Genomic DNA, 144,179 nt, shown 5'->3' with positions numbered 1-144,179 from the left:
GAAGATAAACTCAGAGATCATGACTTCGAAATCTGTGTAGTTGTTACAAGGATGTATGACAACCATCTCCCTAAACTATTGTTGAAATTTAAACATTGCTTGATATTAATGCTAAGAAAGAGCACTCACTTTCTGGATTAAAGATCTAGACAGGATTTTAAGAAGCTGATGTGAACAATAAAGTGTCCAGAGTGCTCAAGAAATAAAATAGTAATTTCTTCACACCAAAACCATCTCAAGCTTTCCTCCTATGGCTGCTCCTAGCTCATGCTCCTTCCTCTGGAGCTATTGCTGGTTGCCAGCAATATCATGTTGAGAGAGGAAGCTGCCTTAAGCACATTAAACTGCTAGTTGGAAATGGGTGCCAGGGCTGGTTCTGCAGCAGGTTGCCCATGCAACAACAGGTGCCTCATCTGTCTGTCCCTCTGGTCTCTCCATTCTCTCCTCTGTCAATAAGGATTTATGGATTTTGTCCAATGGTGTCACGCAAATACTAATTTGATCATAAATAGGTTGCCAAAGTTGTTCTCCCACCCTTTTCTATGACTTAGTTTAGGAAAACAGGAGAAATACAGGTTGCAGATTTTAATTGAGAAGAGAAACAGGCACGGCTTGAGTTTTCCAATAGCTGACCTACGGATGTGATACTGAGGGAACAAACAGGTCTGTTGGTAGTTCCTGCACAGCAGCTTATCTACGGTCCCACTTCGTCACCAGTTTCACTGCAAATATCTGAGCTGCTCTCCTTCCTTCTTTCAAGCCTCCAAGGCTTTTTACTATTCAGGAAGAGGAGGAGAGTTATCTTATCATTATTTCTGCAGCTTCTCTCTTCCTCCTGGACAGCATATACAAATTTTCTGTTTCCCTCCCATTCCTAAATGGAATGATCTGATTCCTGGTAGCTTCTGTCTTTCACATAAATACATGTGGTATTCCATATAGAGATGGCCTTTGCAATTGTCCTTTGCTGTATTGCTGAGCTTGACCCCATCAAGTGGATGGGTTTTCCAGGGTTAAAGATGTGGAAAAAAGAAGATATCAGTAAAAGCTATCAGGCACTTAAAATTAGCTATAGACAATACAAATATTAAAAGCCAAACCAGCCAATCTGAACCTTCACTTTGGAAATGAGACAGTCGCTCTATTTTCACACAGTCCTTTGGCTTATTGGCTTAAATTCAATCAAAGACACAACTGCAACCTCCTGAGCTGTATTTGGGCCCATCATTTTGAAACTACTAAATTAAAGAGAGAAATTTCATGATGTAAAGTGTCCTGATAGTCCTTTGGGTCACAGCACGATGAATATTGAATACATCACATCCCACACTCTGCCTGCAGTCTCTTGCAGATTTATTGTTAGCATAACAGCACCTTTAGGAATGGAACAGCAGACCATATATTTTAAGACAAGTGACATCTTTGCTATTTCTAACAGCGAACTGTGGAGATGAACTAGCCCAGCCTGGAAATGTTAAGGCTTCTCTGAACAACCAGAGGCATTTGGAGACCCTCTGATGAGTCAGAGAATTATAATAATTAGGTCTCCCTTGGACAACATGGAAGTTTTCATGACTTCAGGAAACAGTGACCCTGAAAGCTGTATTTCTGTAAATGACTTCCAAGAGTCTGGTGGGACAGGGTGACTGGTAACGCAACGACCTTCTCAGGAGAGTGAAGAGGGACATTTAAAGAAAAACCTTTGTTTCCATTTTACAGGGTGTCATGTGGTTCAGCTCATTTCCCAACATCAGTGAACAACAAACATACTCAGGTACAACGACGCCAGCAAGAGAGAACACCTAATGCCCCAAAAATGCAGTGCTGGGGCAGGAGAAAGAGTGGTGGCCAGCCACAGGGAGGTGGAGAGTCTTTCCCCTGCCATTTCAAAGACAATGATTTTTTTGGCAATTGGCAAGATGCAGGAAGAGGGACTGTGTATTTAAAGAGGATGGGCTATGAAATTATTTAGTTACTTTGATTTAACAGGCTTTACCTGATTTCTGTTCTTAGAAAGACTTTATAAAGATTTTGCAAATTGCACCACAGCTTCACTCTCCTTCATACCCGACTGGGATGCTCTAGGGGACACTGCCTTGACTGCCTCCGATGCTGAAGGAAGACACTGTCTCAGGGAGGTACTTTCCTAAAGGAACAAGCTGCTTCTCCAGCACCTGGAGGCCTCGGCACAGGCTAATGTGGGGAGCGAGAGATGAGAGAGAAGGTCTATCACGTGTGACCTTCAGTCTCGTCTTCCTCTGCCACCTTATTTGCTTTCCCCTTACATGCAACGGATCTATTGTCTTGGTCTGATGTGGGCCAGTGACATCCCAGCTAAAAGCTAGTAGTCTGGGAACTGCCACGCGTGCACTCAAATACAAAACCAGGACCTAATACTTAGTGTATTAGCAGAAAAAAATATTATAATCCAACAAGACATGAGAATATGTACAAGATGAAAGAAAAAGGCATCATAGATAAGAAGGGAAAATAAGGTATTTGTCTAATCCATCACCCAGTTTTGCAGGCGTTGCGCTTGGAAATCATTATCCCAAATATCACCTTAAACTGGAGAGTAGGGCAAGTCGCAGAGGGAGCTGCTCGCCCCGTTCATTTCTGGAAGGGCTTACACAGAACTGCTCCCTCCATATTCAATTTTAAGAATGAGAATGAGCAATTCCACTATTTCCATTTCCTCTCTCTTCTCAGAACCACAAACTGTTCGTAACTCAAGGGCAAAAACCAGGCACAGTAGGCCAGTATGTGAGAAACGTGAATCTCTGTCCTCAGTGCAAAGCGACATAAAGGACAAACCCTCTCGTGGCAGAGAGGACTGGTGCTCAGGAAACCTGTGAGCAGTTTCTGGCTCTGCCCCTTGCTGGCTGCTTGAACAGGAGGATGTTACAAAGCACCACGGAGTTTGAGACAACTGTTTCCTCCACTGCTTGATTCGGAGAGGGATGTATTCTTAGACTCATAGAATGGCATGGGCTGGAAGGGACCTCAGAGATCATCTAATCCAACCTCCCTGTCATGGGCAGGGACGCCTCTCAACTAGACCAGGCTACTCAAGGCTCCGTCCAACCTGGCCTTGAACACCTCCAGGGAGGGGGCATCCACAACTTCTCTGGGCAATTTATTCCAAAGTCTTACCACCCTTGTATTGAAGAATTTCTTTCTAAGATCTAATCTAAATCTGTTCTCCTTCAACTTAAACCCATTTCCCCTTGTCCTATCAGTGGACACTCTTGTAAAAAGTCCCTCCCCAGCCTTCCTGTAGGTTCCCTTCAGGTATTGGAAGGCAGCTATTAGGTCCCCCCGAAGTCTTCTCTTTTCAAGGCTGAACAATCCCAGCTCCTGCGACCTGCCCTCGTAGCAGAGGTGCTCCAGCCCCTGGATCATCCTTGTGGCCCTCCTCTGAACACGCTCCAACAAATCTACGTCTCTCAGTTTGTAGCTTCTGCTGCTATGATAATGCAGCACACGTAGAAAAAATGACAGTGCAGCAATGACCATAACTTCAATAAAGAAGTGACAACCTGCATTAGCAGCAATTAGCTGGTGTGACGGTGAGAAGGACTCAGCACTGGTGTTTTTGTGCCTCCTCAGATTGCGATGGCAGTCTGAAAAGGGAAGAACTGGGGCAAAGCTTGGCATTTCTGGAAGCCTCACCTGTTACATTTAGAGAATGTAAGGGGTTTTGCAGCTTTTCACTAAACAGACATAAACCCACCTCCCAAACAGTCTGTACTCTGAGTGGGCAAAAAAGTGTTCCACTGCCATGTTTCCCAAGTGTACCATACCTCAGCAAACTGGCCTGCTGAATACCCAGAATGGTAATTATTTAATATTATGTAACATGGGCTAGACTCACATTACAGAAGAGTCTTCTTCATTACGCTTCCTTTCCAGGAAAAATATCATTTTTGAGTTCCCTTGAGTGCACAGACATATGGTGAAAAAGAGGTGAGAGCTTAGATGCTTCTTTGAGGGTGCACTTTCAGATTTTAGCTTGCATTGATTTAGCTGTCAGAAAGATGTTATTTACAGTACCTGAAGTTAAGTGGAGCATACTAGAATTCATGGAAGTCATTACTAGATTTTTATGTTTTCTATATGGCTCTAGTGTATAAGTCTTTTCTATAGTCTAAAAGGCTTAACCCATTTTTATAGAGGTTTAAATAATTACTACTTCATAATCTCTTCAATTAGTTACTTTAAATTAAAAAAAAAAAGGTGCTTTTTTTCTATACTGTGAATTTTACCTGGTTTCTTTCTGTTTCATATCAAGTCATTTAATCTTTCTGTATGAAAGGCTTATTAACTTTGTAAAATAACATCCCTGTACTTTAGAAGTCATTTAGATTTTTTTTCATTTTTTGTTTGCAGCAGCTTCAAGGAAAACTCAATTGCACTTTATTATCACTGCCAAGAAGTTGAAATTAGCAGGTGATTAAGCACTTAAAATATTTTGAGCATTTCCTTTCGCCAGCAATAGAAAATTGAAGTCTAAAAAATCCAAACTTAAGATGGCACAGTAATATACCACTGAAATGTTTTGCTGAAGTGCACCACCGTTTTCAAGTAAAATGTAATTGAATACAATTCTTCCAGTTAATATAAATATTTAGTAGGGAGCCTGCTTCCAAAACTTCAGATTAGTTCTTCATTGATTTTGTTCACACCTAGAGACCTTCAGAAGAAGCCCACAGCCTGTGTTTGATCTCCCACTTCTGTAACAAGTGACCCTTCAGGCTAAATTTAAGACACTGTTTTGCAGAGGTCACTATTAGAGCAGGGTACTTTGTTTATGAATTTTAAACTAAAACCATAGGGTTGGATTTGGAGATCCTCCATTTCAGAGTTGAGGCTGCTGCATCTTGATCCAACATATTGCTGTGGTAATCAAATAGTTACCGACATGGATTCCTTGGAGTTTAATAGTCAAATCTGTTGTCTTTTTATCTTCACAACCGACGCCTCAATTAAAGCACTGACATGTGATATCTTAGATTTTATTCTGGTGAGAATGATGGACATGTCCTGCATGAAGTGGAGAGAAACCCAGCTGTAGTCTGTAACTTCCCACTGGCAGAAAAGTGATGTAAGCAGGTAGTAAGTATGAGAAGGATTGAATTTGTTTTCAGGAAACAGATCTTAGAAATGCAAAGAAAAATTAGTAAATCTGCTTTACTTAGAAGTGGAAACCCAGATGAAATTTCCATGCTGTTTAACATTCCCATCCAGCAGATCTGCACACACTGGCACGGGTGAAGACCTTGCTCGCTAACTTTTAAGAGCTGAAACAATATCTGCTACTTCCACGTAATCACAGACTGATCATCCCTTCCATTGTTTGCAGAAGCTTGAAAATAAAACGTCTCTAGTTATTGATTTGCTACTTCTTTTTCATTTAGCGACTATTGATCGCTGTTTATGTGTGTGTGTTTCTCGTTGAGCAGAAATTAACATTGAAAACTTCTTGGAATTCTCTGCATTCATACCTACTTGACATTCCTGGGGAAAGCTTGCTACCACAATCACTGTAACTGGGGTTTTCAAAAATCTGCTTCCTTTTCTCTCCAATCCCTTGGCAGCAAAAAAAAAGATTTATATATAAAATCTTTTTTTGTTTTGTTTTGTTATTATTATTATCATTGGCACTTGCCTGGGACAGAAAATGTGGTTGTCACAGAGTTTGAGCTCACAGAGTAATTTCAAACCACATAGTATTATTTAAGCTGTGGTTATCTTGCCTACATTACAAAAACAAACCTCTTAGAGATGTGAGGTGTTTTTTCATGACTATCTGGAAGAGAAACTCTTGTGATTACCACTAAAATCGCTTGCTGGTGTTTGTATGGGAAGCCAGCCCTGAGACACATGCTGATCTGTAACTTGAGAAAAATATGGATGGATTAGTCTAGTGGGGCCATGTGTAGGGCCTGGATGAATGAAAATATCTGAGGTAGTGATGAACCATTCTTTGACGGAAGCTATTACATCTGTACCATCTGGAAAACAGTCCTCTCATTGGTCTCATTATATTTAGATCCTAGAGTTTTCCTAATTTTAGCTCTATCAGCTCCAAACACAATCGAAATCACAGGCCAAGTACACATTTTCCATGAGATTATAGTCCTGAACCATCAAATAATAATGCAAATAGATTCTTTCTCTTTTTTTTTTTTTTTTTATAACTTGCATTTTTTTTTCATCCTCCAGAATTTCCTTCTTCTATATTCTTTCACTAAACTTTAGGGTTAAATGCTAAATGCTAAAAAAAAAAAAAAAAAGACTAAAAGCATGGAATTACACGGTTTCAGGAAGAGGAGAAAAAACCTAGATGTACCATCTCAGGATTTATGTTAGTAATTGCTCCAGTTGATGGCATAGTTATCACAATTAGCATCCAAACAGAAATAAGGCTCTCCACGGCTTCTTCTGCAGGAGTTGAGAGGGGAGCAAGTAAGAGGGCAAGGTCTGAAGGTGGAGGTAGACTTCAGAGAGCTGGAGACCTGCAGCCCCCACTGCTCTGACTCTCTCTGCTCCCCTCTGTCTGTGCAAGGTCCATCTGGAGGTGACAATCCTTGTCCTAGTAGGGCAGTCTAAGGAGGAAGCTGTCTAAAGTCTTACCAGGTTTGCAGCAAGAGGTAAATTTATAGACTTTAATGCTAATCTCTATGCTTTTACTTTTAAATATTTGATTTTTAGACCTTTTTAGAATTTTGGCAATAAGATTTTTTTTTTTCCCTCCTGCGTAGCATAATACCATGGCATTTTGTCCCTTGTTCAATATTAATATATGCTTTATTGTTCTATTCTAATTACAATCTCATTATTAAAGGGGCACTTTGTTTTCCTCTGACAGATATTGCATCTCATTGTTAGTGGATCTCAGTTATTCTGTGCTTATTGTTATTAATAATTTGTAGCAATTGAATTGGTATTAGAATATTACTCTGCTAAATCACTTTTGCTGCTAATTAAGGCACTATCTGTGACATTGTTTAGCTCCAAACATCATGCTCCTGCTTTTCAGCCTGCTATAATTACCTGTAAGTCATTCATTTCTACTTATGTAAGTCAGGTCTTTTAATCAAGACTCCTGTGGGCTTTGCCATGGTGTGAGCTGCTGTTGGTCAGAATGAAAAGTTCTCACGGACAAAGATATTTTTGTAATGACAAATGCACCTTTGACTGCAGCCCTGGAAGTTCTTAGAAATAGAATAATTGTACTTGATGGTTTCAAAGTGGGCACAAAAGGAGAAGGAAGGTTTTGAGTGAAAAGTGAAAGATTACTGAAGTAATCCAACTATTCAAGATACCAGCAAGAAGAGTCACCATAGCTTTCAAATGCCTTCCCCTCACAGAACAATCATCTATAAGATCAGATCTATCATTCTATTTCTTGGGATAATATTTTCCCTGAATAAGCAGCATCACTTCATTATTTACATGGAAATATTCTTCACTTTTGCTCCCAAACAAACAGAAGATACAAAAAGGTCATTCTTGAGACATTCTTGACTCATGTTAATGGCTGTGGGGCTTACTGTTTTGTGTCTGGAGTGAGTATGATTCTCTTCTAGTGATAGAACATCTGACATATTACATATATTGCAAACATTTTACACAGATTCTGGAAAATCAGAAACATTATTTCTGTGCAATTCTCTTTGTGGCCATTTTACTGGAGTGCAAAAAGGTGTGAAAAGGTAACAGATATTTGTACTGAAATTCTTGTGCTGGAGCTATTCTGCACACATGTACTTTACATGTGCACATCGGTGCCATAGCTACATAAAATTTGCATCTTCATTAGGTCATTTGCATTTTTGATTTTATCAGACAGCACCAAGAAAGCTGCAGTTATCGGTGGTGTTACACGCATACGCAGACTGGACTGAACCCTGATCAACTGGGAGGTGTCCCTGCCCACTGCAGGGGCGTTGGAACTAGGTCATCTTTAAGGTCCTTTCCAACCCAAACCATTCTGTGATTCTATGACTCTAAGTCACATCTCACCTGCTGGAGATGTCACCCCGAGCCCCTTGTTTTGCCCACTGAGAGGACTTTTCAGGAGCAGCAGGAGAGGGAAAGGAGGGTTCAAAAGCAAAGAGTGGCTCTTTCTGTTGGTGTCTTCATCTTTCTTTTATCCAACCCACATGGATACAATATACTGTCCCAGCTCCATCAGCAGCTGTATATCTTAGGGAGGAAGGCTCTCTGAGACAGGCAGGGAGTCAGGCACGTCAGCATCGTTACAAAGCCTTGTTGCATGGTAGCTTATTTGTAGTTGATCAATTGTATTGATCTCGTACATGGGTGTATCGTTTGCCACTGGATTTCCTTAAAAGCAGACGCAAAGCTCGTTGTCATTTGAGAGAACAGTCTCAGAAAATAGAAGCATGTTACAAAATCACAGAAGAAACACCATCCTTTGCAACCAGCTTCCCCTTTGCTGAATTGCTTTGTGCTCTTGGACAGATTTTCGTTTATATTGTTTCATTGCCCCAACAGATATCCAGGCTGCCACTCCCCCCAAACCGCAGTACAGCCTCCAGCTCATAGACTGTGCCCTGAACTCACCCTAGAAAAGGACTTTGTAGAGAGTAAAATCTATCCAAACTTTGACTCATGTGCCTAGATGGCCTTCCCAACAACACAAACGTGATTTATGGAATGCAATTTCTTCATCCTCTAATATTGTCTCACTTCATGCACTTATGCCAAATAGTTTTTGATAATTGATTACGTTTCCTACAGCTTTTTTAAAAAAAAAGTATACCCGTATAGGCAAAGTGAAAAAAACTGCAGGGGTTAATCTCTAGTAATGTCTTGTTTGAGCATTAATCAGATTCATATTTCAGTCATATTAGTCTAAAGCTGCTGAAATCACTGATGATATAATGCAACTTAAATCAGAATATAATGTTATACCTCCAACTACTGTTTCTAATTAGATTTATTCCATTTTACACTGAATGTAGTAGAAATAAAAACAGTTTTCTCTGCGTCTTTCTTGTAAACATTTGTGGTTTTGCAAAACACAAATAGTTTGCTCTAAGCCAGAGAAACCATAGTCATTTAAGCAATAGATATCAAATTCATATTTGCCTGACAAGTGACCTTATCAGCTATAACTTGTCATCTTCTAATTAGTCTACATTTATTTTTTTCACTAAATTAACCCCCAGCCTCTCCTGAAGATAAACTGGCAGTACACCAAATTTGTGCGGTGTTGCAATTAAGATGGTGATGCATACGTACTCCACAAATTTACCTTAAAGAAAGGTGCATCTCCTTAACATCATAGCAATCTGACTACAAATTGAAACAGTTTTCAGTCCCAATGATGCCACTGACCCGCAGGGCTTACTGACCAGTAACAGCATCTTCTCTGGACACAGTCTGAGAATAATCATGTAACACCAAAAGCCCACAGTGAGTTCTAGGGACCAGGAATACCTCCAGATTACTAAAACATATTTCAAAGCACAGAAAGCAAAAAAAAAACCACCCCAAACAATTTTGTTATTGCTTTTGGAAGTTTTCTTTCATAACAAATCATTAATAAGCACCTCTTATAAAATCTGAATCCATATAAAGTTTATCTGGATTCAAGATTCTTTTTTGTTTCCATATCTATTTTCAAGACTTTCTACGATGCAACATGCAAATTGATAATTTCTGGAGATGTACAGAAGTACAACTTGAGGAGCTGGGTAAGCTTTCATATAAATAACCTGCATGTCTACAATTTTTGAACACCTCCAGGGACAGACAGCTGCAGACCAAAAGTTTTGAAGATTTGAATTTAATTCCTTCACAAGCTAAAAGTCCAGATCCTCAAATTTTTTTGAATGTTATTGTGTTTTACAGATCAAGACTGATCTGAAAGGTAAGAACCTAACATTTGAACCGAAAAGAGTGAAATCCCATGAACAGAATCCAGCCTGATTCATGTTTTATGCCTTAAAATAATTTGGCTTCATAATTTGGGCTAAAAATCTGAACCACATGATTTGAAAAATCAACTGAAATTCATATATATTTTAAGGAAACCTAACCTGATTTAAAAATTTATGTCACAGTCTGATACGTGCAAAATACTGCCCTGGGCATATGCATAACTAATTTATAGGGAGAAGTTGAGAAAAGAGCACTTTTGTCAGCCCAAAGCTGGACTTCACTGCAAGCCAAAATAGTAAAACAACAATATGTTATATTGCACTGACATTTTACTAAAAAGTCCATACAGTTTCAAGATAATAGGGACGTGAAAATACTAGCATGCAAAAAATAAATGCTTTAAAACAGGACGTGTTGTAAATTCACTTGGATACAATCACTGAGGAGAGGAAACATGTAATACTCTACTTTCTCTCCTTTAAAACTCTGCACTCTAAACCTACCTAAATTAGAGCAGTATCTATCATTGATTATGTCATTCCCCAGAAATATGGCCTTCAGACGGTTTGTCATAACTCTACTGGTGATACTACACAGCAGACACATTAAGTATCAGTCAAGATGATACAATTTTCCAACTACTACAAGTCAAGCAAATATGTTCTCAGCCTTCTGGGACAAGCTTTCCTGCAGATGGATGACACCAAACTGTGATATATGGTCTGAAACAAAGCAGTCCCTCATAGACCTTCATGATGCCTTTCCACAGGTTTTGATCAGGGAACCCTTCAGGGAAGGATGGGTACTTAAATACCTAAACCCCACTGAAATCAGGGGATCGAGAGCCTGAATTCAAGTAACACCTGGCCTTTTGTCTTTGCAAACTGGAATTCTTCCACCACCTCTATCTCTCTTTATTTATTTTTATTGATAATATCTTTAAATTATTTCATGCCTTTTTGATTTTGCCTTTGCATTTTATTTTATCTTTGCATCTCTTACGCTTTACTGCTCACGTTATCCCCGTAACTGAAACACTCCCTGCTCCAGCTCGAGGTCGCTGTGTTGAGAAGCATCTCCTGTATCGAGTGTGCTTCCTCCTTTGGCACATCACGGCATCAAACAGCTTTCCTTCTTCTCAAATCTCCTCCAGTTTGAATTTCACCACTGGCACAGATGAGATGACTAATCCAATTTCCCTCTCTGCAGACAGTCCTCCTGCAGTTCTTTCTGCACTTCTACTTTTTCCCTGAATAGTCGTCATTTAATGCCCCGTTATCTTAGATGGCACTCATTTAGTGGTTTATTAAGCAGTAATTTAGCAGCCTGTTATCAGTCCCTACTGTAGCTAGGACAAGTATGCCATCCAAGCATGCAAGATTTCTGCAGAATTACAGCATTTTTGTGATTTTTGGATTAGAGAAAAATTATAATACATTATAATTTCGTAATACATACGAAATGTTTTCCCTGCATTTCATTATTGTCCTTGCACTAAAGCTCCCATCAGGCTCTTCAGAATGTAGATTGCCACATCTTTATTTCTGTTGCCAGTCCAAACAGAGAAATTGTACAAAATTGCAGAGAACTCTACGGACTGAGATGAGCTTAAGGAGGTCCTAAGCCTGGACGCAGTTCTGCTTCTGCTCATATTGTCCTTTCTGTAAGGTTTTCAGGTGGGGAGAAGGCGTAAGGCTTAGGTTAGTTTTTGTGAGCTTCTTAAAAACTAGGGAGTTCAAATGAAATAATGGGCAAGGGTAGAAACCAGAGCGTGCCCTAAGCGTGAAATACAGTAGCGTAAAGGGATCAGAGTAAATCCTAGCTGGAAAAATGGTTTTGTAAAATAATTTTGGTGATAAAGTAGGCAAAGGCTTGATTTGAAATGACAGCTTTTAAGATCTGGATGAGAACAGAAATATTTTTTATTAATAAATCACTCCTGTTTCTGAAATCTGCCAGATTACAGCAAATAATGAAAGCAGAGATAAAAGGAAGGAGCTACGAGGGTAACGAGGTATCCGCCAGCTAAACTGGCGCTGGCGATCCAGCAGGTACCACGGATACATTTCTGCTTATGAAAAGTGTTTCTGGTTCTGATTTCCCTCTGGAAATATATGCACAAGAGACACAAGAGGACAAATGGTACAAAATCTCCCCAAGTGGCACATCATCCCACGCTCCACAGGCTCTCTGGAGTGAGTGCCTCAGGAGGAATTAACAGGGATGCCTGAAGGAAAACGTGCTTTGGGCTACTGCTGTTTACAGCAGCATAGTGTTGAAATGATGTCAAACATCGACACCAGAAGGGGAAAGGCCCTGCCTTAAAGATATAATGGGAGGTCTCTTTGCTTTGCCAATTTTCCCCAGGTTTTCCAGCCTGCTGCCATGGGCAGCGACGTTTCCACTTCAGGAGCACCCGGGTCCGAGCCAGCCCTGCCTGCGGAACCCTTCCCCTTCTGTCCCTGCTCCAAAGCAGAATTTCGGTGCAGCCCTATCAGCCTTCATTTTAATTCTCTCCTTTCAGTTGGGTTTTGTTTTGCTATTTATGCTGTCATTTTTTTTTTTTTGAGGATAGATCAGATAAAGGTCATTTTTTACCTGAATGGAAAAAAAACCCAGTAATTTGACAGTGAGGCATTCCCAGCTTGCTGTACATCAGAAGTGTTGATATTAGCTCTTTTAAAACAGAGACTAGAGACAAAAATCGCCCCAACAACTCAGTTGCTAGCAGTTATTTTCCAAAAAAAAGGAGCATTTACAAAGTCATGTTTGTGGCTTTCGCTGAATTTCAGGATGTCATTACTGAAAAGACTTTGACTTCATTTGTGCTTGCTCCGAAAAGGATCATCAGGAAGATATTAAACAGCCACAAAAGATGATGGCTTCAAATAGTGTCTTTTGGCTGATCTATAATCATTTGCTTTGGCAATTTTATTCGAGAACATTAGCGCTGATCGCTTATGCTGTGCTCCTAATTATTTCTGAAATATTGTGCCGTTGCTCATGCTGAAACGCGTAACGAGCGAAGCGGTGGGTGAGTTCAAAACGCAATGTTCTAACTGGTTTTTAATCAATGAGCGATAATGATAGCTTGTGTTTTGACTTTCACTGTTTAATTGCCAGTAATAAAGCAGATCTTAGCTGATGATCTTTAACAGATTTCGGTTTCATTTATCTCCGTTTATTCTATTTATTTTAAAAGTGCCTGGGAGCTTTCAGCGCTTGACACAATAACAAAATATATGATGCTAATTATATTTTGGTTGCCTAATATTTTCCACAATAGAGGATTATGATGCCCTTTCACGGGAAGCTGTTGCACTTCACCGTTTTCAGCAGGTTTCTGTATTGCAGTAGGTGTCTAATGGTAAAGCTATGTTCCATGAAATCCCAACCAGATTTTTTCTGATACACAGGCTGTTTAAATCACTATTTCCCTTCTGCTGCTTGTGATAGTCGTGATTTTTTTTTTTTTTTTGCCAGAATGCCAAAATAAGAATTAAATGTAAATATTCTAAGGGTGAGACAGATCTGCAGGTGATGCTGCACGAGAAAGCACATCTCATCAAAACGTTAGCTCAGATTAAAGGTGCAGCCGACTAAACACATGACAGTCAGCCAAAAGTAGACACCTAAAGAAGACCATAAGAGCAGAGATGGCACATAGCTTGAATACTATATCGCTCATTCCTCTACTTTTACACTACATGTAATGCCCAAAGCAGAGCTGAACTGGGATGATTTTTCTGGTCACGACAGCAGACACCATCAAGCAAAATCCCCTGGGAGCAGGGAAGTGTCCGTACACCGCTCACCAGGCAGCGGTTCTCCACTTGTATGGCAAAACAATGGGCTGGGAGGGAAAGTAAAGAGACATTCCTGCTTGACTCTGGAGTTTCTTCACTGTCCGATAGTCAATTTTGCAATAGACTGTACCTCATTTTCGGTCAAGAAAGGTCAATTTTTGTTTAAGTTCCAAATTTAGTTTCAATTTACTAAATGGATGTCAATAGTGTGATGACCAGCATCCATCAGTCAATACGATAAATACTTCGATAATATCCTGTCTGATTAATCTAATTTAAATCAGGATCTGCCTTAGGTTTAAAATGTTATAAATATCTCGTGTTCCTCTTCAATTATATGTAAGAAAATAAAGACCTTTTTAATCTTGCCTGGTTTGACATTACCTTAATTGCTTAAGATGATTTATTTTCCATGACTTTATTCCCAAATTATCAATCATCTGAAAGCAAGGAGTAGGTGGCAGCCTGAAATTTCTATCTACATCAGATGTTCCTGTGTCCTAAGGATTTTTGCCATGGTAGTAACTTGGACTACAAAAACAAATTCTCTCCACGTTTTTTTTTTTTTCTATTGCCTTCACGATCTCTATTATTTCTAAGCATTATTCCAGAATATAAACCTTTCCATCTATATACAAAAAAAAAGTTCATACAGCTAGTTCCTGACTAGCTCTATTCAATACCTGCTATTTAAGCCCTAGTGGGAACACAAGCATCTATGAAGCAGCCATTTCATTCCAGTTATTCAAAGTAAATAAGCAAAATTTGAATAATATGTACACAGAGCTTAAACATCCACCTGCAATTTAAGTCCCCTGTAATGGTGATTGTATCTCGCTTTCTACAAGTTCTGGGACTCATAATACTGCAAAAATGAAAATACTACTTCACATTACGATGTGTTTCCTATTGGACATCAATGGGATTTACGAAGTGTGCCCTCTGGAAACAAAAGAGGAAGTGTTGTTTGCTTTAGTATATTCAAACTATTTGCAAACTAGTCTTTTTCATCATTTCTTTAGTTCCAGTGTGGCTGGATTTTTGCTACAAAGTATCTGCCTGAAAATAATGCAGCTGTCATCACTAACCAGTAGCTTTTATACACTGAATTGGTGCAGTTTTCAAACACAAAACTGTTTAGCAAACCAATTATCATTAATTATATACTATGCAATGTAAACATAAATATCAATGTCAATATCAATAGAAAAGCAGAGACAATCTTAGCAGATCTCTTCCCTCTTCTTTCCCTACTGTACATGTATGTATGTATGTGCTTGTAAGGATGTGTATGTGCTATACATGTATATACACACATAACTATAGGATAGATGTATGTTACATGATACCATGTTTCACACATAGAGAAGACTAATTAAAAATGGAATATCACCTGCTTATGCTTTGTTCAGTAGGGGTTGATCCAATGCCTGTTGAAGTTTATGAAAGGCTTTCGTCGACTTCAAAGCACTTTGGCTCGTGCTCTCTACGTAGGAACAGAAAAAAAAAATTGATGAAACATGAAACTGTATCTACTACCAGCTCTAAAAATGTTAGCCAAACTTAGCATGCACCAGGCTGCTGCATATTTCCTATACTGAAATGACAGTCATACTGGGGAAATTAAAAAAAAAAAAAAAAAAAAAGTGTCCTAGTAAATTCAGTTGTCTTTGATCAGTATTTTTCCAGCAGATTCCCCAACTCTTTCTGCCCTGGGGCAGGAAGAGGGGTGCCGTGAAAGACGGTAAAGATTTGTGCAAATGGATTTGAAGATTAGAAGGTTTGGTTGTCCCAGATACCTCTGGCTAGCCAAGAACAGGGGGTGGAGGAACAAGGCGTTTCAGAGTAACTCCTTGAAACCACTCAGTTTATCCTAACATGGAAAAAGGGAGAAAAGAGAGACAGAGCTATTCTTCCCCCTGGACTTGCTCAGGATCCAGAGGAAGGAGGTGATGGAGTAATTCACTTTTGTCTCCTGTTATCTCCAGAGTCACTGGATGGGAGCACAGGGCTGCAAAGGAAGATGCTTAATGACAAGACTGAAATAAGTCTGAAATGGAGCTTAAAGGCTGGAAGAAATTCTCACAAATCTCCTTTTTTTATTTCTCCTTTTTGAGTATAAGGAGAACTGTAGCTTGCAAAGTTGTAATATGTTTATTCAAGTTCATGTTTCACTCTCTCCCCCTCTCTACCTACCAATTAACAGTTGCAATGGAGTTTTGGAGTCATCACACAAAAACTCAGAGCTGATCAACACTAGCAGTGGCAAAAATTATCTGAGCTTAATTAATCACCGTCCTCCTAAGACAGTAAAGCACTGCAGTAGTTTGCACAAAAAAAAGTTACAGGGAAACAAAGTGCTGGATTTATTTAACTGGCAGGATATTAAATGATATAGCTGTTATCTTTTCCTGTATTGTGAATTATTGAATTAAGCCTTCAGTCAGTTTGGCAACAGTGCCAAATGAATATTACAACAGTACAATGCAGCAAACAGTATCTGTCATCGAATCTAGGTCTCACTTATAACTGAAATTACAGTGAACAAAATGCTTGTGCAGTAGATTGGAAAAGGTTCATTATTATTTATTCATCTTGCCTAGTAACACAAAAACTAATGAAATTTCATTGTGAAGAGTGCACGTCAGGATTACTATACATCATAAAGGCACATCCCTCTAACTTCGTTGTGGATATTTGTCTCTGTAATTAGATGTCTGTTGCACGGTAGTTCTGCATCTGAAGGACATGACCAAGTTCATGACATAAAACAAATCACCTGCACAAACGAGAGGGATACCTTTATCTCGTCTACATCTTGTACGACAGCACAAAAGTCTTCAGAAAATCTTTCCATAAAGCCAATAGTCATGCACAGTAATTCCTGCATTGTTACTCACTTTTTTTTGTTATTATTTTTTAACAAAATATTACACTATTAAAACAGTTCACACATGGGTGTATTTATAGCCCCTATACCTATCCAGGCTACCCTACCTTTACACACATCTCCACAACGTATTGTTCATAAATCTGGGTTCATCTGTGGCCAAAAGTGCAAATTAGTGAAGCTCCATTGAATGGCACCCAGAATGCATCCATTATGAGCAATTTTCCTTCACTATAGCTTAAACTTCTGCTCTGGAATCTCTAGGGAATATTTTTGGGTTTGTATTGAATGCAGTCAGCATCATGTAAATCTGAAGTAAGAGTTTGATTGCTACACTCAGTATGATATTATGAGAAACATCACATTTTGGCATTTAGAGACCTATCATTACTTATTTTGGAATTAAAATGTGTCTATCTGTTAGACCAAAATGCAGATGGGTAATAAATTCACTGATACTCAATTATCTTCACAGAAAGTTAGCTCAAACTGTTGAAGTAATACTGGTTATCACTATAGAACCATTAAAAAATGTTTGAAGCATCAGATTTTGACAAAATCTTTTGTCAATACATGTATTGAATTGAAAAAGTCTCACAATTCAAGAATATGGTTGATTTTGCATAATACTTCTTTAATTATTACCTGTGACATATTACACCCTAATTTTATATGCTAGATTCTGGCCATCCTGACGGTTGGTTATATTAGTAATTAAAGTAATATTTTAGACTTTTATTGTTTGTGTTCACGCCCAAGTACTTCAGGAAAACGTACAGTTAGTACAGAACCCGAGTGCATTGCTGCCACATCAGCCTCAGATCACCCTACCTACACCACCATACAGGTTATGTTTAAATATTAGGAAAATCATTGGAATATTTGAATAATTTTTCAAGGAATAACATTTAGGGGAGACAGAATTGTTTTCATTGAAGACATTTGATATTTCTGTGCCGTTTGCCAGCGCTGGAGGAGCCCTGACTATTCTGGTTATGTCTCCAAAGGGATGCCTTGCACTTCTGACTGTCCTTTTATAGACAGCTTTGTATATAAAATCTGGGCTCGAGCACCAAGCTTCAAATCATTACCAAGAGTTTCTCTGACTTCAGTAGAGCCAGGACTTCACCCTGCGTGCCTCGACGTCTGCCTCTCTCCCTACATCAGAGTTAGCTGAGCACCTCTCTGGTTTTGGTGTCTGATAACAGAAACAATGAGGAATTTCACCACTACTCCCAGTTTGACTTGTTCAGCAGATGCTGAAACTTCAAAGGAGCCCTGTGTCTCTGGAGCTCTGTACATCAATGTCTGAAGGGAGAGAACACATGAAAGTTGAAGGCCCTTTGGGAAAATCCTACAGGTTTTAGGTTGCTTCTTCCTGCTCAAACCTGTAACATCTCTTCTAACTTCCCTTTCTCTATATGTCTCCTGCTTCACACTCTGATTGAGAACTGAATGTCACTGAGAGGGAGAGGAGGGAAGCCTGCCTCCCAGCGCCTGCGGTGCTGACAAGTTGTTTTTCTTTTTACAGAATGCTTTCATGGCCCTTTTCTGCTGCTTTTTCTCCCATCTTCTCTTTCAGTGTTAATATCTGATTCCTTGAACTGCTGTGTGTTACTTTACGCTTTCCTGTTAGCAAACAGTGTCTCATCCATTACCTCTCGTTTTGCACCTGTCATGCTCCTTTTAAAGTCCTTGAGCTACCTGGTCCAGGCTTTCGATAAGGAAAATAATAATTCCCTTCTGCTTCTGACAAGATTCAACCAAAAGCCCCAATTTTATTTGCAGGGAAAGACTCCGTCGTGTTTAAAAGTCGACAGGCCCTGTAAAGTCCCCCTCTTCCAATTAAATCTTACCAATGTCTTCAGCTGTGAAGAAAATTCAACAGATTTTGAAGCCATTTGGATTTTTCATATTTTCTCTACCCATACTGTCATTACAAGGAGGAAGTCTCTAACTCACCTGTCCCATCCTTTTTGCTAGAACTGACAGGTGTTTTACTATCAAGCTGATTTAAAAGAGGCCTCTTAATCAGGTGTCAGCTTTGGCCCATAAAGTCATATTAATGTTTTGGATCAGATATGAGGCTCTATCTAAGGCACATTAAGAAAGATTCATTAGAAACTCACTATCCCTGGAATTTACAGCCTTCCTGGAACTTAATAGTCTGGATAAATTCCTCCTTATCTGGTTTGCTTATGTGAATTATAGCAGTTTTGCATTTATAAGCTTTTTAGAGCGCAGGTTTTACCATTATTCTGGCCTCTTTATTCTTGTGCTCTTCAACAAGGATACGCTGATATGCTGCACGTACACCTGAGCCCTAGTCCATCACTTCTTTGGGATTCTTCAATATAGACCTCTAGCTACTTGTTCTACAGCCCGCAACAGAAAAGACTCCTAATCTCTGTGCAGCTCCAAAACACATCATGACAACAGAAATAATCACAGAAGCTTCAAATAGTGCAGGCTTTGGAGCTCTCAGACCAACAAAACTATACATTTTTGGTCCTTGAGCAATTAATCCTCTTGAGTTTGTCTACCTGGATCTGATTCACACAGGCAAACCTAAAGCCTTACGTGGTCTTTCTCTGCAAACAGTGTGATGTTTCTAGAACAATTTCTGTTTCATCAAACAGAATTTATCGGATATCACTGATTAGTTTTCAGTAACAGTAATTACAACTCCACTTTGCAAAAGTCATAATAGAAAGGAACATCTGGGGTAGAAAAGGAATAAAAAAAAGTCGCTGGCTTACAATATTGATCTACTAAGTTTCTATACACATGCCACAGGCTGGGTCTTGGCCAGCCTAAATTCCCCTCAGCCTGTATGTTTTAGCATTTCCAGTTGAGCAAGTGCCTCATAAGGAGGTAAATATGAACCCAGCCAGAGTCAGATGATGGGAAAGAAGAAGGAGTAGGATTTGGCTGGAAATAAAAGTTGATCAAGTGTGGGCTCCAGATTTGTGTTTTATTCTCCTTGTCTGGATGAGATAGTGCATAAGCATTTAAATATTTATTATTATTAACCAAAAACCCTTTGACTACATTTGACATAAATATCATAGCCCAGTATAACTAACAGTGGCCCATAAAGCAATGAGAGTTAAGCACTGTGATATCAGCTGCTGATACATAATTATGAAAAAAAACAGCTTCCTCCTCCTCCGTTGGCACCGTGTTAATCTCTATATTGGCTGAAGACAATATTGTATAATGAATAAAGGAATGTTGATTCATTTTCATACTTCAGATTTGAAATCAGGCTAGCATAATTATGGTCTTTATGGAGATCCAACTGATTGGGTATCATAAAGAAATACACTCTAAATTCTTATAAAACATTTCATAACAAGAGTTTATGTTTGCTTTCAAGCACCACGCTGAGGATTCGCAACAAGTTTTACGTATAAAAATGATACATTTAATCAAATATTTGTCTTCCAATAGATTTAAAAAATATGAATTATTTAAATAGTAACAAAAAATAAAGAGTCCTGCAAAGATTCATTTGTTGTATCTATCTCTGGAGAAATTATGGTGAGTGATATAGAATCTGGAGAATGGGGCAGAAATATATGGCCATTCTCTATATGAAACACAAAAGAATGCATCAGGAAATTAGAAATGACCAGTCTGACCTTTTCCATAAATAAGAGATGGACTCAGAGTACACCGTGGGCTCCGAAAGTGCACGTCATTTCTCACAAATTTGGTGTTGTTCTCTGCCGCAGATCAGGCAGCAAGAAAAGGATATTAAAGAGAAAACAAAATGATAGGATGAAGCCACCTTTACTAAAATTCATGGACAATATTTTTGTGATAGAGACTGCGACGTGTACACTGTAAGAGAGTTGTTAAGGTACATGTAAACTATCGTGTCCTTATTCGACACAATAAGGGTCTGCTGTGTTAAGGACACTGAAAGGGGATACAAGAACTAAGATGCTCAAAAGTCTCGAAATGATAAACGAGTCTAAATTCCATTTAGAGCACACCATGGGAATTTAATTCCAGATTTACCAAAATATTTACATTTTTATCAGCTAAACCAAGGATTTTTATGTGCATCAGGTAGCTCACCACTGTTAATTTCAGGCCCATTCAGCTACATTGATTTAAAAAATGGAACAATGATCCCTGGGTCATTCTGGTGCTTTAGAAAAGCTTTTGGCTGGTGGTTCTGGGAAAGCAAGGAGAGTGACTAACAGGCTAAGTAAATTAACCCAGAAGGAAAGAAAATTCCTACCAAAGAAAAGGCAAGTCAAAAGACCAATTGTAGAAAGGGTGAAAAAAGAAGTTTTCAAATTTGTCAAGGGACTAAAAATAGAAGAGTAGCAGGAAAAGAAACAAAGATAATGTAACTATGTCCAGCCACCATCTCCAAGAGCCACTCTGCCGTGCCCCACACGGTTTGCTGAACAAATTGTCTTCTCCCCTGCTCCCCACAACGAGAAAGACTGCCACGAGAAATAGAAATAGTTCTAGTTTACTCTACAGCCATTCGATTCCGAAAGTATGAAACAAAGGAAAAATAATTTGAGGTCTTGGGTCAATATTGGGAGACATGTAATCTTTCTGATCAGAAAGTTGGCACTGTAAGGAGTTACTTATTTTTCCTACAGCATCTCGCTCTGTGACTTAAGACCTCTGGAAAAATCACGGTATAAAGAATAAAAAAAATATTAATTTAAGCTCTAGACAGAGGTAAGGGCTGAAACACGCTTGATGTGTGATCTTTAGGGACCTGAGTAACCCCACCAAAAGCAACCAGCAAGGCCATATCATGTCTTGAATGTAGTTGAGTGACAGCTTCTTTCATTGAGTTTGCTTTACATTTTCTCAGATTTTCAGCGGTGTCCACTAGTTATGGATAAGTCATGAAATATTTGGAGTCTGCTCTAAGTTCACATATACTCTGCAAAGTTTAGTAGAATGGAAAAAGTTATGGAAATTGATACTTTTTTTATGTGATTTACTGCATTTTATGGCCTGTTACACCACTTATAACATCACATATAATGTTCAGCCAAGTTTAATATTTTATCTTCAAACCACTAACACATCTCAGCTGTTTACTAGCCTGACTTACTTTATATCCCAAACTGAGAGGATGTATGTTTTCTTTCTAGCATACTTTCACTATCTCCTTTATGACATGAGATATTCTTAAAATACGATGTATCTACACAAGCAGCTATTGTGGTATAAAACAAATCAATCTTTTTTGACTGCTACTTTAAATTTTATTCCAATTCTTTCAAAGGTTGTTTCTCACAGGTACTGCTCATGAAAACAAGCTCACAGCTGGGCTGACTTTCTGAGTTTCCGAAGGATATACAGCGTAAATCGTGCTAACAGACACATAGGAATGGGTATCTCGATTAAGATGCAAGGAAACCATTGTGATTATCAGATGCCATCCTTAAAAAGGCTTCTGGTCAAAAAAGCTTAAGTTTAAAACATTTTCATTTGTTCATCACTCTCCAGAGTTTTAGCAGACGTTCTTTGCTTTAGATCCACTGAAGTATAAAAGTCTGGCTACATTCACCAGTGGAAAACAATTTTACACATAGAAAGATGGGGGCTGTTAACTTTTGTGGTTTAGTTAAAAATATTTCAGATATTAAATAAAGATTAAAACTAAATGATATTTTAAAAAATCAAATATTACATTCTCATTACTTCAGAGAAGTCAAAATACTCATACAATTCCAGGATCACGACTCAGAAAAACAGCAAGTGTCACAAAAAGATGAAAGCTGACAACAATGCTGATCCGGCTTTTTTAAAAATTTAGAAGAAATGGATTGAAGTAGTTGAAAAGTATGAAGGGAGATGATTATGCATACAGGTGATAATAGATCCAGATGATTTGATTTTTGATGTGCACTCTATGCAGTTGCCTATGGCTCTGCAGAAGGGTCTTGGACCAACAGGGTGCCAGTGGCTGGAGCTGACCTGGTTGGGGTGAAGCTCGGGGAACTGCCTGGGGGTGTAAGCTGAGTTAATGCATTGGGACCACTGGTCGTCTTTGGGGAAGGGGGAGAAGACTCTGCTGGAGTCAGTAGACCAAGACCTATTTGCAGCAGCTGAGAAAAGCCCCAGACCACAGCCCCACCAAAACGTACCTCCCGATCTAGAAGCTATTTGCTGGCTTGCTAGAGGGGCTCGCTCTCCCTCATCCATGCTGTGTGCGCTCATGGACTTATGGAAAGCTTTCTGCTGCCAGAGTTTGGCCACTGAGCTGCCTGGCTTTGAAAGAGTGACGTGAGGCTGACACTTCCACTTCACCAGGTGAGCAGGGAGATCAAAGCGTCAAACTCAGCCACAACTTCATCCCTTCTTGCCTCCAGTCACGTTCCAAAGCACCAGTATGAGGTAGACGGGGCGGATTTAATAGATGGCCATATAACTTCCACGGGAAATATGCAAAGAAGCTAGTCTTCTCTGTCACTTGCAAAATAAATCATCAACACCTGGGATATATGATTTTATTATCAATCAGGCTTGAAATATTTCCTCCTTAATAGCCAGATGTCTGGAGCTGGATTCTCTGCTGAATATAATAGTGGACCTTAACTTTTGACCGAAAACAAAGGACACCAAAGGACTCTTCTATGTGTAAGGACATGCTAAAGATGTCTAATCTTATATTATTGTTTTTCTTTCACAGGCGAAGAAACCCTTCATGGTCCTATTTTTGTCCAAGAGCCATATGATATCACTTATTCCATGGGCTCAGCAAATCCAGAAATCCTGCTGAACTGTACGGCTAAAGGATACCCACTCCCATACTACAGGTGAAGTTAACTTTGGAAAAGTATTTTCTCACTGTCAATCTTTTCACTGTGTTTTCATCAGTAGCACACAGTCATACATACCTCAAAATGTGGTGGTCAGTCACAGCGAGACTAGCTGTAGCCAGCAGCTGTGGCCCCACAGCTGGGCTTTGGGGCTGGGTTTCTTGCTTTTCTGCATTTGGGAGTACAGTCCATAGAAAGACCTCAACTTTCTGCATGTTTACTTCCAGTAGAGAGAGAACTTTTTGTTGGCAGATTTGTCGCTGATGTAGTGTGAGGAACGTCCTGGGGCTAAGGCTGCACCTAGGACTGGTCATTTACCTGTAAAAATGAAATAATTTCACAGTCACTGATTCTATTTAAAGAAAATTAAAAGCATATATTTTAATTTACATAGTTATGATATCAGATCATTAGAAGCCTGCTTGTCAGAAATCTGAAGGGAAGAGGAGGAAAACAGTGAAAAGTTAAAAGCCACATAGATATGGCAAATTTGAAGAACGAAGGAAAAATATTTTTGCCAGTTTACTGTTCAGAAAATTAACACAGGAAAAGAAAGCACATAATTGAAAATCGCCCCCAAAGTATTTTATACCACACAAAATTACTTCTGAATCCACAGAAGAGCTGTGAAAAATAGAGATACTGTGCATCTGTATCTGATAAAACTTCCCATACATCAATAAATGCTTGAAAAGCAAAAGAGCAACACCCTTGCCCATTTCTAATTCTAACATTTCATGTATATATTTATAGTGTTGATTTAGAGAAACAGCAAGGCACAGCTCTGATAGCTTACAATGCTCTGCAGACTCACTTAACAAAACTTTGTTTATTCAATAACTGTGGACTCATCATTTAAAACGCAGCTTGTCGCACCAAGGATCTGGAAGCCTGAGTCTTATAAGAGGAAAAACTGGAAATCTGGGAAAAAATGACAGTATGCTTTCTTCAGAAAAGAATGAGGAAAATAATGATCCAGGAAAAGGAAATTAAAAAAAAAAAGAAAGAAATTGTTCATGCCAGACATGGAAGAAAACGGTGTGTCCTACCAAATACTTAGTAGTATTGAAGAAATATCTTCAATAGCTTTTAATTGCTCACACAACTTTTCTCTGTAAAGTACCACTATGAGTTACCAACTTGGGCTTTGCTCTTCATGTATTAATTGTTTTCCAATTATTGTGCTTGTGAAGGAATACTATATCTCCTTTTCACAGTGTAACTTCTCTTCCTGTGAGTAGAAATCCTTACCCATTTCCCATCCCATTCACTTTTCCTGTTTTCAACATGAACATCTACTAGTTCAGGTCATGAATTTCAAGTCTTTCCAGTTCATCCATACATGTGCTTCATATCCATTTATACAGACAGCTTCCTTGGAAATCTATGAAAATTACTGGCTCTTGTATTCCAACCATGGACTTTCCATGAGCACAAATAGTAAAGTTTTCATTAGGCAAGAGAGCTATGAAGTCTCCTCCCATCATATATCTGATATTCATCTGTTTCTCTTGCACTTTTTTCCTACTCATCCATTAATTAGGTTAATTTTTTTGAATTTTTTGTTTACTGTAAGGATGTTTTGCAAAGCCTCAGTTACTCTGTTAAGGCCAGATCAACATCTGGGGATGGATCTTGAACTATCTAGGTCAAGTAGAAGTTATCAGACTATCACTGCTGCTGTTACAACCTAGGAGCTTTTCACCATGACTTGAAAGGAATGGGAAGTCTTCAGCACTTTTCTTTGGTTTTACTAGAGCTAATGTCAGTTTTATCAGATAAGGATTGAGCCCATATATTTCAAGTTCCAACAATTTTAGATAAATCATGCATAGTATGAAATTTTAATCATATCCTTTGTTGAGTGATGGAAAAGTATTGCAAGGACTATTGCAAGGTTTTTCTTTGATTCAGAGATATAGAACCGCTACAACAGGAATAAAGTTATATCCGAGCTAATTTGCTGTTTAACACCTTTTACACAAATAAATATGCTGATTAATGCCTTTTATTTAAAGAAACATTGCTTAGCATTTTCTAAAAGCCTTATTTTATTATGTACGGTATTGTATCAGTCTTATAGATCCACTGAATATTTTAGTAACTTTTTGCAACTTCATTTCAAAATCCTGTGTGTCTCACAACCACAATGCAAGAACTGCGTAGGCATAAGGGCTAAATAATAAAAAATGAGACACTGATTTCCTGTTGGAAGCAATAGAGAACACATCTGATTACAACGGATACAAAAATATGGATAGATACATCACTAAAATGAGCACCTGTGTTAGGAATTCTATATAACTGCCCTGATAAATACCATTTTATCTATTATGTCTTTTTCTACAGAGTCAAAATTGTTTATAATATCAGGTACATTATTTCAACTGTTTCCCTGTGTGATATTGGTGCTAAATAAACATAATCTTTCCAATTACATTTATAATTTTTTGCACTGAAGCTTTTCTGCTATAGTTGATTGAGGGATTACCACCAACTAACTTAAGTACCAAATTTTACTTCTTCTTCTGCTTACAGCTTATCCATGAACATATCACAGTTCCCCAGTTTTCTTCCATTAAGTCATTCAGTGCAGTACAGCTCACTTTCCTCCACACCGAAAAACACTAGAAAGAAGTCACCTAGAGCCTGCCAAGCAAGCGTTTTCCACAGTATTTTGACATTTTCTGTTTGATTCTCTTTTTCTGAACTTACATTCAGTATCCTGAGCAATCATGTAATCTAGAATTTTCATGCAAGTTTGACATTGAGGATTTTTTTTCCTCAATAACCTTCACAGAGAGTAGTCAATGGAACAAATAAATAAGAAATCCAAGGACAGCATAAGCATTATTCATTATAACAATATTTTAATATTTCATCATAACTTAGAATGATGCAGTAAAATAAGATAAAGAGATTCAAATTCAATCCAAATCAAAGCACCACGGAAGATAACTGTAACAGACAAATAAAAGTGAGGGGAACAGAAGCACGAAGTCTACAATGATTGCAAATGACATAAATTCTGATTATAATCATTGCACCAAATTGTAGAATGATTCTCAGAAACCCCAAAATGTGCTAGACAAATATGTATCTTATTCATACTCTTGAAAAACAAATGACAACCCTACTATGGTGTACTTGTTAACTTGACTCATTGAAGATTCTGCTTCAAAAGTGGAGTAGCATAAGAAATGCTTTCAATAGCTGTTGTCTTGTTCATAGTCAATAGGTTTTTAAACTTTTTATTTTCTTCCTCTATGGAAATACTGTGTACTAGGGGGTTTTGTGGCTTTTTCTCACGATTACAAGAAAGTCACAAGTGACTTGGCAGGACATTTCCATTTGAATGTAAAAAAATCTAAGAAATATAGAACACAAGGAAGACTTTAAAAAATATGTATTTTTACTATAACAGTACACTGAAAAGATAATCATTAAATTATGTATGCATATATCCACACAGAAAATAATTAAAATAAGGGAAAGGTATACGCAAGAGCTTCTAGCTGGGATAACTTTGGCACAAAATCATGATGCAGCCATGTGTGCTTTGTAATACTTCCAGGATTTTACTTGTAGAGCTGGAGAAAGCTCATTCAGCATGAAAATTCTAATAGCCATAAATATATCTTTTTTTAAAGGCAAGTACAACAGATTAATGAAATATTGCATTTGAATTTACCAAAAATATTTGCACATTGCCCAAGTGGAATCTTTTACTAATTCCTTAATTGCTTCAACATTTCTATATTGATAGTTTGACTGAAATTGATATACCTTCACATTTCCAAAAAGAAGTCACATTTTCTGAAATAAAAGGTTTCTTTTTCCTAAATAGCTTCTATAGAACAGTACTCTTTCCTAGATTCATTAGTTATAGAAATGGGACTCATTTAATTATAGCCACTTAGAAGCTACATAGCACTGCATAGTATCCTTACAGATGTGATCAAAAATTTCCCGGTTAATTATCCACTTATCAGAAATCATGATCTTACGTCCAAAGTTAAAATATTCCCTACCAAAATACCAGAGATTGCAGGTGACCAAATGGCAGTTTTAGCTCCCTGAAACAAACTTCTTGCTCTGAAGCTCATCACCAGCCTGTGTGCAGTGTTGGATTGCAAGTCAGATGCCTCGTGCTGGTATTTTTTCTATAAAGTGGTGGCTCCGGGCCAAGGACTTTGTCTCCTCAGCTCTGCCAGATCTACTTGAACTTGGGTCGGGGTGCAAGGAGGGGTGTCAGGATCATAGCATCAGTAGGTACATGGCCCAGGAGAAACTCTACTCAGAGAAGATAAGGGAAATCCAAACACCAGAGAAACCTCTGGGTATGCAGCTTAACAGTCAACTCACATTTAATTAAACATATTGACATTTCTCAAACAAGTCCTAAGAATATTTGTTTTCTGCAAAGATCTCTAACATTTCACCGTTTTTCTAAGTTTTATGTGCTTCTGTCTTCTTTGAACATTTTTAGCTAGATCGATAGTTTTTCAGTGTGAAAACAGGATAAAAATTCAATGTATTGTTTTTCCACAATTCTTTTATAAGATATTACCCCAAAGACAGATTGTATGATTTGCAGTTGCGTTGTAAATACACATTACTCACATATTCAGGTTCATTAAGAAAATTTCCTCCTCCTCATTTTTATTTACTAGGAGATGGGGATTATAAATCATCACATATTACAACTTTATCCTTATATAAGTGCAGCTGACATTATTTGACTGCAGTGTGCTTCAAAAGGAAGTTCCCAGTAAGTCCAGCATCAAAGATTTAACATAATCCAGTGGCTTGGAAGAATACTGGTATGTTGGTATATTCAAGTGTTAGTACAAATTGGTAACAATTTAAGAAAAGAGAAGGAGAGAGAATAGACTACCTCTTGCTTGAGATCTTTAAATCAAGATGGGAAGGGGAGGAGGTCCCACTTATATATATACACATATGCTCCTAAAGTCTTTAACTTAATGAATTTATTGGGAACATTTTATAATTGGTGTTTTATAAAAAGTTAGATTTTGAAGTAAATAGAATAATTTGTTCTTTGAATTCATAAAACACACAGTTGTGGTTTTTTTTTTTTAAGTTCGGACATATCAATATGATTTGAGAAGTCTCACATTCCGAAAGAACTACAGATTTCAGCCCCAGAATATAGTGAATATTTTTTTAAAGTTTAAATTCTGAAACAATCGGTCCAAGACACATTTCCTACAAATGATGAAAAGTGTTTTCCAAAGGTTGGGTGAAGATGCTCTCAAAAATATGTAGGTGAACCCTGTCCTAACAGGCTTGTATTAAAATTTTCTTAAAATAATTCTTCAAAGATTTCTGTGTATTAGACGATACACTGCAGAACACACAAAGTCATTAAATCATTTTCTATCACATGAATTCATTAATTCTCTTCCTTCAGTGATGTAAACATATTAATTAGGAAAAAGCCCACACCAGGAGATGAACCCCTGATCTATATGCAAAGTTTAATAATCATTGTACCATGGTGATTAGAATGATTATGGGGATACTGTGAAGAATTCATTTGCAGCATCTAAGCCAACAACTTTGCATTTGTTTTGAAAAACAATTACAGAGCTTAATTGGGAGCCATGTAATGATGACAGCAGTTATTTCAGTGATTGATTCTGAAATTAAAGAGAACTGGCAAACTAAATACCAGAATTCCCTATATTAGAAAACTGAAAGGTTTAGACAGCGTGTACTTTCTGTAAAACCTGAAATATGGCAAAATCCTAACACTGATACAGACTACTGCTTCGTAGAAAAAGCTCATGAATGGGCACCAGCTAAGATTTTGCTCATCTTGGGGGGGGGGGGGGGGGGGAGAAGTCAAAAAGCCCCCAAAACAACAGCAAAAATCTAGACCAACGAAAGCAAAACGTAAGAAAGGAATAGAGCAGGGTTATGGAAGGGTCAAAAATCAGCTGCAATTGGTGGGAAGAATTGCTGATAGTCCCTTGTTGCCTCTAAATTTCTTAATGTTGATGCATTCACAAAAGAGGAGGCAGTGACTGGCAAACCCAGATCAATTATTTAATGTTCCTAGAATTTGTTCACAGTATTCAATTGATTTCACATTTTAATCATTCATTACTCACCTTTAAAAACAACAAGTGCCCACTTGGAAGGTCAGGATCCTTACTTCCTCTGTACGTATTTGTCAAGATTTCCCTTGGAACAGAGAATTGCATTTCACAGCACAGTTTGAGAATCTTCCTCCAAAAGAACAGCTACCAGTGGAGCCTGATTGGGTAGAGAAAGGTCTGTGGGTGTTAGAAGCAAAGCATTGGGTATATCCAGGCCAGATCTTCCAGGAATATAGTTATGGTGCAAGTTTGCTTTAATTTATTAGCTTTGGAAACTACCATCACTGGCAGTAAGTTCACTTCTGCAGGTAACCAGAAACAGAACATTTTTATGCTGTGATTCTTCAGAAAATTAACAAGGACATGAAGGTCCTTGTTTCGAAGACTACAGTAAAGCCTTCTGCAAACCCAAAGTGAGCCATTAGCAACTCTTGTGTGGTCTTTGCATCCTACAGAGGGGCAGGCATCATGCCCACACAGGTCAGCAGAACTGATACAGGCTAAAGAGAAGGCCATGGTATAAAATTAGGAGAACGAAATATGTGGTTACATAGTTTTAAGATTGTTGATGACCTAAAGTGTGGCACAAAGCCCAAAGCTTGCAGACATCCATGACTGAGATCCTTTATTCTTCCTTTGGACCTCCTATGGACAGTGGAAATCCAACCCTTACTAACAGTAAAGCCACAAAATTTCCCTTCTTACAGTTAATATTTGTTTTCTTTGAAATATAAAATTTATTTTGACGTTTGTAAATAGGTGTGCAACGTTGCAGACACAACCCATTTTCCACTTAGTGGACTAACAGGGACAAATCATGTTTCAAAACAGCAGCATTCTCATAATGAAATTACCAATCTCAAACTTGTTGTATAAAAACTTTCTGCTTTCGTCTGTCCTCTGAAGTGTAATCCTTCCTGATTTATATCTCCAAATCATTTTTGTAATCAAATTTCTGACATCATTTGCAATGTCTGTGAAGCACATTCAGGTTCCATTTATATGATAGAGAGCAAGGGAGCTGCAGTACCGTGCTCCCGACTAGATGGATAACTTAGTTTGTATGAATAAGTTATAATTACTTTTTGTCAACATTTGGATGAACACTGGTGACTAGCATAAAAGCAGTAAAGATTTTTCAAAGAACAGAATTATTGATATAATCAAGATTGATATAAGAAGCAGTCTTGTGTGAAAAATGATATAATTTTGTGATATTTAACTACATTTTTATCATTACAGGTATACTACAGCACACTATTTAAGATAAATATGAATAGGCTCTGTAAATTATAAGCATAATTTGATTTTTTTCCCCTCAAAGGTGGAAGCAAAATGGCACAGATATTGATCTTACCATGAGTTATCACTACAGGTTGGTTGGAGGCAGCTTGGCAATCAATAACCCACATAAAAAACAGGATATTGGAACATACCAGTGTTTGGCCACAAATTCATTTGGAACAATTCTGAGCAGGAAGGCAAAGCTTCAATTTGCATGTAAGTTGGGAAGATCATATTTATTAGAGCATTATTTTCCGATTAATTCTGCACATGAACTGTAATTTATTGGATAATTAAAGTATCATTGATGGTTCTGTTCAAAAGGTTTGGCTTACTTCAGCAGTGCTTATTCTTAAAAAAAAAATCGTTCCTAGTAAATATTAATAACAAAACAGGCATCTGATGGCTGCTACCCCTCAGGAACAAGAATAACTTTCAGAAAACTGAAAGGTCAAGGAAGAGGAGTGCAATTATTTTCACTTAATAAAGGTTTTTTCCACTTTTTAAGACAGTGCTTTCTTTGCTGTGTTGCAGGTAGTTACAATTGGTGGGGGGAATGTTGGAAGAAGTTAGGTTTTCTATTTTCCATAGCGTAACGAGGTCTGAGTCATAAAAAAATCGTACCCCTAATTGCCACACTGACATTTTGTTACATTAACAGAGTCAGAAACACTCTTTTTCCTCACACAGTGTGCAAAATGATGAGCAATGCTCTGAAATGTTTCATACTTCAGCTCAAACGGGTAGAGCACGTATGCTGTCTTGAGACAATTTAAGCTTTATTTTAGGCTTGCTCCCCATTTCACTTCTTCACAACATCACAAGCTTTTTCATAAGGTTTATATGTGGTGACTGAGTCCTGTTAATGCCCAGGGAGGGGGTGGGGGAATAACAACAACAACAAAAAACCCCAGATATTACCTCCATTCCTTTTTCTTCAGCATAAAGGTCTGAGCTGTCTGTTGCTGGGAGAAAGCAATTGTTTTCAAACCTCATTAATAAAACATGTGCCTAAAGCCAACCTTGTGTCGCTATTTCAGACACCAGCAAACGTATTAATTATTAATCTTGTTCCATTTCTCATAGCAAATCTCATGTCACAGGGGTTATACAAAGGAGACATTAGAGGTCATGATGGTTCACAGACTCTCTTTTAGTAGAGCTGATCAAATGGTATATCACTAGTATCTCATTTAATAATGTTTTACCCCGAATTTCTCAGAGAGCTTTTGATTCCCAAGAGCTGGTCAAATGGAAACAAAAATTTTGATTCATTATTTTCCCACTTTTGCTGAAACATCTTTGCAAGCCAGCCTTCCTGTATGGGAAATCATTTCAAGATCTGGAGATGAAAACTGCTTAGTGATAGAACAAATCCCATTTTAGAAAGAAGCAAGAATAGGTGGCCTCCTCACATTTTTCTACAGGATCTGTAATCCCCAAGAAACCAGGACAGGCCTGGAGCTAGGAAAAGACCTAAAGAAAGGGAATACTCTCAAAGAAAGGCATAAAGGAGGTATAAAAAATAAAGAAGGTGGGGAAAAAAAAGAAAACCAGGAATACCTGTGAAAGAAAGCAGGCGCTGGTGATTGTTCAGCATATCATATCACTCAATGATTTCATCTTTTCCTGGAGAATTCTACCTCTGATTCAAATTCCTGGAAGCACTTTGGGTTTCCCCCTTCGCTGCCCCTTCAGCCCAGAGGGAATCGCACTGGTTGGTGCATCAGCTCTTGGGGAAATAAACAGGTCTTCTGGGCAGTGCTGCTTTGAATAACATTTAATTGCACTTCCTTCCCGTGGCTTTCTGTGTTCACTTTTACCTGTCACCATTTCATAACCATGTGGAGGACCAAAGCTCACTCTGGAGAACTGTCTTGTTCTAACTCTTTGCAAGGAGAAGGGTTTGGAGAAAGCTAAAAGAATGAAAGAAAGCTTATGGGGAAAGCCTCACTGGTAAGGACCAGAGAGGAGAAACGGCCTTTCTCAGGACCGTGTTTGTCCCTACTTTCACAAAGGCATCCCTGATGGTTCTCAGGGGAATGCAAGATGCTGGTTGGCACAGAAGCATCTCATCTTCAAGCTCTCATTGGAAATGTGATCCTTTGGAAGTTTCCTCTAGAAGAAAAGAGAAACTACACCACAATGCACGGTTTTCTTTACGAGACCGAGCTTACTAAGGATATGAACACGGGTGTGCCCCTTCCCACGGGGAGCAACGTGGCTCTGCAGGGCCCCCATGCAGTCCCTCCACTCCTGGTGTGGCTGCAGGACAGGGGTCTGTGCTCAGACATGCAAACCTGAAAGAAATCACGTGTGATTTCTGGCCTCTCTGAGGCAAAGCACATCTCAGTGAGATGCAGCTGATGCCATTTAGCAGCTAGAGGACCTGTTTGCCAGAAAATGGACTTTGTCCACAGCATTAAGTATTTTCAGGTGTTAAACACCAGTTCTTTAGTACTCCATGCTTCCCTCTGAAGCACTTAACTCACTAATAGCTCAAAGTCTCATGCCAAAGTACGACAATCGAAATGGGCTAAATATCAAACAGTTCCTTTACTTAAGCTCCACACCCCCACCAAGACATTTCCCAAAGTTCCTGCGGGGAGCAGGTCACAACAAAGTCAGGTCTCGTTTGTCCACAGCAGCAGAACAAACCCACAGGTACCATCCTGCTTTAATCCTCCAGTTCTTAACAGCAACCATATAGTGGTAAATACATCTCATATTCCAGGAGCACACCGCTTTTTCATTAGCAGTGACAGACGTTTACATCCTTTCCCATATAAAAGAGACAAGACAGACAAATTGAAGGTTGTCATTTACATTGGCAAACAGAAACACACAGGAAAATGCTTCAATTTAGCAGCATCACTGTGAAACTGAGTTTTAACTTGCCTTACAATACAAAAAAAACCACACAGTACATGGAAAAATGTTATAATGACCTGATGAGAATAGTGGAACAAATTACCTTGAAACAGTTATTTCACAGTTAACATTTTCTTATTTCTTATTTCCATGTCGCCATCCAATTTACCTCTTTGTTTCAACCGATACTTCAGGCTATATCTTAAAACCCAGGCAGGCAGGCATGCTGATGTTATGACACTTTCATTCAATACCTGACACGAAATGGGACTCTCCCCTGAATTGGGCTGCTTGGCACATTATTGCAATCACCATGATAAATACTTGAATCAAGCCTATTATCCAAGTAGCAGGGTTTATGCGCATTTGTCTTTTTACTACGAGGTAACTAGCTCTGAGTTTGAGTTTGAATCAATGATACCTCTGGAAACCTATTGTACATCTCAACTAAACACGTGAAAAATACTTTTTCCTCTGTTCAAGATAGCGAGCTCTCTCAGCAGCAAAATAAATGCTGTACGAGATTAGAAATATGTCTTTGGATTCGGCTGGAGTTTCGTGCTTATCCTCTATTAAAAACCCAGCTGTCAAAGGAAAGCTGCAGGAGGAATATTGTACAGAAGGAAGTGACATAGATTATTAAAGCCACAGGCTGAAAATGAGAGACAGCATCGGTGCGAGAGAGCAGAGCAAGAGCACATAAACGCGTTGGCGGGACGCAGAGGATGGCAGTCCTGTGTTATTCGTACTTCCCAGCGAAGGTTTGTTTTCTCATAAATAAAGTTGAAAGCTCCCTATAAATCCTGCCCGTGCTACCCAGCAAGCAGTACGTTTGGAAAAGCCAACGTGCGCTTCGCAAGAGCCGGAGCTGTTAATCCGGATCCTCAGGCTGGTTAGAAAGCGTTGGTGCCAGATCCCAGATGGTGTGGCCTGGGGCTCCTCCTGCAGATTTGAGTCTTGAGCTTTGCTCCTGAGTCACCACCTGGCACCCATACAGCTCTTTGCCCACCACCACCTCTACGTTGGGTACTGACATCCAACGCGAGGTCATCGGGAACGCTCCGGGTCTACGTGAAGGGAAGGTCAAAGATGACTCCGTGGGGAGTTTGTCTTGGTGAACTATGCAAGTGAGCCAGCCTGAGCAAAGAGCTGGGGACATGGAAGGTTTTCCTTCAGGTTTTCCACAACTTAGTTTCCAAACCGACATGAAGATGCTTACTTATGCACAAGCTTCCCAGGTGTCACAGGTTTTGCTTCTCCTGCTCACACAACAGAGCTGACTCCTCTGAAGAAGCAGCTGCCCTGAGCCCCACCACCGCAGAGCCACCTCCCGAGGCCACCGCAGAGCCCGACCCAGCACAAACACAGCAGCCATCGCTTCGAGACAGAGACACAGGGATTGCAGTCGCGCTCAAAAGCCCCAAAACAAAAAAGCACCCAAGTTTAAACAACTATTTTGATCAGTAAACCTGAAGTTTCTGCTATCTGTGGTGCCGAGATGCATTTATACACATATTAATTAGGTGTTTTGCAAAAATCTATTTTTATTGAAAAGCATCTAAACTGCATTTCATGCCTTAAAAAAAAAAAAACAAACAACCTGTTATAGAGAACTGCTTAAATATGGCTTCAACCAGAACTCTATCCCAAGGCACACAGGGGATTTGTTTTAATTATTGCATCAGCTTTAAGTAAAAGTAACTGTGTGTAAACAACCGGTCTTGAGGGAAATCCCCATAACTAGCTGCAGTAAAACAGTCTGTCCAGGCTCGTTACTAATTCTTTTAGTTCTCATACATTTCTGTAATAGAGACATTAACAGATGCGTGGGAGAAATAAGAAGTGCAATTAAACAAACTAGAAAAAAAAAAAGAAAAAGAATAAAAAAGAATCACGTGTGAACCTAGTTCGGAACTATTCAGGGCATAAACCCAAAAAGTTCAGTATTAATTGAAACCATCTAGCTGCTCAGGGATGTTAAATGAGATTCTCAGTCAAATTGTTGCAGATGGACAGTTGTCATGATCACAGCTTTCTCAGACCTGGGGCCTGAATTCTCAGAAACAATGACAACAATTTAAATTCATGAAGAGGATTAGTCATTTTGTCTTGAACCACCCAGGAGGGCACACGGTGGAGACGTTAGACCAAATATTTAAAGGTTTCCCCCAGCACTACAGACCAAGGAAGGATTTTTCCTTGGTGTTTTTGGGCCGCAACCATATTCTCATGTTTTTCAAAGAGGTGTGCAGGGATTTTGCTTAGTGCTTATTCTCAATGACATTTTTCCAAATACTCACATCCTCCCTCCTCTTGGCCGGTGACAAGGTTCATCGCAGCGTGGAACAAAATCTGGAGCTCCCAAGTGCTCTCATGTGCTTTTTGTCAGACAGAAGACGACACAGTTTGGCAGAAATAACAAATTAAAGAGGCAATAATTCCTCCTGGACAGAGCTTTTCCATCTGAAACATAAAATAACAGTTCATTAGCATTTAACTGTTTCAGAGAAAATATACTAAATAGAATCAAGTGCACGTAGTCTTTGCTAGATCATGACAGTCTGAGCATTAGTGAAGCCCTGTTAGAGTGACTGTCTGCGAGATGCTCAGCTGGCGTGAAAGCCCGCTTTTCATCTGATTACTTCATCATGTTATTTACCTTTGACTGCACAGAAATTACACAAACATCACAAAGCAATACGGCATGCCTCAAAATGTCATAACCCTTTTTTCTTGTAGTGTATGCTTTGAAACAGAAAATGGAAAAATCAATACACTTAGATCAGATAGTCTGAATTTGCAAAGTCTGGACATGCATGAATTTTAGTCTAAATGGCACATACTCTTCTGGATTGGTTGTATTGTGCTACTGTCTGTGTCCAGAAATCCCTCTGTAGCAATTGTATTTGATTAAAAGGTGTGGTAGATGTTGTAACTACCACCTTGAGTAAAGCTCTCTGGGTCTTTAAACTGATTGTTAATTCATCACTGCATGCGAGGGCTGGCATGCTGATCAGGCTGCCTGGCAGCTCATGTTGAAAGAATGAGCACTGCAACTTTTTTCTGTTTCAAAAGGAGGTGTATGCTTCTCGATTCAGTGTTCAGTAGGCACTCGGGGATGGCCAAGGGCTAGCTGAAGAGTAAACAGGAGGAAGAGCTCAGCTTTCCAACAGCAGAAGCAGGTCATCATCGAAATGTCCCTGCCCATGGCAGGGGGGTTGGAACTAGATGATCTTTGAGGTCCCTTCCAACCCAAACCATTCTATGACTCTGATACATCCCCCAGTTTTACTTCATTTACTGCATTCCCTTATCCTCTATAGGGACACTTCAGATGATGTTGTAGACGTGCCTCTGTTCACAGCCATTTGTAACCCACAGATGTAAAGTAACGCATGAAGCCTGCCTCCCTGCTTTTTCAAAACTACTTCCTTATATGTAATCATAGAATCACAGAACGGTTAGGGTTGGAAGGGACCTCAAAGATCATCTAGTTCCAAGCCCTCTGCCAGGGCAGAGACACCCTCCACTACACCAGGTTGCCCAAAGCCTCATCCAACCTGGCCTTGAACACTTCCAGGGATGGAGCACCTACAAGTTCTCTAGGCAACGTGTTCCAGTGCCTCAGCACCCTCACAGTGAAGAATTACTTCCTTAGATCTAATCTAAATCTGCCCTCTTTCAGTTTAAAACCATTGCCCCTTGTCCTATCACTCCATGCCCTTGTAAAAGGTCCCTCTCCAGCTTAAATGCAGAAACACATCTCAACTTGCAGATATGTGGAGAATTGGATATAAAACAATGTTCCTTTCCAGGCTCTGCACAGCCTTCCTGATGTTCCTGGCAACACCTCACAATCTGCATCTTCCCATGAGCAGGTGAGAAAAAAAAAATCACAACCTGCAGTAGCAACACTCCCTGCAGATCGATCCTGTCTGGAGGATAGAAATACTGCTGTCATCTCTCCTTATGGCACCAAACAGGCTTACAGCTCAAAATTGCCTTTTGGACTTTTAACCACAGTTAAAGAAACCAATACAACTACAGCAACAGTACCCACCTCTCCCTGTGCAAGGGTAGGTGGGGTGCAAGCTTCTGGAAGGAAGGAGTTACAGGAAATTTTGCAAGAATTCAGTATATTACTTGGAAATAAAGCCCATGTTTTGTCAAAACTCTGCCTGGAATAAAAAGAAACTGAACTTCCATTTATCAGCTCTGATTGCCACGGACACTTTGTGTCAATGCCCCAACAGTCTCTGCAGCAGTTCCCCGTGGTGGGAGTCTACATCAAGGTCTTTGCTTAATGGATGCTCTCCATGGAGCAGCCCCAGGCATATTTTCTTTTTTTCCTTATGTTTGAAACATTTCCCCACAAAATTAGGAAGAACATGGTGAGAACCTGATATGCATTGCTGTCAGGGGTCTGTACACAGCTCTGGCCACTCGAAAGTGGAGCACTGCGCTTCCTTCAAGGCTACTTTGAGTAGAATATTTGCAGAGAACCAACTATAAGCAAAGCAGCTTTTTCACTCAAAGACCAAAAACGCTGCAAGACATCACTACACTCAGCTGATTGTTCTGTATCTCTGTTGAGCTTTCCAGTATCTATTTCTTTGCAGAAGTTTGTGCACGCACAGGCTCTCACAGGCTTACGGAAAAGCAGGAGCCATCAACCACCATTTAGGAGTGATGAAGCAGGATGCCTGGAAGGGTTTCACCTGCTTGCTGACAGGACAAGGCAGGGTGATAATAGCATTTCTATTTTTAAGCTCAGATACTACAAGAACAGGATTATGCAAATATCCAGACGTCCTGAAGACAAAAAGAACAGCCTGGAATCTTAAAACCAGACCATATGGGTCTGTCTACATAATGAAGTGATTTTGCTTTCTCCATCATTCCCTAAAGGTTTGAGTTCCTTCTGTGTTCTCAGAGCCCATCTAATGTCCATCGACACCAATCGCAGTCATGACCTCCTCTCTCTTGTCAAACACTCGAACTGGAGCTGACTTTAGCAACATTCCCCTTTTATTCAATATCATAGCAGACCCAGCAGCACCAGAAACCCAAGCTGTACTTTTTTTTCCTCCCTTTAATGGTTTTAAACATCTCTCAGAGTACCCAACCACCATGTTCAAGGCTATGCTGTATCAGGACACTTTGTTAAAGCTGGTTTATTCCATTAGGTTCATTGCTCAAGCTTTTATTACAACAGGAGGCTCCTGCTCCTCTTGTACAGGAATTCTTTATCTATGAAATGGAGACATACGCTACAGAGAGGTTGTAAGGAGCGTTACAGGCAGTGGGCTAGTCAGATAAAGTAGTAATAGGGAAGGTATAAGTATTTGAAGATTATCTTTTAGCTATATATTACTTACTATTCTGTAGTTCCTATAAAAGTGTTTATCCTAAATCAGCCCATTGCAAGTTTTATTGGAAAAGCAATATATGTGATTGAGATATGCTAGGTAACAAAGCCTCTACAGGTCCCAAAGCTGCTAGATTCTGATTGATAAAATTTAATATTTTTGAAGGCTAAAACCAGTCTATATTTGCAGTCTGGATGATTTTCTTTTTATCTGCTCTACTTTCATTGCAGACAATATGACTTAGATTCCAATAAATTATTGAATGAAATATCCATAAAGTCCACATGAGCTTCTTCATTCTTTGGTGTGACAAAAAAAGTTATAGGGAGAGGCTTGCAAGGGAAAAAAAATTACTGAACTAAATTCTTAGGAATGAATGACTGGCTTTTTTTGAATAAAAAAAATGAATTGATTAGTTATATTTGCAGTGAAGGTTGATCCTGTCTAATACAAAGGTTTTAAGGTAGAAGACAAACTTTTCTATTTGATGGCTTATGTTCAAGAAGGTGGAACAGTCTGCATCATTGCTGCCAAGGAATAAGGCCACAGGCATCACCTTTCTCACCAGGTAAAGCACATCTGGTAGGACAATGCACTGAGCTGTAATTCTTCATTTCTAAAAGCTACCAAAAGAACAACGAATAACATGTACTGCACCTGAAATCCCGCTTAGATGATTCCCATTCAAAGATCCTTTACATCAATCACTCGGGTAAATCTTGAAATTCCCATTGGAAGGAAGCCTTTGATGGCTTTGTAGCTGGAATGAGCGGGAAAGTGGTGGCGTCTGGGGATAATTCAAAATAATTCTGCGAGTAGTAATTCAGTGCTGGACTGTGATCTCCAAAGGGCTGGGCAGGAATTTGGGAAGGGCTGAAATGCTCATGGAGATGCTTGTTACAGTGCACAAGAGCCCTCCCTTCCCTGTCATTTTTTTTTTAATTGTACATATTACAAGGGTAGTTTATTATCTTGTTGGTAGAAGCGTTATAAAAAGAAATTAATAGCCTGAAGAGGGACTGCGGGGTATTTAACAGGAGGCACCCAGCAGGACCCTGGATATGGAGGCAAACAGGGCTCTCTGCAGGACTGAGGGTATGGTTGCCCACCACCAGCTAGAAGGTCAAGGTCCAAGGGAAGAGGTGAGCTCATCAACCACCTCCACACACCCTGTGAAACAAGGTCTCTGCACGAGCACGGACAAATATAAATGAAAGAAGCCAGTTTTGGATAAGAGTTAACACCCCTGCCAAGAGGTAGTTTGACACAGGGGTCAGGACCATCTCCAGTGTGAGTCAGTCAAACCAGAGTAGCTCTGGCCGAGATAAATCTGGCCCGTGAGATTTAGACTGGGGAGAGAAATCTGTTTTTAAGAGCACTCCAATCTGGAGAAAACTCATGCAGACGGCAAAGTGACTGTGATGACAGGTGACAAATGAACTCTGCTGTGACAAGTGAGAAAACTGTTCAGGAATATAAAATATTAAAAATATATTTCTTACGTCCCCCTCCCTTTGAGAGGGGTCAGATCCTCGGATATGCCTCTGGCTTGCAGATGGGCTTTAGAGTAAGAGCCCTAAGGCTGCATCAACACTTACTGCTCGGTGCAAGTCCTGTGTTCCGCTCAGAGGAGAACTTTAATATTTTATGCTGCTAACTCTGTAAAAGGGGAAATAATACAAAAAAACAGATGTAGACCAGCACTACAGCTTCACAGCATATGTTTCTTGGCACTTGGTTTCTTGGTGCATGAACAAAAATACCAAGTCAGCTAAGGATTTCACCCCCCTCCTTCACTCTCCTTGTTTAATTTAATTGTGACCTTCCATTTTTTCCTCTAGAGAAGCTTGATATTACTTTGTAAAGGGCATTTCCACTCTTTAATTGAAAAAGACAATCAGGCTGTGGCAGAAATTATTGTTCCCCACCTTGAAAATTAGCACCTGGATTGGCTATTCATACCATTTAAGCTGAATTGAAGACATGGGGCTGGTGCGCATCCTAATGTGTAAATTACAGTTCTTCACCCCTTAGAAGCTCCAAAGCAATTTAACTAAATAAAGGAGCGCTGATGAAGGTCTTGGATTGATTGTGCAGCTTTGGAGAAAGACAAGACCCAGCGATTGTGCTTTTCCCTCTGGGTTTGGCAGACTGCTCTGTCGGGGCAGAGCGGAGCACTGGGGCTCTCCTGCTCACCTTCTTCACGGGTAAGGAGAGGGCAATGTTCTCTTTTAACCAGGATGGGATACAGCGCTCATCTCAAGCAGAAAGCTAGAACAAAAGTGAGAATTAGAGAAGATTTTTAACCTGTTCTGGTGAAAGGAGATGCTCAGGTGCAGACCAGGCTCGTCCTGGCTGAAGGAGCTTCAAGTCCTACAAAGCCTGTGATGTTACCACACTGACAAAGCAGAGGCTCACATGTACTTCAAAAGGGGAAGGAGCAGCAGAACACAGTAGATTTTTAGTGGAAAATGCAAGTATTCAAAAATCAGGAAATGGGAAAAGCTAAGAAGCTTTCAGACACCTTAATTAGAGATAGCACCGCTCTTAATCTCAGAATTGAATTCATAGAAAATCAATTAGAACATTTAAAAAAATTGAGATTAGATGCTAAAGGGAAAAGATTAATGTATTGACACTATTATCAAGACCAAGGAACTGTCAGAGGGCTTGTTTAGCAAGTTCACTGCAGTTCTGAAAGCTGAAAAAAGAGTTTACTTTCCAGTGAAAGCTGCAGGAAATGAGATTAGCCATTCCTTCGAGAGGTATTTGGAGAAAGAAAGATGTTTCCATAACACACCCTATGGGTAACCAAGTTGCAAGGGGTTGGTACGAGTCTCCTACAAGGCAATTCAGTACAACAATACTAAGGAGAAGCAAGAAACACTGTTAGATGTGCAGGAGGTCTTCTGAAGTGGTCTGAACAGATGATCGCAACCTTTCGGCAACAAGCAAAGTCTATACCTGAAAGTTTTTTAGCCCAAAAGTTTGGAACTCCCTGTATGCGAAAGAAGGGAAAAACAAACCCAAAATCTGGTCAAGTATGGGGACCTCTCAGAACTGGAGATAATTTAAAAGACTCAATATGTTCCAGTTTTTCTATTTGCAGCTTTAACAGACCTGACTTCTCTGAATGAGGAGTTGAATTCAGACCCCCACTTACCAACGGGCCCCCGAACTCATTACAGCAAGTGAAAGTAACTAATTGTCAGGTGTTAGAAGTGTTCATAGCAAATCATAACAATGAGCTGCTTTTAAAACTGCTGAGGCTGTGATTTTTATCCTGTTTCCCTGCGAGAGAATTTCTACTGTGATACGTCACATCCAGTAACACCGATCATGTTGCAATATATCATAGCCAAAAAGAGAAACAGAAGAAGCTGGAACAGGCATGATATATCACAATTTGACACAGCCACATGGAAACATGAAAAATTTTATTGATTTGTCCTCAGGAGCATCACTAATTTGTAAAGTGCTCTTCCTACTAATGCCTTAGCATTCATTGCACATTTCAATAACAAGTAATTACAACTAAATATTTAGGATTATGTAATGAGAAAACATTTATAAAAAACCCGAAGTTCAAGAAAGCATGAAATGACATTAATTCAGATGAACTGTTAAAATTATGCAAGGTGATTAATTGGACTTCCTCTAATTGTAACAATTTCATACATTAAAATGCCTCTGTTTTCTTGTTTGCTATTCGGTTAACACAGAGACATCCCATGCTCATTCTTAGACTGGTTTGGAAGTGCTACACCTATCCTTGAGCAGTTTAAGGAATTTCAAACTCATGACTGGGGAGTTGAAATGAACAAGTTGCCACTTGCAATTAGGTTTTGTTCCTTTTGGACTTATTTAAGAATCCAAGGAAAACTGAGCATGTCTGCACAGATTCTGTTGCTCAAGTTAAACATACCTCTCTAACACTGGTAAGGCAGTTTTACATTAAAACAAGCCAATGAAGATGTGTGGGTGATAGTGGTGGAGGTGGGGAAACTCAAAGAGATATATTGATGAGACAATCAGTGATTATGTCAGTGCTGAGCTTCAAAACACTAAGGAAAAATGCTGCATGGCTGAACCTATTAATTAGTGTATTAGTTAACACAAGTACTTCAGCAGGAAATACCTGTGTATATCAGTTACTCTTGTTTCTATCTCCATGGATCACCACTTCGAGCACACACCTCACCCACTGTTATGGGTTTTCTTGCCTTCTCTCAACAGCAGCTCTGCACTGAGTTACGCCAATGTCCATCCTCATCCGAACCTGCTATTCTTCTCGCCCTCTTTTTTGATTGTAATTGAATATCTACATTGAAGACTTGCAGTCCATAACCTTTGCTGCTGCAAATCAGCATAATTTCCTTGACCCCAGTGGGGTACTATTGACTTACACCAGCTGAAAAAAAAGCTCTGGCCTATTAATTCCCTCCACCCCCCCCCCCTTCATACCCAGTAAGGAGCTGAAAGCCTCCTTCACCTCGAGCATTCCCACTTACATCAGAGAAAACTCCGTCATTCTCTAATTCAGTCCCCACAAAACGCCCTAAAATCTGTTTGTTCTCAGCACATACCTTTCCTGCTTAGGTCTGCAAGTGTTCCCAGCTGAAGATGATGACTTATTGCCACACACAGCTGAGTCCATATATTTCCACTCTTCACTGTGAAGAATCACTTGTTCGCCTCGCATTTTGCTTAGCCTACATGACCTCATTATCACATCCAACTGATTAATTGTGCTATACCAACAGTAATCTGCCAACATGCACAGTGCCGAGAAAAAGTTGGCTTTTTGTTAAAGCTCACAGCTGAGAGAGCAATGCAGCGTGAGGGAACTCGTTGTTCATAAAGTGAGATAAAAACAGACAAAGAATGGAAGGAATTATGTAGGAACTAGGTGATAATTTATTTATAGAGCTCTGCAGAAACACTGAAGTTAGCAAATATACCATCTGTTAAATAGTCGTCCCATTCCTAAGTGCGTATTAGCAATCTAAACCTGTGCCAAACACCTGATCTTAGCGATCTCATTCGATACTCTTTTTGACAAGCAACATTATGCTTTATTAGATTATGTCATGTTCTTTTATAAGCTGTGCTAGGTAACAGTAACTGGGAGGATGGAGTGGTTGGGCTCTGTTGGTGTTCACACCCACTCAGGGTAAAGAAGTAGTTTGGAGAAGCAGCTAGATTTTCAGAATAACAAGAGCAAAGTAAAACATCTACATTTATGTTCATCTTCAGGTTATTTATATATATATATTTAACACATTTTAGATTACAATTACTCATTGAAAACATACACACTCCCAGAGGGGGAAAAATGGATGCAAAAATCTTTCGGGCAAAAAGACTGCTTCCAGTAAAAAGAAATATTATTTCTGATGGTCCACCTCCTTCCTCTCTTTATAGCTCTGGGCTACATAACAAAGATAGACAATTTTATAACTCATTATTGAATCCCATCTGAATGAGGTGTCATAATATTTCATAGGAAATGCTGCCTGCCTGGAGAAAGGGTCCAATAAAGATGACGACAGAAGTAAGACTGACTCCCCTAATGAGTTATTTTTACTCATTTTGCTCTTTCAGAGATTTTCTTAATATGCAATCATTCTGTATTACAGAGAGAGACGCTGTATAAATTCATTACGTACAATAATCTATCTAAATCTACTTTAGATAGAAAAAAAAATCAAAAATTTAGTTTTTTTCAAACAGGAATGAAGGTGTGAGGTTTCTAAAAGATGCAGTGTGATGAAGACCTCAGAGCCAAGCACTGGAATGGACTGTCTAAAGGAAATATATATCCCTAGAGGTCTTTAAAAATGGGTTAAATAAGTATCTGTTAGGAAGGACATAACATACTTGTACCTGCCATGGGGCAGACCAAGAGATGAAGTGACCATTTACATGCCTCCACATCTACTTTTTTATACCTGTGATTCACCAGTAAGCATAATGGGATAAAACCTTCTCTCCAGCACTAGGAAAAGCTGAGCTGCTTTGTGTAACTGAATAACAACATGCTAGGAAAGAGGTAGGACTCCTGCATACAGATTTTCATACTTCATTTAAGGCTGAAAATTAGAGATTAAAAAGGCAAAGGTAACTTTTCCCCCACGTATAATCAAAAGGAGATCCACTAATTAGTGGATCCCATCAGAGATCTAGTACCACTGCTTTTTTGATATTTCAATCAGGAATACTTGTCACGATTTTAATGGAAAAACGCAGACAGGCAATACAGTTTCTAAAATTAGAGTAAAACTGATACCGTGACATATTGTGTCATTAAACTAAGAATTGCTACTAGCAACTTAATACTTTCCAAAATCTATTCCAATTTCAGAATAAAGTATTACATTGTTAATTCTGAATTGTCATGAAAACATTTCGCTCCTGCTGCACTGCACTTCATTTTTTTGCCCCTTCCATTAACAGGTGTCTCATAACAAGTGAAACCTTGTTCTCAGTAAAAAAAAAAAGTAGACCTGATTTACCACAGCAGAAAGCACTGGAAACCACTACCTATACCTACGTATATCTTCTATACAAACCAAGAGTTTTGTTGTTTTTCAAACTCCATTTTTATGTAGGAACTGCACAATCTGCACTGTATTAGCAGCTCAAGGAAAGTGATAGGAAAGGGAAATGTGATCATTTTTGTTGCTAGTGCCTGAATCTTAACAGATCTGAATGTTTTGCACCTTTCTAAACTTATTTTCCCTGAATCCTAAAAGATCTGAATGTTTTGCACCTTTCTAAACTTATTTTCTATTTAACACAATAAGTAGGAAAATTCAAGGGTCTTTTTTTTTCCCCAAAGCTGGCCCCTTGTCCCAGAGCACAAAGCCTCAGGGCAGCCAACCCAAGTGAATCCCCATGAGATGCCTTCACAGTTGTTCCAGGGACCAGTGTTGTGCTGGGCTTTTCCTTCTCAGAAAATAATTAACCCTCAGGAAAGAAAAGAAAAAGGAGAAAGCCAATAAGTTTTCTCAGGCTGAATTTTCAGAACAAGTCAAATAAATACATCCTCACATTCAGAGACTGGATCAGTAAGTATCTTCTAAGTATAAATCCAAACTCTGGTTAGTCACATTACATTCATGCACTGTTTTGTTTTCCAATTAGTATTGCAGGATGGAATGAAACTAAGCAAATACTTTTTTTACTTTTTTTTTTACTTTCTTGGTTTTTTTTTGTTTGGTTTTTTTTTTTTTGTCCCTCTGGACTACCCAGACTGCAAGACAGATCTAGCCAGCAGGCAATTAAAAGAACATCAGAGTTTAAAACACTTTGCCAGTGTATTGACAGGTACCATCCATCGTGGCTATGACAGCACAAGGAGGTGCTACAGCTGCCTAACTCAATACAGTCACCTCTGAGTAGACAATATCTTTATAGGAGACCAATATACAGGAGATGAAGAGGAGGAAAAGAAAAATTAACTGTGTAAAGTTCAACTAAGGGGGAGAAAATTGATATATTGACATAAATAGCTGAGCCTGTACAGGTAGTAATCATTATTGCTTTGACCAACAAGAATTGTTTCTCTCTATTGAACTCTGGATCAGGTAGTTGTTCAGCTGATGAAAAATGGAACAATTATTTGAAACAAGAATCTGTAGTAAGGTAAATAATATAAGCTTAAGGCAAGCAGTGTATGACGCTATGGTATAAAGTGTTTTAAGGGGAAGCTGATATTTTTTATTCTATTAAAACATATTTTGAATGTATTTCAAGCAATCATTTCCCAAAGTGCCCTGACAAAAGTAGTAAGTCCTCTCATTAGGTTGAGAACTGGATCAAAAAGTAAATAATCATTTTTTAAAGAACTTTTATTGGCATTGTCATGTTTTGTAATTGACTTATTTAAAGGGAATGACACTGATAATGCTTCCACATCTCAGTGGAAAGCAAGAAAGTAAAGGAGATTAAGTGTGGTGTTAGATTGAGGGAAAAAACCAAAAATTACTAGCCATAAAAATCACCTATGAGAGTTAGGTATGGACATGTTTATACACAAGATTTTCCTAAACCATCCCATGATTTCCTACTGAAAGCATCTTTTCTCCCCTTTAAAACCTGTGCTAAAGTTTGTTCAAGTCAATTAAAGCATATCTACTTATTGTTGCCAGCTTTGGGACAGAGCAAACTCATTAAAAATACAACATACTTTTACCAACATTTAAGCACACACTCTGTGAGAGTCCTGATGATGTTTAATTATCACTTGCATATATAGAAAAGCACACCTGCTTTTTATTTCTATAAAAAAAGGAAACAACTCAAAATGTTTTTTTGCCTGCTGATGTAGATAAAGTGTCTAATAAGTTCCAAAAAACAATGCTAGAAAAAGTCATGAAATAATACATGAGCTTTGCAATTAGGAATTGTAAATACAAACTCACAGGGTCAGGGTGCAAGTGCTTTATGAAAAGGTATTTCATGATCCCCAAAAGATTAAGTACTGGGTTGGATGAGCTATTTTTCCATACAGTGTGGCAATTCACATACTGAGATTATATTATGCTATTTAATACAGAAACATGTTCGATATTACATAAACATTGCACAGCTTGGGGTAGGGTGAGGAATGAATCTGACAAATAATAACCAGGTCTTGTTTTCTCCTTCTCTCTAAAGATCTTGAAAATTTTGAAACGAAAACAAGAAGCACAGTGTCAGTCAGAGAAGGACAAGGAGTGGTTCTGCTCTGTGGTCCTCCACCACATTACGGAGGTATGATGAGTTGCTCCAAGTCATGTGCAGCCTGAGCATCAACTGCTGTAGTTCAGGAGAAATAGTCTATGCAGTTCTTCACCTGATTATCACTGGAATTTATTTGCAGATGAAGTGTATGGATATACAATAACTTTGGATTTAATTTAATTTATTTCAAGGAAATAGAAATTTTTACCTCTGAAAGGACTCATTATTCTATGGTTACTTGAGAGACTAGAACATGTCATCACTCATTGAGTGTGACATAAGCAAAGAAAGCATGAAGGTCTAAAAGACTGTCTCCTGACATGACTTATCTCAGCTCCTTCACCCATATGGAATGGCAGCAGAACAACCAACAGCAAATCTTTCTGCATTAAAACCACTTCAGGTCCAAGCAGAATGACTATTTTACCTTTTAGTGTTTACTTCCTCAATGCTATAATTTGAATCATGCATTTTACACATTAGATTTGTCATGAAAATTTATCCTCTGTTCTTGAATACCTGATTCTCTCCTTCCTGATAATACTAAAAAACATAGAAAAATTCAGACTTCTGGAGAGGTAAACTCCCTGATCAAAGGAGGTCTCATTAAATCAGGTTGCTTGATAATTTTGAATGCTTCAGGTAAAGAACGAAAAGGATTTTTCTGAGCAACTAATTTGGGGATGCCTTGCATCTGTTGCCATTGCCTACTACTGCTACATCTTAACCATAAGGCTGTTTTTAAGGTCCAGGTGACAAGTAATGAACCATTTAGCATAATATTTCAAGACTTCTGTAAGACACAACTAAGCATGGAGCACAATTTTCCTTTCCCCCCCTTTTTATAGGTATATTACCACCTCCAACATCAGTGTTTACAGGGAAATACAAAGGCTTGAATATGTATGTATGCTGCTCTTGCCATTTTTTCTTTACATTTTTGGTACCTCCTAGAAATGGGAAGCTATAGAGTGATCAAGATTTTTTTTTTCCTCCCCAACATTGCTATTGCAAGTTTTGGGCCATATACATTCACAAATCTCCTCCAGAGGTACTAGAACCCAGATCAAAACTGCTTTAGATATTTAGAAATCTGGAGTAAGAACTGTAGTTTCCTAACATAACTAGCTGAAGATGATTGGAATTTTTAACCTGGAAAAGCAAACAGGTATTAAAAATGGAAAAACATTAATAGCATAGCTACTAAATTGTCATCTTCTGGTCTGAAAGAACTAGCAATTTTAGATGACTCATTTCCTGCTTTCAGCTGGAGTGACCACACATCCACAGGAGCTGCAGTTAGCCTTGTGCTAGTGCCAGCATCCTGCTCTCAGCAATGTTTCTTCAATTCTTCTTAAAGAAACAGAGTTATAAGACAAATTCCCAAGAGAAGGTAGTGATCTATAAAGAGGATGCAGTATATCAGAGACATGGAGAAACCCATCAATCAATTTAAAGCCCGCAAGTCTTGAACAGAGAGGAAATGTCAGTTCACTTAGTGTTTACAGCCATATGAAAGAAGCATATATCAAGGAGATGAAGTGAAACCTGGTCCTTAAGGGCAGAAAAGGCTTGAAAGAGTTCCTGAAACGTATCAATGGGACAAAGACAACACATCCATCCTTGAGTCAGTAGGCTATATGTTTTCCTCTTGCTGTAGGATAAAACTATGATTTGACAAATAGGAATGAGTAGAAGAAAACATTTAGAACAAATAAATAGTTAACAAGTGAGTTCACCTCAGATTAATTGAGCTGACAAAATGGTATCCATGAATAAAGCCTTTGCCACAGTATTTCCAAGGCAGGAGATGTGAGCTGTTGACCAATAGGCCTGAAAAACACATTACCTGAAATAACAAGTCTCTAGAGAACAGAAACAGAGTTCTTTTGTCATCCATAAACACTGTATTTGTGATCCAAAATTATATGCCATGGGGATGAATTTATGATGTGAACTATGATAAGTTGTACACTATATCAGGATGCTACTATATCAGGATGCTTAGGAAGTTGTTTTTATTGGAGAAGATTGTGTATTTAGGTTTTTTAATTGAAACCCTCACCTCTGACTCACAACACCTACAGAATTACTACTCTTACATACAGCTTCCATTGCAAGCGTTCTGTACAGTTAAATGCAGCAGGAATTAGTTAGATATTAAGGAATTCAGAACATACACCATACCAATAGAAAGAGAGTTACTTTTCCTGCAACATTAACATGAGCAAGATAGTACATGCTGCATGAAACATCCTATATGCTAGGAAACAAAACCAATATTAGGATTTCCTATGCAATCTAGTAGATACAGACTATAACCAGTGTAAGAAAACAAAGAAAAAAAGACCCACCTTTTAAATATACAGCTTATATCTGAGACCAAACAGAACATTAAAAAGTTGCTACACTTAGTGAACAAAAAAAAAACCTACAGCCAATAATTAGCTTCTGAAGGGAAAAACTAAAGCTGCCCCGTGGTGCTCACCCCAAACCCCCATTTCCTCCTTCAACCCCTCCTTGTCTATTTATGCACCAGCCACTCTCCAGCCTCAGCTGTTGTTATTTATGAGGCTCATTAACACACCTAATAAAGTTCAGCATGTGAATCTCCTCTGCTCGTTAGTGAGACTCTAGAGTGCAGGGCTGGGAAGATAAGCTGTATTTCTTTCTCTAGGAAGTGTCTCTTCTCCAGCTTAAGTTCTCTAGGTCAGCTGTTTTTTCACCCCCTATGTCAATCAGCATATAGTCTTATTAAAAAGTAGTGCTTTATATAGAGTTAGGAAGCAGAGAAAAACGTGTAGGAGGAAGGAAGGAAGTTTGAAGAAGCTTTGTTTTCTGTATCTGTACATGAGCTTGACCTGACCATGATTAAGAAGCTGCAGCGTAAGTGGTAATACTTGACAGGAGATTGTGGGGTGGACTGTTATTCGTTTATTTTCTTAGGAGTAAAGTCTGATATAAGGCCTATTTCCTCCAAACTGGCTCCCTGCTGAGCTTTAAGGAAGCTGCTAATCTTGTTAGGAGCAGCAGGATCACTTATATATTTGCATTTAGTTGTGCATAAGGATTGCCAGGGTTTGAGGCTGGGATGCTGAGGCTTTTCTCCATACTGGCATTGCTATACAAAGGCTATATTAAAAAAAATCCAAACAAACAAGGAACAAAAATAAAACACTTTTAAGGAAGTAGGAGCCCTATGGACTTGCTTAGTGGGGGAATATGCCAAATCTTCAGCCAGTAGAAAGGTGGGGAAGGAGATGCATGGGAAACAGGTACGTGGAGAGGATGGGATGAGATGAGCAGTGTTGCCTTGTGGAAAAGGGTCTTTGACTTCTGCCTCAGGTTGTTTCCATATTATATTAAACAGTCACTTGATAAAAAGCATAATCTTAAAGCAATGATTTGAAGCATCTCTCCCTTTATGAAGCAGAGTGCCTTAGTCATGGGCTTAGAGTCCTTTTCTCACTGCTCCTATGAATCTTTAATCCTGCTCTGGCAGGAGGGGGAGAGTCCCTTCCCTGGGACCAGCCTGTAGCTGCTCTTCTGCAGAATGAGCAATATTGATTTGAATTTGCTCAGGCTGAGGAAAGCACGGAAATGTTACATTCCCCAGACTAGCATATTACAAGTGATTATCAGCTGCTCTTCTTCTCTCCCAGCTGTGCTCTGAAAGGGAAGTGCTCACAGCTGGCAGGCATGGGCAGTGCTCTCCTGCTCAGAGCTTGGCTGGAAGGTGAGGTGGGGTTAACCTACTTTTGGGGACTTCTAGGATGAGAAGGGAGACTGTCACCACATAGTCACCTGCTTTGGATTAAAAAAACCCCAAACCTTAGGATTGCAGCACTGATAAAATAACTTATGCTGTGACATATGTGTAATGAAGACTGTGCTGCTGTAGTTATCCCTCTGCTGACACGTAGCCCCTTTGAAGTACAGGCAGTTCTGTGCTCTCCAAGGCATCTTCTCACGGAGCCAATACCAGCATTGGGATTGCTGTCTTTTGAGAGCAAATATCTTTTTCCAGCAAATATGTTTTTTCCAATATTCAGTGCTCAAATATGTTAATTTAGACTGAGACCAATCAGTGGTACATGTGAAAAGGAGCTGTACTGTGATATTTATTATGCCATAGCTAGACAGAACTTAAAAAAAAAAAAATTACCTGAAGGTGATTCATGATTTTGAAGCTTGTCTTTAGAAAACAGTTTGACGCATAGGTGTTGAATTCAAAAATTGAGGGTAGAAATTATATGAATATTGTTTTATTATTAGTTTTTGTGAACTAATCCTGAAACTTTCATAGTGCTGTTAATTTTATAGTATCATTATCATATCACCCAGATATCAGAGGGATTCTCTCTGAGTATAAAGCTCCATAAGGTTAGCAGAATTTTTTGGTAACCTAGGTGTAGATCATAGTTTCTCTCTATCTGTCTTTGGAACAAGCTCAACTTTTACTTTAAGCAATTTCCTTCAAAAGCTTTATGGAAAAAAAAAAAAAACAAAAACAAAAATTGGGACCAAATTGTGCTTGTTTGGTCCACATCTAAAACATCACTGAGCAAGGACTCACCCAAAATTGTTCCACCTTGCTTCTCACCATACACAGCAGCACCCTGTGATCGGTGAACATCTCTGGAAGAGCTCCGTTCCTCAGCATCTTCTCTCCCTTACGCCCCAATATGTAGTTTTATCTCTCACAATTTTTCTAAAACATCACACATCAGCTATAGTGAAAAGAGCAATAGGAAAATCGGACTAATTTGTCTGGTATAGAAAAAGCTCTCTTCCCTTACTTCAGGCATGTTGATTCATCTTCAACATCATATGAAAAGTGGTTGCTCCAGAGGGAAAGTTACGGTCAAACAGGCCTATGCACAAAGGAAAAATGAAAGAGAGAAAAAAAGCCTGTAAAAATCTTTGGTGCTGGCAATGGCTAAGACTTGTGTAAGACCTTTTATGCTGAAGCCCTTTCATAGTGGTCTCAGAAATTCAATGATTTGGAGACTGTCACAGATATGTTGAAGTGTGATCCCAACTGCTATCTGTTTCAGAAATCCTGTGGTTAAATGGAAAACAAAAAAAAATAAAATAAAAACTGATAGTTTATTTTTTTCTTCCATAATATAGCTGGCAGCAGCGATTTTCAAGTTTATTTTAGCTAGAATTCATCAGCAGGTTACCATCTCTTTATAATTTCCCCTCTATGCCTTTACTACCTTCTGTTCAACATCACCTTCACCAGACTCTTCCCAGCTGCTGATTTACTCATGTCAATGAATGTAACTCTAAAAGTGGTGGCATGGACATTCTACTAGTATCTTTTGCTCAATTGATGGTTCTACTCCACATCTGATTATTCAAAGTGACCCAAAATGGAAATGTTTAAGTACTAGTAGCTTCTTTTATAACATGCTAGATTTTCTAGCCTGTTACTTCTATTGATGAGGCCACTTAACTTTCTAAGAAAAGACAGTGTGTAAGGGAGTAGACTGATAGTATTATGTCTTAGAACAGAAAAAAGTTTGATCTCCAAAGTTTGGTTCCTTTCTCCTGAGATTTTGTCCAATTCCCATTGAAGTTAACTAAAATTAGGGTTTCTACAGAGTTTAGTAGAGCTGAATTGGGCTCTAGGCCAGCATGGCCTGCAGACTGGTGATGATGAACCCGCAGTTAGAAGAGCGGTGGTGTTTCTCTCTCTCATACTGGGGGGAAAAAGGATTTAAATATTAAAAGGAGGGGTCTGCACTTGTTCCCAGTTAATGGGAAAATTCATCAATAGGCCCGAAGGCAAGAGTGGAGTACAGGCAGGGAGAGAGTAGCAGCAACTTTGGAAGACAGTCAGCTGGAACCCCCGAGAACTGAAATCAGAAGAGACAGGGACTGGCTCTCTTTTAATGAGTAATTAATTCACATATTGACCTCATGAAGAATGTCTATTTAGCATAAAGTTGTTTTTATTAGAGTTTTATTAGGATTCATATGCTTCACCCTAAATGGAAAATTTAGTTGCATCACCAGGTCCTACAGCAGGAATCTATTTTTTGATTGCACACTATAAGATGGTTTGAAGGTCCTTCATGGGCATTCATTTGGTATCTTAGCAGGTGTGGTGGTGTCCTGTTAGATTGGGTCAGTCCTTTCTTCAGCCCTATAATTGCCAGCACCAGAACTGGACTTTGGGAAGGGAACTTCCAAACTCATTTTTCCTATTTATCTTGCTTTTTAGACTATCTCCAGTTTATCCTTAGGTACACTACCCTTTCATGAAAGTCTGTGCATCCAGCTATCAGTGGTTCATCCTTTCAGAGCAGTTTTGTTGCACAGAAGCCCAAATGTGCCTTTATGTAGGTTTGTGTGAGGAGGAGAAGGAAGGATTCCAGCTACCACGAAAGGGACATCAGGGCACCAGCCTCAGGGGTTCTTGTGAAATGTGAGGAGATTGTGGAACCCAGGTATTTCTTCTACAGAAAAGCCACGTTTACAACGTGCTAGTTAATTGAAGTATTTACCCTTCAAATCTTTAGTATTTTCTTTACAGTCCCTAACTTGGAGGTTAGAGAATTTGGAAAAAAATAAGTTGAAACCAGAGTTTTGCCCACATCAGTCACTTCAGTCTGTTTGTCCAGCCAGACCATAGACATCAAACTTCGTGCCTGAGACAGGGATGTAGTCTGTATAAACATGTCTCTGGAGGACATCTCAGGTCATGGCTACATTACTTGTATCCAGCTACAGGCTGAATTCTCCCTGTGGAAAAATCCACCCATGTCCAGATTTTTTTCTGTAAAATAGATGCTTTAACCAGGTACCTAAAAGGACATGTGAAAACTTGGTGGTTTTATCTTGTGTGTATACACGTGTATATGTACACACATGTGTTGTGTTACACTGTTTTAGGAATTGTTGCATCTTCTGGGTTTACTGTATGTCAGAAAAAAAGTTTAGCATTAAGCTGTAGTAAAACAGAGCCTTTTGCAGGATTTAGCAAGTACAGGATGTGTCATTGATTGTTCCCTGGAGATGCATCTTTTCTAATGAGAGTCCTAAAATGTTAGAAGACGATAACATAAAACTCCGTAAAACTACTGGAGTTTGCAGACTTATTACCATACTGTACCCATGCTGTAACAGAGGGGGGAAAAGACGTAAATAATCTTTTTCAAATGGGATTGTCGATGGGGGAAATGTGTAAAAATGAAGCTGTTGGCAGAACACTGTTAGCTTATGAATTATACATTTAATTAAGGAAAGCTAAACCAGTAGATTTTTGAAACTTCTGATTTACTGTGCCTTGTTAAAGACAGAATTCCAGTCCTTCTCCCGCTGTTGGGTGCTGGCAGCGGCGCAGAGCAGCATCAGTGCAGGGCTGGCAGGACACTTCGGGTGTTCCTGTGCTGCAGTGTCCTGTGTTAAAGCACTGAACCACTTGCTGCAGTGCTGCTGGCAGGGTAACAAGGCTTGGCCAAAAAGCTCTTCTGAGAAGCAGGGCTCTTGGATGGTAAGCTGGCATGGAGATCTGACCTTCTAGGGTGGGCTAGTCAAATAAATTAGTTTTAAGATGCTTAGACTATAGGCATATGTTATTAAGGTATGCATTGTGAAACACTATGGAAAAAGATGGCAAAAAGGGATAGGGAGTCATAATAGGACAAGAAGCACAGAGCAGATGTAAGTATGGAAGATGAGGAGAAGGGTCAAATGTGCAATAGGATCAAATATTAAATAATATCAAAATACTTGCCTGCAGCTGAGCTCTGCCCCTCATGAGGATCTGATGATAAATCTCTGTGCTACCGGTTTCTTTTTTCCATATTCAGAGAGGACAAAGGAGCTGTAACACTGACCAGAAATTGTCTCAGTGGATGTTCAGAGGGAAAGTGTTATAAGTGGAAATTATTTACTAAACCAGCTTTCTCATGGCATTGCGGCGCTGCCATTCCTACTTAAAGACAGGTTGAGCAGGAAAATGAAAAGTAGCAGGGGACAAAAACTTTTGTGACCTTCTGAAGTGGCTTGGAATGAGTTTAAAACTAAAGCAATGCTTGCTCTGCCTTTGCTAATTTGTGCATCCCCAGTGCTTTGCCCTGTTCTTTCAACTGGCAATATTGCACTTAAGCACTAAGGGGAGGCAGATTATATTGGAAAGGATGCATGATACGTATCTGGTGTTTTCTAGGCTTGTCCTATACTTGGCTCTTCAACAATAACACCTTATCCGTTCAGGACGATAGTCGCCGCTTCGTTTCGCAGGAAACGGGAAATCTGTACATTGCCAAAGTGGAGCCATCGGATGTGGGCACCTACACCTGCCTCGTAACCAACTCCAAAGCAGAGCAAAGCGTGCAGGGGCCACCCACTCCGCTCACGCTCCGCAGCGATGGTGAGTTGTCTGGGCACGGCTGGCTAAAAACATGTAGCACAACACTGACCGGTCCATCTCCCAGTATGGGAAACTGGTATCGCTATACATCCTCGTGGGGGTAAAAGGCTCCCAGTAAAAAGATGTGCAGTGGGACACGATCCCACGGTTTCTGCTGGATTGAAATGAGATTTGAACTGTCAGGACAGGGACGATGAGATGAACACATGCAAAGAGAGCAGCGCTCAGTATCGTGGAAAAATAGCAGGAGAACGTCAAATGATATGTTAATATTTTTCATCTTAGGGGTGCTCGTGTTGAGGTTTAAATCCAGCAAAACTTTCTAAATTTATAATCTAGGAATAGCTTGAATATCAGCTCTTAGAAAGCTGCTTCAAAGTGAGTCATTGAGGTGAGAAACTCACCCACACATATACAAATACCTTTCTGGCAACACTTCTAATTAAATGTTCACAGGGAGAAATATATACCCAGGAAATCTTTACAGAAAGCTTGGTTTGTAAGTTTACTCACCTAAATTTCACCACACTTGTACTGTTTGCAAAGCAGTGGCAGCAGTCAGTAACAAAAATCTGTACAGAGTTATATTTCTAGGATAAATAAAACTACTCTGCATTATAGAAAAATACTTCTGCTATGTGACTGCTGCTTTATAATGCATTCCATCAGATCACCCAAAACAAAGTTACAGTTTTACAGCTCAAAAGTTAATAATTTGGTACAAACTGTGAGTGTAAATGCCCAAGATCTTTTCTGACTATTTTCTTCTTTTTCATAAACTTACTTTATTCCTTTTTTTAGACTTATTCTATCAATCTCTTTATCTTCTCCCATTCGTTTTGGTGGCCTCTGGATTGGGTCCTAAACAGACAGCCTCTAAGGCAACGGTGCAAATTGTATGCGTAATATCAGCCAGAACCCTGTTAAACATAAAATAAGAATCAGTTCATTTTCAGTGTGGAATCTGCCCTAAACTGATAATGGATTATCTGTGGTTTATCAGATGTTCAGCCAGATTTTCAAATGTGATCATTACATCTAATTACATCAGTCTTTCTCAAGCCTGGAGCTCTCTTTTGGATGTTTTAAAGAAGTTTTAAGTGTTTTACAAGTATTTTGGATGCAGATTTCCATAATTCTCTCTTGCACTCAGAATCTATACTGTGTCCTGAGAAGTGTTCGTGCAGTGAAGTGGCCAACGTTGAAGGCATTGTTTGTTCACACCCCTTGACAAGAGATGTGAACCTTAAATCATCTTTAAAACCTTAATGTACAAGTGTAACGTACTTGTACACGTATAAAGTCACGCTCTTCAATACTGTGAAACACTTAGAACTTGCAGATTCCACATAAGCTTTGAGCATAGGGTTGTATTTTGCCCAGCAGGCTGAGCCAGCTCCATAGCTCCATGTGTTGATGGCCACGGGTGGAACGTAAGGCTCTGACGTTGGTAGTGCCATCCTTTCTTTCACACTGAAATTCTGTTGTGCTAGACAGGTCTGAGGCTCAACTGGAGTGCTAGCTGTTTTGATGTTCAACAGGTGTGATGGGGGAGTATGAACCAAAGATTGAAGTACGTTTTCCAGAAACAACATATGCAGCGAAGGGCTCATCTGTTAAACTGGAATGCTTTGCCCTTGGAAAGTAAGATTTTTTGTCTTTTATTAAAATCTGGGTTCTAACACTGTTCTACAGTGAGGAAAAAAACGGTTCTTTCTAATTTGCACTGCAGATTTTATTTTTGCTCGGAATGTGACTTTGTAAAACTTACCTTTTTTTAAACTTATCTTGGTTTGATTGTTTCTGTGCAATGCAGTCCCAAGGAAATGAGAAAGAAAACTACACCGTGACTGAAGCTCACTTGGTTGCAGTATGAAATGGTGGGAAGAAGGGTGGGGAGGGAAAATACGAGCAAAGACTCTATTCCTTGGGAGTAGTTTTAACTCTGGGATGAGACTCACTCTAGGTTTCAGTGGAACTGCACATTCACATCCGACCTGTGTAAAAACAGGAATACTGTTCGTTGTGGCATTGTTTTAAGAATGAAACTTAGGGAAACGGGTTGTGTTTCAAGAGCACATAGACTGTCTAGAATGGATCTACCAGATTCACATAGCTCTCAGCACCTAGTAGTAGTCCTTACTGCCAAAATCTACGACTCTATTGGGCTTGCAGTAGCCTATATTTTCCCTAGGTCACTTAAACTGCTGTATTCATTTCGAAGCAGTAGTGCATTCAAACAGCAAGGGGTGCTCTGTATTCAAAGAGCAGGCACTTAACTGAATAAGTGTAACCAGCCTAGGAAAACTAGTCTTTCCAATGAGCATCTGTTTTCCCTGGAAAAACTACAATAACCTTAGATTGTTGACCTCTATTTAGTTTAAGTTCACTTTGACAATCGGTTTTAAGGTTGTAAGCTTTTAAAGTGTTTAGAGCTTTCCCAGAGGTTAAAAGCCTGACTTGCAGACAGCACAAATTAATCAAATGTTCTTCTGGAACCTAGGCTGAGAAGTAGAAAAATAAAGCAAACAGAAATTTAGTAAGACAGGAAATGGCCTTCCCTTTTGGATGAGATTTTTATATAAACTAATTTTGGGGCTAATTGTTATTTAAGGATGAAGAATGTTTCTACAGAGCCATATCCAAAGGCATATGCGTTTTTTTGGCCTAAAACAAGTACCAGACTGGAACATTCCTGCTAAAGCTGATTCTCCTTTCCAAGTACTGTCAAGCTACTTCTCTTTAAATACCTCCTTAATTGTGTGTGAGTCAGTGCAGGCTTTACATTTCAAGTTGTCATTTTATATTACCATCTGTTGCATGGGAAGCATTTAACAATGATACACTGACTGCAGAGAAGCATTTCAGAACGAGAGTAAGTGATATGTACAAAGCAGTGCCTTCCTTCTGAAGGGGTGAAGATAGGCCACGCTGATGTGGCATGCAGGCTTTGCCATTTCAAGAACATCTCAAGAAAACAAAAAAAGTTGGACTGAAAGGACATAGGGATAATGAAATCCCTCAGGGAGCACAGTACCTTCTACTCTGTGCTTAGAAAATGGAATGGCTGAGAGGGTTAATGCAGATTTAATGTATGTTTTCTTCTTCATATATAGGACTGTAGATGAAACTAGTCCTGCTATACTTCCCCGGAGCTATACTGAGTAAACACCAGTGATCCATGGGCAGAAATCCTTTCTTCACAACTTTTTTTCCTGTATTGCTAATGAGCATCTAGTTCAGTGTATGTATTTGAGAGGTGCTTTTTGTGAGTAAAGGCTCTTTGATGGTGTCACTGGAGAATTTCTCCTCTAGATTTTTTTTTTTTTTGATAAATTAGATGTCCCATACAGAACTGTACTGTTTTCAGCCTGCTTTTTTTTTTTTTTTTCTTTCAACAGAGCCTTGAACCACATTTTTGCTAACATGTCAATCAGTGAAAAAGCTTTATTTCAGCACTGGCATTTATATGTGAATAGAGCAAGAGAAACAGATTGCAGGTGAAATACTCTTAACTTATTAGATAAGGCCAGATTTCTAAAGGTATGTAGGTGATTAGTGGTATTGTTAAAAGCTTGAAGTTTCCTACCTCCAGCTGTTTACAATTGTAGTTAGACACATATAAATGCAGCAGTGTGGCCATCTGCACCTTTAGATGCCTAAATTCCACTAAAACTCTATCCCCTACTATTGTCTGTTTATGTTAAAATCGATTCAGCTCAACAGTTGTTGAGCTATACCTCTGATCTGCCACAAGTACTAACAGTTATTACCTCTCTTGGATTTCAGAACTGCTTTCCCATTATCCATAATTTTCTATATTCATACTGTTAGTCCACTGGTTCAGACAATGCTGTCAGCTGCTGCTGCCTCTGCGCTATGAATAACAGAAATCTTTCACATCTAAAGCAGATTATAGGCAACCTGCTGTGGTTTTGGTCTCCAAAAGTCTTAAATGAAAGTACTTTCATGGTATTTAGAGAAATAGCATCTCTTTTCTATATGGAACAGCAAATCATACCTATTGGACCTTGCTCAAAAAACACTTCCACGTTTGAAATGGAAGTACAAAAGGCCACATTTACAGCGGAGTTTTAAGATGCCTTTTTACCTGGAGGAATTCAAAGCCACCTAGCTAAGCAGTACTCCTCCAGCCAGGCCGTGGGACTATACCCTGGGTGGGTATAGTCCACATACCTCTGTTGCAAAGCTCTTTTTGCATTTTACAGGAAAATATCATGACTGACTCTTGCAAGTAAGTGTTCAAGGCCAGGTTGGATGAGGCTTTGGGCAACCTGGTGTAGTGGAGGGTGTCCCTGCCCATGGCAGCAGGGTTGGAACTAGATGATCTTTGAGATCCCTTCCAACTCTAACCATTCTATGATTCTATGAATGGTCTTCTAGCCCAGTCATAAAACCTTGCTTGTTTTGAGGAAAATAAATACAGGAGGGGTGAAGGTATTTATTCCTGGGAAAAGATTTTGGAGGGATGGGTCCTGAATGGACAAAAGGACTTGGGCCAGCTATCAGCTGTGAATCCTGCTTTGCAGAACAGGGACCATGAATAATTAGGTGGTTTTTGAAAAGTAAATTAATCCCCACGGGTGGGAATATGATTGGGCAAAAAGAAACATAAGTACCATGCATCTGTCTGATTGGCGTGAGGAATCTAAACAGGAAAAAATATGCACATTACACTTAATTCTTTAAAAGAGGGAAAACTGAAATATGAAATAGCAGCTCGAGTGGTTCAAATACTGCAGCCTATGGCAATTTAATAAGAGATGAGACTTTGTTCCACACTAATATTCATTATGTTGACAGTGTTTAATACTATGCCAGTATTAAAAGTCATGTTTTGGATCAAGCTATATTAATCATGCCATACATCTAAATTATTGTTCACTATGTCTTTGAGGGGATTGAGTACCATGAAAGACTTATGTTCAGTTGAATTACTGTGCTTCTTTCTCTAAATTTCTTCCAAAATAACTTTTTTTTTTGTTGCACAAATAAGAACAGTTTCTGGAATGAAAATAAGCAAAGTAGTTTCCATGCCTGGTGCACACATTTAATAAACTGTGTCTGTTTCACGTTTTTCTCCATTCTCTGTTCTAAGATAGGGAAATATTCTGTTCAGAATTCCTGCAGATCGGCCATTGCCAGCTGAGGTTGTAAAGAGCATATATGAATAATATAAACCAGGATTTCTTCTAACCTGGAATATTCATTTTTCATGGGAAGACCCCACATACTCAAGGAAGCATTTTTCTAGAGGCTACTAGAACAAGTAGATAGTCACACAGCTACAAGTGGGTTCCAAGTAACCATCTTTCCTAAACTGACAATAAAATACCAGGCTTCACTTCCTTAGATGGCTATTCTAGTATATTTGTAAGGAGTTTATGTAGGAGGCTATAAAAGGATTGATTATGGGATTATAAAATCGTATATATGAATCACTCCTGCCACCACAAGTGGAGTTTGCTATTTTCAACCCATTTTACCAATAGAGCTAGTACATTTTGATTTGTACTTTAAGGGGTAAGAAAGCACCTCTGGAAGATCCTCTCTCCCAGTAGTTAAGGTGAGTGGCTTGTGGCCACAGGAGAATGAGACACAATATGGGGTTTCAGCAAACTTTGCTGTTTCTGAAGTAATACATCAGGGTGATTAGAAACCTGAGTGTTTAATTATGATGCCCCTTGAATCCTGATTCTTCCTAGTGTCAGCAGTTGATGCAGACACGCCAGCAGCTTTCAAACCTCAGCTTTGTCTTGTTTGTTTAACTAGGCATGGTCTTCATTATTGAAGCTGTAGATCTAATTTTATTGTGAAGTGCCCTCAGATGCATTGGACGAAAGATGAGGCAGGGATGCAATGCATCATCTGGCTGCTGAGTCTTCGCTGCAAAAAGGTGGAACCTTCATCTTGATGCGGGCTGTAACGCTGCAGACAAATTAATTTCATGTTCAGTGTGACAAGACTTGTCACCAACTGAAAAATATTTTCCATCGCCTTTTCTTTCTGAGTTAGTAACTTATGGTTTTGTGATTCTGCTGCCTGTATGGTAGAATATAAATTAAATTAGTACTCCTAGATGTTCTGAAGGTTTCAAATAAACCACAGATTTATGTACAAAGACAATCTCATATTTATGCACGGTTTTCTTATTTACTCAGGTGAAAGCAAGACTTTGCCTATGAAGCGTAATAAATTTGAAAAGTGTGCTCATTGTTTCTTTATATATTCTAAAACTTTTTAGCCAGGCAGTTATCTATTTCTAATCTGGTTATTCCTAGTAACTAAATGAAAAAGGTGACCCACCAGTTGTAGGACTGCCCCAAATCTGTATAGGAAGGTACTAGTCTGAGTAGCAATGTCAGATTCTGGTCTTCAATAGAATATGATTGTGCAACACAATCCTCCAAAAATTCACAAAGCCATATTTACTAAACTAGGTTTTGTATACATTTACCCATACTTAAAGGACAGTTTCACTTCTTAAAGCATCAACTCTAAAATTTATAATTTGTTACAAAAAGCAATTTCATTAAAGTAAACTTTAAATTGAAATTCAGGGTATTTTTCTACCTTAAGGAGTTTCATATGGCCTGCAGTAATGGTTGCTGTTAAGAGATTTGGTTATAAAAATGTAAACTAACAACAGAAGAAGGTGAAACCAGCCAAAAAAAACCCCTGCCTTCTGCAAAACACAGTGACTGAAGATGCTGGAAAGCCTATAATGAGGTGTCAGCCAAGGTGATGAAGAAATGCACATCTTCTCCAGCTGCTGTGATAACAAAGGTCCTTCCTACGGATGATGGCACAGGGCTGAGCCGCGGATCCTCCTGCGATCTGCTCGTTTAACCTAGAGCTCGGGCTGACGAGGAGCTGCTGTCCTGACAAACGAATTCCCTCTGCTGATGAAAGTAGGGCACTCGGTGCAAGGCTCCCTGGCAGGAGAACAAAGTGCTGTTAACTATTTATTGCGATTACGCGTTTCAACACAGCAAAGTTGATGAACCAAGCTCCGAGGTTTTTATGTCATCCTGCCACGGTTAACATCGGAGGGAGTGCGTTTCAAACGCCCTCGTGTGCGGCCAAAAACGAGGCGAGTTTGCCTTGAAACATCCCCAAGGATGTCATTATAAATATGTGGTGGGGATGAGGAAAACAGGACAGCGTCTTCAGCTCAAACCTTGGTAAACTTGACTTGACAAGTTGACAGAAGGGGCCTTTTTCCACAGAGCCCTGCCTCTGGCCTTGGTGTCAGACCAGACTTTCCTTATTCATGAACAGTCAGTGCTAAAAACAAATGGCTAATAGAAGAGGAGATATTTAGATGAAGCACTTTCGGGTAGTGGAGCATGAATGAATGAATCTAATTGTTATTTTTCTTCTCCCATATGGCAGTTAGTTGCTTTTAATCTTTGTTACAAAAAAAAAAAAAAAAAAAAATCCAGAAGAGATGCCTTTCAAGTAGTTAAATGCTTCTGGCATTCAATGCACTGCATGCTTCTGTTATGCAGTAGCTGTTCACCCACTGTTTAATATGCAATAGCATTTTAAAAGCCAGCCATGCCCTCCTTCGTGTCGTCAACCGTCCGTATCAATCGACCACAACTCTGCAAAATACCTCTGGCTGTTTTCCTGACTGCAGCACGGAGACTGCGGGACAGACCTGTGCTGCACTGGAGCTGTGTTTCTCTTAAATAACTAAAAGTAACTTGTTTTATAGAGATTCTGCGTTAATGACATCATGTAAGATTTGTGGAGGAGACACCACCTTTCAACAAGGCGTTTGAAAAATAAGATGAGAAAAACAGACAAGCCCTTTTAAAGTTCCTAATAAGGAATAATACTAAACAAAATTGCATCTAAAACAGGTTTTGCTCTCATAGCAAAGGGCAATTAATAAAGGTGGTGATGACAACTACTGTTGTCCAAAAAGGTTTAGAATTTAAACAACTATATCGGTCTTGAACCAAAATGAGAAGCAGAAGAAGGAAATGTCAGTTGTTCTTTCCAGCTCTTTCAGTGGTTAATGATGTCTGGCGTGTCCCAGTCTCTCTCGCAGTAAATTGTTCAGCTGTATTGAAGGAGTCATGCAAAAGTCAGAACTTGGGTGTGTATATGAGTTATCCATGTATGTACCTACCAGCACAGGTCTTACACCAAAACGTGGAGCAAATTTCTTATAGTTCCAAACCATTTTCACAGGCAGTTCAGTTATGATGGAAAACAAAAGGTAGCTAGAGAAATTATTATGCTGCTTAAATAGCTCCCTTGGTTAAATTTTTGGGTTTGGGACTGTGATTTTCTGCTTTATGGAGCAGGGGAAGGGTGGCTTGGAGGCTTTTCTTGCTGAGCTGAACTCCCAGCAGCACGAGGAAAATGCTTACAGACTCCCAGTGCACCTGTCCTATCGTTCAAGCTTAAATGCAGAATTAAGCAAATTTATGGGACGGTTTATTCGTTGCATGTCAGAGTGGTCTAGCTGTGAATTGTCCTGTATATAATCTATTTCTGTTGATTTTATTATTCTATTTTCTCTGTTAACATCTGCCCAGCTGTTCAATCTACGTCATTTGCTGAGTGCTCACACTTCTCCCAGGTCCTGGTTCTTCTGGTTTTGGGTGAATTTGCAAACATCCTAACCACACAGGCTCAAAATGCAGAAATTAGGCCTAAACTTATGCTGTGTTAAGTAATTTATCCGTTTTGTGTTTGTGACTTGATTTCTTTGGACCATAAACAAAGATTTGAACCAGGGACCTAAATAATTTTAGGGTGTGAGCAGTTACAGCCTCTGCTAAAAAGAAATAAACACTTTGTAAGCCAGCACTGCAGGGCAGACACCTTAGGGACTGCCAGACAAGGGCAATGTGCACTTCTAATTTCCCTGGAAGTTATGTTTTCCAGTTCAGTACCGAGTCTTTGCTGTTGATGTTGCTTTCAATGGAAAAGAAGTCAGGATTTAGCCAAAGCCTCTGTAAAAAGCTGTTCAAAACGTAACTGCTCGCGTCTGCTTTTTCTAAAGCAGCTTACTCCAGTTCGCAGAAACAGAAAGCAACTGTGAAATTCGAGACTCTTAATATTTCAAAGTGTTTTGATAACATAATAGATCATGAAAGTGAGGTTTGTACTTTTTGTGATATTACCAGAAATCCAAGAACTATTTATAGCTGCCTTCGCACTTAACTATTTTCTTAGTGTATGATATATATTGATCCAAATATAAACAAAAGTTATAGAAAACGACAGAAACATGAAACAAGAAATATTCTCTTTTGTCTCTATCTCCTTTCAGCCTGTCTCATGCTTTCCACTTCCCCACTCAACTGTCTGTCTGCCCTCTTCTACTATGGCTCCCATTTTTTATACCTAGATTTATCGGTATTTTTAGGTGCTTTGAATTCTTGTCCAATATTTCCTATTTTGAGGTGTGAAAATACCTCTACTGCTACAGGGAATTTGTTTGCTCTGAAAACAGTTCAATAATTCAGTGCTTCTATGGTGTTTGCTTGGACTTCCAAAGTCATTCCGTCAGTGTCACAGTGTTTAAAAGCAGATTTGAGCCCTAAGTAAGAGTTGCTGTGGGGAAAATCTAAATTGTCCTAAGAAGCCATCATAGAATTGACTGAAGACTTCATCACGCTCTTGGACTTGTGCCCCGAAATAAATTGGGCAGGTTATAAAATCTCAGTCGTATGAACCTCTGCACATGACGCTTAGAAACAGAAATATTTGGGTTTTAATATTATTACTCTTATGAAAAGATTTCATATAATCTTTTCTCTGCCATAACAAATACTCTCTCTCTTTTTCTCTGATTAAATATAATTATTTAGTCCTGTTCCTAGTATTAGCTGGAAGAGGTCTGATGGAAACTCATTGGCAAAGAAAATCAAACACAACAAAACCAAAGGAGTTCTTGAAATCCCAGATGTTCAGCAAGAAGATGAAGGCTCCTACGAGTGTGTTGCAGGAAACACTCGAGGAAGAAACATTGCAAGAGGTCAATTATTTGTCTATGGTAAGCAGATTGATTGATTTCTTCATTTATTTTTTTTTTACAGAGCGTCATGGTGTTCAGATGTGTCTTGTAGATGAAGTCTGTTAGCCCCTTACTGGAGATACAAAATGTAGCTCAGGTTAAGCTGATTAAAAAAATGATTGGAGGTCTGCAGTGACCTTCACTGAATTACATCCTCAGCAAATAAAGATGTTTTGCATTAAAACTCAGATTGAAAATGTGGGTTGTGCCATGATGAAGTTGTAGAGGTTAATAGGAGGCAGAAAGAAATCCCTGGTACGTTCACATGAAACGTTAAGGGCAGGCAAAAAGATTTACTCTCAACAGCTCGCAGCAGCATAAGGCTGTGCTGCCCCAGATGCAGATCAGGGAAGGACTCATGAGGTTTTGGTTCATGAGAGTGTAAGATTATTTCACCTCCTATTCTAGCTGAACCATATCGCTCCATAAACAGATGAGAGCAAAGCAGGGAGACTCATTCCACTGCCTCCCTCTCCTTCCTCCTTGTCTAAAAGTGGGGAATAATACTTCTGTGTGACTTCCCTCTCTTTCCTCTTCCCTTCCTGCTTGCATTAGTTTCCTGTGATCCACATCACACGTGGTGGTCCCTCATAGCCAAGGTGAATTTTGTGCTCTTTGGTTCCACTGTTAATACCCAGGCAAAAAGCAACATATTTTGACATGAATAAGAAGAGAGATCTTTACCTCATAAATCTCTCAAAAGAAAAAGAAAAAAATAAAGTGAGGAAAAAAACTATGGAATGGTAGACTGAGCCTACAATTAACATCTGTTGAGAAGACCTTGGCAAGTTTGTTTTTTGTTTTTTTTTTTAAGTAAATCTCTTCTAATGAAGAGATGCAGGCTTTGCTGATAAGCCACCAGCCTCCTGCAGCCATGGCTAATGCCAAGATCTATGCCAGGAATAGAGCAGTCTGCTGCTGTTTTGAATATTTAATTAATTCTTTGCTTTTAGGGGGTTATTTTTGTTCTCGTTGCTCACTAGTTTTTGCAGAACATCAATCAAGCAGTTCCATTAAAATTAAGTTCAGTAGATTACCTGGACGTGATTGATAACAGCATAGGCAATTACGAAATTATGATCAGTTAATGCAATCTAAAACAATGGGCTTATTAAATGTGCTTTGTAAATTAATTAATAGCTGCTCACAGTGAAATATATAAACAGCACTCGTGAAGCTTTTGCGCAGGATTTTTTTTTATCGTATTAGGAGTGGGCTGGTAGATTATCTAGGAAATTAACTTCCTCTTGCTTAATTTCTGTGCTGCTGTGTTTTCACTCTGCAGGTAGCTTGTCTTTAGGAAATAGGATTTCTTTCCTGGATGCTGCCTGCTGCTTTGTGCATGATGCCTGGATCCCATGCCTTAGGCTCTGAGAGCAATAAAAATGGCATGTAATTAGAATCACTGTTAAGCATGGTGGGCTGGATCCCAGATACTTTTCCGTTCTGGGAAGCAGCTAGTTGACATCCTACTAATCCAGTGTTGGGCAACCTCAAGGTACTTTGGGGCAGAGACTGAGCTACCTGCGGAGTCATTCTGTAGAAGGGAGGCTTTTTAGTAGCTTGTTCTGCTACTCTGAAAGCATAACAGGTCTCTTCCCAAAAATTAAATGGCTCTGTGTAAGAAGTGCATGTATGTGTGTGTATATATATTTATATACATATGGAAATTACGGCATTATGATTTAATAACCCAGCCAAAAGTTTTTCACAGGATGTTAAGATATCAGCCATGTATGTTAGAGGCAAAGGGGTGCAACCTGGTATCTCAGTTGCACAGGGCTTGGGTCTATCCCAAAGTTAGGTGGGTGCTAGTTGTTCTCCTTAGGTTTCATATTCACCTACATCTTGACAACTATTCCCAATATCAGCCTCTCTCAAGCTAATTCCTGCTCAGCTCAGTCCTTGAGTGCTTAGTTGGACGTTTACAGAGCTCGTCGGGGATTCCTGCAAATTCTGCTGTTATGCAGCGATGAATTTATGTCAATATGCCACGAGTATTCAGAAGGTGTTATTTGGATCTGAGTCGCCCTAATTCTTTTGTGTAATGTTTGTGTTGTGAATTACAAAGAACCCACTGTCTGAACCCATCGTCTCAGGGATGTGGGTAAAACAGAGGAGTAGCACTTATAATCCATGATTTTTGTTAGCTGCTGACTGATGATTTTGATACTTCTACTTTTGGTACACAGATCCAAGCACCTTGAGAGGAGGGCTGTTTTTCAGAAATTGGGCGTCTCAGTGCTTTCAGAGGGCATGTCCAGAATTTCAGGCATCTAAAACCACTGCTGTTGCAAATTTTGGCCTTAAAAATGAATAACATCTAAACTGATCTTCCTGCCCACCAGTCACTCGGTCTCTAACAGTTTTCCAAGTTAGTCCTGAAGTTTAATGCCGGGGAATTGTTGTGCAGAATTCACTCACAATACAGTAAGAATGTGTTGGACACATACTAGTTAGCCTTGCTCAGCTCATTAATTAATGGCAGCATACCTCCAGCAAAATAATTTTTCTCCTGCTTAAGATGGTTTGCATATTCTTTTCAGCACTCCCTGAATGGGACAAAAAAATCCAAAATGCCTTTCTGTCTCTCTATGACAGTTTAGTTTGGGAATGTAAGGCAAAAGGAAAACCAAGCCCTTCCTACAGTTGGTTAAAAAACGGCCAGCCGCTCACGTCAGAGGTAAGGTTCCTGGTGTCTTGTTTTCTTTCTTCCTCCTCTTTTTGTTTTTACATGTTCTAGTCATGACATTCCTTTTTACAGTGCATTATCTTTTTTTTCAGAGATTTTATTAAAGCTGAACATATCAAAACAAACATAACAGTACAAACTCATTGCAACACAGTGCCTGAGTTCTTGGAGTTCATCTTTATTGAAAATGTATGGTGTTGCCAATTTACATAGATAGATACACAGATTTCTTCATATGATTTATCTTACAGAGCATCTAATTGCTACAAGATATGACAGTATGGATGGGTTTAAAAATAACAAGAAGGGTCTGTGCAGAACCACTAGATTCATTTGTAGACGTAATCCATAATTAACCGGTAGGATGCCAACTGACTGTTTGTGGAAGAGAGTTTCAGAGCTGGCATTGCAAACTGATCAGCCTGTTAACTTGCACTTTTCTTCTGTTTCTCGTCTTAATCTGGAGCCTGGATGGACCTTTGGTCTCATGCAGATGGCCTCTTATGCTATGTTAGTCCTTTAACTGAATCAATCAGCAATGAAAATCGGCTAATATTGAGGTTAATACTTTTCTGGCGCTATGTAGAGGAATAGCAGACTAAAGAAAGTCACATGAAGTTCTAAGGAAAAGATGAATATGTGAAAAAACTCAAAGGAGAAAGAGGAACCAAGTGGAAAGTAAAGTAGCAAAGTTGTAGGAGCGCAGCAGGGGAGGGGAAATCAACTGGAGCTCAAACATTTAAGAAACCTGATCAGATATTTATGTAGACATGTTTTTGAGATCCCAGCTTTATCACTTTCCAGGCAGAATAGTCATGCTTCTGTGGTGGCCAAACTTTGGCACATCTGTCTTCTAATCTTCACTCGTTGGTGACCTCATGGAGAATGACTTCTGTGGCAAGAGACTGTTTGCTGAGTTTACATTCTGCTGAGGCCAAGTTTTCCCTTTTTAATAAGCAACTATTCAGCATCTATTGGGCATAAAATGGCATGGCTCGTTGGTAATGCATTTGCACTTGGAAAAAAAAATAATACTGTGATTAATTTCTGTCTAGCAAGAACAGATACAGAATAATTTCCAAAACATATGGGGTAAATTAACACCTGCTGGGTTGCAGAACCAGCATTTGTTTGACTCAGTAGTACTTATCTGAAACGATTGGAGGGGGGTCCAATCTTCCATATGATTTTCTGCTGGATTAGTCCTAAACAGCCCAACTAGTGTCTGAGAAGGCTAGCCAGAATTTACTTGGATTGCTGTTTTTCTGAACCTGATCATTTTACTCATTGTCACCTCTTCCAAAGCAAGACTATCTAGTTTCTCTCTCTTTGAAGACAGTGATGTTTAGAATCTGTCACTCTTCAATTGCATTGTTTCAATAAAAAAAAAAAAAACAAAAACACTCTACAGACACATTTTCAACCAGCGTTTTCATGGTACTTACAGTGTATCGTAAATAGAGTACTTCAGGCAACAAAATGCTGAATGTTATTGCTCAATGGACAAAATGGATAGTTTGGAGGTGAAAGTACAAGGGAGATGCAATAAAATATTCAGTCTGTCACAGCACCCTGCTTGTTGGAAATATCACAGGGAGAATACCTTCCAGACACTTTCCACCTTGGGGCTGATTCTGAGGATATTGTCTACTCTTTGTCAGACCTTTCTCTCTGACCACCTACTTGGTCATCCTGGCATTATTCCTGCCTTGTGTACATGGTGTGCTTTATTCTTCTCTTTGTCTGCAAAGCTCAAAAGAGCCAGCAGAGAACGGTGGGGGATTCGGCATGTGTTTGAAACACGAGTGTTGCTTCGGAAAGGGGCTTTGTATTCAAAGGATGTTTGTAAAAATAGAATGCATTGAGAGGACAGCAAACAGCCTGAAGGTAAAAATAAGTATGCAAAAAAGATATCTGTAACGAAAGCGTCAAAAAAAATTAACAGTGGATAAGGAGTGTAATGTTGTTAATTAGTTTGCAACACACCAGCCATATGACTGCAGGCTGTGCTCTCATCAAATTTCCAAGCTAAACAAGGTTGGCTTGGGTGAGTTCTTCGTTGGGAGACCTCCAAGGAAGAGCCAGAGTGTTGGAAACTAGAGCTCCATGGCTCAATAGGTGACACTCTCCCCTCTGCAGGCACCTCAAGAGAAGCCCCCACGACAGGCTGTGCAACTGGGTTATCCGTGGCAACCCAGCAAGTCAGGTCATATACGTTCAGCGGTCCACAGATACATTTTAGATGCTTGTTGCTGTTCAGCAAAGACTGTACCGTGTACTCTAAGAATACATGCTCCCATTACTGCTTCAGAGGCAGCAGAGCCAGACAAAAGGAGCAGCATAATAATAGTAGTAATATCTGTTGTTTCAGAGTTACATTTGGTGATGGAATTTATATTCCCTGTTGTGGGTTTCTTCCACACTGATCTGTCTCAGCGAATACGTTTTCTTCTCCTTCTCAATGTTACTTTGCAATGAAACTATTATTGTCTCCAGAGGCTAGTAATTGTAAAATCACAAAATATTTAGCTTTAAGCTATGCTTGTAGCATGAAACAGGCTTTTTTCTATTTGCCAAAACAGAGCAAATAAGACTCCTTTTAACACATCAAAAACCAAGCTCCGGTCCAAATTTACCTACTGTGCAGCTTCCTCTATTTCAGCAGAATTGCACTGAAGAAACTTAGCGTGTACAGAAATTCCAGCCACGAGGAGCGTGCTCTCCCTCTGATCTGAACAGCTGCCTGTGGGTTTCCAATAGGAATTTTAAAAGCGTTGGCTTGCAGTAGAGCTCTGTCAGTGGATCATTTTTCAGTGACTTGTGATCTGATGACATTTGAAACGTTTCCATTATTTGAGCACCTCTGTCTCCTGTGGAGCTTTTCTGATCATCTTAGATTATCATCATCAGATTCATCTCGTCGGAGGAGGGGGGTAGGCCATGGAAGATGCTCCAGGCTCCCAGCGTGGAGCAGCTGTACCTGCCCTGCAGTAGCTGCTTTTGCTTCTCCTTCACAGCGAAGCATACCCACAGATTCACAGCTCAACAGTGCAGAGAAACATGTGCCACAGCTGGAACATCTGGGCAAACCTACCCAAGGCAATGACTCCGCAACACATGCCTTGGGGTTCTTGAAAAGTTCGAAGAGCTAAGAGGTCTGAAAACATAACCACCATCATATAGCCGAGGTATACATCGTATTTCTGATGTAGTCGTTGACATTATTTCCAAGAAAATAACATTTCTGCTTCTCAGTTATGATCAGGTGCATCAGTGTGATACCAAAAAACTTTGGGACTGTACACTCATTGACTATCTTGATGGTTTTTTGCTTGTTTTTCTTTTACCAGGAAAGAATTCAAATAGAAAATGGAACTCTTATCATACCTGTGCTGAATATGTCAGACTCTGGCCTCTACCAGTGTGTGGCAGAAAACCAGTACGACACCATTTATGCCAACGCTGAGTTGCGGGTGATAGGTGAGTAAATGCCACTGAAATGAGCAGGGACTGAGTATAACGGGACACTTGTTTAAAAAAATCGAAATTAAGAAATGAGTAGATTAAATTCTATCTGGCAGTTAAGTCTGTTGATATTTTTTTTGCTGCTTGGTCTTTGTCACCCATGTGTAAATGTTTTTGTTTGGTTGTTTTTTTTTTTATTTTGTGACTGGTTTGGAGGAAAATTCTAATCCTGTGTGGTCTTTTTTTATCACACACAACAATTCTAATGAATGCTATTTCTCACTTAGTATTATGAGTTATTAATATAGTTATTCTGCAGTTTTTAAAAGTCAATTTCAAAAAGTGGGAAAAACGTTTTTAACTATAAACAAAAAGCATATGGCAAATGTGTATAAAAAAGCAAATAACACATAGCAAATAATCTCATTAACGATTACCAGAGATGCATATAGAATTGAATGTGTTCATATATTATAAAAAGTATTCTGTTACAGATATCCAAATATAAAGTTTGTTCAACAGCCAAATATTAGTGAAACCAGTAAAACACAGACTTTAAGAGCACCTAATAGTTGTACACATCTTGTGTTTTCTCCTTCTCCAAGAATGAATTTTTACACAAATTACTGGACAAATAAACACATTTTCAGAAAACAGTGTCAGTTTATGAACAGAAAGCCATTGAAAAACTGTATTTGTAATTGAATACTCTGAACTCTGCAGACGAATACATGTGGCTGGGATCAGGAGTGTGATGTTTATCCTACTGACATCACTGTGCTCAGGAACCTCATTCTTCATCGCAGATAGACCCATTCTCCCAGTCTGCAGATAGCCCTAAGGAAAGATTGTCAGAACAGACAGTTTCTAGTTAGTTTAGAAACAGCATAAATAAGATTCAATGAATTCCGTTTTTTGGTGCTTAAATACATTTTTCATGTTTGATGTATCTACTTTTGCAGAAACCTCAAAAGCAAAGCAATTATTGGATTCACCTACTATGTAATTCGGAGAGAAGAATTTAGCGAGTTCATTTAGTAACTTGTCAGCTGCAAACTGTTCTGCTCTTCTTTCTCTTTACTTCTCTGTTTTTAGCCGCAGCACCCGATTTTTCCAAAAATCCTGTGAAAAAAACGTCTGTTGTTCAAGTTGGAGGTGAAGTCACAATCGGTTGTAAGCCGAGTGCTTTCCCCAGAGCAGTTATTAACTGGAGAAAGGGCTCAGAGGTTCTGCGCCAGAACAAAAGGTACCGTCATAAACCGGTTGCTGGCTTGCCGGGTGTTCTCTGTTTTAATATCATTTAACCATCCCCGAGGCGCAGCCGACTTGGTATTGCTTTTGACAGCTCGTTGATGGAAAAACTTTGATGCCAGAGGCCTGTTTGTCTTGAGCTGTGGCCGTGCAGCTCTGCAGATCCAAAGCTGGATGAGAAGAAAGCCGAACCGAACACGCGGGTAATTGCACGATACAGATGTTTGTGTTCATCAGCAGTTACTTCTCTGCAGCGCTATCAGAGCTGACTGTTCACCACACATACAGCCTGAGTGAGTCAGCCTCGTGTAGGAGACATCAGTGGAGGCTTCAGGGAAGCGGGATGTGACCCCAGGCAGCGGCGGAATTGCTTGGCAGCCGTACAGGTTGTACAATAACCCATAGCTAAATCAGCCTCCGAGTGGAGCATCTCCCTTGTGAGGAAAGGCTGAGGGAGCTGGGTCTCTTTAGCTTGGAGAAGAGGAGACTGAGGGGGGACCTCATTAATGTTTATAAATATGGAAAGGGTGACTGCCATGAGGATGGAGCCAGGCTCTTCTCAGTGGCATCCAATGATATGACAAGGGGAGATGGATATAAGCTGGAACACAGGAGATTCCGCTTAAACATGAGGAAGAACTTCTTCCCAGTAAGGGGAACAGAACACTGGAACAGGCTGCCCAGAGAGGTTGTGGAGTCTCCTTCTCTGGAGATGTTCCAAACCCACCTGGACGCGTTCTTGTGTGGTCTGATCTAGGTGGTCCTGCTCCAGCAGGGGGATTGGACTCGATGATCCTTTGAGGTCCCTTCCAATCCCTGACGTTCTGTGATTCTGTGTGATTCTGTCTCTTCTGTTTAGGCAGGGTTTAGCCACTGGGCCACCGTGCTGGTACGCTCCCTCGCCAACTGGTACGGGCTTGTGTGGCCTTCAGCAGGGCTTTACTGAGGTTTGATCTGTGATGGCTGGTAGCTTGTTTGTGACTTGCCACAAACTGTCTGCACTATCACGTGCTAATGGCAATTAGATGGTAAAGCATTAAAATCAAAAGTGTCTTCCTGACTTGAGTAGGTTGTGACTAACATACACAACATACAATCGAGATGATATTTTCATATACAAACATAGACAGACAGATGAAATGGGCAACAGTGTCTAAGAATGGTAATCTTTCTCAGCATCTCTTTCAGTTCACAGATTTAACAGCAAAACTGTTTTATCACATTACCTTTTTCAAAGACTGAAAACAGAATCAGTGATTCATAAAGCTCTGGAAATTGAGCAGCAGATTTTGCACATAGGACCGGTTGCTCAAGGAGGGTAGTTTGGGTCACATAAGGCTTAAAATAATTATAATTCATGAAAACAACATTATCCAAAACTGTGACACAAAGAAATATTTATCTATTCCATACTGAAGTAATGTACAAGTATACCAGAGAATTATATATGAAAAAAGTGCAAATCTGAGAAGAGATATTTCACATGGGTATTCACAAGGAAACAGAATCCATGCTACAGGCTGTAGAGACCTTTCCTATTATTTTCCTTCCCTTTCAGTAACGGCAGTTTTATTTTCTGTTTAACTGCTCAGCTATTGGTGAAAAATACTTTTCTAGCTAGTGCTCAGCCAAATCTTTTTTGCACTTTAATTGCACAGTCTATTCAACAAAAATGCCTGTTCATCCCTATTAGACAAAGCCTATCGCTGCAGCGTGTACAAAACACAGTTTGCTACTGGTAATCTGGATTTTCTGGTGATGAGAACAGGAGCAAGGAGAGCACTGCTTAAAACTTACAATTTAAATTGTTGAATTAAGCCTAGATCTTGAGATTCCAGTACCATGATATTCCCCATCTGACTTGCTTATAAAAAATATTTACATACCGCACACAGTATTTACTTATGCTTCTGTATTAATTTAGTAACAATAATTATAAGCACGCTGTAATTTTTGAGCATCCCAGAAGGCCTTCTGCTGCTTAGCAGGAGTAAACAAAAGGAGCAGGATTTACACTGAGGCAAAGGGAGAGAGTGTTTAAACTCTCTGTGTGCAAAACATTATTACCAACGTGACCGCTGGTGCAAAATAGAATTTATGAGGCATTTTGATTATTAAATGACAAAACAGCTAATGCCATGGTTTTAAAAAGAGAGAGAATAACTCAACTATATAGTGTTTTTCCAGAGATCTTTGTGACAGAAAACAGAAAATGAAATAAGGATTTGTGTGGCTGTAATTTAAGTACACAGCTAATTAAAGTACTAAAATCATATGTGTCTTTGCTCATAAAAAAGAGAAGGAATCTGCTTTGCCTTTCTCTATATATGTAATTAAACCCTGACATGTCACATACAGATTAACTATTTTAACTAAAGCTTTCCTTATTTCTGCTGCCATTTTATTACGTAGCATTTATAATCTCTCTGGACTTCTTTACTAGGGTTTTGGTTTTTTTTTTTTTTTCCTTTTGAATGTTTGGTTGGGTTATAAATGCTGAAAAAACCTAAATACCAACCCCTTATGGTTCTAACAGCAAAATTGTGATGGACACATAGCTAAATAAGTCAGATCACATAAGTTCTTCAGAATGATTTAGTCAAATTCAATCTTTTGTTACAGAAATAGTGCAACTAGACCCATTCCACCCTAAGGGGAAAGGATATTGTTTATTTTTCACCTTCTTTCTTTCACTTATGGCGCTAGTTTGTTCCTGATAGTCGTGCATGCACGGCCCTCATCGTCTGAGCTCTTAATACGACAAGATAACACTGCTTTGTATTGAATGTTAGTTTGTAAGTATGTAGAGAGAAGTGTGCTAACTAGGAAGACCTAATTAACAGACTATTTATATTAATAAAAGCACTACGAAATATTTTTTTATTCGAGTTCCTCTGAGGGTTTTGTGTCAAGCCTTTGTAAGTATACCAAGCTGCAGTATTCGGGCCCCTGCTACATGAAAAAATACCTTAACGTTTCCTGTGTCTGAAGCATAATCTTCTGAATCTCTTGCCACGGTTCAGCAGTGAAGGTCCTCAGCCCTCAGTCCCCTTTTCAGGGCACAGACAGTTTCCTTCAGCCCCAGTTGTCTTTCCCATCTTCTCTGCAGCTCGGTCACATTGTTACCCAGATCTTCACCAGCTTGTATGCTCTCATTTGTGTAGAATACTTTATTTGCATTTGAACAGACACATTAAGCCTTCAAAAAGTTCCCAAATGGGCAAATTTTTGTGCAAGATGGTAAAACAAAGCCTGAATATACCTGTACGAGGTCTGCTTACTGTTCCCAGTCTTAACGACCCCTCCGCATTGAGTACTCTACTTCAAAATTCTTAGAAACAGCAAAATTCCACCCTCATTCATATGGCTCACCCCCTGACTAGTGGAACTTATCTTTGGTTCATGCTGCTGGCCACCTTAGAGAGGGAATTTAAGGTTATCAGCTGCAGGAATCAAAACAAAATTCCACAGTTGGCTAATCCTAGCTGGTTTTACCTGCTCTCTCTCCACGTGATCAGCTTCTCTGGATCACCTAGCAGAACAGCTTAAGGTTTTTGGGTGATTAATCTCCTCCTTCAGATCAAAGTCTTGAGAAATGGGCTTTTGGGAGCAATACCACCTGTCCAATGGGCAACTCTTTGAGAAGATTTTGTTTGTCCTTTGCTGAATGCATGACTCTTTCCTGGCATGTGCTGTGGATTTTTAGCTCAATGTGGAAATGAACTACAACAAAGAAAAAGAACAAGCCTCATGCTCTGAACGCCCACCCTGTGGAGTTTGACACAGAGATGAGCTGTTTTCATGTATGCCATATATTCTCAGTAAGTGCAATGGGAGTTTTCTTCATCTCACTTCTATCATTTCGTGTGCCAACTGAGGAAAAGCAGAAAAGAAAGAGTAGAAAGGAACAATTCATATATTAAATAAAGCAAATTTGCAAGTCTAGACACTGATCTCGTCGCAAATGTATGTCTTGTTATCACTTTCAGTGCATTCAGGATCAAGACTCTCATGGAAAACTTATTTTATAAAAATTCCTTGTGATCGAAGCATTTTAATAAATGGGAATTGGAACCTCTTTTGCTTTACCAGGGAGAGGTGCTATTCCCTCACCATGAGTTGAGGATCCCTGAACACTGAAGTGAAGGCATATGAACATATGTGATTCACTCTAGTCAGAATTTAAATGAGGATAGCTGAGGGAAAACTGAGAAATGAGGTAGGCTGAAAGAATGCATTAGTCATATACAGCGCTTTCCATGCATTAATAATCAGTAATAGCAAATATTCATAATTTAAATAGTTTTCTGGGTACTGGACAAGAAGTGTGTTTAGGGGTCACTAAAATATGCTCAATATTTGTTGGCTCCTAGACTTGCTTGTAGGACACAGTTCAGCCCCATCTCTGTGAAGGATGGTAATTGATTCTCTGCCATGAAAAAGGTTGCTCCACTTGGCAAATTCGCCCTCCCATGTCACACTTGTTTTTGGTGTTTCACACTCCAGTTATTGCCATTTCTTAAAGGAAAGCATGGAGGAATGATTGGGCACCGAAATGAAAAGCTGTCTTTCAACAACCTTATGTAAAGAAAACTGAGCAGATGTTATGACAGGAGACTTCTAACACTATGGGTGGGGGGAATTATCTGGTAATTGCTGAGGTTTTACAGCTGCCCCTTGAAGCCCCAAAATCAAGGGGATTCTCCTGCTCCCAAGTGAAATGCAAAGACCCAGCAGGTTTCATTAACTGAAGGGTTGGCTCCACTCCTGGTTGTGTGCTGCATCTCAATTGCTCTATCAGTCTCCTGGGCAGGACCATTCTCCTGCAGCCTTCTGAGCACTCCTGGCCTCCATCTGCTTCTGCTTTTCTTCTGCTCCTCAAAGCCAGATTCCAAAACCATGAACCTTTGAACACATTTTAAACTTTTTTTTTGCTATTGGGGAAAAGAATTCTGTCTTATTGTGACTGCTGTTGGATTTAGAGAAATAGGGAGTTAAAAAAAATATAGGCAATTAATTGGTAAACAGGAGAAATCCTCAATCCACTGATCAAATACAACACACAGAACATATTGTACTGTGAAATAGCATTTCAGCTTGAACCAATTTGAGAAGAAATGTGTCAGGGCAGTTCAACAAACTTCAGTGAAACATTTCAATTACCAGAATGTCAACACTGTTTGTTTAGCTTGTACTGAAACCTTCCAGAATATCCATTATTTAAAAAAAAAAAAAAAAAAAAAAAAATCTGCTTGGGAAGGAATCAAGACAAAATTGAAAATTCCAAAATTTGCACTATTCTGCTAACAAAGGAGGAGACTGATGTCACTTAACTTTTGTTTAGTTGAAGTCAATATGCAGTCTAAGGTAGTTATTTACTTTTTCTTGGCAGGCACCTCCATCTCAAATGAGATGCCTAACTTTAAGATGAGCAAAACTGAGGGAATGAGACCTATCCACAGTGTCTGAAAAAACCTCCTACCTATACTGAAGTCGGAGCAGATGAGTAGCACAGGCAAAGAGAAGTTTTGCTTGTGACTCTGCTTAGTGTCACAAACCACCCTGCTTTCTGCACCCACTGTTTGCAGACAAAGGTAGTGTAGACATTTGTATGCTGGTGGCAAGTTTCACATAGAACATATTTTCTTATGCTATTCCAGCACTTATCATTCTGTTCCTAGCTTTCCACAGCAAGGTGGCTAGGTGAATAGCAATAGGATATTAATATTACTATTATTTTATTTTTTAAGTCTGGTTTTTGAAGACTGGATTAAGTGTATCTCCATTTTTATCCTTCTTGCTTTTCTACCATAAGGAGCTTTGCATAGCTTTGATGATATGCCTTAACCCTCCTATCTTATCAGTGACTGTGTGCTTGTAAAAAAGTTCTTTTCCTACTTTAGTTTTTAAATAGAGCACTTGAAGTGTGGGCATCAGCAATCAGAACAATTCCAGATATCTTAGACACCATCGCTTTAAGTCAACATGAATACAAATTAGGCTTATCTCTTGATGAAATTCTAATTTTGCTTAGGGAAACAATGGAATTGATTCCATATCTGCTAAATTTGATTAATCACTTCAGTTCCATTCCTTGCTAACAAATAGATTGGCAGAAATCAAAGGCATGGATTTACTTGCCTGCTTTCAGTGTTTGGCCTGAATTTACATGCTAAGACATGAAAACTCCTACAAAACCTGAGATTGCTGTATAGAATCGCTTTGGGTTTTCATCTCTCAGGCCACAGTACTGCTATGTATTTGGTGCTAACCAGACGAAATCCATCATTACACTTTTCCCAAGGGAATGCTGAGTGCTGCACGGAGTATTCTTATGTTCTAGCTAAAAATATCTTATGCTCAGATTACAATGATCTCGGTTTCTGTATGAAAGGTAGCAGAAGAGAGTATTGCAAAGGACTAGTGGAGGCAGCTATATTTCTTGAATATTTATTTGCTAACAGCAGTGGCATTTTTCTGTTTTCAGTGTTGGTTGTAGGCACAAGTGTGCAAGCATATGCCCATGCTTCCTTCTTAGTAATGCAACTGAATCCAGGAGGAACATAAACCATGGCAGTACTTGCTGAAGAGTAAGTACACAATGAGCAGAAACATTTGGTGATCCAGCAAAACTAATAATGCTGGCGGAAGAAAAGTTTTACAATCAAAGGGATGCCAGGAAATGCCTCAGAATGACCTGAAGTACCTTCAGTCTTTCCTTCTTTGTATTCTCCATGTTTCCAGTTATTTCTGTCTTCTCCCCCAAGCTGAGAATGAAAGCAGGAGAGTGGAAAGCATATGAGTGAAAGATGAGGAGGGAGAGGTAAGGAGAAGGAAGAACAAGTACAGATGAGGAGAAGAAAAAGACAACATTTTATTTTTCTTCTTCATCTTATTTTGCTTTGTTTTTCCCCTTTCTTCTTTCTCTGTTATCTTTCCATTTGAAGTCAGTCCATTGCAGAGTAATGAGAAGGCAGGAGGGGACCCCCATTGCTACTTGACCCAATGAAACGCTGGCAAGCAGCAGACAGAGGAGATTAGTGCAGTGGAAGATGTAAGAAAAGGGTTTTTCCTTTCTTTTATCTCTCCTTAGAGAGTTTCATAATGGAACAAGCCAATAAACCTAATTTCATCATGTATTGCTGACTACTTAATGCAATAGTGTTTAGCACATCAGATAGCGTGAGCACCGAGGAAGCAAACGAACCATATGTTCTCACGTGCAAGAAAGAATGACAACCTCCGTGAGGCTGGATTTATTACAATTTCCCTTCTCTATGACACTTCTCTAATACAATTTTAAATTGTTCCTACTCAACTCTTGGGAACCTTGTTAAGATGAGCCTTTCTGAGGGGCTGTCCTACATGCTGAGATGTCCCAAGCAATCTGTCACTCTTCCACGTCGTATGGAGTTGCAATAAGCTAAACCCCAGTGAAAGTCAGCGTTGTGCCCTCTCTCCCTTTCAGTTCATGTCCTATCCCTGCTTCCTGCACGTATTCTGCTTGATGTTCAGGATTTGATCCAAAGCCAGCTAATCTCATTGGAGTTTTTCCATTGACTTCGGCAGGCTTTGAAACAAGGTGTCTAATTAGGAGTTTGCACAAAAAAAATAATGAGAGAATGCAACCTCCTGTGCTTCTCTTCTAGTCCAAGTCGTACTGCCATGCACATCATTACCATTGCACTATTCTGGTGTGTACTGCCATAGCATGCAAAAGTGCTGGTATTGGATGAAAAACGTGCTGCACGAACACCAAATAAAAGGTAGTTCCCGATTCCAGAATTTTCAACCTAAGAGTAACATTAGAGGTAACATAGATCAGGATATGTTGGGGAGGTGATGTGAAAAGGAGCAATAAGATACCGATTAACAGGACAGGCAAATGGACTGTTGTCAGTTGTGCTGTAGTTGTGATGAACAGGGTCTTCCAAGGAAGAGCTTCTGGGGCCAGTTTGAGCGTGAAGAGTTATGTGAGCGAAAGCATAGATACAGCACCTTGAGAATGTGCCTAATCCTTGGTCAACATGAAGGTTTTGTAGGAAGACACTAGCACCTCTGGTTTAGCCATGGGATTTTATTACAGAATAGAATCTGTTACAATCTATGAGAACTAAAAATCTTTTCAAGTTTTCAGTAAAAGGAGGATTACACTTCAGGGACACACACAAGTAGTAGAATATTACACAACAAAAGGAGACAAAATTTCTATGCTCTGTGTTATTTTGGGTGAGGATGTAGGTCTGAGGCTTCAATGAACCACATGCAGTCCCTACCATTATCACTTAAATTAAGCATAAATTCTATAGCCCGGTGAGGATTGCCTCAAGATTTCCTTCAAGCCAGCAGGTAGTCCAACCAATTCCTCACTGAAAGAAAATAAGGATTTTGGTCCTTTTTTTTTTTTTTTTCTGTCCTAGAAATTGTTTACCTTAGTTACGAATTTTGAACAATTCATTCCCAAATCCCTTTCCTGATTTAATTGTTAAAAGTTACTCAGCTCAGCATTAGAACATCCCTATTGCAAGAGCATCTCCAGTACTGTATATCTGTTATGTGTGTGTGTGTGTGTGCACATGAATCTGCTGTCCAGGGCTTCTGAGAGCAAATCAGTACCACACTGCGTACCTGGCATCAGTTACTTGTTTTATATACAGAATACTTTAAAGTTAACAGCAGGATTTATTGTACTTCTATTTTTGAAATATATTCTGACAAGCAGATAGGGAAGAAGATTCTTGTAAGTGAATTAAACTCCCACGCAGAGGGTAATTGAGGGCCTTATGTACTGTTTAAATTCTACATAAGTCCCATATTAAGGGTTTTGTTTTACATCTGGAGCGAATTTGGTTGTATGAATGACTGTGTCTGAACTCCTAATAATGTCTGAATCATAAAAATAACGATTAATGGTGAGATTACATTGAAGAGTAGTAGTGCGGACATACCATCCTGTGCTGAAAGAACTTTTCTCTGGTGTACCAGAGCTGTAAAGATTTCATAAAAACTGCAGAACTTGTCAGCAAGTAGAAAAAATCATAACATTTTCTTTGGCAATTCGGTTCATTTTTTACCTGAATTCTCGCCACAGAATTTCACAAATTCTGGTTCCTGATCCTCTCCTTCTCAGCGTACTACTTCATCACTATATTGGTTTCTGCTACGAATGCCCAGACTAATCAACATATGGCTACATGAGCGTGATGTTTCATTATGTCTTGTGCACAAGGTAGGCTAATAACCCAGAAATCCTTCTTTTTACCTGGACATGCTAAGGTATGGCTTTTGTCTCAGTCCAGGATTATACTGCATCTCTCCTCTCGTGACATCCTCTGTTTAGATGCAGATTTGGAACAGGACAGACCCGGGGAAGAGAAGAGCCATAAATGGGCCATACTTTGCAAACATGACACAAAACCAAGTTCTTTACATGGGAAAAGACCAGAAACATGCATGTTTGTGAAACACAGCAGACTGAGGATGAAGGGGCTCACAAGCACCTTAAAACAAGCACAAGGATTTGGAAAGCTGAAGGAACGTTTTGGAGGGTTGCTTGCTTGGTTTGTTTCATCACTAAACTAGTTGTGTGGTTGGCAGGTCTTTCTTTCCCGTACACATAGAGGTGCTGTTGCCCAGTATTCCCCAGCTGCAAGTTTTGAGACATATTACTACAATAGATTTAGACCCATTTCTACAGACATGGTATTTTTGACACTTTTTTTTTCAGTCATTGCATAAGAACATCTGCCTCACATCTAATACTCGAGTATGTTAAAGACAGGGCAAAACAACTTGTGCTATTTTATGTTAAAGGGAGTACCATCTCCTGAAAATACTGTATTCTGTCTGGAAGCTCTGTGGTGGAGCATAACTCAGTTCAGATGCCTGTATATATTTACATAAAATAAATATTTGTAGTCCCAAATTGCAGAGATCATATGCAAAAATGATGTTCCTTTTTAGCAACAGAGGGGAATTTTAGGAAGTAGCAAGGAACGGTGTTATAGTGTCACCACCTATCATGGCTAAGAGTATTCTTTTCTAAAATATTTTGATAAGATTATTCAGCTAGGTTGTGTAATGTTGTTTTGATCCAAATAGTAACGCGGAGTTTAATGGTGTTTATTTTACTTCCAGTTAATTGTCAGTCAACCCCGACGCTCATTTATGTCAGCATGCAGATAAGGAAAATCTTCTTTTAAGCGTAGTTTGTTAAATGGCAGTACTGTTAGCATACAAATTATGCTCAGAGCAGGATAAACAGGTACAAAGATCATTAACATATAATACAGACAGTCAGATCTCAGATGGGACTCAGCGGGACCTTTTCAAAAATACCAGAGCTGTCATCAGCAGGTACAACTCATTCGCTCAGTCAAACTTTACTCACATCCACATCTGCATAAATCACTAGTAATTCTGAGTCACTCGAGAGCTCTGCTCGTGTTTCTGCCCCTCACTGGCTTCCCCTCGCACTTTTTAATTCAGCCTCTCTCATGCTCCTCAATCTTTGTAAAATCAGAAAAGTCAGTTGTTGTCTCAATGTCTGCCAGCATACCTGGAGAGATTTATAAACAATATATCTTTTCACAGCCTGTGAAAGCAAGAGTGTTTTTGCTCTTGAGCAGTAAAGTGAGACTGAGAAGACACGGTTTCAAATAAGATTTCTCAGATAATAAAAATTACTTTGCCTCTGATTTCATCAGATCCAGCACACTCCCTTTTTATCTGCACAGCGCTATGATGATGACTTCAATAACGTTATGAGGTGTCAGACACTTGATGTTAGAGGCAGACAGGAGAAAAGAAGACTGAATCTTTACATGAAGTATCAGGGTTGCTTTATTTCGAAAGGAATTATTTTATGCCCTTGAAGAGACAGCTGCCCTACTGGCAGTGCTGAAATCTGCAGAAGTAGGCTTGATTCACCCCCAGTTTTACACCATTGCAGCTCAACCGACTTCGATGAGGATTTCAAAGACATTTGATGTATTGAATTAATGTAATTCACTTCCAGGAACTAAAATCGCGCCTCCTTCTAAAACAGATTGGCTGAACAACACAGCAGTGCACAAAAATTACCTCTGCTGCACTTTAAAATCTAATGAGTTGACACCTCTTTCTTTTCTCATCTTTTTTTTTTCTATCAGCCTCGTTAAATACATATTATTCTTTCCTGCTCTTAAGATCAAAGCAAATAGCCACCAACAATCTTTTGTTCACATGAGACAACACTTTCAGAGATGGTTTGTTTGGCCTGGTTAATTAAAAGCCCTACCTATCATCCCTGCTTGATTTCTCAAGGTCTTTACTTAAAAAGTATGTGTGACAATTTTAATGAGCTCTCACTTCTTCCCAGTCTCGTGTCTTCTGCAGAAAGGTTGCAAACTCTTGATTTTGAACATTACAAGGAGTTTTGACTCCAGCTGGTCTTGGGTAGGGTGTTTGTTTTCCCTTTCTGCCTATAATGCTCATCTCATACACTAATGGAGTCACTCAGAGAGGACAAGGACGTGGGTCAATCCAGTGGGACGAGTAGATTAAAAACAAACAAAAGGACGTCGCTTACACTATGGGGACAAACTTCTCACAAGTTGTGAGACTAAAGATTTGCAGAGGCTCCAAGGGCTTTGGACTCATTCCTGAAGACAGATTTCGGCTTATCTAGAAAGATATTGCCTCTACATCCAGACTCTGGGTGCTGGGAAGGGACTGTGGTACCCACTGCTGCATCCTTCCCCTGCCCTCGCCCTCTGCCACGGGCATCCCGCAGATGGGAACTTGGCCAGACGTGCCTCTGAACTGGGCTTTAAGAGCTCTTTTATGCTCCCGTGAGCCACATGAAGTGAGCTGCATCCAACACATCCGTCTTTTTGCAGGGTAAGTTCCTAGGCTTGTTACACGTGGAATGATATTTCTGGGTGTTTCTAATTAGCACTTGTGTGCAGGAACTTTTATGGATTTATACAACTGGATTTTCATCTCTTCTTTTCCTCATAGCAACTTTGCTTAATTGAGCTGTTTACCCAGAGGTAGCACCTGTGTTAATTCCGGCAGGAACACAGGCATCAGCACTAGTCTGATAAGTATTTAAGCATTTTGTATGTCAGAAATCTGGGTTTAGAGTTAGACTTATGTTTCAGCAATCCCTTGTTGCAACAGGGCTTTATGAACAGCTGTGTCCCGAGTAGCTCATTTTATTCCTCCTTCTCCTCCTTCTCTCGCTGGGGTACATTTACCAGATCTGCTTCAGATCTTTTGCTTTTCGTCCCTCGAGAGACACTCACTCTCTTATTGAGAAGTCCACTTTTCCTGGCAGACAAAATATTCTACTTGCATTTTATTCAACAAATTACACTTTTCTGTTGTGTGGCAGTACTTGGAATTACCTTCTCTTCTCATGCAAATGCTAAGAATTATTATCTCTAGCCTTCATGCAGTCTAAAATGTTGTGAAAAGTACCTTTCAGCAGGTGAGACAGGCGTTTCACACCTTCTTTTTCAATTATTTGTTAGAGCTCCATCCCGAGCCCATTAAAGGAAATATCCCCACTGCCTTCAGAACCACAGTTCCCTTATTTGAAAGACAAATGGAAGAGGATAAAGTGCAGCCCCTCTGGCCGCACCCACGGGGTAAAGTCGTGGCTTTGAGGAAGTTTATGGCAACTTTGTCGTTCGTGGCAACCGGGTCGGTATTGCACATTGTTTTTTGTTTTTTTTTTTCCTTCCATTTGAAATGCATGATCTTGATTTTCTGCTACTCTCTGCTTTCTCATCCCTCTCCTGACACAGACCTCACTACAGCTGGAAATCACTCACTTTTTTTTTGTTTTCTTTAATTCCCTTCCCCACTAACTAATTACTCTGAAGTCCTTTGTGCTTTTACATAAATTCTGCCCGAGTATCTTATTTACTGCTAGCTCCCTAATTGTCTTTAGGCAGCGTGACCTCTGTTTCAAACAACTCTGAGGCTTTTATTAGCTCAAGGTTTCTCTTCGCTAAGCCCCGTTTTGATCCATTCAAAGCACCACTCCATCCTCAGCCAGCCCCGTTGCTGAAGTGTTGTCTCAGTATTTCTTCAGATCAAATGTTACCTCCTCAGCTCTTGAGTCAGTGCAAACCCCTCTTTGTGGATAAACCAGGAGGCTGGGAATTATTCAGGTCTCAATTCCTAATGAAGAATACAGGGAAAAAAAACTGAGCTGGATATGACTAAACTTCAGTGAAAAAGCCCTAGCCAGAAATCCATAGAGAGAACGGGCATTCAAAGATTCTCCCCTTTATTATTCTACATTTTGACAGTTTTCCCTATGTATTTACTTACATTAGAATCTTTTGGGGACTGGGATTGTCTTTTTTTTTGCCTCATGCCCACTTCTGCATCCCAATTTGTACCTAGATTTTTTAGGTGCAACCGCAGTAAAAATAACAGAGCACCAATATTTGATGATGAGAAAGACACGACGGTGACTTGTTATAACTTATTATTCAGGTATCCAATTTATGAAAATTTGCTGATTCACACTTGAATCTCTTTTGATAGTTCCGTGAAGCCAACATATGTTAGCTAACCAGTCGACCGAATCAACTGTTTTATCGCCAGCAGTTTCTAATGAGGGTGTTTTCTTGTGGCTGCTGCAAACTGATGTGAAGAAATGCATCTTGATGCAAAGAAAATTGCAGAGGCAGAAGTGAAACGCTGGCAAATGTTTCTTCATATTGAAACCTGCCTTCAAAATGTTGCCATCAGGTGTGTCTCCACAGGGAGAGGCACCCACAGACTCTCGTTTTGATGCACAGTGCTGTGGTGCCAGCGGAAAGGCTCGGTTCTTTCTTGCTTATTCATCTTTCCTTCTCTGAAAAATGTCATTTAGTTGATACATCATTATATTGAAGACCATACTTTGTTGCTTCGTGTTTTGCTCCTCTCCAATTTAATACGGGTGTATGATGGATTATTAAATCCAAACTTATTTTCTCATCGTACTACAAATTGCATGCAAACAACTGCTGCGGTACCTGGTGATTATTGCCAAGGTAACCAAGATTTTTCATTCAAGCCTAAATCCCTTCCCCTCTCAGCTCCACACCCCAGCGAGAAAGTACTCGACACCACAGGGACCGCTCAGCTTTTCTCGTTCCTGAATCCAGCCCTGCTCGGGGGAAATCTTTCGGCAGGGTAAGGTCAGATAAGAGAGGGAGACATCAAACTGGGGGATGTAAGCCAGAAGAACGCCTGAAATCCAAGTTTAGGGTTTCTGCCTGTCAACTGAGAGGCTGGGAGCATGAAACGGGAGGCAGAACAAGGTCTAACGTGTGTTACATATATAGCTACAAGCATATAAATACCAGAGTGGAATGCAGCAAGACACTACGAATTTTTTTGTGTATTTAATGGCTATGATATTACTGCCAGCTTCAACTTCTGCTCTTGCTGTTGTTCGTTTCTCTTAATAATTCATTACGTCATCCAATCTTATGTTGTTAGTAATAAATATTAAACACCCAAGCTGTGATGCATGAATTAGATATTTTCTTTTTGTGAAAGGATCCTTGTATTAGATTTAAATGTCAATTAAATAAGGAATATAAAAAAGTTATGCGATGATTCGGTGAGCGTTGGGATGAATGATGCCTGATTTCCTGGGGGTTTGTGACTTGCAGCTGGATTTTGTCAGATGTAGGAAAGTGTGATGTTTGAGTGCAGCTCTTCCCTGGTTAGGTGCAGACTCTCTGATGACTACTAAGGATTGTGTTCATGCAGTGGCCTTACTGGCAAGAGAGGTTATACATAGAGACCCTGACCCTGTTTTCATGAATATTCCAAGAACTTCATGTCTTTCAGCCCACTATCCTTCTTCTAAACCCCCCTCAAAAAAAACAGTCAAGAGCTTCGACATCTAGCAGGTGCAACAGGTGGATGGAAGAACTGACACAAAATTAACAAAACATTACAGGATAATATTGTTTTCTATCCAAAAGTTTATTGTTAATAATAATTCAGTTTTCATTTTGAAATTCTCTACCTTTGATAGATATTTGTTCTGAATATTTGCAAAGAAAATCCCCAAACTCAGAAGTGCTGTCTTTGCATGTAAAAGCAAAAAGGTGCCAGGCACACAGTGAAAGCTTATCTAAGGAAAATGTATGCTGAACTCTGCACTGATTTACATCTTAAAGTATCTCATTGGCATGAAGAAGCATATGAACAAGCTTAGAAATTAATTTTGCCCATAAAACCCAGGAGTGGTCCTGAAATTACTACTAAATGCAATTTACCCAATACTCTGCAAAATGCTGTAAACAACATAGTGACTAACAAGGTGATTTGAGGGTCCTGTGAGACAGCGTTGTATTTGATTTGGCTCCTTGGCTTGTGAGATGGCATTTCAGCATCTCAGCTAGTCTGCTAATGTCTTTTAATAATCCTGACAAAATTGCACAGGCAGCTGGGCTCAGACACAACATTAGGATGGCATAGGAGCATCGGGATCTGAAAGAAAAGCCCCCCATGGTAAAATATAGTACAATGATGTAGCAAGTCGGGTCTTCCTTCTTTCTCTTGAGACTTCCAAGTTTTACTGCAAGAAAATGAGCTAGATAAGTTAATGGTTAACCCAAAAATGTCAATAAAACATTCCTAACATAGAAATCAATAATAAGCAGAGGGGAAAATTGGTTGATACATATTCAGCTTGCTGTCGAAGAGAAGTGTAATGGAAGCATTTAAATATTAAAAGTAGCCTTGCATTTCTATTACAGTTCCTCTGACAGAAGTCTTTTTTTCTTCTTCATTTTTGTTTGTTTGTTTATTTTTTCCCCCAGGATCATTGTACGAGAGGATGGCAGTCTCAGGCTCTGCAACATCACCAAATCAGATGCTGGGATCTACACTTGTATAGCAACAAATCAGTTCGGAGTTGCCAGAAATTCAGGGAACCTGATTGTGAAAGGTACTTCAGTATTTTCTTTTGTGCTTTATGAACATTAGAAATTGTGTGCTTTTTTTTTTTTTGTTGGGATGCCCAGGACTGTGCCAGTCAGTGCAGCAATTCAAAGCTGAAACTGAGCACTCTGCCTGCAGCAAAGGGAACCTCAGGACCAACACCAAACCAATGATCAATTTGTTGATCAGGGAGGTCCTCCAGGATACCCACATGAACACATAGTCACATTAATGACATTGACACTGCAGAGCTCTTTAGATGTCCCAGGTATGGACCGCACTGCTGTGGGCACTGGGCAGGCAGGATTTGAACAGATCCCGGGTTTGGAGGTCTGGTGTTCCCGTGCAGTGTGCTTGGATGAGTTTATTCAGCTCATTTACAATTTATTTTATCTGAGACTGCAGAAGAGACTTTAAAGCTGGGGTGCCAGAAAGAAATAAGATGTCCTGAAGTAAGCTGAAAATCAGCTGGCTTTATTTTCTGCAGCGTGGGGCAGATGTTGCCTATGCTGCATTCCTGCAGGTCCTGAAGCCACCCGCTCCGTCTCTGCATCCCAGCTGCTGTGTGCTGCCTTCATAAATAACTCCAGAACAAATCAGAGCCAGGCAAAAACTCTTCTTTGGCCCTTCACATGACTTTTGATTCTGAATATTAAAATGGCCATCCTCCACAGCCCTCCCTCAGTCTAATTGCTGCATTAATAATAAAACAAGGGATCTGTCAGGGTTCTTCTACACTTTGATTCTTGTTTGTTTTCCTGGATATTAATACTAAGATGCCTCATTGCACGGTCTTTTCAATACAGATGTTTTCTTATGCTAGTGTTCATATTTGTTGATTTTAAATAGCAACAAGTTAAGAAGTGAAACTTCTGAGGTTATAACAAGCATATTTATCAGTTCTGCAAAACAGCTAACAATAATAATGTCTGTGGTTACAAGAAGAGCACATTATTAAATGTAATTTGTAACTCTGACTTTTTTCTTAATATTCTTGTTTTCAGCGACTTCACAATGGTTACTGTAGCCTGCAGGCATGACCTCCCCCCTAACCTACTGCATCTGGCAAAAATCTTTTCCATACCCATGTTATGAAGGAGCAATTAGCATTGATGCAGTGCAACGTGTAATCTGAGACGATGCTACAGCACAGCTAGCAATGAATAAACCAAGAAGTTTAGGATTTAGGCAGCTCTGACTTCATCAAGGTTATATACCGTTTCACATAGCACATACATACATCCTAATGGAGCAATATGGGAAAGTCACATTAAAACATGAAAAAAATATTTTGTTTGGCATTTATGAAGTTTATTAAAACACCGAGTAGCAACACGGTATAAAAATGATCTTGTTTGCAGGGAACATTTGTTTTTGTTTCCCCTCTGGAGAAGTTTTGGCTGTTCAATTATAGGCCTCATTGCTTCAGCATTATTTTCAACTGAAATGTCAGAACTTGGAAAAGCATATCTAATGTGCAAATTAAGTTTATTGCTGCTCATTGAGTTGTTTATTCCTTGTGTGAGAAGTCTTTATTGTACCTCCAGCACTCACAACATCTTATCTATTTTCTCCTCTGGAATGGGATTTGCCATATAATGCATGTCTGCAGTTGCTAAGCAAGATAGATAGATAGTGTAGAACCAAGAGCTTTTAAGAAGCTTTTAAAAGTATTTGAGGTGGAAGTCTTAAAGACAACCCCATAAAAGAAGCAGAAAATATCGCACAAGTGCACCACTCTACATCAGTGGTATTGCTGGATGTGAACAGGCTAGAACGAGATACAAGAGGATGTTAATACCATAATAAATGGGGTTTTTTTTGCTTACACTGCTAAAAACCCACGTGTCGCATGCAAACCCAGTATAATTCACGAAAAGGTAGTTTTCAACATTTATTTGGTAGAAGCAAATAGGTTTGTGCCAATAAGAAAGTAGACTTCTTATAAAACTGACAGCATAGAGCTATTTGGATTTGCTGTGTTATAAGAAAAAACCTTTATGTTCTGATATTCCAAGATACCAGTTCACTAGAAGGTTCCACAGAATGCATTTTTTTTCAAAATATTTATCTTTTTCCCTGAGGAGGAATTCCATAGGCTTTAACAGATAAATGATGTCTGGAATTTTTATTCCTTCTAATAACATTCTATTACAGCATTACAGATGTCTTATCTCTGATCTCTTTGAATGTGTGATCAAATAATGACACAAGAAATTATGTGACAGACCTAATGAGACAACCCTAATATTATTGGAACCTTCTGACAAGAAAAAGTTTCAAAAAATTCCCAGTCAGTTTCATTACGCCCAGCTGGAGCTAATGGCCCCTTCCTGTACAACAGACAACTGATGAAGGCTTAAAGATTTTACAGAAAACAGGACATCATTTTCTTTTTGTATTCTATGGGTTTTAGAATGTAACTATTGAACCTGATTATAAATTCTGTGCAACCCTGTTTGTATCATTCTTGCTTAGTCTTACTTTGACCTTTCCATAGAAATAAATTGATTTTATTTATAGTATTTTACTTATTTATAGAATGCTGTAATTGTACACAGTGTATCTCAGAAGAGTCAAAATGCACCGATCCTTGTGACCAACCATCCAATACAGAGAAGCTGGAGTTACGAAATGAGGTGGCAATAAGTCTTGTGGCAGTAGAGGTGATGTGAGTCTTGCGAAGGGTAGATGTTTTAAAGAGAAATTTGAAGGACAGGGAGTACTTGACATATGGAAAACCCATTAGTGGTGCAAAGCTTTATTAAAGCCGAACAAACCAAAGCAGAAAAGATGAATTTCATCCTTGACATCCAAGTCAGCTTTAAGCAAGACAGATAAAATACCAGCAGCAGTTTATACCTGGAGGTCTAGTCGAGAGATCTGGGAAGCTGAGCCCTGTAACCACTGTTTACTCATATGCAGATATTGACCTTACCTATGGAAGGCTCAGGAAACATGCTGTTACCCATCTAGTTGACTGACAATGCAAACGAGCCTTCTTGGGGCCAGCCCTCTCCAGCCATGAGAGAATATCTGTGGAGACCTCTCTCCTGCAAAGCTGAAGACAGAGCAGACAAAACTCAACTGGAGTCTGGGAGAAAGCGTACCATTAACGTTCAGTGCAATGTAGAATTTCCACTTTGAGGTCGATCGTGGTGTTTTGGGAAAGACTTGGTTTCTTCGATGCCATATTTTGTTGGCTTTAAAAGCTCAGTGTAGAGACGCACACAGTTTATAGGCTTAAGGAGGAAGAGAGTCTCACAGGGTGGCTTTGAAGGAAGAGATGATGAGTTTGGAGGACCATCTGAGGCCAGCAGATCATGTCTCTCCACCTGCTAGCAACTTTCCAATTTTTAATGTATATCAGGGTATTATTTCTTTTTTTCTTCTTTTAATGTATACAACGTTATTGGAAGTAATGGAATTTTTCTCCTCAAAGTGTCATTCATGCAGTTCTGTTTCAACTGAGAGACTAAGATGTACAGGAGAAAAGCAAGGAAATAAAATTTTGTGGAGGTTCTCTGTAGTTCCCATTTACTTTTCAACACTATTCTACAAAAGTTACCTGTACTTCACAATGGAATTACTTCATCTGAGATTTATGGAGCCAAGTTCTTTGCCAGCGTCTGCTGAACTCAGTGGAGTTGTGCCAAGAAAGAATATGGCCCTTGAATCATCTGGAATTTATTGCATCTGACACACTGCTTCCAGGGAGAGGAAGAGATTTCTCTAACCTAATGATCGAGTATCTTCAAGACAGTCATCTGAGGCCTTCATGTTTCTGCAGTCCTTGACTTCAGACAAACTGCTGGAGCTGCCACAGAGGCAGTTTTACATGACCGTGAAGAGCAATCAGAGCACACAGAGAAATCTAAGAAAGTGTGTTCCAAGTCTGAGCTCTAACTCACGATGAGAACCTCTGACACTCCCTTAATGACGCCAGAAAAATACAACTGATTTGTTTGTAACGATAAAAATCAGACAAGTTTTCTTGTTTTTCCTTGGAAAACGTTACCCAATTCCTGCGGCAGGTATATCACTAAAACTAGTGACATCCAGTTTGGTTTTCAAAAGGTTGGCAGAAAATGAAATGTTCTACCTTGCTGCTACTTGACCACTGCCATAACAGCCACTCGTCCAGCACAGCTCAGTCGCTGGGAAGAAGCCCTTCAAGTTTCAGCTCATATTGCCTGTCTGTACCTACACATCAATCAGTTACTGCAACGATGGTGACAGTCTGAATGAAAACGTGTTTGAAAGTAAGGGTTGGATGCTCTATCAAGCATCAACCCTTTGGAACCAAGGCCTTGGTAACACCAAAATCCTGAATTTCCAAGTGCGTTTCTAACACAGGGTTACGCCAGAATGAGTGCTCAACTAATGCAGCTTATGCAAATTTTCTACCACCTCTCACATTATTTTCAGAATGCGTTAATATTGTTGAACAGATTCTGCTCCCATTTTTTTCGGGTGCCTCTAAATTCTCACCGTTTTCTAACACTTGCATGCACAAAAGCTTTATTCAAGGGAATTGCTTCAACAAAGTGGTTGTTACCTCTAATCCACCTGCCAGTCATATCAACAAAAGGGAAGCCATATGAACCTATTTCTTTCCTTTTCAGCGAGCTACTACGTCCCTTAATAAGTTTGGTCTCAGTGTAAAGGGTTAAAAAAGATGACATAGTTCTTCTGCCTGTGAAGACATCTTCTTCGAAGCTGTGACGTAAGCAGCGCTGTGCAGTAAGCTACCACCAACGTTACTGTAGATGAAGGATCTCAATGTGTAGAGCAATTCTGCTTTTGCTGCAGTTTCCTACAAGGAGAGATTTTCACATTTGAAGACCCGTGGACGTGGGCATATTTTTAACAGTCTTAATAATGAATTCTGGGCTTTTTGAGCTGAAACCATATCTATTGACTACGGGCTTTGCAAAGTAGCATATGACTAATTTAGCATGTTGCCTCGGACATCTGCTGGCTCTGAGGCACACAGCGTGCTCGTTGCATTGATGCTGTGAAAGGAATAGGCTGCACACAGGTAAGAGTGTTCCAAAATCATCACCATATTAGAGATAATTTTCTTTATTATGGAACATTTGGGCCAATTTTAAATCATTTCACAAATGGTACAAAACTCATTCAAGATCTACTATTTTTGTAAGCATGTTAATAAAACAGAATTTTTTTTTTGTCTCCACAGAAAGGACTGTAATTACTGTTCCACCTTCTAATATGGATGTAACAGTTGGAGAAAGCATAGTGCTCCCATGCCAGGTGTCCCACGACCCCTCCGTTGATGTGATGTTCACATGGTCATTCAATGGCGAAACGATTGATTTTAGTAGAGGAATACATCATTTTGAAAGAATTGGAAGAGTAAGTTTTTTAAACTCCTTAGTGCTTAATGAAACTATTTGCCACAGTCTTTAGGCGACACAAATATTTATCATAATTCTTCCGGCGCTATTTATATGCATGGCAAATCACTGTTTCCTTACAAAGGCTGCAGCTATTTATTTTTCTTTCTTAAATTTCATAAAGGTGCTTGAGTTATTTGTGAAGCCATAATAAAAATGTCCACATGAAAGAAACTGATGATAGCTATGAATATTTTAATTTCAAAGCTGAATTTTTTATTAATATCGAGCAATTTATAAAAATGTCCAGTATGGAAAGTATGTTGTCTGTGATTAGTTTACTTTCTTTTTATCTCCAGGAATCTGTTGGGGATTTGATGATAAGAAATATTCAGCTCCATCATTCTGGGAAATATGTGTGCATGGTACAAACAACTCTAGACAGTCAATATGCAGCAGTAGATATAATTGTGAGAGGTACGTCTGTTAAAGCTAGACACATATATCTTCTGGAGGAATTAGAAATTCTTAACATCAGCTGTTGTTTAAATGGTTCCTAGGATATCAATTCAATATTTCAATAGTGAAATGTTATCTGTGTTGGACACTTGGCCCCAAAATTGCTTTGAGATTCTGGCCAGCATGATCCTAGTGTGCAGCTAACCCGGGGAGATCTGTGCAATTCTGCCACGGCCTCTTTGGAAGGTCAGCTTTTCTGGCCACACAGGTCAATGTGGCAGGGTATAGAGAAGCCATCTACTTCCAGCAAACTGCTGTCACTTGCACCTTGCTGAGTATCTCTGGGTCACTGTACAGGCTGGAAAAAACCCCACAAAAGTCCTGGTTCCTGTCCACTATTTGGAGATAACATGAAAAATTATTTTCTGTGGCCAACTAACTAATCTTTTTACTGCTGGCAGCAAGATAAATGCTGCGATGGGAGCAGACCCTCTAAACCCTAGCAGAAATCAGAAATCTGTGCAATGCACCATCTTGCGTTTTTTCTAAACCCCAGTTTTGATTAAATTCAACAGGAATTCTGAAAATGTTGGATAGTTCAACAAAAGACACATTGGATAACTTTCTTTGTAAGACAAAAAAAAAAAAAATCATTCCCTTGTTTCTAGTTTTCGTATTAGTAATGTAACGACATTCATTTTCCTGACTCAAAACCCCTCATTAATTAGAAAAATGTAATACAGGCACGAAGCCATCATTTAGAGATTGTGCTGTTTTTATGAAACTGCAGCTTCATGAATAATTCCACTGACTTGAGAAAGTAAGAGTTACCCGACCCAAACCAGAAATGAATCTTCTCTTCCTAATACCTTCGTCTTAAAATGCTAATCATATTAGGCCCCCCAGGTCCTCCAGAAGATGTTGAAGTTGAACATATTTCTAGCACTACTGCTGTGTTGTCCTGGAAGTCGGGCATCGATAATAATAGTCCAGTCCAGATCTACAGTGTTCAGATGAGAACTCCTTTCTCAGTTGGATGGCAGGCGGTTTCAACAGGTGAGCAATTTGAGAGTTGCCTTGGAATTTTTGCGTGTGCTATTAATTACTCCAAAAATACATTGTCATTGAAATGTTCGTTTTGCCTTTAGTTCCCGAAGTCATTAATGGTAGGACTCACAAGGCAACAGCGGTTGGCTTAAGCCCTTGGGTTGAGTATGAGTTTCGTGTGGTTGCCAGCAACAGTGTTGGAATTGGGGAGCCAAGCAGACCATCAGCTTTACTGAAAACTAAAGCAGCAGGTAAGTCCCCAGTTTCCACCTGTTTTTTCCACACAGACATGTTGCCAGCTCCCAAGTAGGAGAATCTCGCTACACCAGAGCTACTCACTCCTGCAGGGTTACTTACACATCTGTCTGGCATTTTAGTCTGTGGCTTCATGACAGCAGACCTGCAGTGCTGGTGCAAGGGGTGTTTGGATGTGGTTGAGGTATTGCAGGTTTTGCTTTCTGGTTTGGAAATCACTTAGGCCAGCAACAAAGGCTGGAGCTGGTCCACGATTCCTCCCTTTGGTACGTCCCTAAATTTATCTAATCGCCATGCCTGAACACAAGCTTTCATTCAAGCAATTGGGGAGCAACGTTTGTTTTCTTCCAATTTTAACTGCATTTATACCCTGCTCAGGGACCTGCGTAGAAGAGCTCTGGCATAGCCAAGCACAAGCATGCGTGTTTGATATCTGAACATCAGTGGGGAGAGGATATTACCTTTAACAGGAGGAAATAAATTACAGCATCCAAAGCCTCACGAAACTAATAGCTTCCACTGACTCCAGGACAGGATCCTCACTATCTGCCTGTCTAACCTTTACACAGTTATCTGCTGGGACTTGGAACCTTATAGGAAGAAGACTCATTCTTGGATGACCGACACTGTCAGTCCTTTGACCTACTCAGTTTGGTACAATTTATTTGAAGCACAAACCTTTGATTTGTTTTATGTTTCTCCCAGCCCCCTCTCTCCCACCTATAAAATCAGCATTTATAGGATGGAAAGCAGTAAAATGGAAGCAGCTTTTACAATCCACTTTCTATTCTCTGTTTATCTCGTTTGCCAAGCTCTGAAGTTTGGCAAGCTGCGTTTCAAGATAGAACTCAAAATACAGTATAGTACATTACACAGCTGAAAATACATATATCCTTAGAAGGGTGATCCATTTGTTTCTCAGAATACTTACAATATTTGTCCCAAGGCAGAATTACTTCAAAATGTGTTAAATCACTTGATTTAAATTTAATATGTTCTTTTTCCTACTGTTGAAGCAAAAACTTATACTGGGTACTAATGCCAGAAAAAACTATTTGATCACTAGAACACCAATTTTGGTAGATTTTGTCAGCTTTGCAGGTGCAGAGAGACATGAAATGAATGTTATCAGCTGTCAGCACTGCCTGGCCAGTGTGGTGGAAAAGCATATTGCAGGCTGCTCCCAAGCAAAGGGAAGAGCCTGAGGGCCTCCACCTTGGAAAGATGCTCTCATCCTGCCTGGGCTTAGGTGTCTGGAGGATGCATGCCCAAGTGTTCCATGACCTCTTCCTCCAGCAGGAGGACCACAGGAAGCTTTCACCTGTAAGGAGTAAGGGATAACGGGAAAAGTGAAGGCTAAAGAAAAGCTGGAGACAGGAAGAGGCCAGATTTTTTAAATTTCCCAGCAGAGTATCCCAGATATATTTTCTCCAGTACATGATTGATCATGAAGTCAAAATTAGTCTTGAGAAGGTCTTTCTTGCTGTTGCTACCTTGGGGCTTTGTAAAGTGTGATATTCAAAACCACCTATACAGTCAGTAAAAGCTTTCATCTTTTAAAGCTTTTCTTTATTAGAGGGATTCACAAGGCTAGGGCTGGAAAGAGAAAGAGACAGTAAAATTAATATTATTTATCATGGCAATAGTGCAAGGAACATTATTTCCTTACAGTGTAGCCCCTTCTGAAGCTGAACAAAAGGAATAGGAAGACTCAGTTCAGGTTTAGTTGTTTAACCTCTTCACTGCTGTAAATCATTCTGTCTCAAAACATCACTGTGCAGTGGGAGGATGGACAGATTACCTTTAAATTTTTTATCAGAATGAAAAACTGAAGAGAGTGTGACAGTGTGGACAGCAGAAGACTGACCATGAAAGGGTGAAATTGAACTTCACTGCTACAATAGCGATTTTACCAGCCGAAATATTGAGCATTAGTAGATTTGTGGATGCAAATGAGCCACTGTTCATTTCATTAAAATGGAGATGAGAATTAATTGAGCCTCTGTTGGTGCACTCAGCTGTAAATTTTCATCTGCTTCTCAACTATGACCCAGTTGAGGTTCTGCTGAGCAGTAGTACAAATTTTTTCCCCATGCAAACATAGTAAGTACTGAACACATTTAACACATGAACTAATTGAGCATCAACTGGTTCAGGAAACAGTGAAACAGTAGGCTCGAAAGCCTATTTTGTCATTTTTTTTTCCTTTAATGCTGCTCTTTTCAGTCTTAGGTTATTTGCCTCTGATGTGCACAGAGACATTGATTGTGAGTGACAGAATCGAATACCTATGCTAAACTCTTCGAAAGAGCCTGGTCTGTTTGCACTTGCACTCACTTTTATGACTGCACAACAAAATTATCGTGAAATTTCTACATTTCTAGAGAGGATTAAACCAGATACAGATTTATATGTGGACTTGAACCTAGAAGTGACAGTGGGTTCACATAAATTTCTGCGAACTTAAAGGGCTATTGCCCTTATTGTCTCTACTGCAGCTGGGCTAACGCTGGGTGGAAGACATGGGGAAAGGCAGGAAGATGTAGCAAAACTAGCCAAAATCTGTGAAAAAGCTTCTGAGATATAACTATCCCATCTATTTATGACCCTGTCTTCATCCGTGTCTCAACAAATCCAACTTTCAGACAGCAAGAGCTGAGTGAAGAGAATGACAAAGCAATTCTTGAATTTTTAAAAATAGTACCAAGGTTTTGGAGATGGCAAGGAGTGAAAACGGTCTCTTAGAGGGAGTTTCTGTCTCAGTGAGTTCCAGAGTTGTCCTCTTTTCTATACTTCTCTAGCAGGTGAAAAGGAACATGATATCATCCTTGCAAGTGGATCTATAGTGAACTATACAATAAGAGCAAGGCTAGTCTGTCTAAATTCCATCCGTTCCATCACAATGCAGTTCCCCAAAACTGTCAAAATTTGTAGGCTAATGGAGTGGGTGTGTTGCTGGAAATATAGAGCAAGAGGCAAGAAATGCTGATGTTTTCTTTGTCTCTCAACCAAGAGCTGGTAGACCAGCGTGTTGCTTGACCTATGGTGTCATGCACCTGGGGCAATGCTGGGGAAATCAAGGTCTAATCAAAGAACTTTTGGACACTTACCATCTTGAGAGAAGGAGAAAAGCAAATTATGAGTTTTGAATTTCCTAAGAAAAGCATACAGCCAATTAAAAAATTAATATATTGCTCCAACAACATGTTTACCGAACAAATGCATAATTAGTAAATCAGTAGTGTTGCAGCTACAGTCTGAATGGAACATCATTTTGCCAATTAGTTGATGAGGCATAATAATGTCAGATACTTGATGCTACTAGCTTCTTTAATTAATTTTTTGAACCAGAGTACTCATGTATTAAATACATCTGTGGCTTCAGCCTTAGAAACTTGAAAACGTGTAAACATAATTTCGGTTCATGTAAAACGTACTGTCATATAATACAGTCCCTGTTCTACGTGTTGAAAGGCAGAATAGCTGCATGTGAGCTAGGAAAAGCTCTACTCATCCAGGTGACAAGACCTTCAGCAATACCAGTGGGTAGTTGCAAGTACCAACATCTTTTCTTCTCCAGTTCCTGTCGTGGCTCCAACGAACATCAGCGGAGGAGGAGGGAGCCGTTCTGAGCTGGTCATCACGTGGGAGGTAACTGGTAGCTCAATTAACCTAAGCAGAGTCCATGGGTGAAATCACAGCCCTGCTGAAATCCAAAGGCTTTTGGTCATTGGCTTTAGCTGAGCCTGGATTTCATCCTGCCTCTGGAGGGAAAACAGCCTGTAAGATATATAGCAAGTTTTCTGTGTTATAGCAAACAATTTATAAAAATAAACAGTTTAAGAGGCATATTATAAAGATGTTTAGAAGTCTGTATAACCCTCTTATCTCCATTGTACAGGAGGTGCTTAACACACTAATCTGCTTGGCCATTTTCTGCATTAACATTTTTCATACTTTTGTTTACATGTTTTTTATTCTGGAACACTGTGCTGACAAGACATATCCTATTATGCGTTAAAGGAGATGAGCCCTTTAATTCTCCAGCACTCCAGCGAGAGGAGAGAATATACGTTTCCAGAACAGTTAATACCATACTACAAGTTGCAACGGGAACTTAAGGAAGCCCTCCTTCTCCAGCCACCCTGCAGCCTTCCCACGGGAATCACGAGGAAGGCAGGCAGCCTCTTGCAGAGCCCATGCAGTGATGGGGCAGGGGCTTGGCCAGTACTCCAGCCCCTATGGAAAAACTCCCCAAAACACAGCTCCTACCCTCTGAGTTTTTTATTGGTGCTAAAAAACACATCTGAAGTTAACAGGACTCACCTAATTAAATCTTTCCTCCAGCTTTGAGGACATCTGACTGAAGTAGGAGCTACCCCATGCCATTAGAAGCCCTGCCATGTATGTTACTATCAGGTGTAACTGTCTCAGAGGCTGCACAAGATGACCTATGTTTAGTTCCTAATTTGGGATGGGCTCTCCAAAACACAGTGCTGCCTTCATAAGTCATAGAAAATATTTCTTCATGGGAAAAAAAAAAAAAAGTCTTCTAGTTCAGCTTAAGGAAAGCAGTCTCTCCTCTCCCTTGACTTCATTTTTTTTTTCCCCCAAAGAAATAACCAAGGTCCTGTATACAGATTAAAAGGAAAGGAAAAGTGTTCCCTGGAAAAGTGTTCCCTGGAAGTGTTCAAGGCCAGGTTGGATGAGGCTTTGAGCAACCTGGTGTAGTGGAGGGTGTCCCTGCCCATGGCAGGGGGGTTGGAACTGGATGATCTTTGAGGTCTCTTCCAACCCAAACCATTCTATGATTCTATGAAAAGGAATTAAACTAAAATTGATGTTATTCATCAGCTGAGTTATCTGTGTTCTGCTGTATACTAAAAACTGTGCCATTTGACCAGCTTTTTGGAGGAGGAAGGCAAGTGATAGAAAAAAAAATGAAGTCAAAAGAAAAAAAAAATCTGCACTAAATAATATTGTCAGTGGTTTCCCCTCTCCATGCTCCAGAGTGAAACTTTATTTTTCTGAACTAAATTTTTCTCCATATGCATCTTTCATTCTTGTTCCATTTTCCTCTCTACTGATCTACTCTTTGGGAGCAGAACATGAAAATCGAAAACAACCTGAGAGATCTCAATCAAATTATCCTGTTGGACTCCATAGTGTGTCCGGAAAAATAGTCAGAAGAAATACTAATTATGCCAAGCTAACAACACTGAACTCGCCTCTGCAGCTTTCTGTGATGAACTCACTAAACATCTTGATTAAATCTGAGGTCACAGAAGCCTCAAAACCAAATTAAATGCTCTAGAAAGTAGCTTGAACTCTTATAAATCCCCAGTGCACCGTCGTTACTCACACTTAACTCTCTCAGGACTGGAAAAGAGATAGAAGGAGGCATATTGGGGAATTAGTGTTTGCAAAACACTTAAGGAAAGACACATCTGCAATACATGCCAGGCCAGGGTTATTATCAGACTTAGAAGCAATTCATGAAGAAAAGAATAGAAAAAGTGCCCTGAAATCTTCTGATGTACTTCCTGATTTTTTTTTTTTTTTCCCCATCTTCTCACACCGTTAGTGCTCCAGGAGTTTCTCTGCAGGAGAGGAGCTTGGAGCCAGGAACGATCATCAGGGCTGTGGTTCTGTCCCCATGTTTTTCTCTCTTTTTTTGCACCATTTTTCATGGCTGCTTGTCCGTGCACCTTATTTTGAAGCAAGCACCTAAAATAAATGAAGTTTTGCTGAGAAATGGTTCCTTCCTCTGTGTACTACTGATCTTTTCTTGTTCCATAAACTTTCTCTTGCTTTGAGGAGCTGATGTAGAAGTATTTTTATCCCAGGAAAACAAAAAAGTTCATGCTGGATTCAGTGCTGATGTAACTGCCTGTTCAGTATGAGTCATTAATACATATCTAGACACGAGATTCTATTAATAGAAACATTAATTTTGCCATGTTGACTTGCAATAACATTTCTGTTCTAAACAAACTTAAATAAGAATACGTTCATGAACTTGAGACTTCTAGTTGTGCTAAAAAGTTACTTAAGTACTGTACTTATATGCAGGCAATTATACAGCTGACTCACACTTCTGTGTATACATTTGCTTCTTTCCTGACTTTTTTTTTTCTTTTAAAAATCATTTATTTAAAATTAACATTCCTATACCCCTTGGGAAAAAAAAATCAGCTACAACCAGTGCTGAGTGAAATGCTTTTAATTTTGAAAACTTCATGCCTGAAAGAGAATGACTTTAATGGAGCTGATCAGATCTTTTGTTTCTAAATTGATTGCCTCAATAGATTTATTATTTTGATTTTTATTTCAATATTACATTGACTGATGGAGCAAACATTATTATCTTCTCTAAGGCACAGTCAACTAAATCAATAACACTAAAATACACTCAGAGAATGAAGATTCAATTAAAACAGTGTATACTTGCAAATGCTTATTGACTGACTGCCTTGTCACCACAGCCTGTTCCAGAGGAACTACAAAACGGGGACGGTTTTGGCTACATCATTGTGTTTCGTCCTCTTGGCTCAACAACCTGGACAAAAGCAGTGGTGGCTTCAGTGGAAGCAAGCAAATATGTTTACAGGAACGAGAGCATTACACCTCTCTCTCCTTTCGAAGTGAAAGTTGGTGTCTACAACAATGAAGGAGAAGGGACTCTCAGCTCCATATCCATTGTCTACTCAGGAGAAGACGGTAACGTGTGTTACTCTTATTAGTAATGGTTGTGTAGCATCAGTAGCTCCCAGATATGCTCAGACAGATCTCCACAGGGGTATTAAGGAGCATGCTCAACGCTGCTCATTGAAGATTGACAAGAGACAGGAGACAGAAGACGGGAAATTGAAGTAAAAAAAAAGCAAGAGGCAGATTTTCAGAATCGCTTTAAGTAGACATCGTGTTTGTAGTCCCCAGGGAGCTCCCACTGAGTGGGCTGTGAAAAATCAGGAGACATTCAAAACAGAGCAGCTCTCAGAGGGTTTAGCTTTTCAGACCACTCAGTGCAGCTGCTGTCCTCTGATTTTGTCCCAACTTATGGCTAACGACCAATTTTGAAAAATTATAGTTTTGCTGATTTTCCACAATAAATGAGTGGCAAAGCTAGAGGTTCACACCAGGTTTCCTGAGCCTCTGCTGTCTGCTTCTCCCCAGAATCTTTCTCTCTTTTCTTGGATCTCCCTCAGTTGCTAACATAACAGCCTTTTGATAACCAAACGTTCCACCAGCTGTGTTTTCTCCCATCCCCAGAGCCGCAGGCAGCACCAGTGGGGGCTTCGGCACTGAGCGTTTCGGCGGCGGAGGTGGAGGTCTCCTGGCAGCCCATCGCGTGGAACAGGCACACGGGCAGGGTGCTGGGCTACGAGGTGAGGCGGCTGGTGCTGGGGTCTGACACCATCCAGGTGTCCCTTCCCCAGCCGTGTTTGTGTTCGGGTTCCTCCTCCCTTGCTTCCAAGTCAACAGACAATGGAGCTCTTCGCCCGACTCTCATTAGTGACATTTCACCTGAGATAATCCCAAGCATTTACAGACCAGGACTGCAGCTCTGCCCCACACTTTTTGCAAGGTAAATTAAAACCTCAAGATTCATCATTCGTGATGGCTGCTCTAAAAGGACTGTTGCTTGATTCCACAAAACAAAGCTGATCCTCCTCTTCTTACACAGCTGTAACGCTGTCTGAGCAGGATGGGGCACTCGGATAGTTTAGGGGCATGAACATGACCCATAGCATTGCTTATAGAAGAAATTGAGATAAATGCACTTCATTGCTATCCAAAGCTTGTGCTGCAGTGTATTTGAAAGGCTTTTGGCTTCTCACTCCTCTTAGAAGCACAGAATCATTTAGGTTGGAAAAGACCTTTAAGATCGAGTTTCACCGTTAACCCAGCACTGCCAAGTCCACCACTAAACCGTGTCCCTAAGCACCACATCTAAACATCTTCTAAATACCACCAGGGATGGCGACGCCACCACTTCCCTGGGCAGCCTGTTCCAACATTTGACAACCCTTTTGGTGAAGAAATTTTTCCCAATATCCAATCTAAACCTCCCCGGCACAACTTGAGGCTCTGGGAATTGAATACCTGCTCGTTTACTGACAACTGACAGGTTTTCTGCCCTGTGCACTGGAGTGCATTGCTGGTGTCACAGCACCAGGGCCAGGGCTGGATCCAGGGCTGGGCAGTTGAGGGTCTGAGCAGGGGGGGGATGAGGACACATGGGTGCTGCCAGACCCCGGGGGCACTCACCCAGCTGTGCTGCTTCTGGCTTCGCCCTGGTCTCCAGCATCCGGTGGGAGCAGAAACCCCACATCAACTGCATCTGACATCCACAGGGTAGACCAGAGGTGCTTCCAGCAGAGGTTGGGGAAAGGGCAGATTTTAGTATTAATATCTGAGATACTTTGCAATAACCTCAGATATGATTCCTGGGCATTTTACTTGCACAATGAAACAATTTCTTACTCTTTTTTTTTTTTTTGGATAAGATAAACCAAGAGTAAAACCAAGCCAGAAATACTTTAAATTCTATCCTATTATTACAAATATATAAATAAAGGTAATAAGAGTCATGTACAGTACACAAACCTTCCTAAATCAATGACTTACTGAAAAAAAATTCAGGTCTAAATAGCTATCACTGAATCAAAACTAGAGGCAGGATACAAAATAATTAAAAAACCTCTTAGATGACTGAGATGAATGTTTCTTTACATCTTTTAAAGTTTTTTAAATATGTTTGAACCATAAAAACAAACAAGCTTTTAAAATTTCTCACCTTACCAAAGGTTTCCTTTTGGGCATCTATAAAGTTAAGGATTTCATTTTCTTCCTTAATTGGTATTCGGTCTCTGAAATTTTATTTCTTCTCTATAAATATTCATGCTTAGTTTTATTTCCTGCTACTTTTGAATGTGAAAAACCCTGTATTCCTTGAAATCTTCATTGTCAGTGTGTCTGCTTCTCAGCCAAATCTGTAATTGATGGAAAACAATGAATTGCCTGTTCTTTGTTCTCCCTTTTCAGGTTTTATATTGGACTGATGATCCCAAGGAAAGCACAGCTGGTAAAGTCAGAGTCAATGGGAACGTAACAGCCAAAAATATCACAGGACTAAAAGCTAACACAGTGTATTTTGCAACAGTTCGAGCTTACAACACTGCAGGGACGGGGCCCTCCAGCACCCCGGTAAATGTCACCACTAAAAAATCACGTGAGTATTCAATTTTGTATAACAAATGTTGCAAACTCCCAAGTGTGATAGTGACATTTCAGCTCCCCGTGACCCATCGCTGCTAAATGTTGCAATATCAAACCTCTAAATTATGCACTACAGAGAGCAGCAGGTGTGATACGTTTATATAAATAATATTTAGTCATCGATTGTTTTAATTTTCTGCAACTATAGAAGCAAAACCATGTGCTATTCTGTTTGTGAGAAGTAGCTTCATGAATCCAATGTTTCATAGGCCCATCCTCCAAGGTAATAAGGAATCACTGAGCACCATCGTGCAGGATTGAATCCATAAATTATGGATTTACTAAGAGAATGTTACTAAGAATTTACTAAGAATGTTTACTAAGAGCAAAATTGTCACAAAGCAGGAAATCTTGGTAATCTGCTATGTACCAGAGTGCTCAAAACTCATTATTGTTTAAGCATTCCATTTTTTACATATTTTCCTTGGACTATGTTTTCCCAGTAAACAATTGGTCAGTCCTTTTGCACAAAAAGGGAAATATTTCTCCTGTCTTTCACCGATTTTCCTCTTGCCTCTGTGCTGTTCCGTGCTGTTACTCCAAGTGCAAGACGAGAACCAATTTGTAAAATGAGTTCATGATAAAAGTTAACATTTAATGTGAATAGCATGAACCAAAATTAAACCAGAAAAGATATTTCTTAAGGATTCAAACAGAATTTTTCTCACAGGCGATTTGTTAATGGAAAATAGACTCATCTTTGGAAATGATTCTCTATATTCATACGTGCATATGTATGAAAGACAAGTTAGAGACATGGCAGTCAAGTGACAAGACATAGAAGGAATAAATTTGCTTTTGTTTTACATTGATTGAATCTCCTGTCAAATTCAGGACTGTGCTAATGGTTCATTTAAAAATTAAAGTCAAAATAACTCTTTTAATATTTAAAAACATATATTAAAATTTTAAACTCTACTCTCTGAAAGATGCAAGCACTTTCAATATGAGTAGAGATAATATGTCAAGAGAATATAAACAATGCTTCAGCTCCAAGGTAGTAGCTCTGTTTTCCTACTCAGTGTCCAAGATTCCTACAGTGTCCTGTGTATGCCATTACTGTAGAGACTAAGCAAAACTAAAATAGTCCCCCTGCCAAAGAGGTGCGATTCTGATTGAAACCAACTTATCTAAGACCAATTTAAGGTCTAAGTTGATAGCCTGGTTTAAGTTTAAACTACTTAGGAAAGTGGAAATGATGTCTTCCTTCCATGCTCCATTACTGTGAAGCTATTGTGGAGCTCAGCTCTTCTGTTTCTTTACTTTCTTTAAAGAGATTTATTTGCTTTTTCTTTTTTTTTTTTTTGTTACAAATACATACATAACAGATAAAGGTATTAGAAATACTTTGCAAAGATCAAACCTCAGCTCAATATGGCAACAAAGCCAAGTGTTACCTAAAACATGAGAGCAATGTTACTAACTTAATAAACTCAAACATATACTTGGGCATATACTTAGAACTTCTAGTATTCTTGACAATATTGATTATGAGAAGCTAGCTGTGGAAATAATCTGTTAATCTTACATCTGAAGAACGGTTCCCAGTGGTTTTGCTTGCAGGTATTACTATGGATCTGGGGAAGTGTTATGTTACCACCTATTCTGGTCCCTGGCTGTGCAGCAAAACCAGATAATTGTGTTTTGAAAATCATTCTGTGGTGGTTTTTAAGCCAAAAGACTATGAACTAATATGGTTTTAGGTACTGTGCTAAAAAGCTTTGAATAAGGCAGTATTCACCAATTTTGAATACTTCCAAGACTTTTCAGAGTACACAGTCAGTTAAATATTTGACGTTTTGCCTCTTGTGACTTTTTTGTTATCAACTTCCTTATATAAAATATTTGCTGAAAGCCACAAACAGTATTTAAGTAAATTTTCAGTTTTATCTATGTGAACATACACAAATGCCTTCAAAAAGAAAATGAATCTTTTTCCAACACTGACAGTATGGCTCATGGAAGGACATCTGCTTATATTCACCTGGATGGTCCACTAACACCTCCTTTCCCTTCTAGTGAGATTAAACTTCTCCACAGTCATGAAGCAGATAGATATGAAACAACAGGCACCATCACTTTATTCTGTCTCCATGGGAAATGAAAGAAATTGTTGAATATTACCAAATCAACAGCACCTTCCAAGTTGCATGCATTAATCCTCAATATGTAGGAACTGTAGGGAGAAAAGAAGGATCCCAGAGGTTAAGCGTTTTAAAGTCAGATCTGGGACACACAACCTGTTGCTCCAAACCTCTCCTCCTTTTACTTAATTCTGTTCAAGACCTCCTTTCCTCTAACACCCCTAGCACCGTCCTCCCAGGCAGGGTCCAGGAGAATGCACCATGGAGGAGATAATGTGTTATTCTAAATCTGAGATGCAGTTCAAAGGCACAGCTTCAACTTCACATGTTCACACAGGATTCGATTCCAGTCACTTGTAGGCAAATTTTCAAAGTCCTTGCACTTAGGCATGAAAAGCCTTTGAAAAGCTACTCAGCCTATTGTGCTGAGAATTTATAAAATCCTACAATGTTTCATGATGGATCACATGGAGACTTTAATGTGTAGCTCTTTGTAACCTATACTCATGGCTGATGAAAATCTTGTCTTTTGTATTCTGCTCTTAGTTTTAGCTTTTTCTGAAATCCATACAGCAAAACATTCTCTAGTACATTAAAATACAGATAGGAACACAGTACTCAAACAAAATCTATCAAATATAACTTGAACTGTCAGACATAGTCAGGCTTTTCCTAATTTCAAAAATGAACTCTCACAGTAAGTGGTTTTGTGTTATGAATAGATCTTTATTCTGACTAATATAAGAGCAATGATGGACTGGAAAATGTTTTTTACTCTTAGATTTGAATCACCCATGCATTTGTTACTTCCATGTCAGCAGCTCATTCAATTACACAATGCAAATTAATATTCAGTTGTATCTTGTGATTAGCATCATCTTTTTTTTAAAGCACCGAGCCAGCCCCCGGCAAACATCGCCTGGAAGCTGACAAATTCCAAAATCTGCTTGAACTGGGAGCATGTGAAAACAATGGAGAATGAATCAGAGGTGCTAGGCTACAAAGTAAGTCATTTCTTTATCTTGTTATTCAAACGTGTTATTTATAATAGAGGCACAAACAGTGACTTGTTGAAATGCAGCTGCTCATTACCTGGAAAACAGTGACTTTTCTGCAGTTATGGGGGTGGTTGGCTGACATTTGTACCAATGGAAGAATGGCTGTGTTCATTCAGAGTAGAACCTCTTCATCTCAACACAGGAATTTTCTGTCCCCAATGCTGGATCTCTCTTGTCCCATTTCCCTTGTAATCTTACTCACCTAAGATTCTTGCATTCACATCTTTTTGGTGAAGGAGTTTCGCACGTATGTAAGAAGTAGAGAGCAGTCTCTTAAACATTAAAGTCAGGTATAAAACACATTTAAAAGTTCTCATTCTGACAATCCAGAAATGGACCTTTGAAAACAGGTAGGAAGATACGATCAATGTGATTGAAGTAAAAAGCACTTCCATAAATGTATTTTTTAAGGAAAGGCAAATTTAGCTTAAAGTTTGTTTGCAGTGGTTCTGACCCTAAAAGACGTAAAGAAAGACTTTTTTACTCCTGAAGGACTGTAAAAATGGAGGTGGAGATTGCTTGCATGAGAAAAGGTTCTCAGGATCAAGATCTTCATGTTGCTAGGCATTTTAATGTCTACACAGTTATTTATGCCTAGGGAGGAAAAGGACACCAAAAACCACCCACCATGCAATTTTTCTTAAGATTGTATTCTTTTACACCCTAGTGAGTGTGTTCCAGTAACTCCACACACTGGGGAAAAAGTTTAAACTAAACTATTAAGCTTTTTTTCCTTTGTGTCTAACCCACCTGCTTCTACGCCACACTTAGTATATTTTGATGTGGAACCAGTGCTTTAAGTACTTGCTGTGGTATTTATTTTATGATCCCTGTTTCTCCTGGTTCTTCAGTTGCTCTTTTTGGCATAAATATGCCAAAAGATTGTCAAGCAAGAGGAGTCAAACACTGTCATTGCTGTGCTAGCAAAGAAGAAAGGCTTGTTGGAGCCAGAAAGCTGATCATAGCCTGTAGGATCCCTGCTGCTATGCACCTTGCTCTGATGACACATTAGCAAAAAGACCTAAGTGCAACCAAGCACTGGATCCATCATCTTCAGTTGTAGCAATGTGCTTCCTAAGTGGAAACCCAGATACTACTATCCAAATTTCTGTCCTTTCTTGAAGTCTTTAAAAACATACAGCTATGCAATGCCCCACGTTTTCATTAGCAGTGGTAATTTTACTCAGAGGTCAATGTGAACATTTCTATTTGACTGTAACTGCTCTCCACAAAAAGGCAAATTTTTTTTTAAAAAAAGCCTAAAACTTCAGTTCCTGAAGTGACAGACGAATTCCAGATCCAATTCTGGATATAAGAGCTGTTACAGACTGAATTTTTCTTTAAGGGTGTGTCTAACTTCCATACTTACAGAAGAGTGTAAGTGTATTCAATAAGGATTTCATAACCCAGCTTTCAAAGTGAGCCTCAGTTCTTGCAGACCAAGACTGTCCTGCAAAATGCAGGTGGAATACATACCCACTGTGGTCTCCACCACAAAATTCTGCAGAATACATTTCTATGTTTTGAATTAAGCTTAATACTCTGCAGAATCCTGATAGTGCTCTGAAAAGTTTAGGACATGATGGAAGATATTCTCATTCAAAAGTATCTATTAAAACTTAAAAAAAAAAAAAAAAAACAACCTCTTTTCTAATCTGTTTTCACTTAGATTTTGTATAGACAAAACAGACATAGCAAAGCACATGTATTGGAGACAAACAACACTTCAGCTGAGCTTCTGGTACCATTTGAAGAAGATTATCTCATAGAAATCAGAACAGTCAGTGATGGTGGGGATGGCAGCAGCAGTGAGGAAATTAGGATTCCAAAAATATCAAGTACGTGAGATGATTTTTTTTTCCCTCTGAATGTTATGCACAATAAGAATTCTGTGTGCCTCTAAGAAGGGCAGTAGATTAACAGACTTTCCATTACCATAGGTGGTACCCCTCCTGTTGCTTTGTGATGCTGGGTACGTGTGGATGAGTCTCCATTACTCTCACTTTCATCAGAGGAGAAAGTATTTAGCAGAACACCTGGATGTGGCTTTATATTTAGTGTGACATGGCTCTTAATCTGCTCTGGAGCTGCTGCTGCTGCTGAGACAGACAACCTCAGCCCTGCTCCACGGTTGGGGTGGGGCTGCCCAGAGTCCAGTCTCTGCCCTCATAAATATCGTAGAATCATAGAATCACAGAATGGTTTGGGTTGGAAGGGACCTTAAAGGTCATCCAGTTCCAACCCCCCTGCCATGGGATGGACACCCTCCACTACACCAGGTTGCTCAAAGCCTCATCCAACCTGGCCTTGAACACTTCCAGGGATGGGGCAGCCACAGCTTCTCTGGGCAACCTGTGCCAGTGCCTCACCATCCTCAGAGTGAAAAATTTCTTGCTTATATCCGATCTAAATCTGCCCTCTTTCAGTTTAAAGCCATTGCCTCTTGTCCTGTCACTACACGCCCTTGTAAAAAGTCCCTCTCCAGCTTTCCTGTAGCCCCTTTAGGTACTGGAAAGCTGCAATAACATCACCCCAGAGCCTTCTCTTCTCCAGGCTGAACAGCCCCAACTCTCTCAGCCTGTCTTCATAGTAGAGGTGCTCCAGCCCTTGGATCATCTTCGTGGCCTCCTCTGTTATAATATCTTATTATTCTTATTATTCATGTACAAATGGAGCAAACTAGCCAAAACCCTCCTGAAAACAGATATTAACAGTGAGGTTGGGAAGCTGATTCAAAACCATGATCCATGGAACTGATGCTTCAACTTAAAAAATAAACGAATAGAAATAACATTCGCAGATAACGTCTCATTTTGAAAATAGAACAAAGATTACTGTTATGCTAGAATGCATAGAAAAACATTCTTTTGCCACACATTTACTTTTGTCAGAAAAATTCATATGCTTATATTTTTACAGGTTTAAACTCTGGAGGAATAAAATTGTCCCAAAGGGTAAACCATATATTGGCATCTGGGATCCTGCTATTGCTTTCTGTTCTTACATGCCCTTTTCCTTGATGATTAAAGCAATGTTCAACCATGGACTTTTAAAAACAAACAGTATGTAGATCTTATATTAATACTTCACCACGACCAACATTCCAGGTAAAGAAAAATAGTGGGGATGGGGGAGGGAGATAGAAGTCGTCTATTAAGAAATCACGAAGTATCAAATATTACATAAATTTTTAAAAACAAGCTTTGGAATTAATGGATAAATGTACATGCATTAATTAAATGGAGTGATGTCAAACATTTGTAAGAAGAGTGGTCTCAATTTTTTCACAAGCAGTAGTTCTTATTGAAACTCCAGTGTAACGGTATGTCAAACATGAAAGACCTGTGCCAAGCTTTTATACCTGAGAGAAGAGACTTGAAATTATTATTATTATATTATTTATCTCAGTTCTTCAATGTAACCTGTAAAAAAACCCACCTCTTTCAATTAAATAAAAGCTATTTGTTTACTTTTTGCACTTGTTTGTATGACAGGGAGTGTCATACAATGCATTATATGAAGTTTACTATACTATTTTCTCCAGAAACGAGAAACTTAAATAAAAGGAATCATATGTACCAACCCAAAGCCCATTGAATTCAGTAGAAAGACTTTCAACGGCATCAGCAAGCCTCAAACTAGGTCTGAATGAGATGGTACCTTTTATCATATGAGATACCTTATATGTTCTCAAACACATTTTAAAGGACCTTTTCATGCAGAGAGTATTCTGATCAACAAAACTAGCAGAGATGCTGAATACCTTTTCTGAAGGGAGATATCTGTCTTCAAGCAGGTTCAGTTGCTCTCTCACCTAGTATTGTTATTCTTTGCTGTAGCTTAAAAATGTAGGTTCATCTTTGGGCTGGGTATGATTTTCATCATCTTGAAATATAAATAAAAGCATCTAATTAATCCCTTCAATCTATTGAGTTATTAGAATGACAAATTAAACACCAGAGAGAGCTTTCAAGTCAGTAGATACAGCTCAAAATGTGAAGCCACAGTCGTGTCAACTTTAACTACATCTGATAAAAGACATTTTTTTTGTCTCATATCACTACTGGGGGACTTTTTCTTCCTTCTTACTTTACTTTGAAGTATATTTTCTTCTCACTGTCAAATACGTGTTGTGTCATCTTTGTAACCATTTATAACTACAACTGAATCAAATATCCTCCAATACTTTTGAAAGAAAAAAGTTCAAATGGAGATGGTGATGTGTAAGCACACGAATGAGCAAAAGGATAGAGGTTCATCTATGCATAATTCTTCAAACGGTGTCCTATACATGCTTCTTATCCAGGGGTATGGGAGGCCAAATTGAGAGCAAGAGGGTTTAAAATGTGGATTCATATAGGAAGTGACCAAAACTTTGGTACCTGAGATGACTCACAGAGCCCATGCACTGGACTTCCAAGGAGAACTGTGCACACACTGATAAAATAAAATCATAAATGATAAAAACATTGCAAAAGCACACGTTACAGAACAATGTTCAATTTTAACTGGAGAACTCCAGAGGATGAAAAGGATACTAAGTCCCTAGGACAAGGTGTTTCTCTTGGAGTTGTGCCCACCAGTGAACACTTGCATCTTGTGTGGAAACTGTCAAAGCCTCAAGAGCCTGTTTCATGTTCTCGTGGAAAAAACTGGGCATTTTTCCTCGCTGTGGAGTAGCAAACATCACTTCCACCTGGTGATGTTTAATAAGCCCCATACTGAACTCAACAAAATGTTTCACAGGGTCGACTGCTATTTGGTGGAGCTCTGAAAGAGCTTTTTACATCATCCCTTCCCAGCAGTTCTCCAGCAGGACCTGCCCTCTGCCATGGCAGCTCACTTGCAGACCTTTGTGTGTCCATTAAGCAACAGGTACATTTTTCTTTTTCAGTTAAACTGAATCTAAAATTCTTGTATTTCCTAACATAAATGCAATCCGTCTGCTAAGTTTAAACAAAACATCTCTTTTTATTCAAGCGAAGATTTTCTGCAGAGCAGCTCCATACAAAGGAATAAAAGGCCTGATAGATGCTTAATTACAGGGAGGTCTAGAAATATAATGCCACTTTTAGAAGCCTGTCCTCTGGGATTTCTACAAAGATGCTAATTGCAGGAGTTATTAGGAAGAGGTTTAACATAGCTTTCAAAAGAAGAGAACAGCCTAGAAAGAAGTGGATATGCTATTAAAAATCTTGATAATACCCTAATGAAGTAAAAACATTTTTCTTTTTAGTGAAACTAAACAATGAATCATTTATTCAGATTTGTTTTCGTTTCTGTATTCATTACTGATGTTATTTGCAAGGTACTTTTCTCACTGTAGAAGACACTTCTCAGAATCAGGGTCTTTATGTCTCCAGTGTTAAACCTCATAATTTCTACATTAGTCATTCTGATGGGATTAGCCCCTTTTAAAGTACAGGACAATCTAGGAAGACCACTGGCATGAGTAAAGCTATACCCTTGCTGAACTCCCTTGGAGCTGGAGCACAAGTGGATGGCCAAGTGACTATTCTGCCTTTGAATATAGATGTGATAACTCCCTCATCCTCTCTAAATCAATGCATCTCTCTGACTTGTGCAGGTTCATTTTCTTCTCTTCAGCTCCCCAATTCTTTTTTGGTGTTTCACTGGGACGGACTGATATCTGAGCTCCCCAAAGCAGTGAAAGTCCAGCTTTCCTATTTATGTGGAAATGTTATTAAAGCATCCGATGCTGAAATAGAAAGAGTTCAGATGACTGGCAGCTTTCATTAAAAGAAAAAAAAAAAGGGTGAAAAAATAGTTTTGTCACTCACAGTTGCAGGAAAAAGTTTAAAAATAGGAACAGCATTAATCCCCTAAAACCAGAAGTCGAAACGAAACCAATGGAAAAATTAAAAAAAAAACCTCTGCAATGATCCTAATTTTTAGCAACTAGGAAGCTGAATTAACCCCCCTCCCAAAAGGTGGCCAAGGCAGGGAACCTTGGGCCCAGTCTTATCAGATTTTAGAGGCACCAGATCAAATCATAGACCAGCCCAAGTTTTCAATAGCTGGAAGAGCAATACCTATCTTATTTTGATAACCTAAGCAAAGTACCAAAACATGAGAAAGAGTCACAGTCAAAGATTTTAGTTTTAAATTTAACACATCAACAAAATATTTCGCCGTGAAAAAAGCAATTTTGAGTCTATCCAAACGTTTCAGTTCACTCCAAACACAATGTTTCTTTGTGATTTAAGAGCATTTAAACTTTTTTTAATGCTGCCTCCCTTCTTTATAGGGCAATTTTTGAATATGAATGCCAAGAAACTAAATAAAATAGCCCATGTGTACTATTGTACCAGCCCCTAAATCAACATTATCCTGAAGTGCAGAAGCACCCTGTGCTTTCTGCAGGTCGTTGGAATGCAGCCCTGGTGACGACTTGACACAGAGCTCTAAATCACGCTTGCGTACGAATATATTGTAAAAGCAAAGAAAGATTTTATTAATATCTGACTGTACTGCAGTCGCGGAGAATTTCCTCCAATGATTTGCAGAGCCCGTGTGGAAGAGAGAATTAATCTGCTCAGAGAGTTTTTGGGGAGACTGGGCTGCTGTGACCTGGTGTCTGGGGATGCTGCCTCCCTCCCTACACCCTCCATGGACTTTTGTCTTTTCAAGGAATATGTGTCCAACTGCTCTTTGCCTTTCCCTGGGCAAAAGCTAGGGTAGAACTTGTCCAACCCTGAACAAACCAATGCCTTTGATCCCTTCCAGCACTGATATTTCCAAGGCACTATCGTCCACAGTTTCCCTTGAAGTGCCAGAGAGCTGCTGCATCTCAGTGCTGCTTTGTTTTGGGTTTCAAGTGCCAGTCTGTGTAGGTGCAGTCACAGTACGGCCTTTGGGTGGACGTGGATTGAGGTCTAATGATAATAGCAGCAGGCTATTGAGTTATTTTTACAAGGATGATGAGCTCTTCAAAGCACAGGCAGCGCGGGAATGTGCATCGCCTTATCCGTCTGTCCAAAAATTGAAACAAGGCTGCAGAGACATAGCTTTACACATAACACCCCTGGTCATCTTCAGAGTGTATGTAAAGATTTGGCATTTCTCTTGCTTTGACCACTATCTAATCCAAAAACTATGGGGGTTGTGGGGGGGTGCGGGTGGAAATCAGTGCTATTAAAATAGCTTGTAAAAAATCTTTCTTGGAGAAATTTACCATGTAGAAAAGGTCAGTTGGACATTTTGACAGCGTGGTACAATAAAGGCCTCTAAATGACTTCAATCATTCAGACTTTTTTTAATATGAACTTCTTTTTATCAGTTCCTAGCACTTAATTCTCAAAAATATGTCTCATAGCAATTAAAATGTCATATTAATAACACTGTTATGTACCATTTCTTTACCTAACCTATCTTATACATACCAATATATTCCAGTACTGAAAAACAACTACAAATATTTCCCATTATTAGTGAAGGTATTGGAATAATTCTGAAACACAAAAGGATACTTAGAAGACCCCTTATAATGTGCAAGTTTTTCACAAGATACGTTCAAGTCTGGAATTTTTGCACTTGAGTAAACACAGCTTTCTGCAGACGGTGTAGTAGATGGGTCAGGTTAATTAAAGCCCTAGCTTGGACACTGCCATGCATGGCTCTGGATTCTGCTCTGCCAGAGACAACTGGTGTGACCCTAACCTGCTCAGCACAGCTCTATTAAGTATTACGCTAAAGCATGACATTGACATCTCCCTTCAGCCCATACCCACCACCTGTGCACATCCCTTCTGCATTCCTACTAATGCAGAATTCCTACAACTTCACGGCTACCATCACCTCCTAACAATTTCCTTTTCCACAACACATTTGGGCCCACGGTGAAAAGCCCGACACAATTTTTCAGAAATTATATTCCTATTTGTCTCCTTCTGTTCGTTGTTAGCCACGCACACGGGGCGATGCAGCTGGAGCAGAGGGACAACCCGCTGCCGCGGGCCCGGTTTCCTTGGGCATAACCCAATTTTTCCCTTACAAGCAATGTGTCTGTAGTCTCTGCCAGTGATCTTACATGGCACTGCTATCATGGCAACGTGTAAAATAAAATCTGAGATGCTCAGGTTCAGGGTTTATATAAAAAAAGGAGGTGCCTAGAAGAGCAAAACTTCCTGGAGCTGTAAAATAGAACCATAGAATCATAGAACGGTTTGGTTTGGATTGGAAGGGACCTTAAAGATCATCCAGTTTCAACCCCCCTGCCATGGGCAGGGAAACCCTCCACTACACCAGGTTGCCCAAAGCCTCATCCAACCTGGCCTTGAACACTGCCAGGGATGGGGCAGCCACAACTTCTCTGGGCAACCTGTGCCAGTGCCTCACCACCCTCTGAGTGAAAAATTTCTTTCTTCTATCTAACCTAAATCTACCCTCTTTCAGTTTAAATCCATTGCCCCTTGTCCTATCACTACACACCCTTGTAAAAAGTCCCTCTCCAGCTTCCCTGTAGGCCCCCTTTAGGCACTGGAAAGATGCTCTAAGATCACCCCGGAGCCTTCTCTTCTCCAGGCTGAACAGCCCCAACTCGCTCAGCCTGTCTCCATAGCAGAGGGGCTCCAGCCCTCGGATCATCTTCGTGGCTTCCTCTGGACTCTTTCCAGTAGCTCCATGTCCTTCTTGTGTTGGGGACTCCAGAGCTGAACACAGTATTCCAGGTGGGGTCTCACGAGAGCAAAGCAGAGGGGCAGAATCACTTCCCTCGCCCTGCTGCCCACACTGCTCTGGATGCAGCCCAGGACACGGTTGGCTTTCTGGGCTGCCAGCACACGTTGCCGGCTCATGTTGAGCTTCTCACCCACCAGCACTCCCAAGTCCTTTTCCTCCGTGCTGCTCTCAACCCATTCTCCGCCCAGCCTGTACTTGTGCTTGGGATTGCCCCGACCCACGTGCAGGACCTTGCACTTGGCCTTGTTGAACTTCATGAGGTTCTCACAGGCCCATCTCTCCATCACAGGCCCATCTCTCCAGATTGCAGCTCAGCCTTCTCTGTGCACCCCTTCCATTCCGCCCGGCCTTTTCTCCTGAGGTATGGCACCATGCCAGGAATCCCTTGGTGCCAGCAGGTTTGAGTTAAGGGATATTTACTGGGGCTCTCATTGAAGTAGCCTTTGTGTGCGAGAGCCTAGCATGATTTAATTACATTATTCTGCAGCCCTGCTATCCCAGAGATTTTAAAGAGAAACACCACAAATCTTTCACGTGTCCCACTGCCCTTAGTAGATTTAAAGCCTATGCAGTTTGAGTGGGTTTAGAATTTATTTGGAAGCCTTCTTACACCGGTACAATTTATCCACAGAGATCAGCAGTTTACATCGTATTGATTAATGTGGTTATTGATTTATTCTGCGATTGTACTGGCCGGGTATATACAGTACTGGAAAGTGCTATTTTCCAAGAGTGATTGACTTCTTTCCTTATTGACTAAAATGAGCTGATAAAAATCATCCACTGGCTGAGCTGGAAGTACTTTTTTGTATTCCTGCTTCTAGCAGAGAAAAGTAGGAGACAAACGCTGGTGCAGAGTGGAGGAAAGAAGTTACAAGGCTTAACCCCTGCGGTGTCACCCTGGTTGGGTTGGATCCAGCCCACAATCTCTGAGCAAGGTAACAAGATAGAAGGCTGGGGTGGTAAAAAGACAGGCAAGCATTTGAATTTTGAAGAAAAGGATTAAACTGCTGTTCATTCTAACTTCAACTGATGAATGCGTTTTTCAGAGCTTGTTGCTGTTTCTGGTACTGGTGTCTCTGTTCCCCTCACCCAGTGAGAGCTCGGGAACGTCAGACAGGGTCCTGATGAGGAAAGGCTGGAGGCACCCTGAGGTCCCCCCAAAAGGATGGAATGTTGTTCTTTTTCCTGCTCTATTAGGAAATGTGCTCTCTGCAGCAAAGTTAGGGCAGCCAAGAGCTGTTCCTGGTGTCTCTGCCAGCGGCTCTGGCGCACGGACGTTGTTCTACAGTGCCATAACACAAATACAGCTGCTGCTTTTTATGAGTGTTGAGAAGTTTTCCCAAGTTGAGGTGAGAAGGACCCTTTGCCCCTGATACCTTTGCCTGGTGACCTGGTATGGGCTGATAGTCTTGGTGGAGATGTCCTCTCAAACCACCCTGGCTCCAGAAAGCCCACCCTGGATGGAGTGCCTGAGTCCCTGCATCACACCCACCCCACCACCCGTGCAAAGTATCGTGGCTTCCTGCAACTCCTCTGTTTCATTAGGAGCTTGGAAAACTGAATTAACTTCAAAGGGAGATACTCTCATGGGTAAATTCTCTCTGTTTTGAAGCTCTCTGTCAACCCAGGCTTCAAATCTATCCTGCGGAATTTCTAAAAAATTTTAGAACAAACAAACAAAGCAAGCAAGCCCATACATCAAATACTGATACTTTTCCCCCCCTCCCACTGAGGATTTAATGCTTCTTTTATGAGGACAAATTTCAAATGGAATTAACGCTCCCAGAGCATCTTGCAGAGCTCACAGGAGCCAGAAGAGAGCAGGGGGAAAAAAAGGCCCACGAAAGGCCAGGTGAAGAAATATGGAATCAAATAAGAAAAGAAAAAGAGAAAACTTTGTCTCAAACTCTGCAGAGAAAGACACAGCATGAATTTTATCAGCCCGTCTCCCCCCACACCAGCCACCCAGGAGTGCCGAAGCTGATTCCTCTTTGATTTTAAATGAGCCCTCAAAGCCAGAATTATTATTTCCATAATTATTATTAATAATAATATTATTAACCAAGTATTAACCAATAATATTATTAACGAAGTAATATTATCACTTCCAATATTCCAATATTTTTACTTCCAATAATGGTGTGCTGATATAGCTGAATTACAGCAAACATATAGAAACACCAGTGGGACAGATCAATTGTTAAAGTCCCAGGAAAAGGGAAAAAAGAGTAAGGTGGGCAGCTGCAGAAAAGTTCTACTCTAGCTGGCGGTTTTTTTCTGCTTGTTTAAAAGAAACTAAAAGAAAAAAAAAGAATAAAATAAAATAGGAAAGCAATGATCAGCTCTGAGCATCCAGAAATTTGGCAGTTTGACTGTTATTTGATTTTTATGAGCTTGTGTGAAGAAAGACCATTTTACAGAGCGGGATTTCATAGAATCATGGAATCATAGAATGGTTAGGGCTGGAAGGGACCTTCGAAGGTCATCTAGTCCAACCCCCCTGCAAGGAACAGGGATATCTCCAACTACATCAGGTTGCTCAGGGCCTCGTCCAACCTGGCCTTGAACGTCTCCAGCTTTTGCTTCCTGGAGGTCAGGAGAGGGGCAGAGGAACGTCGGGGCTATTGTCCCATCAACGGGGATGTTCCTCAGCGCCACTCCTCTCACTCAAAGGCTTCCTTTGAGGTCCCCTCCAATCCTTAACATTCTGTGATTCTATGATTCTGTGATTCTATCAGAGAGGCCACTTTCCTGCACACTGCTGGAATTGAAGCTCAAATAAAATATATTCTTCACTTTCCCACACCATGACAATTGGCAGTATTCGTGCTAAAGCTGGTTGGAAAATGTTTCGTGAAAGTTTCCCATCAGAAAACGCTGTTTCTTCAGAACAAAACGTTAGCAGGAACGTGCTGATTTTTGAAGTATTCGGGAGATATGTTTTCCAGGGACTCAGAATTAAACTGAATATTTCTTTTTAACATCTCTAATTCTACTTTTTTCTCTGTTGATGCATGCACTGTTTTGCTTCATATAAATATTTTACTTAGCAGTTTTGTTAGGCTTATAATGAGTGATGTTTACCACACCCTCTCCCACTCCAGCTTTTCCAGATGTGCACAAGCCCAGGCATAGGCTGCTTTATGTTACATTAAAAAGTAGTAACATTTCTCCAACCTTACAGCAAACAAAGAGGATTTTCTAATGTTTTCAAAAAGAATGGTTCAGAATAAATTTTTGAACCATTCCATTTTTCATTCTCATTTATAGCAGTAAGAAATTTCAGAATTGCCTAGAGGATGGGACATTTTTACCCTTATTTCATGTAATCTCTTCTGCATGAGGTTTACAAGTCAGTATTACTATATTTATTTTTATATATGTTTATTTTTTATGTACTTGTATATATGCCTTATCTAGTGAAATATGTAAAGTAAAACTATTATAGATCAATAGCTTCTAAAGAGAAGTTCTTTAAACACCTACACTGTTCTAGTGCAGAAAAACTCTCTAACAGAGAAATTCTCCCTGGCTACTGAGTCACACAAAGATTTCCAAAACTTCTCCTAAAGTCTATACCATAAAATAATCCTTTTGCTCCTGTTTGATGTACACATACCTCGCCCCCCATATCTATCACAATTCTCTGTTAGAAGGGAGATACTGTATTCTGTGCTTGTTGTATTGGTTGGCAAAAGATGAAGTTTATTCCATTACGTAAAGGATTTAATGCAGAGAATAGTTTTATGTGGATTTACATTAGGTTTCACTCTTTTCCTTAGAATGGATTTTTATCTCCAAAGAATGAACAGACAGATCCAAAATCTCTGGGGCTTGGTTGCCCCAGCAGCACCTGGCAGTAGGTGCAGCACAAGGGGGATGAGCATCTCCTGCAGCTGCACGCGCCCACCCTTGGGACATGGCAAAAATAAAAATAAAAGTCAGTAACTCAGTGAGCTTTTATATATGTATGCACACACATATATATACAAGGAGCAGAAAAGAGAGAGCTGTGTAACGAAAAGTGTAATACATTTTTTATTTTCCCTCTTTTCCTGAGAAGGAAAATCATACGAGTGATTCTGCAGTGGTAGGCAGTGTGTAGCAGCAGAAATTGGTATCCAGGGCCTACAATAATTTGTCTAATTTAGCTGTGGCACTACATTCATAAGGACGAGCTCCCAATCATTTCTCTGCATTAGGGGAAGTGTGTGCCTTTCCCATTACCCCCCCAGTTGCTGGAAAATTTCTTCTATAAATACATCCTGCTATAAATACATCGCTGGCTCTCTCGCTTATTAGCTGTTCTGAGGAAATAAAATAATACCATGCCTTGCTCTTTCAAACTTTACTTATAAAACATCTTCATAAAACCACTAAAAGGCACACATGAAACAAAATCATGGCCATTGCTTACCACTACGCCAGCCCCACAAATTGATTCTTTTTTTAAAATTAAAGACATCAACTACAGCACAGTCGCTTTGTGGCACTTCACAACTTTAAGTAAAATAAGCCTGCCAGCACTTATTGATTCATAAGCACTCCGGGCAGTGCCAGTACATTCCTTGGCATTTAATAAAATTAAATAGCTTAGGCCAAATTATGCCATCGGTTTTTAATCAGTACAATATCCAGTGTTTAATAAGGCTTTTATCATCCTTCCTGGTGGCCAGGATGCTGTCTGCTTCTCGGTGAGCCTCTCCCAGCCAAGCAGGCACTGGCAGGAAAACATCTGCCCTCTTAGGATGGGAAATGCCCATTTGGGAAACACACCGTATATCACTTTATCAGAGATACTTGGTGTTTATGACATTTCTTTTGAGGTCTAAGTACTCTAAACCACATATTTTATTATTTATTTAAATAATATTATCTATTTATTTTGTTATTTAACATGTGTGTGTTTATTATTTAATAAAATAAACATAATTTTCATGCAAAGTCTCCATGAAAACAGTTTGCTGGTAACCAAAGGGACTCTCAGACAGAAATGTGGATGTCTTCATGTTTTTAGAGAGCTGTCAAAAATGTAGGTCCCTGTTCTGGCTGCAAAGAAATGGGGCTTTAGTGCTTTCTAGTTTTCTTTTTTTTTTTTTTCTGTTTTTGTTTCAGATTAGCAACAAAACCTAAAAATATTTTGGTTTTAGCAAAAAGTGTTTGTTTTGATGTTTTAACCCTTACTTAATACTTTAGCATAATATTTCGCATTTAGAAAAAGCAAGACAGACTTTTAAAATAGAACACAATTTTACAAAATTAAAATGAGAACATTCCTTTGGTCAGATACTAAAACACGAGGATTTTTTCCATCACTAACACATTTTCTTCTGCTTTATTCTTGCTAAACAACTCTAATTTTGCAGGCAACAGGCACTGCCAAATCATCCTAAAACCAGATTTTCCTAGATCTGTGCTCACTTTTTCAGCCAAAAAGAGGCAGCGAAACGCTCTGGGTGTGATTCTGCGGTCGCTCCTGGCCCCACAGGGGGCTCATCCCGGGGGGCTCATCCCGGGGGGCTCGGGAGGAGCAGCCAACCCTGCTCCAAAACAACATTTGTTCTGCCAGCCGCACTTTGGCTGCATACCCCGAGTTTTTGTTTCTGCCCTCTGCACGACAACTGTTGAGTGGAAATAATTTCAAACTGGAGAATGAAATTACCAAAACACAGTTAGAAAAATACCCACAAATATCTCCTACATCTTTTCCATTCTGCGGAGATTAACGTGTGAGAAGAAGGGATTAATTCAAACTTTACGTCGCAGACGATCTCTCAAGCCTAACGGCGTACGCGCACGGTCAATATTGTGCAAAAGTTTTGATTAATAAATCTTTATATAGCCCACTGCAACTTTGTAGATTTAAACTGATCTCGCACTGTTTGGGGACCACGCTGATTTTTCCTCACTCAGGCTCGTTAGCCCAAAGTAAAGAAAACAAAATAAAAACCGTTAAACGCAAAACCTTTCACTTTTAGCACTGAAGCACCTTGAAGTATAAAAACATTTGGAAGTGGGTACGTTCTCCAAAAAAAAGAAGCCCTCCAACATTGAGGTGATGGGAGGTGATTCTGCCCCTCTACTCTGCTCTCGTGAGACCCCACCTGGAATACTGCGTTCAGCTCTGGGGTCCCCAACACAAGGACATGGAGCTGCTGGAACGAGTCCAGAGGAGGCCACGGAGATGATCCGAGGGCTGGAGCACCTCTGCTATGGAGACAGGCTGAGTTGGGGCTGTTCAGCCTGGAGAAGAGAAGGCTCCGGGGTGATCTTAGAGCAGCCTTCCAGTGCCTAAAGGGGGCCTACAGGGAAGCTGGAGAGGGGCTTTTTACAAGGGCCTGTAGTGATAGGACAAGGGGCAATGGCTTTAAACTGAAAGAGGGCAGATTTAGATTAGATAGAAGGAAGAAATTTTCACTCAGAGGGTGCTGAGACACTGGAACAGGTTGCCCAGAGAAGCTGTGGCTGCCCCATCCCTGGAAGTGTTCAAGGCCAGATTGGATGAGGCTTTGGGCAACCTGGTGTAGTGGAGGGTATCCCTGCCCATGGCAGGGGGGTTGGAACTGGATGATCTTTGAGGTCCTTTCCAACCCAAACCATTCCATGATTCTGTGATTCTGTGATTCTATTGCCCTCTGTTAAGAGCCTGGCTTGGGGGGGGAGGGCAGCCCTTGGGCACCCGCAGGTTCGGGACACATCTCTATGCAAGCTCGCACATCGGAGATGCTCATCTGTAATGCTGGAGAATAACTTCGTTCTTGCTTTGCTATTTGCTTTGACTTTTGTTTAATGCCACCAGTACCGAGTGTTTCACCTCCGGTTTGTAAGGGCTCTCAGACAACCTTTGAGCACAAAGGGCCCAGCGGAGGCACAGGTGGGCTGAGCCCACCTTCTGCGTCAGGTTGCACAGGGCCACCACCACCACCCCACCGTGCTTGGACACTTCTGCCGAATGCAGCCGTCGGAGCGGAACGTTGGATGAGCACCGTTACAGTCGGGCTGTTGCGTGGAAATTCCTTTGTTAATGAACTTGGTCTGAGTGAGCCAAGGGACAGTGAAAGTCTTGTGAGATGTCTGTTAGGGAGACAAACCGAGCAGTATCTCTCTTTGGGATGGGGCAGTGCCAAGGGCTCTGGAGCAGGAGGGATTTTTAATGGACCAGCTGTGGGGTTTCATTAATGATCCGTATTGCTGCTGTTTTTTACAAATGAAAGAGCTTAGCAGCTCTTTTCATCCATCCAGACTGGAGTTCGGATGTCACATCCAGTGACTTTTCCAAGGTGTTACCTTAGTCTGATTCTCGATTGTGGAAATACTACAGGCACCATAATTCTACGTTTTATGCGTCCCCAAAAGAATGAAGTACACTTAGGCTATAGACATATTGCAAAAGGTGTCATTATTTATGAAGAAGTCACCAGAAAAGCACTCAAGTGCCAGATAGAAAGCTCAGTATCATTTTTTTTAATAGTAATGGAGTATATTAACGAGAAAAAGTTGGACCCCAGCATTATAACTCTTCCAGCAGATATTATCGTTATGTGTATTTCACATTATTACTAATTTTGTATTCAGCATACCAGGACCATTAATTCAGATTTAGTCTGCAGTTGAATAAGCCAGATTGCTTAAGAAAATAAACGTCTCTATTACTTTTTATAGTGTTGAAATTAATTTACAGTTCCAGATTGTGATAAGTAAAATCGAGAATTAAAACTATATTTGCTACCTGAGATTTCCCAGAGATTAGCATTCACAGGCTGTAAAAATATTAACTACTTTAAATAATGCTTGCAATATTTCTAGGGTTATAAAGCATCTTCCCTTAGCTCTTTTTAATTTATTTAGCATCTATCTCTTTAAGCCTTCCTTTTAGCATATTCACACCACTGGAAGATTAGACTGAGATTATTGCATTAAGAGAAATGCTATTTACAACGACGGCATGCAACACAATATGTATTTCCAGGGGCTGTGAACGGCATGGAAATAAAAATTTTAATGATGTTTTTAAGGGCTCTCAGGTTACCTTTGTGCTACAAGAAAAGTTGAAGTTGAGTAGAATTTCTAAAGCTGAAAGGCGTCAAGTCAACCGTGGAGTAGATAAAACCTTTATAGGAAAAGGGAAACTCAATAAAACCACACAAAAAGGTAACGTTATTTCTGGATTAATCGCTGAAAATCGTAAGAAGCACAGAAGAGGGACATGGAATCAGGGAGCTAGAGTCTTCCAACTAAGACAGCGAACACCGTAAGATCCTCCATGTTTCTCTGGAAGTTGTTTCAGTCCACTCTGAAAACCACTCCACACCCTCAGCTGTCAGTGGTGTGGGACGTGCTGCCCTTCCTCATCTCTACTACGCTCCTCTGCAGCTCCATCCAACGAGCAGCAGCCCCTTCACTGAATTCACCTGCTTATTTCCAGGTTAACACGTTAAAAAATCACAGTTGCTACCCAAAACAGGCAATAATTTTGACATTTTTCTATGCAGGGCTTTTTGAGCCTTCAGTGTGTACCCAAGCTCTCAATCCTGCCTGTCAGAAATACACTTCTTGAAATGCATGAAAGGCTGAGCTCCTTCTACAACTGGTTGTTACGAGCAGCTGAAGCTTCAAGGAAACCACCAAATTTCATAGGAAAATTGGGTGAGTTGGACACGGTGCCATTGCAGGATTAGGTTCTCATATGTCGATATGTATGTCAATAAGATCTGTTCTAATATGTCCCTTGTAGAAAGAGCAAAATGGGATTTAAATTTAAATTCGTAGATTGAACAAGAAGCAGAGTGGTAGGTTCATAACTAGCGAGGTACAGCACTTCCTTAGAGGTTTTGCTAAATTCTTGCCTGATTTTGATATTTACTGATTTAATGAAATATCTGTCTAATTATAGATTAGAACAGAAATGAACAACTGTGTAACAGCTGATCTAATCTTTTACTGGATTCTTCAAACTTTAATTTCTATTTGAGTGACACAGAGGCAGTAACTGGGAGGATATTTTGTCGAGGGAGTTGCTATGAAAAGCTCTCAAGTACTGTTAGGACTATGCGTGAGGCTAAATCATTTTGTAGATCTCCTGCAATAACTTTTTTTTTTTTAAAGTTCATTGCTTGACCATCCTTCCATATAGACATCGTTTCCTTTGGGTACTACTGGAGAAGATACCACGTTCCCGAAACTTTGCTTACATTAATACTAATTTTTATTATCTTAAATTAGAGAGTTTTCTATAAGGGATTTTAGGAAAATAGCATCTCAAGCTGAGACTTCAACAGCTGGGTTCATACTCTGAAACCACAGAAATCACACTACCTCAAGTTTTCATTTAAAAAAAAAAAAAGTACTGTTCTTAATTCTGAAGGCTAGAACCAAAATGCCTGAGTGTCATTTTATGAAAATTACCCTTACACCATGAGTGAGTCTCCAGTGTTCCACGGCTGTGCCTTTGCAATAATAGTTTAAAATGGAAACATTTATTTTTCCCCAGTTTTTAGTAGCTACAGAAGAAGCAGGGGGCTAATTACCAGTACTGAGCTGCAAGGGTCAGATCGAGAGGAAAAAATGAAACTAAATGTTTCAGAAAATAGGTGAAGGATCCTGCTGTGGCAAATTTGGATGATTTAGCCTAGTGCTGTGGGGTTTTTTTCCCTGTAATCTATAAGTTATGGTAGAGTAGGTGTTTTAGTGTATCAAGCTGGAATAGTAACTGCACGTAAAGAGACACAATCAGAATTGGACAAAACAAGCTATTAAAAGATTGAAGGGTTATTTCCCTATTAAAACCAATACATATTTAAATGTAAATATATGTAAAATCAGAAGCTGGGAGTGTAGATACAGCCACAATAGAAACATACTTCAGCTATTCAGTAGCAGCAATACACTTTCAATTCCTATTGCTCTTTTATTGCAGGTAGGATGTCTGCTTAAAGAGAAGTATCCGAAATAGGTCATTGAAAGAGGAAAGGACTGAATTTAAAATTATTTTCTTAGTAAGTTATGCTTCCATGTCATCTTGAGATCCTGGCAGGGGATCTTTTGAAGACTGCCTCGTTGTCATATTATTGTCTGGTACAAAGGGCAAAAAGAAAAAATATTGCCCAAATCTTTGGGTCTGTCAGAAGAGTGAGCTCTTGGGTTTGAAAAACGTAGGTATGAAATTATCGAGAAGCACCATGGGGCTGGTGGAGCTGCGTTGTGAGTCCAAGCTCACGCCGGTGCTGCTCCCCACGTGCTGTGTCCTGGCCTGCCCTGACACCACTGGCATGGCAGCCGCTGGGGAGATGTCTCCTCTAGATCTCAACAGAAAATCCTGAATTGCCTGATCAGTTTTGACAGAGCCTAGAGCAGTAGTAGAAGACCAGCACAGTCTCTGCAGGACATCTGAAGGCCTGGTTACCCCTCCGTTTTACACAGCCCTGTAGCACTGCAAGAGCAGATGGCTTTTGGTTCCAACTCTCAACTGGGAGCCCTTACCCTGCCAAGATACGCTGAAGATGCTGAGACACAGAAAGCTTGCCAGACACGTGTGGATACTGGTTTAGCTTTGCCATCTAGCAGAAAGCTTTAGCACCCTTCCAGACTCAAAAATTAAACGGTTAAGACCATGCAGGAGCACCCCCCTTCCTTCTTGACGGGGAATTGTGCTTTGCCATGAGTGCCGTAGCAAGATTCATTTAATCATGTACCAGGAGGCAACAGGCAATAACCAAGCATAGCATTGGTGGTGTAAATGAGATTAAACATCCACTCGCATCAAGGAACTTTTAAGTGGAAAAGTGGGGGAAAACAGTGCTCAGGGCACACTGGAATAGGGGTTATTTTTTGTTTTATCTTTCGCCTTTCCAGAAAACCCTGAGTAAAAGGTCCCCTTCGATATGATCGGTTCAAATGCAGCATCTCACTGCAGTCACAGAAAGGCAGGCAGTAAGAAGTTCTCAGAAGAAATAAAGAAGTTGAGAAAATCATTTTATTGCCTGACAGAAGGGGAGGCTGCCTTAATTTTGTTGTCACTGGGAGTCTAAATGTGTAAGGACAGCTGCTGTGCTCAAGCAACAATGCAATCAGTTAATGCTTTCAGCAGGGAGACATTAGCCACTTCTCCCTCCTGCCAGGCAGGGAGAAACAAAGTTTACCAAAAAAAGAAAAAAAAAAAAGGAAACTTTCAGACATTTTTTCTTTCTTTTTTTACCCTGTGCTCCTTTGAGAGGAGGGAGGACCGGGATCACACCAGAACAGGGAATGCCTTCCAGAATGTTCCCATCACCACATTTTGGCAGTGGTGTTTCTGACGTGGACGTTCCCCATCACATATTTTCTGAGACAACTCCAGTAAAGCCACATAATGACAATTATTAAATAGCATACAGTAAAGAACAGATAGATTGTCACCAAAGCTACTTTAGTTATTGACCAAAAAAGATCAAACACTAAAATGTGGCATAAGTTATAAAATGAAGCCGTGAAACCAGGAAGAAGTTTGCCCTACATAGTGATGAAATTAACATAAGCAAAACAAAGACATTTGCTATTTTTATATTCCCAATTTGAAACGAAGGTAAAGCTTCTAAAAAACTAAAACTACGTGTAAACTCTACGAGGTGTTTCTGCCTCAGAGCCGTAATAATGAAGGCTTCTTCTAAAGGAACAGCCCTCAGTACCTACATATGTTTTACCTTTAAAAAGTTCTGGGGTGATAAAAAAGAGAATCAGAGGAGCCTTTTCTCAGCATAATGATTTGTTCTCAGGCATTTCATGAAGAACTAGAACAAGCACAACGGAGCGAGAGGGGAAAGGAAGAGAGGAAAGAGAAGAGATGAAACCCATTCACGTTAGGTACAACCATTAATCTATTTCAAATTAGGGACATAGAGTTAGTTTGGAAAAGACCCTTAAGATCATCGAGTCCAACTATTAACCTGACACTACGAAGTCCATAGACTGGCTTAAGAGAGGGATGCACTGGGATTTTGAAGACCTCTGCTATATTTCCGGATCTGCAACAGAATTTGCTGTGCTCTTTCACAATCCACTTAGAACTGGGTTTTCAGAACTGCAGGTTTCAAACTGCTGCCTACGTTGGCCCAGGCACTATCAGCACCATAGGGTGAGGGTACTGTCGGGACCATCAGAGATGTCACTTTCTTCCACCACTTTCTACTAAGTCCTGCACTGGATTCATTCCCCAATGGACAGAAGGAACCATGGCTGATTATTTACTGCATGAGCAGTATGAAAGGGTTGGGATTCCATCTCCAAAGTGTCTTCATCCCTCTAAGGACGAGTGAAGAACAGGGCAACATGGGAATCAGGAATGGGAATGTGTGGGAGATGAGGAAAGATGAGACCATCTTCCTCAAATCACTGAACTCTTTTGTTCCAGCTTTGTTTGTGTAGGTGTTTTAATGATGATGTGCTCATTAACAAAAAAAAATCAAAAATAACAAACACACGCATGTGTAAAAGGTAATTAAGTTAAGAAACTAACTCAAAGCATGGATGGAAACATGACAGAAGTGGAATTTCATTGATAACTTGGACAAATTTTTGAATACAGAGAAATCCTACTTTAACTTATACAACCATACAAAATATATGTACTTAGTCAAAGAAACAGCAAAAACTACAACTGTTAATGACTTAATATTTTTTCCTAAGAGCCAGAAACATCTGGTGGCGATTGAGTGTGCTATTCTCAGTATAGAGTACTGGGGAAAGCAAATAAATGAAACCCTCAAATTGCATATGTCATTTGGAAAAGTATGCACCTCCCACGACTAAAATATATATTATTAACATCCATTACAATAAATCTGAATTCAAGAATCACAAGGAGAGAATTACCACTTCTTATAGTTACACGTGTATCTGTCTTATGGAAGTTCAGAATTGTCTCAGAGAGAAAGGGATGAAACCAAAATGGAATAACAGTGGCACTAGAAAGCTTTTAGATTTTGGCACATTAAAATAGGTTTAAAAGATCAGAATTTGAGAAGCACTTGTGACAGATGCTTCAGTTCTTCCTCTGATCACTGTCATTCAACCCTTCCTCAGATTCAGTAAGGAGTCTTTTTAATAATTTGATTGGAGAAGCCTGTGTGGGGCTGCAGACAGGACACAGTGTCTACCCTCTGCTCAACCAAGAAGTCAAAAGACCCGAGGTCACTCCTAGATCCAAACCTCAGAAAAAACACCTTAAACAATGTTTTGTAAGCAAATTGACCACGCAAAATTCAGATCTTTTAGTCAGCAAGTCTGAAACAAAATGAGAACATTAAAAAAAGATGTTTCAATATAAAGGGGCAGCAACAATATCTTCAAGGAAAGAGAAGAATGTTGATTTTGTAACTTTAATGCTCTCAGGCCGTCACTGACTGAAATGAAAGAATTGTCCTTAAGTTTCTGTAAGCTCCAATCTTGATCTTATTCATCGTTATTAAATATTGAATGTTTAAATATTTCATATATATGAGATGAAAAAATTGCAAGAGAAACTGAATAATCTCCACAGACTTTAGAAGGCATAGAGACCAAACTCAACCTAAAAGGAAATGAACACTAAAACTACATTGTTGATTAAATCCCTTATTTATAACATTTGTCTTAATTTCAAAGATTTATTGAAAAGGGATTTAAAGAAGATGAATTAATCTTAAGAAATAACAGACTAATCTTTTCTTTGGGACCAGAGATTATATGAAGGTGTACTGAAAACAGCGGAGACAATGCCAGGTACGCTTGCTGGACAGATACTACAGTTCAGTTTAGACATTAATCTGCAAAAGTGGATTAGGAAAGTCTGATGCTTAGACATTTTCACAAGGGTTTTATTCAGCCTTGGGAACAACATCTACAAAGAATACACTGATGTTGCATAGCTCAGAGAACCCACCAGGGAAGGGAGATGGAAAACAGATCTCGATTCATTTAAAAAGATTAAACACTGCCATAAAGTAATCTAATTAGTTGTATTCTTTGTTCTTCTTGGGACATCTTCAGAGCTGAGTGTTTTATTCTTCTGTTGGTTTGCTCCATCCATCCTCATGGAAAGGGCCCTCCTCTGCACTGGTGAGGCTCCGAAAAGCGTCTGTGAGCGCACCAGAAAAGGTCACTATGCAGATCGAATGAAGCCAGGTATAATGAGATTCATCTTTAAAACCTCTTGTTAATTAAAAGACAAAAATCTCAGCCTGGTCATGTTTCCAGTCAAAACAAAGCAAACTTTGCAGTCCTTTCAATGGCAGCCAGATCAGGTTTCTGATAACATTGATCAAACATCAAATGCAAGAGGACAAGACAGTAAGTATGAGAGTCAGAAGGACAGTAAGCAGTGAGGACACTAAGCAAAACCATGTTCTTTAGATATTGATCTGCTGATACAATTCAGTAAACTAATTGAGGATGATCTTTGGAAACTTATCATTCTTAAATTGTGTATTGGGTTTGTGTTGGTGGGGTTTTGGTAGCAGGGGAAGGGCTACAGGGGTGGCTCCTGTAAGAAGCTGCAAGAAGTAGCAACCGTCGGACTGATCTCTGGCCAAGTTTGAGTGGGATGTGACAGAAACATCTCTGCAGACACCAAGGTCAGCGAAGAAGGAGGGGGAGGAGGTGTGCTGGAATGGGTGGTTCCCCTGTGGCCCAAGGTGACACAGCAGGCTGTCCCCCTTCAGTCCATGGAGACTAACAGTGGAGCAGAGATCCATCCGCAGCCCATGGAGGACCTCACACCACCAGAGCTGGTGGCTGCACATGAAGGAGGCCGTGACTCCATGGGAAGTCCGTGCTGGAGTAGTCTGTTCTGAAGGACTGCACCCTGTGGCAGGGATCCACACTGGAGCAGTTTATGAAGAGCTGCAGACAGTGGGACAAACCCATGTTGGAGAAGCTCAGAGAGAGCTGTTTCCTTCGGGAAGGGACCCCATGCTGGAGCCAGGGAAGAGTGTGAGGAGTCCTCCCTCTGAGGAGGAAGAAACAGCAGAAACATGGTGTGATGAGCTCACCACAACCCCCGTTCCCCATCCCTCTGCACCATGATGGGGAGGAGGCAGAGAAATTGGGAGCAAAGATGAGCCCAGGAAGAAGGAAGGGGTGGACTGAAGGTGTTTTTAAGATTTGGTTTTATTTCTCATTATCCTACCATGATTTAATTGGTAACAAATTAAACTGATGTTTTCCCCAAGTCAAGTCTGGTTTGTCTGTGACCATAGTTGGTGAGTGATCCCTCCCTGTCCTTGTCTCGACCCTCAAGACTTTCATTACATTTTCTTCTCCCATTCCACCATGGGCAGGGAGGGAGTGAGCAGCCACATGGTGCTCAGTTTTCAACTGGCCCTAAACCATGACAAATTGCCATTATGATCATAGCAATAAATTATTCCATGTTTGTCAAAGGTGCTTCGTATCACTGTTGCCTTTGAACAACTTAAATCCAGAGAGGGCCTGGCTTGATCCAGGCCATTAGACAAGAGGTACAGAGGAGCACAGATCTTATGTGCAGGCTGGAGAACATTAGATTAGAGAGGACTAAAATGAGCTGTCAAATGCTTTCATTTAAGCATCCTGAAGAGGATTCTTAAGTCATTGAGCCCTAAATACGTTGGGGAAAAAAGTAGAGCTAGATGAAGACACAAATTAGTGAAATTGAGAGGCTATCTTGAAAGAGAACTTGACTTTACAGATAATATAACAACAGAGGATATTTTTATGAAAATCAGGAAAATATGTCAAAACCAGAAAGAAAATCAAGTATGACCAAGCAGAAAATACAGTCACTTACTGTGAACAGCAGATATTAGATCTGAAGGAAAAATAATCTATACAATTCTCCTTTCTCCTGAATAAAGCTGACACACCATTTTGTCTGATAATCTGCTTTCCCATGATGCAACTGTATTCTAAATTAGATAATATAATCACTTCATCCTGTTTGAAATTATTGTGTCATATTGCTGTGAACAGTCCAGGAGGTGCCATAGATCAGGGAAGTGTAAGCATGCCGATGGTAAATGAAAGGCTATCAATCTATTTATTTTAATTAATTAAAACTTTTTCTTATTTTTGTGAGTTCAATATGATACGATAATTTAAGATAGTGTTCTCAGCAGAAATTACCAGAGAGACCTCTTGCAGACTGTTTATAAAGTCTCTTGCTGTTCTTGCAGGTTATGTTTTTCAGCCGATGAATAAAATAAACATTTTTCAATAAAGGTGTAGCCTTTTTGCAGTATTTATTTCTACATGGGGCCCTGAAGAGAAGCAGCAGCCTCCCAGACAAAGTGTCTGTTTTAAAGGCCACGTGATTCTTGGCAAAGGGGATTGCAGAACGCTCTTTCTGACTTCTTCTGTTCCAGAAATGTTATTTGCACATTAAGAAAGCAAGTTGCAAACAGAAATTACCCTCCAATTCTAGAAAATCTCCTAGATATCATTAGGCATTTCCATCACCTCCAAAAAAAGGCTAATAATGACAGAACAGAGATGGTAATATCTGGTTAAAACTAGTAAGAAAATGAACAAAAGAACACGTTTCCACCATTTTTCATAAACATTTCACTCCCCGAAAGGTTTTATTCAAATGCCTTGCCTCGAACAGCATCTTTAAGAGCTGAAGAGGTTGAAGAGGTTTAACCATTATATTCTGCCTTTAGCCTCTGCTTGCAATTCTGTTTGCATTATCTACACCCAGGTCCAGTTGTGAAACAAAGGCAGCACCCCGTTGACTTCAGCAGGTGATAGGATAAGTCTTCATTCCTTTGGAGCCAATTTAAATTTTTGGCAACCTCCATCTCAGTTCTTCTGTCTATACAAAACAACAAGACTTTTTCTTCTTTCAAATAAGAGCTAAAGAATATACAAATGAGAAGATATGCCAACTTCGGTTTCTTTCCTCTGAGGTTCTTTGAAATTATTTCCCTTGAACTTCCATCTTTAAAACAGCAGATGACTTTAAACAACCCTTAGAACTCTATAGAGGCATCTGTAAAATGTTTTCTCCCAGGCAATCAAAGGCAGGAGGCTTTTGTTTCTCAAATCCTATGATAAATAAAGAACTCTGACTTAAAATATATATATAAAAACATAGGAATCATGTTAAACTCTTGTCATGTTGTAGAAAGTCGCACTTGACTTACATTTTGGAAAGACTTTCAGGACATACTTCAAAGACTGTTTATTTTCCTAGAGTTGCCAGAAAACAAGGTTCTGAGGGGAGCTTTTGTGTACAGCAGAGCAGCATTTTACAGGGGTGGTTTGAGGGTTGAAGGCTACAAGCTTCTGAGATGTTGATGTAGTGCTGCTGGTTGCTGATAGGCATAGCCGTGGTAACTGCTGGTGGGTTAATTGTCCTGGGTAAGCAAATGGATCATTCACTCATAAGTTATCAGACAGCCTTAAAGAAGAAGCTGGATCTTGGTCTTAGATTGAAGATATTTTGGGGATTCACACCCTCGGCTAGTGTTCACTGGCATTGCTAAAGAGCTGAACTCAAAATGAGTTTAAATAAGGGTTTCTAGCAAAGAATTTGAGGGGGACTGCATCATATCACATTTCAGAAAGCTAGCAGATAGAAAGCAAGCAATTTAGAATGGCTAGAGCAGCATCAGCCAGACCTCTAAAAGGGACACTTAAGAGGACAGTGCTCAATCTTCACAGATAAATTCAAATTACTTGTAAATTTATGTTGATTTGTTTATGCCCCACCCTTGGTAAGAATCCTTACCCTGCATTAAAACTTAAATGAATGCCACTTGAACTTTAGCCTTACTGATTTGCATTTTATATGAAACAGTAAATTAAATTTATGCTAATATGATACATATATTCCTCCCTGAACCATTAAAGGGGAGGTGGGGCTACACAGTGCAATAGTTTAAATAATTATGGCTGTTACGCACAATTATTCGAACTGTTGTGCTGATCAAAGTTCTTAAAATCTTGGATATAAGACCCTGGAAGTTTTCGAGGAGTAGCTTGGAATATCAGAAGCAGCTAAAAGTAAAATCTTTTAGTTTTAAATGGTTTTGACAGGTTTACTTTATTTTCATACTTTCCAAAAAAGTTGCACTACGGAACTAGAAATGACAGAATATTGATTTCATTTCGTTTCATCCTCCTATAAATAAGACCTCATAAAATCACACATTAATATCCAGGAAACTTTCTGAAATAATGACACTTTCTCTACAAGCAGAAAGACCTGCATGTGAATCTGGGAAAAGTCCTGAGTATCCAGAGAAACAGATGCTCTGGGAAGTGCTTAATGAAGGAGATCTATCTGATACCTCAGCACAATAAATCTGGACATACCTGACCAGAAAGCTGCTCCAGCTGCCTCGGGGCCTGCCATGAAGGTCTCCACTTGCGTGTCACCAGGAGGGAACCCAGCTTTGTATCTTCCATGCAAATTGTTTGAACCAGAGGAACATCTAAGAGAAGCAAGAGGCTCTAATGTGTCTTCTCCTCGACCCACGAGTCTCTCTGCAGAGATGCTGTCAGCTCACAACACTTGTGATGACAGATCTGTGATGGGAACAGGTCTCTATCAAGCACAGAGGGGAGCAGCCAACTCCTTTCACACTGACCTAGAACTGAAGGATTCTACAGCACATTATTGGACTGAAGAGTATGTAGTTCACTTGTATTTTCACTCAAATTCAGTTAAAAAATCAATAATTTTTGGTATGAATAAAATAGCATCTCTGGTATAGGTGGCATTATCTTTGAAAACGTGTGGCTCTCTGAATGATGTGACAGATCCTTTGAAATGCAAAGGTAAGACCAAGTTATTAAAGCACTTTTTTTTTCCCTGCTTACAGTATTTTTAGTCCGTGCTTGCCTTTCATTTCCAGCACTGAAGTAACAATACAGGCATAACCATAGAGGTCACGGGAAAGAACAGACAAAAATCAGGTCTGAAACTGTACACAGGCGGATACTCTGGTTCACAATTCATCAGTCCAACATAGTGACCTCCAGAGAGTGACAGGCAGAGATATCTGCATCCTAATTCCTCCATCCCATTCACTGCAGCAAGGATAGGTCTTTGCAACAACTACTTGTATGAGCAAGACCCTGTCAGCTCAGCCCTCAGACTCAACTTTTTGCATGTTAAAGGCTGGCCGTGATACAGATTTCTGTAGTGCTTTGCACCATTATGGTACTGCATGAATTTTAAAAAATTGCAAGAGACAGGGAATGGAAACGGGACTGACGCCAGCTCAGAATTCCCAGCTCTGAAGTACTTCTAGTCGACGCCTCTGCTCTCTCCTTAGGCTGCTCTAATGATGGTCTAGGTAGCCAAAAGTAGCTTTTAGATGAACTTTTAGTCTGAATCCATTCAGGGATAATGGGCTAATGTAAAAGGAGAGAATATCCTGAAATGGATATGAGTAGCTACAGTTCCAACTGCCAGGGAAGGCTGAGCAGCGGGCTGCAAAACACCACTGAGTGTTGTACTAGATGATGCAGACCCACAATACTGCTAAAAGAGGTCTCAGTGCCTTAAAAAAATATATTGGAGCTTTGGAGAAGAATGAGGAAGTAATAAGGTATCTGGGTATAACATCACAGACTTTGTTACGTTTTAACCAAGTCTCTGAACTCCACAGCCGACACATTTTGCATGTCAGCTCTCTAAATTGCATCTAAATCTTTGTTCTGTGACATTTAGCATCACTCTTCTTTAGCAAAGGTTGTTGCTTTTTTTCCCAATGCCTTTCTGACCTGTCTTTAAAGTCAGCACTCCCATCAGTCTCAGCTGACATACAGAAAATAGTGACATATTGACTTTTACAAGAGGTGACACAACATGAATAGATGAAAACTTGGCACTGGATTTTCCATATGAAAGGAAGTGTCAACAAAACAGACAGACAGTCCCCACACTTCATCCAGTTAATGAATCACCATTGTCTGTGTACATGCATATATTCAGCGCTCTGTAGAATACATCCCCTGAGAGAAGCGGATGAACTTTAAAATAAAATTAAAGCTCTTGAACCAAATTTTCAACTTTTATCAACATGAAAGCTCATTTCTTAAGAATATGAAGGAATTAAGTTAATTGATTTGAGTTGCATGCCACTCTGGAAGGGGAGAGTCGAGACGAAGACACACAACAACTTGCATTTTGTTTACGGCTCAACATGATGTTTCTTCTTAGAGTTTAAAAAAAGTCATGTCCTTGTCCTCCCACCTTCTTAGGAGCATAGGATAACTGAGGCTGGATGGGACCTCAGGAGCTCTCTAGTCCAACTTTAGGCTCAAAAGAAGGTCACCTAAGAGCTCAGACAAGGTTAAATCACACTTCCCTGCATAACATATTGCTCTCACAAAAAGAAGGCAATTTTCGCCCTTATTGCCCATATGTAGGAATCCCATCATGTTCCCCAGTAGCAGGCAGGACTAGTCCTTGCCCAGTGACAACAGATGACCAGAGCAAAAGCGCGTTGAGGCAAACGTGTCTTGCACGCACGGGGGTGGTCCCACACTCGTGTGCTGGGCGATCCCTTACCCAGCAGGTTGCCCCTGCGTGAAAAACTAAAGGTGACCGTTCTGAGGATAAACCAACTGCCCTGTGTTTTTGGAAGGCTAAATAAAACAGCCGACTGGGACTGGTTAAAACTTTTAGTTTACAAACTGTGGTGAAAATTTGCAAAAAAAAGTGTCCTGAATTTGAGGCACAGAACCAAGGAATTTCTAGAAATGTTTCTTTCCCGTCTTGCAGCTGCTTTCTAGTCCCACAGAGCCATCCCGTGCTGTCATACACCAAACAAGTCCATAGCAAGAACACTAATTGACTTTGACTGATTAACAACTGGCAACTGCTTAGTGGTGCACTGAACAGAGTCTTAGCTGGCTTCAAAATTGCAAATGTTAAAATCTACCAGAACTGTCATTAACTAGATTTTTTTTTGCTGGCAGTCCCAACACGGAGGTCCAAAAGCCTGCTTCTCTGCAGATGAGGGAAATCATAAACCATCATGAGGAGCAGCTCGGTTTTACAGCACAGTTGAGATTTGGCCTCTGGGAACAGAGGTTTCCTATGGTGCTCGTAGACAAATTTTCATAACAGCACACTTTCTTGCAGTAGTTGATACCAGCCATGCCATATGCACGTTGTTCTTTTCAAGAGTTATCATGCATAGAATTATTTATTATTGTATAGAAATGCTATAATGAAATAATGGTTGCCTCAATGCCCTAAAGCTGTAGGGTCATTTAAATGCAACTGTCAGATTAAATGAAAAGCTACATGCTGCTTATAAAACCACAGGACTTGTTAGATTAACATTTCAGTCTTCTGAACTGAGTAAGTAGTTTTGAGAAATGAACCCAATATAGAAAATCGGATATTGAGAATAGCACAGTTGAGTATTTATGAAACGTCATTTCCACCTTATAAACATAGACGCTTGGAGCTGAGTGTTTACTTTCTTACCCTGTTTCAGAGAACGGGTTTGACACCAAGTACAGCAGAAGTTCTGCAGCTCAGCAGCCTGGTGGCAGTCGGAAGACAAAGCTTTGAGACATCCAACCCTAACCATTTATGATTCTATGATTTCCATACTGTACAACCATTGCACTACAGCAACAGGGTCTACAGCTGGACTCAGACAAATCACACGATTTCCATAGCTAAGTCTGCAAACACTCAACACACTTTCTCTCCCATCGCTTCCTGGAAGGAGATTGACCAGCTACTCATGCATTTCACTAGTGAGAACAATTGCTGTTGTACATTTGCCAAGGGGCCAGAGGGAGGGTGAGGACGCCTCACCTCTACACACCATTAGCTCTTTTTAGGTTCTTCATTTTCAGCACAGGGAATGAACAGGGATAGCATTTGGCCTCCAGAAGTTATCACTGAAACTAGATTTTGTCATTTATCTACCTTCCGATTTTACTGAATCGCATTAGTTAGAACTGCCACAGAAAGGGGAAAAAGAAACCCTCAATATCAACCTATTATTCTTTTATTCAGCCTGGCCCTTTAGGCTCATTGGCATGGATTTGTTTCCTAGAAGATCAATAGCAAAGCCACACATTCTGAAAAGACAGCTCTCCCCTTTGTGTGGAGCACGGGGCTGTAAGAGGGATGGGGGACACGCTCTGCTCTCGAGCACGGACCGCAGAGCGGAGCCAGCTCTGACGGCCCCGTGCCACACCTCCAGCCTGTGCCACGGCTTCCAGGCACTTCCAATACAAATTTAGCACCTAAAAGAGTGTTAACTGTTTAATATTTGAAGACTCGTTTAATATTTTAGACAGTAAAATTCTTCCTGTTTCTAAAACCAATATTGGAGGAGAATGGAAACTACCTGCCAGGATTCTCTATCAAAGAAACCATTGAAAACTAGTGGAAAAAAGATTCAAGCAAGCTGCCTATCTAGCTATGCTGTAGGCCATCAAGGGTAGCATGGATACCCCTGCAAAGGTGCTACATGTCACTGAAATTTTCCCCCAAAGGCTTTGCACATCTTCCAGTTCCTAATGAGTGTCACCCTGAGAGCACAGCCAGCTGTGTCTCCGCTGTACTCCTCCCTCTCAGGCTGTTTTAATTGTATTTAGTGTTGAAAGTTCCCTATGATACTGAGATGAAAATAATTCCTCTGGAGTTTTCCAGTTAAATAATATCTTATGGTAGAGGAAACGGGGTTAGTGTCAAAGAGCCTGTGTTTAAACTGATTTTGGGCTTAGCAATGAGCACAGCTGCATTCAGGTAGGAACCAGCGACAGGAAAACGTTTCTTCCATCCTACATCAGCAACATGACACGTTCTGTTCCTGCTAATTCTCTTCAATGTTATATCATCTTTAAATTTTTAAACAGCTCAAATTGAGTATTTCTGACTTTTTTCACATTTTTCTGCAATGTCCTTTCCTGTTGAATACCGTTTTATGCTGCATGATCCCATCCCAAGGCTACAGCAATACCTTGGCAGCCAACATGTACCTGCTGTGAATGCTTTTAAGAACATGGCCTTTTCTAGTCACACACCAGCCCAACTGAGCAGGGGCTACAGAATTTCACATTAATACAAAACACAGTGCTTGTGCTTTCCTCCCATTGCATTCTTCTCTGGGCTTATTGTAGACCTGGCATCAGAGTCCATTTCACCTCTTCATTCACAATCCATGGAAGAAATATGAATGTGAAAATGAGTATGTACAGCTTGTTCTTTGCAAATTGTTCACGTCCCTTTAATTCAGTTAGCTTCAAAATCTATGGCAATGCTTTTAAGTCTCTGAACTTATTAATTGACAAGAAAAGTCAAAAAATTCTTGAAAGAAAACTGATCTCAACTTTTTTCCCAGCAGCTTGCGATAGCCAATTCAGTTGTCAACGTGTGTTTAAATGTACTGAGATTAATTCTACTTCTGCAGTTAAATATAATTGCTTAATTCTACTTCTTGAGCTCCACACAGGATTACAGTTATCTGTGAACACCTCAGTTTTAACTTCACTTTCCTCTTAGGAACATTTTTTAAGCATTTCACACATTGGGAAAGATACTGCACGTTGTGAAGGTTTAAAACCTCTTTGGTCACAGATGTCCCATCATGAAAAGCAATTATATTTCTGAAGGATTTGGTTCCCTTAGTTCCTAATCTAGAGCTACCCAGAAAACAAAACAAAAATGATTCTGGAAGCTTTGAATTATATCAGTCATTTGAAAGAAAGAAACAAAAGAGAAAGAAGATATAGAGAAATTGCCATGCTTCCTTTTTATTCCACGGGCTTTTTTTTTCCCGTGTCTTGATTTTAGCATTGGATAATAAATTCTTCACATCACTTTGGTTCATTTTTCCTCTTTTAAGGGAGCTGGAGGGAAAAGGTTCAAAACTGGATAGCCATGATTTGGTACTCATTACTTTTCAAACAACCTGTTTGGCAAGACCTTATGGCGTTTGTCAAACACAAGGCTGTCCTGCCAAAGAGAATGCAAGGAAGGAGGATGCCAATTGTTTTTCAGCTTAGCATATCTTCCTCTCACGTCTTTCCAGACAATATATACTTGTGCACTATTCCAGTCCAGATGAGCCTCTGGACAAAGAACAGAATCACCGTCTCTAACCTTGAGCACCTACCTGACAGATACAGCTTTCCTAAGTCACATAAAATAGAGCTGGGCATCCCTAAAGGCAACTCACTCCAGGAGTACCCAATTGTCCCTCTACACCCATAGTCCTCGCAGTGGGTGCAATACTGAGGGTGTCACAACAACAGCCTGTGCCCGATCTGCCATCCTCGAGCAGCCTGAAGAGCTGGCAGGTACATATGGCACAGGAACTGATGGGGAAGATGCAGTTAGACATCCATTTGGCTAGCAGAAAACCACCAATCTTAATTCAGGGAAAAAAAAAACAAGTTCCTAGGTGTCAGAAGTTAGAAAAACACTGATAGGTACTGAAAAAGGAATTTATAACAACCAGCTCATAAGTTAGGTGTGGTGCTGTCGTTGGACACCTGAAGGTAGAGGCACTGAGCCTAGTCCAAAAGCTTGGAGACACTAACATGTCCTCAGCTTTACTTTCTCTAGTAACCCCAGGCAATGACTTCTGGGAACAAGCCACAATTTAACTTGCTATTAAAAAAAAAGTTTAAAAAAAAAGTTAAAAAAAAAAATTACTATTTTCATTGCATGAGCACAAAAACACCAAAAAATCCTTGGTTATCCCCTATCCCTACAGTTCAACAGAGATCTGACTGTTAACTACTTGCAACCTTAATTTCTATATAAATGAAAAATGGGAACAGCAGTAAGTGGTTCCATGTTAATAAACAAACACACAAGACAAGATCAATTAGTCAAAATGATGCGACTCATTTGTCAATTACACAGCGCTGCAGAGAAACTCATCCACGCAGAGATTCTGTTCATCATCCGAGGATTTGGCCTTGTTCTGCTCACAGCTCTTGAAAAGATACTTTTAAAATCAAAGAACTTGGCAATCTACGCATCCACTAAGCCCTGTTAGGAAGAATCAAGGATAAGGTTGTTCACTCTCTACTGGATGTATTTTCTTACATCTGAAATAGCTGTATGAGTCATCTTCACATTGTCCAGACCCCTGTGAGTTAAATATCAAATTGTCCTTCAGTGATCCTCTTTCTGATCTCTCTGGTGCCTTTAGAAGAAGAAAAACAGAGAAAATAAAAAGCCTGAAGTGGAGGGTGAACAACCATGGATATTCAAGTGTCTATCTAAACTGCATCCTCAATGTTATGATCCAGTACAGCTCGGTCTAACTGATCCATGTCCATCAGCAATGTGTCTCTTTGGGTTGTCTTCTCAATACCTGCAAAGAAAGCTGGTGCCATGGTGCTTTTTTCAGTTGCTCAGACAAGCTGTTCGTCCTAAAGTAATAAACCTGAGAACCAGACTGTTTCAGCCTTGCTCTACTATGTATGTTCCTTTCCAGCTGAAATCATTGCGACCATTTTCAAAAGTGGCCAAAAAAAAAAAAAATTATGAGCTTGCTGCTCCCAAAACCACAGCACAGTCATCTGATCCACCTCCAGACTAGCCCTTTGGTGTTATCCCACCACACTCTTCTGCAGACTGAGCTAGATCCTTCAGCCTCTGTGACTTCCTTTCTGTATAAAATCGGAACAGGAGCAGAAATAAGCTGTTTGGCTTAATAAACAGGCAGACAAGGCATGATTGGTTAGTCTTAATGACATGACTCACCCATCATTAACACAGTCCTACAGAGATGCTCATCCACACAAGGGTTTTGCTCATCATCTGAATATTTATTCAATATTCGCAAGATCTGCTCAGCATCAAAGCTGTGACCCCCGGGCAGTGCTCTAAATGTGGGACTCAAGGTGCTTCAGCCAGCAGCTTCCACACTGAGTTCTGCTGAAAGATGAGGTTTAAACTTGTGCTAGCAAAGCAGGGAAAGAGCAAGAGCAGGATCAAGAGGCTGCTCTGGTGGGTGTACAAACTCTGAAACGAGAACAAATTCATTTGTCAAGATGCTTGGCAGCACAGCCACAGATTTCACAAAGCACCTTGGCAAAACTATCCCAGTTGTCCTCCACATCTTCTCGGTGATTTTACATGCACTAGCAAGGGGAAAATGCACGTGTTGGTTTGATTTTTTTTTTTTTTATTATTTCTGAGGAATTAACCTATTTTTTTCAATTCTGTCAAGTTGTAGAGTTCAAACATCTATTTTCACTTTCTAGTTTGTCTCCTAGGACTAGAGGGAGAACAGAAATTTCATTTCCCAAAAGCGAGAGCTTTATATGCTGGAAAATATGACACATTTTTCAGGAAATCTTTGTGAATACCCCAAATCCTGCAGAAAACCTTAAATGCACAGAAT

The 144,179-nt window shown here is 39.8% G+C and overlaps 1 protein-coding gene across 1 annotated transcript; it reads left to right on the top strand.

Moving 5' to 3' along the window:
• The first annotated feature begins 23,292 nt into the window (after positions 1-23,292).
• Positions 23,293-112,160, top strand: CNTN6 (contactin 6). Its single transcript, XM_086619314.1, has 21 exons — positions 23,293-23,417; positions 30,870-31,045; positions 47,731-47,826; positions 55,979-56,182; positions 57,724-57,826; positions 66,037-66,221; positions 68,789-68,925; positions 72,285-72,414; positions 73,495-73,645; positions 89,475-89,602; positions 94,799-94,974; positions 95,315-95,432; positions 96,312-96,470; positions 96,563-96,712; positions 100,297-100,367; positions 103,202-103,436; positions 103,989-104,104; positions 105,765-105,951; positions 108,974-109,086; positions 110,810-110,978; positions 112,060-112,160. The coding sequence occupies exons 1-21, from the start codon at positions 23,350-23,352 to the stop codon at positions 112,158-112,160; spliced, it is 2,973 nt and encodes a 990-aa protein (XP_086475440.1). The 5' UTR covers positions 23,293-23,349.
• The last annotated feature ends 32,019 nt before the right edge of the window (positions 112,161-144,179 follow it).

Source organism: Tauraco erythrolophus, chromosome 12 (genome assembly GCF_009769465.1).
Source record: "Tauraco erythrolophus isolate bTauEry1 chromosome 12, bTauEry1.pri, whole genome shotgun sequence".
In the NCBI taxonomy this organism is placed as follows: Eukaryota; Metazoa; Chordata; class Aves; order Musophagiformes; family Musophagidae; genus Tauraco; species Tauraco erythrolophus.
The sequence above is the reverse complement of the archived record's forward strand: the minus strand, read 5'-3'. Positions and strand labels throughout refer to the sequence as shown.

Coding starts and splice junctions, on each gene's coding strand:
- CNTN6 (XM_086619314.1), top strand. CDS start 23,350: ATGGGCTCAGCAAATCCAGAAATCCTGCTGAACTGTACGGCTAAAGGA. Junction 66,222..68,788: donor AGGTCAATTATTTGTCTATG/GTAAGCAGATTG, acceptor TATTCTTTTCAG/CACTCCCTGAATGGGACAAA. Junction 109,087..110,809: donor CAGAGGTGCTAGGCTACAAA/GTAAGTCATTTC, acceptor GTTTTCACTTAG/ATTTTGTATAGACAAAACAG.